The sequence below is a fragment of the Jaculus jaculus genome, chromosome 12, assembly GCF_020740685.1.
Source record: "Jaculus jaculus isolate mJacJac1 chromosome 12, mJacJac1.mat.Y.cur, whole genome shotgun sequence".
Lineage (NCBI taxonomy): Eukaryota > Metazoa > Chordata > Mammalia > Rodentia > Dipodidae > Jaculus > Jaculus jaculus.
Genome location: NC_059113.1, coordinates 60,993,899 through 61,132,566, shown reverse-complemented (window position 1 = coordinate 61,132,566; position 138,668 = coordinate 60,993,899). Strand labels below are relative to the sequence as shown.

At 47.0% G+C, this 138,668-nt stretch overlaps 9 protein-coding genes and 1 non-coding gene across 15 annotated transcripts; 6 read left to right on the top strand and 4 right to left on the bottom strand.

Moving 5' to 3' along the window:
• Window positions 1-13,270: 13,270 nt before the first annotated feature.
• On the top strand, window positions 13,271-15,500 carry Sephs2 (selenophosphate synthetase 2). Its single transcript, XM_004673200.2, has one exon. The coding sequence runs from the start codon at window positions 13,437-13,439 to the stop codon at window positions 14,772-14,774; it is 1,338 nt and encodes a 445-aa protein (XP_004673257.2). The 5' UTR covers window positions 13,271-13,436; the 3' UTR covers window positions 14,775-15,500.
• A 10,931-nt stretch (window positions 15,501-26,431) lies between these two features.
• On the top strand, window positions 26,432-31,931 carry Dctpp1 (dCTP pyrophosphatase 1). Its single transcript, XM_004671017.2, has 3 exons — window positions 26,432-26,587; window positions 27,743-27,853; window positions 31,544-31,931. Exons 1-3 carry the CDS (start codon window positions 26,478-26,480, stop codon window positions 31,818-31,820), a joined length of 498 nt encoding a protein of 165 aa, XP_004671074.1. The 5' UTR covers window positions 26,432-26,477; the 3' UTR covers window positions 31,821-31,931.
• A 3,212-nt stretch (window positions 31,932-35,143) lies between these two features.
• Window positions 35,144-44,643, bottom strand: Znf771 (zinc finger protein 771). The gene is made up of 3 exons (XM_045131417.1): window positions 44,496-44,643; window positions 43,977-44,141; window positions 35,144-36,151 (listed from the first exon to the last, which is right to left on the bottom strand). Exons 1-3 carry the CDS (start codon window positions 44,613-44,615, stop codon window positions 35,327-35,329), a joined length of 1,110 nt encoding a protein of 369 aa, XP_044987352.1. The 5' UTR covers window positions 44,616-44,643; the 3' UTR covers window positions 35,144-35,326.
• A 7,755-nt stretch (window positions 44,644-52,398) lies between these two features.
• Window positions 52,399-52,623, top strand: LOC123453781 (ubiquitin-fold modifier 1-like). Its single transcript, XM_045131878.1, has one exon. It carries the CDS (start codon window positions 52,399-52,401, stop codon window positions 52,621-52,623), a length of 225 nt encoding a protein of 74 aa, XP_044987813.1.
• Window positions 52,624-63,242: 10,619 nt separating this feature from the next.
• On the bottom strand, window positions 63,243-63,379 carry LOC123453898. The gene has a single exon (XR_006633070.1). It is a non-coding gene; the product is annotated as a small nucleolar RNA SNORA70 (small nucleolar RNA).
• Window positions 63,380-64,522: 1,143 nt separating this feature from the next.
• Window positions 64,523-72,896, bottom strand: Znf48 (zinc finger protein 48). 4 transcript variants are annotated; one of them, XM_045131319.1, is made up of 2 exons: window positions 72,786-72,896; window positions 64,523-67,210 (listed from the first exon to the last, which is right to left on the bottom strand). In XM_045131319.1, the coding sequence occupies exons 1-2, from the start codon at window positions 72,863-72,865 to the stop codon at window positions 65,428-65,430; spliced, it is 1,863 nt and encodes a 620-aa protein (XP_044987254.1). In that variant the 5' UTR covers window positions 72,866-72,896; the 3' UTR covers window positions 64,523-65,427. The 4 variants fall into 4 exon arrangements, with proteins under 4 accessions (XP_044987254.1, XP_044987258.1, XP_044987256.1 ...); XM_045131323.1 differs by lacking the exon at window positions 72,786-72,896 and adding an exon at window positions 72,673-72,759; XM_045131321.1 differs by lacking the exon at window positions 72,786-72,896 and adding an exon at window positions 72,474-72,615.
• Window positions 71,145-84,836, top strand: Septin1 (septin 1). Its single transcript, XM_045131324.1, has 11 exons — window positions 71,145-71,191; window positions 80,075-80,165; window positions 80,249-80,335; window positions 80,539-80,662; window positions 82,148-82,282; window positions 82,372-82,489; window positions 83,010-83,111; window positions 83,193-83,292; window positions 83,706-83,871; window positions 84,102-84,192; window positions 84,296-84,836. Exons 1-11 carry the CDS (start codon window positions 71,180-71,182, stop codon window positions 84,380-84,382), a joined length of 1,113 nt encoding a protein of 370 aa, XP_044987259.1. The 5' UTR covers window positions 71,145-71,179; the 3' UTR covers window positions 84,383-84,836.
• Window positions 84,837-84,988: 152 nt separating this feature from the next.
• Mylpf (myosin light chain, phosphorylatable, fast skeletal muscle) lies at window positions 84,989-89,653 on the bottom strand. The gene is made up of 7 exons (XM_004671075.2): window positions 89,413-89,653; window positions 86,694-86,786; window positions 86,401-86,476; window positions 86,119-86,223; window positions 85,951-86,029; window positions 85,266-85,314; window positions 84,989-85,180 (listed from the first exon to the last, which is right to left on the bottom strand). The coding sequence occupies exons 1-7, from the start codon at window positions 89,413-89,415 to the stop codon at window positions 85,076-85,078; spliced, it is 510 nt and encodes a 169-aa protein (XP_004671132.1). The 5' UTR covers window positions 89,416-89,653; the 3' UTR covers window positions 84,989-85,075.
• Window positions 89,654-94,111: 4,458 nt separating this feature from the next.
• Window positions 94,112-108,224, top strand: Tbc1d10b (TBC1 domain family member 10B). The gene is made up of 9 exons (XM_045131572.1): window positions 94,112-95,043; window positions 101,874-101,973; window positions 102,399-102,506; window positions 102,603-102,709; window positions 105,524-105,638; window positions 105,763-105,828; window positions 105,976-106,165; window positions 106,510-106,664; window positions 106,756-108,224. The coding sequence occupies exons 1-9, from the start codon at window positions 94,112-94,114 to the stop codon at window positions 107,407-107,409; spliced, it is 2,427 nt and encodes an 808-aa protein (XP_044987507.1). The 3' UTR covers window positions 107,410-108,224.
• A 9,693-nt stretch (window positions 108,225-117,917) lies between these two features.
• Window positions 117,918-121,492, top strand: Cd2bp2 (CD2 cytoplasmic tail binding protein 2). 3 transcript variants are annotated; one of them, XM_004671076.2, is made up of 7 exons: window positions 117,918-118,048; window positions 118,484-118,593; window positions 119,939-120,071; window positions 120,194-120,351; window positions 120,455-120,890; window positions 120,974-121,080; window positions 121,156-121,492. In XM_004671076.2, exons 2-7 carry the CDS (start codon window positions 118,516-118,518, stop codon window positions 121,264-121,266), a joined length of 1,023 nt encoding a protein of 340 aa, XP_004671133.1. In that variant the 5' UTR covers window positions 117,918-118,048; window positions 118,484-118,515; the 3' UTR covers window positions 121,267-121,492. The 3 variants fall into 3 exon arrangements, with proteins under 3 accessions (XP_004671133.1, XP_044987502.1, XP_044987500.1); XM_045131567.1 differs by having other exon boundaries at window positions 118,030-118,048; window positions 118,490-118,593; XM_045131565.1 differs by lacking the exon at window positions 117,918-118,048 and adding an exon at window positions 118,151-118,288.
• The last annotated feature ends 17,176 nt before the right edge of the window (window positions 121,493-138,668 follow it).

Below are 138,668 nucleotides of genomic sequence, written 5' to 3'. Positions count from 1 at the left end.
CAGATCAGCCTGGGTTGTAGGTCTGGCTTACATGGTACTGGGGAATCAAACCTGGGTCCAGGAAAATGCCTTAAACAGTAAATCCTTTTTTTTAAAAAAAAGTTAATTTTTATTTATTTACTTTGTCATCTAGCCTTGCTGCATCCTTTTCTCCCTCACTCCCTTGTCACCTGTTATGGGGTCTGGTGTTGCACAAGTAAGACCACTGACTCACAGAGTGCTGGGTAAAGGCTGGTGGACCAGGGCTACACACAAGAGGTTGGGGGTCTCTGAGTGCAGCCCCAAAATACTGGGAGTGTTTTTATTATTTTTTTTTGAGATTTTGTTGGAGAAAACTACAAGATGTTTATTGCAAAAACAGGATGGAAGTTCAACCAAAAAGTTACAGGGGGTCATTACAAAAAAAAAGTTACAAGATATTCATTACATAGGTCACCTAGGTGGAACTGAGGCAATAAACAGTCTATGCTATGTAATCACAAAGATATTTAGAAACAGAGAGGTGCAGGAAGGTCATGGTACATTGCACAGAGGGGTCATCCCATTCCTTACAAAACAGAAAACACCTGCATTTTGCAACAAGGTCTGCGGTAACAATTCCTGGAACTTCTTATTCTGTCAGGAAGATCAACTTGGGTGGTGACCTCCATTATGTGTGTCTAAAGGCAAGGGCTGCGCAGAGGGATGTTTAACCAGGTCTGTTGTGTCCCTTTACATTCCCTTTTCCCTTTCCCCCTCTGATATGACTTGACTCGTGAAGAACAGTGTCTAGGGTGTTTTCATCTAAGGGGGTGTATTGCATCCACAATACCATGAGTTTAACAGAATTTATTCTATTCTTTATATATCTACTAAGAGCATTAATAATGCAGGGTCCTATGGTAAGGCCTAAGAGCGGTAATATCAGGAAGCCAGCAATAGAAGAGACAGGGGAGTTAGCCATGGAGACCAACTAAACACAGACTGAAACCAATTATGAGTGGCTGGTCTCTGAGGTTCTCTTTCCTTGAGATTCTCTTTAACTAAAGCCAACGTATTTTGAATTATTCCTGACTGGCATAAAAGCAACAAGTTTTACCTAAAGCCATATATAGGGTCCCTTGTTTCTATTTTGTCCCCTTCACTTTCACAGCTGTTGGAGTGGTTAGGATGACCTGGTGAGGGCCCTTCCAGTGTGGGGGGGGGGTCCAAAGTCCCAATACGGTGTCTATAGATCCAAACTCTGTTGCTGGGCTGAAAGGGATGGGGGCAAACAGGGTGTGTCTGAAAAACAGCCTTGACTGCCGGAACAATGGACTCCTGAACTCTTTGTAAGGCTGGGATAGAATGAAGAAGCCTTTCATTAGTAAAGTCAGTTATCAGTTCAAGACCCATCTGACAGGATGGAGGAGGGGAGCAGTTTCCATACATAATTTTAAGTGGAGTAATTTCTTTTACATAAGGGGTATACCTGGCCCTTAACAGGGCAAAGGAAAGGAGTCCCACCCATCCTTCACTGGTCTCTGGAGTTAATTTAGTTAAAGTCTCTTCTAGTGTCCGATTCATTTTTTTAACCTGTCTTGAACTTTGGGGATGGTAGGCACAATGTGGTTTCCAATTAATCCCCAGCATCTTGGTCAATTCTCTAGTGATTTTTGACACAAAGACAGGCCCATTATCTGATCTTATCCTGAGGCGCACACAACCGATAGCAAGGAATTATCTCTCACAATTCCTCTCTTTTTAAATATTTTTATTTATTTGAGAGTGGGAGTCAGAGAGAGAGAGAGAGAGAAAGAATGAGTGTGCTAGGGCTTCTAACCACTGTAAACAAACTCCAGATGTATGTGCCATCTTGTGCATCTGGCTTACGTGGGTCCTGGGGAATCAAACCGAGGACCTTTGGCTTTGCAGGCAAGTGTCTTAACTGCTAAGGCATCTCTCCAGCCCTCCTCTAACAATTTCTTAGTCACTATTTGTGCTGTCTCAGATTTGGTCAGGAAAGCTTCCACCCATCCTGAAAAGGTATTAACATAAACAAGTAAATATCTATATCCATACTGACCTGGCTTTCTCTCTGTGAACTCTACTTCCCAATATCCACCTGGCTTTGTCCCCTGCTCTCTTGCCTCCATTGGTGGCACCTTACCAGTGGAAGCATTTGTCTGTGGCAGGCCTGACAGCAGGTGGTGATGTCCTTGATGACTGAGTCCATACCTGGGAAGAAAAACTCTTTACTCATTAGCTCGGCTAGCTAGTTGTTTCCTAAATGAGTTCCTTCATGTAGTTGTTTAGCCAGTCTCTGCCCTAAGACTTGGGGCAAAAACAGCTGTCCATTCTCCAGTTGGTATCATCCTGTGGGGTCTGTTCCTTTATCAGATGAGAGGTGAGAGGTGAGCTGTAGGCCCTGTTCCGTGTATGTTGGTCTCTCAGGAAGAGTGGGTGCCAGGAGGGTGACCAAACAATCTGATGGATGCTGAGAGGCAGCACTCTTTGCTGCTAGGTCTGCCAGTCTGTTCCCTCTTGCTCCTGTGGTCTCCCCTTTCTAATGACCCAGACAATGAATTATACCCATTTTAGCAGGTGTCCAAATGGCAGCCAATAAGTCTAGAATTTCATCTTTAAAAAAAATTTTTTTTTTTGAGGTGGGGACTCACTTTAGCTCAGGCTGACCTGGAACTCACTATGGAGTCTCAGGCTGGCCTTGAACTTATGATGATCCTCCTACTTCCACCTCCTAAGTGCTGGGATTAAAGGTGTGCACCACCACTCCCAGCTCATCTTTATTTTGTTTTAATATTTTATTTATTTATTTATTTATTTAAAAAAGAGAGAGGAAGAGGCAGAGAGAAAGAGAGAATGGGCACACCAGGGCCTCCAGCCACTGCAACCGAACTCTAGACACATGCACCCCTTTGTGCATTTGTGGGTCCTGGGGAATCAAACTGGGTCCTTAGGCTTTGCAGGCAAATGACTTAACTGCTAAGCTATTTCCCCAGCTCTATTTTTTTTTATTTTTATTTATTTATTTGAAAGTGACAGATAGAGAGAGAAGAGGCAGATAGATAGATAGAATGGGCAGGCCAGGGCCTCCAGCCACTGCAAACGAACTCCAGATGTGTACGCCCCCTTGTGCATCTGGCTAACATGAGTCCTGGGGAATTGAACCTCGAACCGGTGTCCTTAGGCTTCATAGGCAAGCACTTAACTGCTAAGCCATCTCTCCATATATATATATAATAATATATAATAATATATATAAATATATCAATATATTTTATTTATTTATTTGAGAAAAAGAAAGAGGCAGAGAGAGGGGAGTAGAGAATGGGTGTGCCAGGGCCTCCAGCCACTGCAAATGAACTCCAGATGCATGTGCCCCCTGGTATATCTGGCATACGTGGGCTCTGGAGAATCAAACCAGGATCCTTTGGCTTTGCAGGCAAACCCCTTAACCTCTAAGCTATCTCTCCAGCCCCTTCATCTTTATTTTTAATGTCTTTACCTCCTGCTGTTAATAGCCCTTGCTCCTGGTAGATGGCCCCATGTACATGTGCCTAGATATTCATTGTCTTGTCTTTTCCCAATATCAGAGCCTTGGTCAGGGCTATCAGTTCAGCCTTCTGAGCCAATGTACCCTGAGGTAGGGCCTCAGCCCCCAGGTTTCCTTCCATATTCACCACAGCCGCCCCTGCATACCTGATTCTGTCCAGGACAAAGTTGCTGCCATCAGAATACATCGCCAGATCAGGGTCAGGCCAAGGCACATCTGTCAGGTCCTGGAGGAGTCCATGGAAGGTGGAGGTGGTCTCTAGGCAGTCATGCAGAGGCATTAATGTCTCATCAGTTTCTGGCAGCAGGGAGGCTGGGTTCAAAGCCTCAGTTTGGTGAAATAGTATCCTTGGTTGATCTAAGAGCAAGGCTTGATAGTGGGTTATGCAAGAGTTGGAGAGAAATTGGTCTGGGGGAATCTTTAAAAGAGTCTCTATCACATGTGAGGCTGTAATTGATAAAGTCTGGAGTCCTTTTTTAGAATAGCAGCAGCTGCAATAGCCCAGAGACAAGGGGGCCAACCAGCAGCTACTGGGTCTAACTTCTTGGACAAATAGGCCACTGGGCAATGTCATGGCCCCAGTCTTTGGGTTAGGACACACCTGGCTGTCCCCTTCTTTTCATCCATGTACAAGTGGAAGGATTTGGTTAAGTCTGAAAGTGTCAGGGCAGGGGCTGATGTCAGAGCTGACTTTAGTTCTTAGAGTGCTTGTTTCTCATTTTCAGTCTAATTAAAATCTCTCTCTTTTTTTTTTTTCTGTTTTTTTGTTTTTTTGTCCTCTCGTGGACTGATATATAAGCTTGGCTAATGGGCATGGTGGCGCATGCCTTTAATCCCAGCATTCAGGAGGCAGAGGTAGGAGGATCACTGTGAGTTCAAGGCCAGCCTGAGACTACATAGTGATTCCAGGTTAACCTGGGCTACAGCAAGACACTACCTCAAAAAACCAAAAGAAAGAAAGAAATAAAGAAAGAAAAAAAAAAGAAAAAGGAACGAAAAAGGAAACACACATACACATAGGAAAAAAATAATAAAACCCAACAAAAACAAACAAAAAAGTGGAAGACACACTAGAAGCTTTGCTAATTCAGCAAACCTTGGAATCCAAATTCTGCAATACCCTACAGTTCAGATCTGTCTCTTGGTGGGGATTTGAGTGATGATCTGAATCCTAGAGGCTGACAGCATACTCTTACCTCCTTGGAGTTCATGTCTCAAGTAGGTTGCCTAACATACGCATACAGTTGAGCCTTCCTGGCTGATACACGATAGCCCAGATGTTGTAAATTGTCCAGGAGATGCTCTGTGGCAGAGAGGCGTTCCTCCTCCATTTCTGCTGCTAGGAGGTCGTCCATGTATCATAGGAGAATTGCCTTGTGAAAGGCCTGCAAGTCTCTATGAAGAGCCTCAAAGAGGGTGGGGGAATTTTTAAATTCCTATGGAAGCCTAGTCCAGGTTAGCTGCCCACTAGTGCCTTGTTCAGGGTCAGTCCATTCAAAGGCAAAAATGGGTTGACTTCCCTTTGCCAATGGGATACTAAAGGAAGCATCTTTTAGGTCCAGGACAGTATATATTTGCCTTTCAGGTAGAATCATACTAAGCAAAGTATAATGGCTGTCTCATGGGGTCTTGTGCCTTCTGGAAGGTAGCCACCATAACCTTAGCCATTTTCTTAGCCTGTCTATCTTCTGTACTGTACTTCTATTATTATATACCCTGGCAGCAATCTCTATTAACTCTCTTTGAAAGAAGTTTACCCTCAATGTCTTCTATTTTCTGAATCTCCTTTCTAATATCTGGTGAGGATTGAGTTACAAAAGCAATGTCAATAGCTCGCCTATTTTCAGGGGCTTCCAGATCTATGGGGAAGTATGTCCTATATGCTTCCTGCAGCCTTCATAGGTAAGCAGCAGGGAATTCTGTGGGCCCTTGGGTCACTTCACTCACCTTAGACAGATTTGCAGGGTGCCAAGCAAGCAGCTACCTAGAGACCATGCATCAGAGTCAGACAAAAGAGGTTAAGGGACACCTGACCTTCAGTGGTATTGGGATCCCAGTCTGGTTGTGTGGAAGGGAAGACCTTGTCAATAAACAATAGGGTTCTCCATGAGACAGTCATCAGCTCCCAACATTAGTTTCTTGGCTTCTCTTCTCATTCTTTCATGTTCCTCTGTGGAGAAGAGGGTCTGCAAGAGTTGTTGACAGTCCTCCCATGTGGGCTGATGGGTATAAGAGACTGTCTCAAGAAGGGATATCAGAGAACCTGCTTTATATCAGATTCAGGCTTAGCAATAAGAATGGGAGGGCTGGGGAATCAAACATTGAACCAGGATCCTTAGGCTTCACAAGCAAGCAGTTAACCACTAAGCCATCTCTCCAGGCCCCTCAAAAAGCATTCTTAGTGATGTTGGGATAACTCAGAGGGCACCATGGTGCTGAGAAATGACAGGAGTGCTCAGCACTGCAATATCTCTATCACACCTTCCAAGGCTCAGGATCCATTGCAGAAGAGGTGGCAGAAAGAATGTCAGAGCCAAAGGAAGGGTAGGACTCTTTACAATGTGCTCCCCCCAGACACAAAATGGCCTGGATATCCATGACCTCACAGAGCCTGACACTACCTACACAGACCATCATAACAGGAGGAAAAGATAAGGACATCAAAGAAAAAGAGAGACTGGTTGAGAGGGGGAGAGGGAGGGGATGTGATGGAAAGTGGGGGTGGGGAGGGTATTACCATGGGATATTGTTTACAGTTGTGGAAGTTGTTAAAATAAAAGCATTCTTATTTTATTTTATTTTATTGTTTATCTTTATTTATTTATTTGAGAGCAACAGAGAAAGAGGCAGAAAAAGAATGGGTGCTTCCAGCCACTGCAGACGAACTCCAGACACATGTGCCCCCTTGTGCATCTGATTAACGTGGTCCTGAGGAATCGAGCCTCAAACCAGGGTCCTCAGGCTTCACAGGCAAGCGCTTAACTGCTAAGCCATTTCTCCAGCCCCCAAAAAGCATTCTTAACAAGCATTCTATGTTCAGCGTTGAAAAATCCCTTCACAGTTCCTTCATTCATTTCATCTCATCCCACAACTAACTAGCTTTCTTATAAGATTAAGAAAGCTACACTAAATTGATTAATCTTATTTCCCACTGACAAAGAAGCAAGTAGTCTAGTTTCAAAGATTTAACCATCTTATTATTGGAAATTTGTAGAGAAAAAGCCTTTCTTAGTATTTATGTCACCAAAAATCTCTACTTGACAACCAGACTTGTTTTATATCTACAGATTTTATATAAGTCATTGACTTGAGATATCGCCTACTAATTAACTCCATGAAATACACTTTTAAGTTAAAAGGCTATGAATACAGGCAAAACATGACAACCACTTTGGGGATAATCTTTATCAATAACTCTAACACTTTTGGAAATACTTTTATTAAGAGTAGCTAAGGATGGGCATGGTGGTGCACACCTTTAATCCCAGAATTTGGGAGGCAGAGGTAGGAGGAACTCTGTGAGTTTGAGGACACCCTGAGACTACATAGTGAATTCCAGGTCAGCCTGAGCTAGAGACCTTGCCTTGGGGGGGAAAAAAAAAAAAGAGTAGCTAAGGCAGCCAGGCATGGTGGCACATGCCTTTAATCCCAGCACTTGAGAGGCAGAGGATCACCATAAGTTCAAGGCCACCCTGAAACTACACAGTGAATTCCAGGTTAGCCTGGGCTATAGTGAAACCCTACTTTGAAATCCCCCCCCCCCAAAAAAAAGAGTAGCTAAGCAAATTTTTATTTTTGTTTTGAGGCAAGCTAGCCTAGAACTCAGGTCAGTTGCCTCTTTCTTTTAAGTAACAGGACATTACAATCTTTTAAAATATCTGACAAATTATGAGCCTCCACCTCAGAGAGAATTTTGTTGTTTTTTAACCAATTCCAAAGGAAATTTCTCAATAGACTGATTTTGACCCATATCTTTGAAGACAAGGAGAAGACAAACACAACACCAAACACAAACATGCTAGCAATTCTGACTTTCCTGATGCTGCCGCGTTGCTGCCGAACCGAAACTGAGCCACAAACAGACCTCTGTTTGAGTTGTCCAAACGGAGCCAGAGAGGGTTGAGAGCGGCTCCTAGATCCCTCATCCAAGGGAATTAATGCATCCAGCTTCCCTCTTGGACCCAGAAAAGTATACAAAACCAGAAGAAGAAAAAAAGGAAGAGTGGAAAAATCACCTCTGAAGGTTTCTTACCCAGAAAAGGGAAGGGACTGGCTGTCCTAGGAGAAGGCTCCCCATCACCGGCTTGCTACCGACTCCAACACCAAGAACATACAGATGGGCAGAGATCCGGCTCTTGGGCCAAGACTGGGGTCTTTCCAGACTAAGGAAGGGGGGTCTCGAAATGTGGATCCCTGGCAAACCCCCAAGATGTTATTGGCTCTGGGGTCACACAAGTAAGACCACTGACTCACAGAGTGCTGGGTAAAGGCTGGTGCACCAGGGCTACACGCAAGAGGACAGGATCTCTGAGCACAGCCTCGAACTGCTGGGAGTGTCAGCTTTTATTGGAGAAAACCACAAGATGTTCATTGCAAAAACAGGATGGGAGTTAAGCCACAGAGTTAGTTACATTAAGCTACTGTTAAACAAGGGGGTCATTACAAAAAAAGTCACACAGTATTCATTACATAGGTCCCATAGGAGGAGCTGAGGCAAGCAACATTCTATACTATGTAATCACAAAGGTGTTTAGAAACAGAGAGGTGCAGGAAGGTCATGGTACATTGCACGGGCAGTGGGGGGAGGGGGGTGTCATCCCATTCCTTACAAAACAGAAAACACCTGCATTTTGCAATAAGGCCTGTGGTAATGATTCCTGAAACCTCTCCTTTATCAGGAAGATCAACTTGGGTGGTGACCTCCATTATGTGTGCCTAAAGTCAAGGGCTGCACAGGAGGATGTTTAACTAGGTCTGTTGCCCTGGCCAGTGGGGAGTTAAACCAGGACCCGAGGGGAAATTAACCTGGATGGAAGACAAGAGACACAAAGAAGGAGACCAAGTCTATATTCTGATCAAGGTCTCTGATTTATTTAGGCAAGCACAAGCTTATATACAGAAAATAAAACTTTCTAGACAGTGCTTACATGCCTAAAGTCTGCTCCACAGATGCCTCTGTGTCTGAAGACTGTTTGCCAAGGCCATACGATAAGGCCTCTGTGCCCAGAGATCCAAAAACAGCTTCAGTTCTCATGGTCAAAGAGCAGCTACAGCTCACAACAGTCTGTTGTGTCCCTCTACATTCCATTTTCTTTTCTTTTTTATTTTATTTCTTTTATTTATTTGACAGCAACAAACAGAGAGAGAAAGAGAGAGAGAGAGAGAGAATGAGCGCGCCAGGCCCTCCAGCCACTGCAAACGAACTCCAGATGCGTGCGCCCCTTTGTGCATCTGGCTAACATGGGTCCTGAGGAATCAAGCCTCAAACTGAGGTCCTTAGGCTTCACAGGCAAGTGCTTAACGTCTAAGCCATCTCTCCAGCCCTCTACATTCCATTTTCCAACCAGCAACTCTGGCTTTGTTGCTGTTCCTTCGCCACACACGCTCTGCCCTACTGGGACCTTTGGGACAGTGTTTGCTTGGCCCTGAAGAATCCTCCCCCAGATGATTACATGATTCTGTCCTCTCTTCTTTCATCCATCATTCTGTCTTGTGTTTCCTTGTGCTCTGAGGTCAATTCAGAGCCACTCCCCGCACCCTCCTCAGAAAAAAGATGACTCACATTTGTCCCCAGATAACTAGCAGCCCTCTATCTCTGGTGAAGGTGCAAAGTGGAGAGGGTGTCAAGGCTGTGGCTCTGGCTGTTTCAAGTCTCCCCAGGCAGATCTTGTTGCTGAGGTCCCACAGGGCAAACCCAGAGGAAGAGGGGGCTCTTGGAACTAGCAACAAGGATGCTGGACCTGGTAGATGAGCATCAAACTAGTGAGAAAGGCATCTCAGAGGTCTCCAGAGTGTGTCTACAGAATAAAATCCTTAATAAGGGGCTGGAGAGATGACACATGCCTTTAATGCAGAGATAGGAGGATCACCGTGAGTTTGAGGCCACTCTGAGACTACCTAGTGAATTCCAGGTAAGCCTGGGCTAGAGTGAAACCCTACCTCGACGAGACAAAACAAACACACACACACACAAAAGAAGAAGAAGGAGGAGGAGGAGGAGGAGAAACAAAAGAAAGAGGCAGAGAGAGAGAATGAGTATGGGCACACCAGGGTTTCTTGCCACTGCAAAGGAACTTCAGACACACATGCCACATTATGCATGTGGCTTTATGTGGGGACTGAGGAATTGAACCTGGGCCATCCGGCTTTCCACACAAGTTCCTTTAACTGCTGAGCCATCTCTCCAGCCACAACTTTTCTCTTTTTCACTATACTGTTTTTGTTGTTTTGGTTTTTCAGGGTAGGGTCTCACTCTAGCACAGACTGACCTGGAATTCACTATGTAGTCTCAGGGTGGCTATACACTCATAGTGATCCTCCTACTTCTGCTGAGATTAAAGATGTGTGCCACCGGTTTATTTGAGAGACAGAGAAAGAAACAGAGAGAGGGAGGCAGAGAGCAAATGGGTGCATCAGGGCCTCCAGAAAACAAACTCATAACACATTCTCCACCTTGTGCATCTGGCTTATGTGGATCCTGGGGCATCAAACCTGGGTCCTTTGGCTTCTCAGGCAAGTGCCTTAACCACTAAGCCATCTCTCCAGCCCTGGTTAGTCATTAAAAATTTTTTTTATTTACTTATATTTACTTATTTATTTATTTGAGAGAGAGAAAAAAGGCATAGAGAGAGAGAGATAGGGCATGCCAGGGCCTCTAGCCACTGCAAACGAACTCCAGATGCATGTGCCACCTTGTACAACTGGCTTGCATGGGTCTTGGAGAGTTGAAGCAGGATCCTTTGGCTTTGCAGGCTTTGCAGGCCTTGACTGCTAAGCCATCTCTCCAGCCCCCTAAAATTATTTTTAAATAAATAAATAAATAAAAATAAAAGCTGGATGTGGTGGCACATGCCTTTAATCCCAGCACATGGGAGGCAGAGGTAGGAGATTGCCATGAGTTCGAGGCCACCCTGAGACTACACAGTGTATTCTAGGTCAGCCTGAGATACAGTGAAACCCTAACTCGAAAAATCAAAATAAATAAATAGAAATAAAGTCGAGGGACTGGAAAGCTGGCTTTGCTGTTAAGGTGCTTACCTGTGAAGCCTAAGGACCCAGGTTCAATTCCCCAGTACCCACATAAACCAGATGCACAAGGTGGTGCATGTGTCTGGAGTTTGTTTGCAGTAGCTAGAGACCCTGACGTGTCCATATTCTCTCTCTCTTTCATCTATCTGCTTCTCTCTCAAATAAATAAATAAATAAACAGCTAGGCTTGGTGGCACATGCCTTTAATCTCAGCATTTGGGAGGCAGAGGTAGGAGGATCACCATGAGTTCAAGGCCAACCTGAGACTACATAGTGATTTCCAGGTCAGCAGGGACTAGAGTGAAACCCAACCTCGAAAAAAAAAATAAATAAATAAATTATTAAAAATAAATAAATAAGGTAGAAACTCTTTTAAAAAATAAATAAAAATTGAAATCCTAGAATTGCTGTTGCTGCTTCAAAAGTAGTATATGTAACTGTAATTTTATTATTAATAATTACCATTGTTTTAGTGTTTAATGAAACAGGGTCTCAATATTGTAGCCAAATTAGCTTTTAAATCTTCCTATACCTCAGCTTCCCAAATTCTAGGATTACAGGCTAGTAACTTGGCAGTAGCTATAAACTTATTTATTCATTCTGAAGCCCAAGTGGACCTGTAACTCACTATGTAGCTCAGGCTGGCCTAGAATTTACCTTGACTCTCCTACCTCAGCCACTCAAGTACTAGGATATAGATATGAAGCCACCATGCTGGGTTTAGCATCTGTGATTTTTTTTTTTTTTTTTTTGGTTTTTCGAATTAGGGTCTCAGTCTAGCCCAGGCTGACCTAGAATTCACTATGTAGTCTCTGGCTGGCCTTGAACTCACGGTGATCCTCCTACCTCTGTCTCCCAAGTACTGGGATTAAAGACATATGCCATCACGCCCAGCAGCATCTGTAATATTAACAGGCACCGGTAAAGTGTCCTTCCTTCCTAGATCTATCATACAGTGTAATTTATATGTTGTGTGTGTGTAAAATATATATTAACTTAGAGAAATATATACATGTTAGAATATTGGCTAAGGATACAGCTTAGTTGGTAGAGTATGTCTCAAATGTACAAAGCCTGGGTTTGATTCCCAGCATTGCATAAAACCAGGCATGGTGGGGTGATGACCCCTTGAAATCCCAAGTCATTCTCAACTACACAGTGAGGCCAGCCTGGGCTACATGAAACCCTGTTTCAAAAAGCAAGAAAGAAAGAGAAGGGAAGGAAGTAAAGGGAGGGGGAGAGGGCCGGGTGTGGTGGTGCACACCTTTCAGCCCAGCACTTGGGAAGCAGAGATAGGAGGATCACCATGAGTTCAAGGCCACCCTGAGACTACATGGTGAATTCCAGGTCAAAAAGGGCTAGAGTGAGACCCTGTCTCAAAAACAAACAAACAAAACAAACAAAAAAAAAAAAAAAAAAAAACAAGCCGGGCATGGTGGCTTATACCTTTAATCCCAGCACTGGGAAGGATGACTGTGAGTTCAAGGCCACCCTGATACTACAGAGTAATCCAGGTCAGCCTGGGCTAGAGTGAGTCCCTACCTAAAAAAAAAAAAAAAAGAGTAGATGGGGTAGATCTAGGGAACTATTCTGTTGCACTGATCAATTAATGGGTACAAGAGAGGGAAGTGAGACTGGAGAGGTGGCTTAGTGGTTGAGGCACTTGCCTGCGAAACCTAAGGATCCAGGTTCGATTCTTCAGGTCCCACGTAAGCCTGGAGTTCATTTGCAGTGGCTAGGGGCCCTGGCGTGCCCATTCTCTCACTCTCTCTCCCCCCACCTCTCTCTGTGTCTCTCATAAATAAATAAATAAAAATCGGGGGGGGGGGGGAGAGAAAGAGGGAAGTGATTCACACAAGCAGTTGCAGGCGTCTGGACTTTGAGTCCCAAATTTCGTTTAAGTCCATGTGAACATTTCGTAATATTACTACTGCAATTTGTTTACTTAATGATAGTAACTTAATTTGTAACTTCTCATTTTTGTGGCTTTTTTTTTTTTCTTTCTGATTTCCCCTTAGTCATCTTCTTACCCTAGATTGGCTTTGTGTTTGTCAAGTGACCCTGGGACTGTTCTGACCTTCACGGGGTTTCTCAAATGACAGAAGGTAGTCTGCAAGTATGCTAGATCTGGGTACTGTGATTCGAAGACAGCAAACTACAGTCAGCCACTTTCAAGAGATCGTTTACATTGCCAGAGGAGCCGGGAATCGCGGCTCATGCCTGTAACTCAGGAAGCTGAGGCAGGAGGATTGGCTCCAGTTCAAGGCCACCCTGGTTTACCTACTTTGTTTCATTGCTAGCCTGGGCTAAATAACGCGAGCCTGCCTCCAAAAGCACGTGACGTTCTTCAGTCTCGCGGGGATCGATTGTGCAAGCAGGCAGTTAATTTGCAATGTACCTTTCGGAGTAAAGGAAGCCCGCCTCCCAGCTACAGAGTCACCATTGGATGATGTGCTGTCAATCACCGGGCCTATAAAAAGGGAAGGGCCGGTCACTCCTGGCTCAGACAGCCCCGGTGTAGCGTGAGTCCTCCCGTGGGGTTTTGCCATAGAGCGTCTCCGCGGGTAATATCGACTGTTACTTCGAATTAACGTCAGTAGGAAAATACAAGGGCTTTCTCTTCTCCCTCCCGTGCATCCCTCGCTGGGCCGGCGTGATGGCGGAAGCTGCGGCGGGCGCCAGCGGAGAGGCGATGGTGGCGGCGGAAGGTTCCCGGAGCCCGGCGGGCTTGTCTTCGGGCCGCGTCTTCTCTAACTACCGACCCTTCGAGCCCCAGACCTTGGGGCTGAGCCCGAGCTGGCGGCTGACGGGCTTCTCCGGTATGAAGGGCTGAGGCTGCAAAGTCCCCCAGGAGACGCTGCTCAAGCTCCTGGAGGGACTGACGCCGTCCCCGCTCACCCCAGGCCTGGTCGCGGGCCAGGAGGAGGAGGAGGCGGCCCAGGAAGGTGGCCTGCCAGTCGGGGCAGGCCCTGGCTCCACCTTCCCGTCCCTGAGCATTGGGATGGACTCCTGCGTCATACCCCTGAGGCACGGGGGCCTGTCACTAGTGCAGACCACTGACTTCTTTTATCCTTTGGTGGAAGACCCCTACATGATGGGGCGCATAGCTTGTGCCAATGTGCTCAGTGACCTGTACGCCATGGGCATTACAGAATGTGACAACATGTTAATGCTGCTCAGTGTTAGCCAGAGTATGAGTGACGAGGAACGCGAGAAGGTCACTCCACTCATGATTAAAGGCTTTCGTGATGCTGCTGAGGAAGGAGGGACGGCAGTGACAGGTGGACAGACAGTGGTCAACCCTTGGATTATCATTGGGGGAGTCGCCACTGTGGTGTGTCAGCCAAATGAATTCATAATGCCTGACAGTGCGGTGGTAGGAGATGTGCTGGTATTAACCAAACCCTTAGGAACTCAGGTTGCTGTCAATGCCCACCAATGGCTAGACAATCCTGAGAGATGGAACAAGATCAAGATGGTAGTCTCTAGAGAAGAGGTAGAGCTGGCCTATCAGGAAGCCATGTTCAATATGGCTACTCTAAACCGAACTGCTGCGGGACTGATGCACACCTTCAATGCCCACGCAGCCACGGACATCACAGGCTTCGGCATTCTAGGACATTCTCAGAACCTTGCAAAGCAACAGAGGAACGAAGTGTCCTTTGTCATTCATAACCTGCCAATCATTGCTAAGATGGCTGCGGTAAGCAAGGCCAGTGGGCGCTTTGGGCTCCTCCAAGGAACATCAGCTGAAACCTCTGGGGGATTGCTGATTTGTCTGCCAAGAGAACAGGCAGCGCGCTTTTGTTCTGAAATCAAATCTTCCAAGTATGGAGAAGGTCACCAAGCATGGATCGTGGGCATCGTGGAGAAGGGAAATCGCACAGCTCGGATCATTGACAAGCCTCGCGTTATTGAAGTTCTACCTCGAGGAACCACTGCTTCCAGTCTCGCTCCGGAGAATTCCAGCGCCTCCTGTGAGCCCAGTTCATGAAGTAGAATAGCAGTTGTGGGGAGCTTAGAACCTTTGAACACAATCACGGAAGGTTCTCAAGAGCTGATGTCAAGAAGCTTCCAAAGGCTGCCTGCATAGTGGTTCTGGCTGTCCTTTGTAGGTGATTGGAATCTGTCAAAAGCTGCTGCCTATGTGTACATTCCAGGGCCAGAAGTAACGTTTTGAACTTTGTGGGGATGTCTGTTCATCTGTCGGGTAGATGAGCAGAAAACCTATTTGCTCTTTCCAAAGCAAGATGAGGTTTTCCAGTTTGAAGGGTTTTTCTTTGCACTGAGTTGATTTATGCACAGAGTGAGATTATTAAGATTTCATCAAAACTAAATTGCAACATGAGAAACATTAGAAGCCAATGAGTTTAAACTGATACTGTTAAGTCTAAATTGTTGAGAGAGAGCTTATGATGGAATGTCAAATTCATTATTAATTTTTTTTTTTTTTTGTCTGAGAAAAGTGACTCTTTCCTGCTCTGGACAAGAGTTGAGCAACTTGTCCAGTGATAGGAAAGGAGGACTTGTAACCATCTATCTTGGCCTCTGTTAATGATGTCTTTCCTTAAACCCCGTTGAGGACTGGGGAAGGCAGAGCAAGCCTTAGAGTCCAGGTCTTGGTGGTCATTAAGATGTTAAATCTTGTGCTGAAAATTATTGGTGAATTAATAAAGAAAATTCTTATAGTTAAGTAAATAAAAGGGAATTTGTTGGAAAACTTTTCTGGCTAAGGCTTGTTTTTTTTTTAATATTTTATTTATTCATTTATCTATTTGAGAGGGAGGGAGAACAGGCACACCAGATCTTATGATGGAATGTCAAATTCGTCAGCCATTACAGACTCTGGACACATGTGCCATTTTGTACATCTGGCTTACATGTGTACTGTGGAATCAAACCTGAGTCCTTAGGCTTTACAGGCAAGCACCTTAACTGCTAAGCTATCTCTCCAGCTCAAGGCTTCTCAGCCCTTCACCCTCCCCCCCATGCCAGTAGGGCTTCACTGTAGTCCAGGCTAACCTGGAATTCACTATATCGTCTCAGGGTGGCCTTGAACTCACATTGATCCTCCAACCTCTGCCTCCCAAGTGCTGAGATTAAAGGTGTGCACTACCATGCCTGGCAGGCTTGGTTTTGGGTTTTGTTGTTGTTGTTGTTGTTGGTTTTTTGTTTTTGTTTTTTTGTTTTTGTTTTTCGAGGTAGGGCCTCACTCTAGCCCAGGCTGACCTGGAATTCACTATGGAGTCTCAGGGTGGCCTCGAACTCACAGCAATCCTCCTACCTCTGCCTCTTGAGTGCTGGGATTAAAGGTGTGTGCCACCACACCCGGCAAGGCTTGTTTTTTTGACATTCTAAATTGTTTTTTTGAGACTGAGTCTCATGTAGCAGAAGATGGCCTTGAACTCCTGAGTGCTGGCACAATAGACCAGCCCTGCCATGCCCAGCTGGGATTCTGAATCACTTGTTTTTCCAAGGTAAGGTCTAACTGGAATGTAGGCTGTCCTCTAACTCAACAGTGATCCTACTACCTTTGCCTCCTGAGTGCCGAGATTAAAGGCTTGAGCCACCATGCCTGGATTGAATTTGTTTTGTTTTTTGAGATAGGGTCTTACCCTAGGCCCAGGCTGACCTGGGATTCAATATATATATGTAGGCTTTTTGAGGTAGGGTCTCCCTCTCACCCAGGGTGACCTAAAACTCACAATGGCCCTCCTACCTCTGCCTCCTAGGTGCTGGAATTAAAGGCAGGCTCCACCATGCCAGGCCTTGAATCTTTTTTTTTTTTTTGAGGTAGGACCTCAGGCTCTCCAGGAATTCACTACATAGTCTCAGGGTAGCCTTGAACCCATGGCGATTCTTCTACCTCTGCCTCCTGAGTGCTGGCATTGAAGGCTTGTGCCACTACGCCCGGTTTGAATCTTTTTTTTTTTGAGAGAAGGAAAGAGGCAGAGTGAGAGAGAGAGAGAGAATGGACACACCAGGGCTTCCCGCCACTGCAAATAAACTGCAGATGCACATGCTACCTTGTGCATCTGGCTTATGTAGGTGCTGGGGAATCGAGCCAAGGTCCTTTGGCTTTGCAGGCAAGCTCCTCAACCAAAGGACTCAGATGGAGTTCATTTGCAGTGGTAGGAGGCCCTGGTGCACCCCTTCTCTCTCAAATAGATAAATGAAACATCTTCATTCTACTTGTTTGGGAGATGTTGCTTACAGCCTGGCAAGATGATACATAGCTGTAATCTCAGCACAAAGAAGCCTAAGACCAGAGAATGTCAGATTTGAGGTCAGTTTAGACTATACAGGAAAACCCTGCCAAGCAAAACAAAAATGTGGCTTCCTTAGCTCTTAGCTTCCAGTTTTTTGTTAAGAAGTCTAGTATCATTCTTATCTCCAAACAAGTGTACAAAAGGTATATTGTCACAGAAGCAGGGTACTGCAGTGAGACTGCCTGTGCAGCCTTGGACACATTTCTCAACATCTGGACCTCAGCTTCCCCATTTGCAAATGGGGTTGCTGGAAGATTGTTAGTGCATGTAGCCCTCAGAACCTGTCAAGAGTATGCACTGAGCTGGGCATAAGTCACAAGCCTTTGATCCCAGCACTAGCAAGGCATTGGTAGAAGGATCACTGTGAGTTCAAGGCCACCCTGAGACTACATAATGAATTCCAGGTCAGACTGGACTAGAATGAGACCCTACCTCAAAAAAAAATTAAAAAAAATAAATACAAGGGCTGGAGAGATGGTTTAGCCATGAAGGTGCTTGCCTATGAAACCTAAGGACCCATAGAACCTATGTAAACCAGACACATAAGGTTACATGCATACAAGGTGGCGCACATGTCTGGAGTTCAATTGCGGTGGCTAGAGGCTCTGGTATGCCACTTTTCTCTGTGGCATACCAAAATAATAAATAAATACAAAAATAATAAAAATAAAAAACAAAAATAATAAAATGGACTGGAGAGATGGCTTAGCAGTTAAGGTGTTTGCCTGAAAAGTCAAAGGATCCAGGTTTGACTCTCCAGGACCCAAGTAAGCCAGATGCACAAGGAGATGCATGCATCTGGAGTTTGTTTGCTATGGCTGGAGGCCCTGGCATGCTCATTCTCTCCCTCTCTCAAAAAAAAATAAAGAAATGGAACATGAGAGCTTTAAAAATAATAATAGCCGGGCGTGATGGCACATGCCTTTAATCCCAGCACTCAGGAGGCAGAGGTAGGAGGATCACCATGAGTTCAAGGCCGCCCTGAGACTACGTAGTGAATTCTAGGTCAGCCTGAGCTAGAGTGAGACCCTACCTTGAAAAAACAAAAAATATAACAATAATAATAATAATAATAATAAATACAAGCCAAGCATTATGGTGGCACACACCTTGCCTTTGATCCCTGAACTCTGGAGACAGAGGTAGGAAGATCTGTGAGTTCAAGGCCAGCCTGAGATTATCGAGTGAGTTCTGGGTCAACTTGGGCTACAGTGAGACCCTATCTCAAAACCACCCCCCTCCAAAAAAACCAAAAAGAATTTGTAATGATCATATGATAAATTAGCAAATGAAAACAGAAAGGAAGTAGACAATAGAATGTACCCATAGTATTCAACAATCAATATTTATATAGTTAACTAATGATTTTTTTTTTTTTTCCTGAGGTAGGGTCTCACTCTGGCCCAGTCTGACCTGGAATTCACTATGTAGTCTCAGGGTGGCCTCGAATTTATGGCATTCCTCCTACATCTGCCTCCCAAGTGCTGGGATTAAAGGCATGTGCCACCACGCCTGGCTATATAATTTAAATGCTAACGTGATTCACACAAAAATAAGTAAAGAAACTCAGTTAGCTTTTTTCCTGCTCCACCCTCTTCCACAGCTTTTCGCAATTCTGCCTCTGCCCTCCCTTATCCAGTCTCATTTGATAGCACTCAGCTCTCTCTCTAAGATTTAGCTCCACTGGCTTTTCCTAGAGCTTCAAAGAAATCAAGATCCTTCTTACTTGCAGTTCCTTCGACCTGGAGCTTCAGCTTACACTCTTAGTGGCCGGTTCATTCTCAGTTCTGTTTCAGCTCACATAAAATCTCTACAAGGGCTGGAGAGATGGCTTGGTGATTAAGCGCTTGCCTGTGAAGCCTCAAGACCCCGGTTCAAGGCTCTATTCCCCAGGACCCACGTTAGCCAGATGCACAAGGGGGTACACGCATCTAGAGTTCGTTTGCAGTGGCTGGAGGCCCTGGCACGCCCATTCTCTCTCTCTCTCTCTCTGTCACTCTCAAATAAATAAAAATGTATATATTAAAAAAAAAAACAAAACCCTCTACAAGGTGGCAGAAAGAATGTAAGAGCCAAAAGAAGAGTAGGACTACTTACAATGCTGTCTTCCAGACACAAAATGGCCTGGATATCCTCATAGTGTCTGGTACTACCTACACCAGATCATTATAATAGGAGGGAAAGATGCCATCAAGGTGCTTGTCTGCAAAGCCTAAGGACCAAGGTTCAATTCTCCAGATCCCAAGTCAGCCAGATGCACAAGGTGGCACATGCATCTGGAGTTCATTTGCAGTGGCTAGATGCCCTGGTGTGCTCATTTTCCCTCTCTCTCTCTCTCTCTCTGCCTTTCTCTTTGTCTCAAATTAAAATTTAAAAAGGAAAGAAGCCAGGAGTGGTGGCACACACCTTTAATCCCACCACTCAGGAGGCATTGGTAGGAGGATCACTGTGAGTTCAAGGCCACCCTGAGACTACAGAGTGAATTCCAGCCTGGGCTAGAGTGAGACCCGGCCTTGAAAAACAAAAAGAAAAAAATAAATAATAATAATAATAATAATAATAATAATAATAAAAGGAGACTGATTGAGAGGGAAAGGGCATATTATGGAGACTGGATTTGTGAAGGGGAAAGTGAGGAAGAGGAGGGAATTATTATGGCTTATTGTCCATAATTATGGTAATTGTCAATAAAAAAGTTTTAAACACAAACAAAAAAATCTCTTCAAGCCGGGCGTGGTGGCACACGCCTTTAATCCCAGCACTCGGGAGGCAGAGGTAGGAGGATCGCCATGAGTTCAAGACCACCCTGAGACTACAGAGTTAATTTCAGGTCAGCCTGGACCAGAGTGAGACCCTACCTCGAAAAACCAAAAAAAAAAAAAAAAAATCTCTTCAAAGAGGCTGAGTGTTGAGCCAGGCATGGTGGTGCATGCCTTTAATCCCAGCACTTGGGAGGCAGAGGTAGGAGGATTGCTGTGAGTTCAAGGCCACCCTGAGACTACAGAGTGAATTCCAGGTCAGCCTGAGCCAGAGTGAGACCCTACCTCAAAAAACCAAAAAAGAGAAAAAAAAAAAAGTGGGCTGAGTGTAGCTCAGTGGCAGAGCACTTGACCTACCATGTATGAGAGCACAGCCCTCATACATGCCTAGCACCACATGTACATGCAAATTAAAACAAACAAAACTCACAAAAGGGCTGGAGAGCTTATCTGCAAAGCCAAAGGACCCAGATTTGATTCCTCAGTACCCACATAAAGCCAGATGCACAAGGTGGTGCATGCATCTGGAGTTTGTCTGCAGTGGCTAGAGGTTCTGGCATGCCTATTCACTCTCTGTCTCTTATCTGCCTCTCGCTCTCTCTCTCTCTCTCTCTCAAATAAATAAAGTAAAATATAAAAACTTCACAAAGGCTGGGCATGGTAGTGCATGCCTTTAATCCCAGTACTCAGGATTAGGAGGATTGCCATGAGTTCAAGGCCACCCTGAAATTACATAGTGAATTCCAAGTCAGTCTGGACTATAACAAGACCCTACCTCAAAAAACAAAACAAAACTCACAAAGGCCCCCACCACTCAGGTAGGCGATATATACCAACACTCAACACCCAGCTGCTCTCCCACTCATCACCCTCTTTATCACTTTTAATCTAATGCATAATTATTTTAACATTAGTTTAAAACTGTTCCCTTGTATTTGAGCTCCAATATGGCAGGAATGATCATGTCCTCAAAACATGGATTACCTTGTCCATAGTCGTCAGAATCTGTTAAATGAATGAGTAAAGGAGTGAGTGAGTGGACTAAGGACCTGGTCAGTCTCTACTTTTTCTCACACTTTCTTGGTTCTTGGTGTCTCCTAGTGGTGGAGACTAGTATCACCAATCTATAAAAAGTCCAGAGAAGAAATGAGTCTTGAGCCTGGTTACCCACTTAAATGGCTTTCTCATTGCTTCATTTTCCACACTGGGTTTAACAGTAGAAAAGGAAAGAGAAATGGTCAGAAACTTCTCTTGCCTGTTTGCTTTCTGTAAACCTGGGCAGTGTTGAATGTTGACAGCAAGGTAGCATTGTAGTTACCTTCTCTTTGCTAGGTCAAAAACCTGACCAAAAGCAGCCTAGGAGAGGAAAGAGGGGCTGAAGAAATGATTTAGAGGTTAAGGTGCTTGCCTGAGAAGCCTAAGCACCCAGGTTCAGTTCTCCAGTACCTACGTAGGCCATATGCACAAGGTGGCTCTTGTGTCTGTAGTTCCTTTCACTGGCTAGAGGCCCTGGCGTGTCCATTCTCTGTCCCTCTTTACTCTTCCTCTCTTTCTTTTTTTTTTTCTTGAAATCTTATATAAAATGCCATAATTTGTAACATGATATCAAATATAATTACTGAGTTTATGTTATAGGTCAACTTCAATTTACATAGAGGATTATTGAAAACAACAAAATTCTCCCTGAGGTGATAGCTCATAATTTACTAGGTACTTTGAGTGTAGAGCAGAGAGATGGCCTAGTGGTTAAAGCGCTTGCTTGCAAAGTCCAAGGAGCCAGGTTCACTATATAGGACCCACATAAGCCAGATGCACCTAGGAGTGCATGCATCCGGAGTACGTTTGCAGTGGCTGGAGGCCCTGGCACTCCATATCCCTCTCTCTCTCTCTCTCTCTTTCTCTAATAATAATAAGTAATTTACAAAAGAGTGTATGTTCTGTTACTTAAAAGTTCTGAGTTCCAGAATGCCTGCCTCAAGACAAAAATAAAAAGTTGCCTTATTCTTTTCTTTTTACTTAAAAAATATTTTTATTTATTTATTTAAAGATGGAATGAGGCAGAGTGAGCGAGAGAGAGAAAATGGGTGCACAAGGGCCTCCAGATACTGAAAACAAACTCCAGATGCATGTGCCACCTTGTGCATCTGGCCTCTCTTTTTCTCTCTCTCTGAAATAAATAAATAAAATATTGAGAGGAAAGGATTTAGTTTGGACTTACTGTCATGATGTCAGGGGAAAGCTCAGCAGAAGCAGGGGATGGACATAACCTCTGCCACAGATGGAAAATGGCAGCAAGAGAGAGCTGAGCTCTGGCAAGGGGGACCTGGCTATAACACTCCACCCCAACCCCCAACAACATACCTCCTACGGTAATGCTCTACCTCCAAAACTGCCATCAACTGGGATCAAACATTCAGAACACATGAGTTTATGGGGGGCATCTCATTCAAACCATCGTGGGTAGGCATCCAAGCCTTTCTTAGAGAGGGGCTGGGTAGCAAAGTGGAAGTAATATGTAGAACTAAGAGGGCCTTGGGTGGAAACTAGAATCCCAAGCACAAGCAAGTAGAGAAGAGAATAGAGGAAAGGAAGACGAGGGGAAAAGTAAAAGAGCAGGTGAGAGCTTAACAGAAGAGAAGACTAGGTGACCTGGGACATGCCCACTGTCTCCTCCAGAGTAACAGAGTGGGGACACTTCCTTCATTTGTTAGGAACATGCTGGAGCTGCTATGTTCAGTGTATGCCTTTTTGGATGATCCTGGACAAGTCTGGCCTCCTTTTTGTTGTTGTTGTTTATTTTTATTTATTTGAGAGCGATAGAGAAAGAAAGAGAGATGATGGGGAGGTAATATGATGGAGAATGGAATTTCAAAGGGGAAAGTGGGGGGGGGGTAAGGGAGGGAATTACCATGGGATTTTTTTTATAATCATGGAAAATGCTAATAAAAATTAAAAAAAAAAGAAAGAAAGAGAGAGAGAGAATGGGTATGCCAGGGCTTCCAGCCACTCAAATGAACTCCAGAAGCATGCACCCCCTTGTGTATCTGGCTAACGTGGGTCCTGGGGAATCGAACCTTGAACCAGGGACCTTAGACTTCACAGGCAAGCGCTTAACCACTAAGCCATCTCTCCAGCCCCAAGTCTGGCCTCTTTTGGCCTTGACTTCACAGTCTGTAAATTAGGCACAGCCCAGCTGGCCATAGTGGGACATAACTGTAATCCCTGCCCTCAGGAGGCTGAGACAGGAGGAAGCATGACTTTGAAATTAGTCTGGGCTATCAAAGACCTTAATATCAGACCTGCTACAGGAAAAAGTAGGGGGAAATCCTTCAACATACTGGCATAGACAACGACTTTCTGAACATAACCCCAGTTTCTCAGGAAATAAAACCACTAATCAACCTCTGAGACCTCATGAAATTACAAAGCTTTTGTACAGCAAAGGACCCTATGAATAGAGCAAAGAAGCAACCTACAGAATGGGAGAAAATCTTTGCCAGCTACACATCTGTTAGAGGACCTATATCCAGGATCTACAATGAACTCAAAAAACTAAATAAGAAATCAAACAACTCAATTAAAAAATGGGCCATGGACCCAGAAAGCCAAGCGCCACATGTTCTCTCTCAGATGGGGATCCTAGCTACAGATGACTGGGCTTCTGTCTGTTGGAGGATGGCTTAGTGGTTAAGGTGTTTGCAAAGCCAAAGATTCCCCAGGACCCATGTAAGCCAAATGCAAAAGGTGGTGCCATGCATCTGGAGTTTGTTTGCAGTGGCTAGAGGTCCTGGTGCACCCATTTCTCTCTTTCCCTCTGTCTGCTTCTCTCTCTCTCTCTCTATCTCAAATAAGCAAATAATCTTTTTTTAAAAAAAGGGCTATGGATCCAGGCGTAGTGGCTCACACCTTTAATCCCAGCACTCCGGAGGTGGAGGCAGAGGTAGGAGGATTTCTGTGAGTTTGAGGCCACTCTGAGACTACATAGTGAATTCCAGATCAGCCTGGTCTAGAGAGCAAGACCCTGCTTTGAAAAAAAAAATTTTTTTTTTAAAGGCTATGGAACTAAATAGAGACTTCTCAAGAAGAAATATAGATGGCATATAAACATTTTAAAAAATATTCTAAGACGGGCATGGTGGTGCAAGCCTTTAATACCAGCACTTAGGAGGCAGAGGTAGAAGGATCTCCAAGAGAAATTAGTCTAATAGCCCAGACTAATTTCAAAGTCATGATTCCTCCTGTCTCAGACTCCTGAGGGCAGGGATTATAGGTGTGTCCCATTATGGCCAGCTGGGCTGTGCCTAATTTACAGACTGTGAAGTCAAGGCCAAGAGGCCAGACTTGGGGCTGGAGAGATGGCTTAGTGGTTAAGCACTTGCCTGTGAAATCTAAGGACCCTGGTTTGAGGCTCGATTCCCCAGGACCCACGCTAGCCAGATGTACAAGGGGAGATTGAGGGCAGCCTGAGACTACATAGTGAATCTCAGGTCAGCCTGAGTGCGAGTGAGACCCTACCTTGAAAGAAAAAAAAAAAAAATTCTAGGGCTGGAGAGATGGCTTAGTGGCTAAGGAACATGTCTGCGAAGCCTATGGACCCCAGTTTGATTCTCCAGGTCCCACATATGCCAGATGCACATAGTGGCGCATATGTCTGGAGTACGTTTGAAGTGGCTGGAGGCCCTGGCGTACCCATTCTCACTCTCTCTAATAAATAAATAAAAATTTTAAAAAAATGTTTTACATCCTTAGCCATCGGGAAAATTCAAATTAATAAATAAACAAGAATATTTAAAAATATCCTAAATTATACCACCACCTTTTATTCCATCTCTTACTTCCAAACCATCAAGGTCAATACCAATATGGTGAGTTCAAGGGATATGGCTACAAATAAAATACATATTGTCCCAAACCACCTAGAACATACATAAAGCATTCCTGGAGGCCACCTAGGCCAGCTCCCCATCACATGTATAGAGAAACTGAGGCTAAGAGAATAGGGTGACCTTCTCAAGGCACTGGTGATTCAGTGCCCAATCACCTCTCAGTGTCCCAGCACAACTTGTTGTCTCTGTCACACGCCTCTTATCCAGCAAGCGCCACCTCTTCCACTCCAGAGGTTCCCAAAGTGCCGTAGTGGACCTGTTGGTAAGGTGGCCACATCCTTGTGAACAGCAGCTGGGTGTATGTATGCATACATGCACATGTTTGCCCAACTCAAGCCATTTGTTCTGTGAAATAGTTATCGGCTTGTACTGAAGAAACACCTTTGATGTGAGAAGACCCAATTTCATGGGAGAATAGGTTTATAAAAAGCCAGTACAAAGTGTGAACAAGACAACACAACACACTGAGACCCTGATTTTAAAAAGGAAGACTAAGGTGGGCGTGGTGGCACACACCTTTAATCTCAGCACTTGGGAGGCAGAGGTAGGACTGCCATGAGTTGGAGACCACCCTGAGACTACATACTGAATTCCAGGACAGCCTGGGCTAGAATGAAACCCTACCTCAAAAAAAAAAAAAAAAAAAAAAAAAAGCCGGGCGTGGTGGTGCATGCCATTAGTCCCAGCACTAGGGAGGCGGAGGTAGGAGGATTGCCGTGAGTTCGAGGCCACTTTGAGACTCCACAGTGAATTCCAGGTCAGCCTGGGCTGGAGCAAGACCGTACCTGGAAAAAAAAAAGGGGGGGGGGTACTGGAGAGATGGCTTAGCAGTTAAGGCATTTGCCAGCAAAGCCAAAGGGTCGCGGTTTGATTCTCCAGGATGCACAAGGGGGACTTTGGAGTTCATTTGCAGTGGCTGGAGGCCCTGGCATGCACATTCTTTCTCTCTCTCAAATAAATTAATTTTTTAAAAAATTAAAAAAATATATAAATAAACACACAGAAATCAGTACCCTTCCTATGTGCTAAGAACAAACCTGTTGAGGATGAAATCAGGGAAATCTTTCCCATTCACAATTGCCTCAAAAATTGAATAAATAAAGTACTTGGAATACACCTAACCAAGGAAGTGAAGGATCTCTCTACAGTGAAAACTGTAAAACACTCAACACAAATTGCAGGAGACACTTGGCTATCAACAAGGAAACAAGTGACAATAAATGTGAGTTGAAGGTCCAGGTTCAGAGAGAGACTTAAGGAAACACAAGTGTGAGCAACAGAGGAAACCACAGCTCCCTCAGGGCCTACGCACCCCCGTGCACAAGCATCTGCAAACACGCACGCGCACGTACGAAGAAATCACAACACTAGGGCCTGGGTCCTAGTGGGATCTGACCATCTTCATTACTGTCCTTCAGCAACATTTAAACAGTGCGAAGGCTGCTCTGTAGGCTTCTCTAGCAGGGCCCTCTTTTGAACGATTTTTCCACTGGAGGGCCCTCTCCTCCCGCAGGCCATTTGCTTTGGTGCCACCGCGAGCTTCCACTAGGCAAGCCAAGTCCCGGCGATCTCTGCCCCGAGCCCACACCGCTTCCAGGGCCACACTGGTCCCTTTGGGTCGAGTCTAGACTGACGCACTCCAGGGCGCTTCCTCAGATTGGTCAAGTTCCTGCGAGGGGCGGGACTAGCAAAATCCCCATCAATGATTGGGTCATCCTTTCCCCGCGGCACCGCCCAGCCTGGCGCGAAGTTTGGTGGCTGCGGCCGCGGGGAAGTGGGCGGTATGTCTGCCGCGGGTGCAGATGGGCCCTCCAAGGAGGGCGAGGAAGGCGTCGCCAGCTCCGCCGCCGGCGGCTTGTTCAGGTTCAGCCCGGAGCCCACGCTCGAGGACATGTAAGCACAGGCGTTCAGCCTAGGGTGGGGAGTGGCCCTTTGTCATAGTAGGGTGGACTCCTCCACGTGGTCCGGAAGAAGACCCGCCGCAGCCCAGCCCTGCTGCCCGACCCCTGCGAACCTTGTAAACCTCACCTGCACATTTTACAGCTAAAGCTACTCCTCGGGGAGATACCGGAAGTCTGGTTCTGCCCTTGCACCCCAAGAGATTGTGGGTGACACAGCAGAGGTGGCAGAAGAGCGGAGATGTAGGAGACAGTATTTCTTGCAGCAGAACGTCTAGGCAGGCTCCTTAGGGCAGTTGTCTTGGAGCTGCGATCTATAATATAAGCAGACTTAGATATGCAGAGATAGGGACATCTCCAGTGGCAGAATTAGCAGCAGATGGAATGATTAAGAATAGAGAGCTAGCCGGGCGTGGTGACGCACGCCTTTAATCCCAGCACTCGGGAGGCAGAGGTAGGAGGGTTGCCATGAGTTCAAGGCCACTCTGAGACTCCATAGTGAATTCCAGGTCAGCCTGGGCTAGAGTGAGACCCTACCTCGGAAAAAAAAGAATAGAGAGCTGGAGAGATGGCTTAGCGGTTAAAGCGTTTGCCTGTAAGACCAAAGGACCCAGGTTCGATTCCCCAAGACCCATGTAAGCCAACTGCACAAGGTGGCACATGCGTCTGGAGTTTATTTGCAGCACCCGGAGTGGAGGCCCTGGCATGCCCATTCTCTATCTGACTCTCTTTCAAATAAATAAACAATGAAAGAATAATTAGGTTTCAGGGGCGCTCACCCATTTGCAAATGAGACAGGGTCTTTAAAAAAAAATTATTTGCAAGCACAGAGAGAGGGAGAATGGGCACGCCGAGGACCTCTAGAACGAACTCCAGATGCATGCACCACTTTGTGCATTTGGCTTGCGTGGGTACTGGGAAATTGAACCTGGTTCCTTAGACTTTTCAGTCAAGCGCCTTAACCACACTGAGCAATCTCTCCAGCCACCTAGACCAAGTCTTGTAAAGAGGTAGCAACTTGCTGTCTGTAGAGTTCCCTGGTCCATGTCCCCATTTACATGTATGACTGGAGTACCTGTCTTGGCCTTGTATCTTCTCCCCCATGTCCTAACCCTGAGATTTGGGCCTCCACCTCTTTATTCTATTCCAGTCGACGTCTCCATGCACAGTTTGCTGCTGAGAGAGATTGGGACCAGTTCCATAAGCCTCGAAACCTGCTCCTGGCCTTGGTGGGGGAAGTGGGAGAACTGGCAGAACTCTTGTGAGTAAATGGAAGGCTTTCTGGAATAGGCCTTGTGTTGGGGGAGGGGAGATTTATTGGACCCTCAGACCATGGTGGATTCCATTTCCCCTTCCTGGCCACACTGATGACTGAGTACCAAACCTGTAGGCGCACCTGATCTCTTGAGAAACTAGAGTAGCCCAACTGTAAGGAGAGGTGCACCAGCCCTTTACCTCCAAGGGTGGGCCCCAAAAGATCTGTCTGTGGCCTGCCAGAGGGGGTTGGCAAAGGTAGTGAGGCAAGAATGGGAGTACTACTTTTGCTAAAAGGATGGTGGGTCTGGGGAGATACTGGGTGAAGAGCTTGCCTCGCAAACACAAGGACTTGAGTTCAGCCCTAGATCCCGTATTTTAAAAAGCTGGGCTGTGGTTCCTACATGATGTAATTCCAACACTGGATAGGGGAGGTGGAGAAAGGCAATCTCGGGCTCTGTGAACAATCAGTCTAAATTGAGTAGGTGAGTTCCAGGCTATTGAGAGTTTCTGATTTAAAAAAAAAAAAAAACCAGCTCCATTACAGTGGTAGGTGACATAATATGTAAACTATTTTTGTTTTTAATCTGAGACTGTTTTAAGAGGAAAATAAACCAGGTATAGTGGCATACACTGGCAATCCCAGCACTTGGGAGGCAGAGGCAGAAGGATAAGTTCAGGGTCATTCTTGGCTACATAGCAGGGTTTTGGTTTATTTATTTATTTGCAAGCAAAGAGGAGAGAGAGAGAGAAAAAAAAAAAAAAAATAGGCATGCCGGGGCTTCTAGTCACTGTAAATGAACTCCAGATGCATGGGGCCACTATGCATCTGGCTTTACGTGGGTATTGGGGAATCAAACCTAGGTCCTTAGGCTTTGCAGTCAAGTGCCTTAACAACTGAGTCTTCTTTCCAGCCCCATAGCAGGTTTTGTTTGGAGGGTGTGGGGGGTTGAGGTAGGGTGTTGCTCTATCCCAGGCTGACTTAGAATTCACTATATAGCCTCAAGCTGGCCTCAAACTCACAGTGATCCTCCTACCTCAGCCTCTCCTAGGGCTGGGATTAAAGGTGTGTGCCACCATGCCTGGATACATAGCAGGTTTGAGGTCAGCCTGGACAGTAGCTTTTTGAAGAGTTGTGAATTGAAACCTGGCTATCAGAAAATGACCAGCCATCGCAAGAATCTAGTAGTAAGCCGGGTGTGGTGTTGCATGCCTTTAATCCCAGCATTCGGGAGGCAGAGGTAGGATTGCCATGAGTTCAAGGCCAGCCTGAGACTACATAATGAATTCCAGGTTAGCCTGAGCTAGAGTGAGACTCTTACCTCAAAAAAAAAAAAAAATCTAGGAGTAGGAAAAACATTCAAGACAAACAACAGTAAGTACCAAGGTCCTATGATTGATTGTCTTGTTGGCAAATTAGAGGTCACATTGACTTGAGGTGGGGAGAATAATCGGATGAACAGAAGAATGAGTTAGCAAGAGATGAATTTGACTAATAACACCCATCCAGGTCTAAAGTTTGGTCTGGAGTGGCAATGGTAAGGCTAGAGAAAAGCAGAATTGTTCCTCAAAACATTGTCTTAGGGTTGGGCATGGTGGAGCATGCTTTTCTTTCTTTAAAGCAGGTTCTGCTCTCTCTTCTTCTTTTTCTTTATTTGTTTGGCACAGAGAGAAAGACACAAGGGGGGGGGGAGAATGGGCGTGCCAGGACCTCCATCCACTGCAGACGAACTCCAGATGCATGCGCCATCTTGTGCATCTGGCTTATGTGGGTCCTGGGGAATCAAACTTGGGTCCTTAACCTTTGCAGGCAAGTGCCTTAACCACTAAGCCATTCCCCCAGCCCTTTTTTTTTTTTTTTATTGACACCTTCCATATTTGTAAACAATATTTGTAAACATATTTGTAAACACCTTCCCCTTTGAAATTCCACTCTCCATCATATCCCCTCCCCCTGTCAATCAGTCTTTTACGTTGATGTCATGATCTTTTCTACCTATTATGATGGTCTCGTGTAGGTACTGTGAGGTCATGGATATCCGGGCCATTTTCTGTCTGGACGAACATGTTGTAAGGAGTCCTACCCTTCCTTTGGCTCTTATGTTCTTTCTACCACCTCTTCCACAATGGATCATGAGCCATGGAAGGTGTGATAGAGATATTTCAGTGCTGAACACTCCTCTGTCACTTCTTCTCAGCACCATGGTGCCTTCTGAGTCATGCCAAGGTCAATGCCATCTGAGAAAAGAAGATTCTCTACCAAAAGTGAGAGTAGCATTAATGTATAGGTACAAATATTAAGAGAAGTGCTTACTGGGCAGTTTGATGAGCATAGTGTATACATTTAGCAAGACAGCAGCAGACGTTACACCCCTAGGGCTCATGACTACCCCTTGTTTTAAGTTTTCAGTGTCAGGGATGTATTCCCTCCCATGGAGTGGGCCTCCAGTGCAATTAGAGGGCAGTTGGGTTTCCACCATGACAGACATGCCACTATTGTACCAGTTGGTTCATTTGGCCTAGCTGGCCAAATATAAGGCTTGCATTGTGCACTGTTGAGTATTTTCACTGGTGATTTCTCTCCCATTGAACTGCATGCAGAATGGCTTCTTCCAGCTTTCTGTCAGCTGTTCTACATGGAGGAGGTTTTCAGCTCAGCTCCAGCAGGGTTTCTCAGTGACTTTGAAGCCAAAGTATGTGGAGTCTTCAGCAATAGGGTCTTACCATCTAGTCCTGGTGGGAAACAAAGGGCCTTGGCAATGGCCTGTAATGTTTGGGGCCATCAGGGACCTCCCTGACAGCTCACTGGAAGGTACCCCATCCTTGGCACTTAAAATTTTCTATTAACAATCTACAGCTCCTTTGTGTTCCATTGTCCAAAAAAGGAGATTTTTATATGACTTAATTTATATTCTTAGATTTTGATTAGCCTTCCCTCCACCTTTCCTTATTCAATCTCTTCTCCTGACCTCACTTGGGCCTTTTCACCCCCCATTAATCTGTTTTTCTACTTACATGTACACAATACCATTCTATGAGCTTCCCCCTCCCTCCCTTTCTATTCCCTTTATATCTCCTTTCTAGCTTACTGAACTATGCTACTGAGTTTTCTTCCTACTCACAGAAGTCCAGCCATTTGTAGCTAGGATCCACATATGAGAGAGAGAACAGGCGACATTTGGTTCTCTGGGCCTGAACTACCTCACTTAGTATAATCCTTTCCAGATCCATCCATTTCCCTGCAAATTTTATAACTTAATTTTTCTTTACCATCGAGTAGAACTCCATTGTATAAATGTGCCACATCTTCATTATCCACTCATCAGTTGAAGGACATCTAGGCTGGTGGAGCATGCTTTTAATCCCAGCACTAGGGGAGGCAACCGTAGAAGGATCACTGTGAATTTGAGACCACAGTGTGAATTCCAGGTCAGCCTGGGCTAGAGTGGGACCCTGGACCTTTAAAAAAAAAGAGAAAGAAAAGAAACAACAAAAAATCATTGTCTTAACATGTGATATATTCCCTTTGGCATTCCTTGGCTGAGGTAGATACATAGAGGTCTGGCTATTACCTGTTGGGAGTCTCTTCCTCACATGACTCCTCCCTAGGGCCAGATCTGTTGACTGAAAGGGCTGTGGAGGCCAGGCCTGACTTGTCCTAGGTAGTAGCTGTCTATGTGTCCTGTTTTGTCCCTAGTCAGTGGAAGTCTGATACAGAACCTGGTCCCCAAACCTGGCTCCCAAGGGAACGGGCAGCTCTTCAAGAGGAGCTGAGTGACGTCCTCATCTACCTGGTAGCATTAGCAGCCCGTTGCCATGTGGATCTACCTCAAGCAGTGCTCTCCAAAATGGAGACCAACCGAAGACGTTACCCAGTCCATCTGTCCCGTGGATCTTCCCGCAAGTACACAGACTTGCCCCATGGGGTCATCTCTGAAGACCAGGCAGTGGAACCTGAAGATCCTGCCTCTTGAGCACCAAACTGACCTGCAATTCAGCATGACTTCTAAACAGCAGAGATAGGACTTGTTCTGGTACTGTCCTAATAAACCACGGTTCTGGGGCCCAGGAGCCTCCTAAAACAAGTCTCCTTGTGCTTTTTCTCCCAGTAAAATGAACTTGGGCAAATTTCTAGATTTTTTTTTTAAATATTTTATTCATTGGAGAAAGGGGCAGAGAGAATGGGTGCAGCAGGGCCTGTAGCCACAGCAAATAAATTCCAGATGCATGTGCCACCTTGTGCATCTGGCTTACGTGGATCCTAGAGAACTGAACTTGGGTCCTTAAGCTTCGCAGGCAAGTGTCTTAACTGCTAAGCCATCTCTCCAGCCCTAGATATTTCTCAAGTAGCTAAGAAGACTGTCAGCAGGTCCTGCAGAGGGAAGCCAGGGGTACTCTGTCCAGTCCCTTGTTCCCCTGTTGTGCTGCTACCTGCAGGGCAGAGGGTTTGAGTTTCTGGGCAATTTCTCAGTTGCATCTATGCAAATCACTAACCCTCTGAGCCTGTAAAGGAGATTAGGGGCTGCGTGCAGTAGGTTTAGTCTGGATTCTCTAGCCAGGCTGTCTTAAGAGTCCAAGATTGATCAATATGAAATATGTTCATCCAGTAAAGTTCTCAAAATTGAAAAAATTGAGACAGAATGGGGGCAGCAGGGCCTTCCGTCATTGCAAACGAGCTCCAGGTGCATATGCCACCTTGTGCATCTGGCTTACATGGATACTGGGGAACCAAACCTGGGCCCTTAGCTTTCGCAGGCAAGGGACTTAACGACTAAGCCAGCTCTCCAGCCCCCAAAATTTTAACTATTTAAAATTTTATTTATTTATTTGGTTTTTTGAGGTAGGGTCTCACTAGTCCAGGCTGACCTGGAATTCACTATATAGGCTCAGGTTGGTCTCAAACTCATGATGATCCTCCTACCTCTGCCTCCCGAGTGCTGGAAAAGGTGTGTGCCACCACGCCAGCAGTATTTTTAAATTTTTACTTATTTGAGAGAAAGTGGCATACAGAGAATGGGCACTCCAAGACCTCTAGCCACCTCAAATAAACTCCAGATGCATGCACCACCTTGTGTATCTGGCTTATGTGGGTCCTGAGTAATTGAACCTGGGTTCTTTGGCTTTCTTTGTAAGCAAGTGCCTTAACCACTAAGCCATCTCTCCAGCCCTCCCCCCCAATTTTTTGTTGTTAAAGAGCTCAAGACCTGGATGTGATTATAGACATACCTGCATTATTTCCATCCTCTTCTGTAAAATGAAAGTAATAGTATTGACCTGATAGGAGTTGTAAGGGTTTCATTAGGAAGAGAGCTTAGTGGTTAGGGAAAGTGCCCAGGTTCAGTTCCCAGCACCCACATAAGCCAGATGCACAAGGTGGCACATGGATGTGGAGTTTATTCGCAGTGGCTGGAGTCCCTGGTGTGTTCATTATTTATCTGCCACTCAAATATTTTTTTTGAAAGGTGGGGGGCTAGAGAGATGGCTTAGCAGTTAAGGCACTTGCCTGCGAAGCCTAAGGACCCATGGTCAACTCTCCAGATCCCATGTAAGCCAGGTGCGCAAAGGTGAGGTAAGGTCATACATGCCCACTAGGTGGTGGAAGCGTCTGGAGTTTGACTTCAGTGGCTGAGGCCTTGGTGCTTCAATTCTGTTGCCTCTCTCCCCCCAAAAATAAGTGTACGGGGCCTGACGTGACACACACACCTTTAATCCCAGTACTCTGGGAGGCAGAGGTATAAGCATCACTGAGGTCGAGGACAGGCTGGAACTACAGAGTGAGATCCAAGCCTGCCTATGCTAGAGTGAGACCTTACCCTGAAAAGGTGTAAGACAGAGAACTAGAAGTAAATCGGGGACCACAAGTCTGTAATGGAGAGCAGAACAGGGATTCCTCTCTTTAGTCCAAGTGAAGATTATTATTCACCTGAGCAACTTTTTGTTTTCCAGCTAGACAGTGTTGAGTATGGAACAGTTTATGTAACTGAGAACTTGTGAGTCACCCAGGCCTGCCTTCCTCAGTTGGGTAATACAGAAACCAGTGATCACTGATTAGCTCTTCTCCCTCAGCCTGCTTCCACATCAGTGAAATGAGACAGCCCTTAGTTTCCTGTTCCTCTCCTGCAGTGATCCCTTTGTTTCACAGGATCCAATAGATGAGAACTGCTTGTTTTATGTTCCCAAACCCATGGAACCTTGTTATTCTCTCCTTTATCCCTTATGTAATCACAACCTCACCCCCATCTGTCTCCTATTCTGTGCTCACCCTTTTCACCTTCAGGATACATCTAAAACAGTTCTGGACTGGAGAAATGGCTTAGCAGTTAAGGTGCTTGCCTGCAAAGCCAAAGGATTCAGGTTCAGTTCCCCAGTACCAGATGCACAAGATGGTGCATTCGGAGTTCGTTTGCAGTGGCTGGGACACCCATTCTGTCTGCATTGTTGTAAAAAGTAAATAAATATTAAAAAAAAAAAAAGTTATCCTTTGCTTCCAGCCTTGGGAGGCAAAGGTACGAGTTTCACTGAGACCCAGGTGAGCCCGGGCTAGAGGAAGATCCTACTTCGTTGGGGGAGAAAAAGTAATTGTAGTTGGGTTTCAAGCTTTTGATCCCAGCACTTGCACTGGATAGGAGGATTCCTGTAAATTCTTGAGCCAGCTTGGGACTAGTTACAGGTCAGCCTCGGCTAGAGTGAGAAAAACACAAAACCATTACTCCTGCTTCACGTGGTGGTTCACACTTGTAATCCCAGCACGAGAGAGGCAGAGAAAAGAAGTGAATTTGAGATTAACATAGGCTATAGACCTAGATTCTTAAACACAAATCTGACAGGAGCCTCTCTAAACAACACTGGGTTGTGACTGCCTGTTTGCCAGTCCTTCCTGTGCCATGGAAGACAAAACATTGGAGTTGGATATGGTGGCACGCCTCTGTAATCCCAGTTCTCAGGAGATAAGGCAGGATTGCCTCAAATTCAAGGCCAATTTAGACCACAGAGCTCTAGGGCTGCATAGCAAGCCTTGTTTGGAGGATGAAGATGAGCTAACATCTAACAAACGTTGTTTTAACAGAGCTGCCTCCATCCTGCACCAGTGACCTCCAGAGAGCCTCGAAACAGTACTGTTGGTGAACAGGCCCTACCCATAGGCCTTTCAGAGTTGAGGGTGAAGCTTAACCGAGCCTAGGTGTGGGTTCTGCCCCAGCCCGACCCCAGGAACCCTTTAAGGCGGTATTTTGACCCGCGACAACTCCACACCAAGGCCTGGTGAACACCCCAACATTCCTTTAGTCACAGGCACGGGTGGTGTGAATATAATACTTTATTCACTCACACGGGCCAAGGGAATGTAGCGGAGGGGGTGGGCACGTTCCAGGGACCCCAGTCCCAGGAGCAGCCTGGCTGCCAGCCCACACTTTCCTAGACCTAGATGCAGGGGCGAAAGGAGCCATCCCGGTGAATGCAACCAGGTGGAAGGCCCGGCGGTTCAGCTGCCCTCGCACTCGGGGCAGCGCTCAGTGGGAGTGGAGTCTGTAGCGCTGTCGGGTAGCTGGAAGTCTCGGCCGCAGCCCGCGCAGATATAGAGACGGCGCCGGATGTGGGCGCGACGGTGGCGGATGAAGTGCGAGCTGAGGCGGAAGCGACGGCCGCACTCGGTGCACGGGTAGGGTCGCTCGCCTGTGTGCGTGCGCGCATGCTCCGCCAGGTTGGAACGGTGGCCGAAGCGCCGGCCGCACACGGCGCAGCGGTGCGGCTTCTCGCCTGTGTGCACGCGCCGGTGCTTGGCCAGCGCCGAGCTCTGCGCGAAGCGCGTGCCGCAGTCGGCGCATGCGTACGGGCGCTCGCCCGTGTGCGTGCGTCGGTGGCGCGCCAGGCACGAACTTCCGCCGAAGGCTCGTCCGCAGTCCGGGCACGCGTAAGGCTTCTCGCCCGTATGCACGCGCAGATGCTGTGCGTAGTTGGAGCTCTGCGCGAAGCGTCGGCCGCACTGCGTGCACCCGTACGGCTTCTCGCCGGTGTGGCGCCGCCGGTGCTGCCGCAGGTTCGACGCGGCGGAGAAGCGCTTGTCGCACTCGGGGCACTGGTAGGGCCGCTCGCCCGTGTGCGTGCGGCCGTGTTTGGTCAGCGCCGACTTCTGCGAGAAGCACCGGCCGCACTCGGGGCACTGGTAGGGCCGCTCGCCCGTGTGCGTGCGTGCGTGCTTGGCTAGCGTGGAGCGGCGCGCGAAGGCACGGCCGCAGTCCGGGCACACGTGCGGGCGAGCCGGATCGCTCGACGCCGCTGGGGCTGCTGCTGGCACCTCGCTGGCGACCTGTAGGGAGAAGGGGTGTAGGTCAGCCTCGATGGGCCCCAAGAAAGCCCAGGGTCTCCGCACACTGCGAACTCTTGGAGCCTCACTTCCCCCAACGGTGCTTGCCTCGGAGTATTCGTGCATCATAAACTGAGATAATACCTATGTAATAGAAAATGCCGGCTAGCATTGTAGCTTATATGCATTAATTCAGTAGACTTACTGGGCACATGCAGTGTTGCCCACCCTCAGGACTTGGCAATAAAAAGAAAAGCATTTTAAAAAATTCCTGAGCCGGGCATGGTGGCGCATGGCTTTATTAATCCCAGCATTTGGGAAGCTGAGGTAGGAGGATTGCCGTGAGTTCGAGGCCACCCTGACACTACACAATAAATTCCAGGTCAACCTCGGCTACAGCAAGACTCTACCTGGAAAAACCAAAATAATCATAAATTCCCGGGTACCTGGCACTGAGGAGGCAAGGTAGGAGGTTAAAGAGCGCCAGGCCAGCCTGCACTATATACAGTGAGACCCTGTCTCAGAACCCAAGGGCTGTAGATGCAGCTCAGTGACACACTGCCCTAAAAGGCTGAGGGCTAGATCCCAAACACTAGGAGCAAGTATGAATCTTGCGTTCAGGAAGGATTAAAATTGTTGGTATTACAAGGATGCTGCAAATTGAAGTGAAGTAGGGTTGGTAAGAGTGTTTGTTTTGTTTTGTTTTGTTTTTTTAAGGTCGGGTCTCTCTCTAGCTGAGGCTGACCTGGAATTCACTCTAGTCTTAGGGTGGCCTTGAATTCATGGCGATCCTATCTCTGCCTCCCAAGTGCTGGAATTAAAAGTGTGTACCACCACGCCTGGACTTTTTGTTGTTTTGACAGGGTAACATGAAGGGGAGAGAAATGGAGTGGAAATCTCCTAGCTTAGGGCCCAGGCGACAGTAAAGACTTTGGCTTTCTAATAATAAATGAAATGAGGAACCACTGAAGAGGGGATGTCTGAGATTTTGAGTACGAAATGACCAGGCTCTTTAATACCCCGGAGAGCGGGCAGAAACGAGCCTAGTAAAGAGACTACTACAGTTATCTAAAAGACTGGTCTAAGCCCAGGACAGGGACAGGGAATACGCAGCCAATGATAACTCAGCATCCGGATACAGCTATGGGGTGTAAGGAAAGAAAAGGCTCAGAATGACATTAAGATATTTAGGGTGGGGGCTGCTGGGGTATGGCTTAGCAGTTAAGGCGTTTGCCTGCAAAGCCAAAGAACCCAGGTTCGATTCTCCAAGACCCATGTTAGCCAGATGCACAAGGGGAACGTATGTCTGGAGTTCGTTTGCAATGGCGGGAGGCCCTGGTGTACCCATTTTCTCTCTCCCTCTTTCTCTGTCAAATAAATAAAATATTTTTTAAAAAAGATATTTAGGGTGGGGAGATAGTACAGCTGTTAAAAGGCACTGGCTTGCAAAGCCTAGAAGCTCGGGGTTTAATTCCACAGAAAACACGTAAAGCCAGATGCAAAAGTTGACGCCTGCAACTGGAGTTCATATGCAGCAGCAAAAGGCCATGATGCATCCATACTCTTTTAAATATGTTTATTATTTATTTACAAGCAGAAAAGGAGAATAGGAATGCCAAAGTCTCTAGTTACTACAAAAGAACTCTATGCGGATGTGCCAATTTGTGCATCTGGCTTTGCAAGTACTGGGCCATAGGCTCTGCAAGTAAGTGCCTTTAATGGCAGAACTATCTTTCCAGACTAGTTTTGTTTTTGAGGGAATGTTTTGCCCGTCTAGCCCCAGGCTGACCTGGGATTCACTATGTAGTCTCAGGGTGGCCTTGAACTCAGCAATCCTCTTACCTCTGCCTCTCAAGTGCTGGGATTAAAGGCATGTGCGACCATGTACAGCTTTTTTGTTATTTTTTTTAAAATATCTTATTTGGGGCTGGAGAGATGGCTTGGCGGTTAAGGTGTTTGCACACAAAGCCAAAGAACCCAGACTCAATTCTCCAGAACCCACATAACCCTACTGCACAAGGGGCACACATGTCTCGAGTTCGTTTGCAGTGTGGCTGGAGGCCCTGGCACACCCATTTTCTCCCTCTAATGAATAAATTTCAACAACAAAAAAACCTTTCTAGCCAGGCTTGGTGGCACATGCCTTTAATCCCAGCACTTGAGAGGCAGAGGTAGGAGGACTGCTGTGAGTTCAAGGCCACCCTGAGACTACATAGTGAATTCCAGGTTGGCCTGGGCTACAGTGAAACCCTACCTCGAAAAACCAAAATGAAAAAAAATTTAAAGGGGAGCCGGGTGTGGTGGCAGAGGTAAGGAGGATCGCCATGAGTTTGAGACCACCTGAGACTGAAACTACATAGTGAAATCTAGGTCAGCGTGAGCTAGAGTGAGATCTTACCTTAAAAAAACAATTAGGAAGAAAAAAAAAAAAACTAAAAAAAATTTTTTAAAGCAATTTATTGCCTTGGGCTAGAGCGAGACCCTACCTGGAAAAAATACAAAGAAAATAAAAGAAAACAGAAGTTTACTGCCTTTTTTCTTTTTGGAGGTAGGGTCTCGCTCGAGCCCAGGCTGACCTGAAACTCAAGAGATCCTGCTACCTCTGCCTCATGAGTGTTGAGATTAAAGGTGTGTACCACCATGCCCAGCTTTATTTTATTTTTATTTACTTATTTTTTTTATTATGTGTTATTTATTATTTACTATTATTTATTTAACATTTTACTTACAGCTTACATGGGTTCTCAGGAGTTGAACCTGAGTCCTTAGGCTTCACAGGCAAGTGCCTTAACCACTAGGCCACTCTCCAGCCCGTATATTTTCTATTTATTTATTTATTTGAGATAGAGAGGCAGATAGAGTAAGCATGGGTGCACCAAGGACTCCAGCCGCTGCAAATGACTCCAGATGCTTGCGCCATCTTGTGCACCTAGCTTACGTGGATCCTAGAGAATAGAACCTGGGTCTTTTGTCTTTGTGTGCAAACGCCTTAACCACAAAGCCATCTCTCCAGCCCTGGGATTTTCTTTATCAGGATAAATTCATATACAAAACTGGGGTGAGATAAAAGGTTCAGGGGAGCCTGCACTATATAATGAGAACCTGTCTCAAAACCAGAGGACAGACATGGTGGCGCACACCTTTAATCCCAGCATTAAGGAGGCAGAGGTAGGAGGATCATCATGAGACCAAGGCCACCCTGAGACTACATAGTGAACTCCAGGTCAGCCTGGCCTAGAGTGAAACCCTGCCTCAAAAAAAAAAAACAAAAAAAAACACTAAAGTAAAATAAATAAAGATAGATCGTAAAAGAGTAGCTTTGGGGCCAGAGAGATGGATTAGTGGTACTTAGTGCACTTGTCTGCAAAGCCAAAGGATTCAGGTTCAACTCCCCAAGACCCACATAAGCCAGATGCACAAGGTGGCACATGCATCTGGAGTTCATTTACAGCAGCTGGAGGCCCTAACACACACATTCTGTCTCTGCCTCTTTCTCCCTCTCCCTCTCTCAAATAAAATGAATACAAAATAAAATATTTAATAAAAGAAGAGTGTGTGGGTGGGTGGGGTGGCGCACGCCTTTAATCCCAGCATTCGAGAGGCAGAGGTAGGAGCATCGCCATGAGTTCAAGGTCACCCTGAGACTACATAGTGAATTCCAGGTCAGCCAGAGCTAGAGCGAGATGCTACTATGGGGGAAAAAGAAAGAGAGAGAGACAGAGGCTTTGAATTCAAACTAAAAAGCAGGATAAATTGGGAAATTAGCAATCAGCCAAGGGAACCCTGGTTTAAATAGTACAAAAGAGGGCTGAGGAGATGGCTTATTGGTTAAGGCATTTGCCTGCAAAGCCAAAGGACCCAAGGGTCAAACCAGGACCCATATAAGCCAGTTGCACAAGGCAGTGCATGCGCCTGGAGTTCATTTGCAGTGAGTGGGTAGAGGCCCTGGTGCCCCCATGCTCTCTCTGCCTCTTTCTCTCTTTCTCTTTCAAATAAATAGATAAGATATTAAGAATAAATAAATAATGTAAAGTAGTTCCCCCATAGCCACAGTTTGATTTGCCAGTTGTCAACCACAGTCTGAAAATATCAAATGGAAAATTCCAGAAATAATTCAGAAGCTTTTATTACAATATATTGCTATCATCCTATTTTATTAATATTAATTTATGACTGTACCTAATTTAGAATTTTTCGTTTTGGTTTTTGCAGGTAGGGTCTCTAGCCCTGGCTGACCTGGAATTCACTGTGTAGTCTCAGGACAGTCACAGCAATTCTACCTCTGCCTTCAGAGTGCTGGGATGTGCATGTGCCACCATACCCAGTTTCTTTTATTTTTAAGGCACATTCTCACTTTAGTCCAGACTGATCTCCTACTGTCTTCATACTTCAGCCTTGAAAATGCTGGGATTAGACTTGAACCACCATGCCTGGCCTAGAAGTTATTGTTTTTTTGGTTTTTCAAGGTACGGTCTTGCTCTAGCCCTGGCTGACCTGGAATTCACAATGTAGTCTTGGGTGACCTAGAACTCACTGCAATGCTCCTACCTCTGCTTCCCCAGTGCTGGGATTAAAGGTGTGCACCACCACACCCGGCTTTAGGAATTACATTTTATTTCAAGTCTATACATATAAGAAAAAATATCGTCCACACAGGCGTCACACAGTTGTAATTCCAGCACCCAGGAAGTTAAGGCAGGAGAATCAGTTTGAAACGATCCAAGGTTTCAGCCATCTACTGGTGGTGGAGGTCTTGGAATATATTCCCTGACAGGTACTACTGCATCAGTGTCGAAGCTTTGAGAACACTACTTTATTAAATTTTTCTGTCAACCCTTTGTGAATGGTGTCATGTATGTGTGTCTTTTCGATGGTCTATGTGGCTCCCTGGCTTTGAACTTACAATCCTCCTGCCTCTGCCTCTTGAGTGCTGGGGTTACAGATCTGTGTGCATCAGTCCTGCTACTTCTGTTTTTGTTTTGGAATCAGGGTTTTGTAATACAGCCCAGTTGGTCTAGAATTCATTATGTAGCCTAAGCTGGCCTAGAAGTTGCAACAATCTTCCTATCTCCACCTCCTGAATGCTGGGATTATAGGCTGGTCAGGTGTACCCTCTTGAGGGTCAAGAACAAGGCTCAAGAGACTACAAGCCAATGGCGAATAAACAGGCTACACTCCCATCTGAATTTACACTGCCAAGAAGTGACAGAGGTGGGTGGACTCCCAAGTCTCTGGCTTTTCCTGAGAGATTCACCGTTAAAATACGCCTTACAGTTTAAACCAAGGAACTTCACACAGTGGTCTGGTAGTCTGAATTCAAGGTCACATTTTCTAGTCTTGCCCTGGTTTTAACATCTGTGGGTCAATGTTAACCCTAAAGCTATTATGGTTTTTTGGTTTTTTTGTTTTGTTTTGGTTTTGGTTTTTCGAGGTAGGGTCTCACTGTAGCTCAGGCTGACCTGGAATTCACTATGGAATCTCAGGGTGGCCTTGAACTTGCACGATCCTCCTACCTCTGCCTCCCGAGTGCTGGCATTAAAGGTGTGCACCACCATAACCAGCTGGATTCCACACACCTTTAATCCCAGGACTCGGGAGGCAGAGGTAGGAGGATCACCATGAGGTTGAGGCCACCCTGAGACTACATAGATCCAGCATTTTTACCAAGTACCTGGTGATGCTTATGTAGTTGGTCCGGTTGTGTTTTCTACTTTAAATGAAAAGGAGGATTTGGGGCTGGAGAGATGGCTTAGCGGTTAAGCGCTTGCCTATGAAGCCTAAGGACCTCAGTTCGAGGCTTGGTTCCCCAGGTCCCATGTTAGCCAGATGCACAAGGGGCGCACACGTCTGGAGTTCGTTTGCAGAGGCTGGAAGCCCTGGCGCGCCCATTCTCTCTCTCCCTCTATCTGTCTTTCTCTCTGTGTCTGTCACTCTCAAATAAATAAATAAATAGTTAAAAAAAAAAAAAAAGAAAAGGAGGATTTTGACTACCCAAAGGGTTCAGTGGAGACACTGTTTAGGTGATCTCAAACTTCAGTCAGTGAGATTAAGATTTTAGGCTAGGCTAGGCTAGGCATGGTGGTCAGCATGGGTTAGAGCAAGATGCTACCTAGGGGAAAAAAAAAAAAACAGATTTAAAGCCAGGCATGGTAGTATATGCCTTTAATCCCAGCAATGAAGCTGAGGTACAAAAACTGCTGTGAGTTCAAGTCCAGCATGGGCTATAGAATGAGTTCCAGGTCAGCTCTGAGCTAGAATGAGATCCTGCCTCCAAAAAAAAAAAAAAAAAAAATTAGGGGCTAGAGAGATGGCTTAGCGGTTAAGGCATTTGCCTGCAAAACCAAACGACCCAGATTCAATTCCCCAGTACCACATAAGCCAGATGCACAAGGGGGCGCATGCATGTGGAGTTTGTTTGCAGTGGCTAGAGGCCCTGGAGTGCCCATTCTCTGTCTATCTCCTCTCTCTCTCTCTGCTTACAAATAAATAAATAATAATTAAAAAATTAAAAGTAAAGAGGGCTCAGAAAACCCACAGAAGCAGCAGCCTGAACTAACACAAGGGGCTAAGGAGGCAGGAGAAATAGTGCTCTAGAGTTCATTTAGACTGGACAAGGCCTAGGAAGCCAGTCCACTAGCCTAGCACCTACCATGTCCACCAAGGAGCAGAAAATTTTTCTTTCCCTGGGATATGGACCCTGAGACCTGGGAGAGCAGAAGTCCTCCCAGCTAGGCCCAAGCTCCTCTGGGGTAGGCTGAGAGCCTTGTGCAGCTCTGGCAAGGAGAAGCATACCTGGCCACAGTTCAAGTCCTAAATGAGGGAGGGAGTTTTTAACCCATTCTGAAGTATTTAAACCTTTCAGCTACCCTCAGGATAAAACCCAGACAGCTAGTGTGGTCAGCAATCCAACCTACCCCCAAGAGTGCTACAGCAGAAGGAGGCACCTGTGCACAGATCTCCACAGCTCCTCCGTAAGTCTGAAAAGGCCATTCTTTCTTCCTGGTATGGTCACTTTACCAACTTTGGGACCTTGGGCCACTTACCAAAATGCCCCATGCCTCAGTTTCCACAACCATAAAATGGAATAAATACTACCTACATCACAGAAGAGGTGCTTAGCAGGGGGTGCTCACGCCTTTAATCCCTGCACTTCAGAGGTTGAGGTAGGAGGACTGCTGTGAGTTCACGGCCAGCCCATGCTACATAGTGAGTTTAGGTCATCCTGGGCTAGAGTGGAACTCTGCCTCAAAAAAAAAGACCGGGGAGAGGCTCTTAAAATGTCTGCTTGCAAAGCCTGCTGGCTCAGGTTCAATTCCCCAGCACCCCTGTAAAGCTAGACACAAAAAGTGTCTGGAATTGGTTTGCATGAGCAAGTGACCCTGGTGTGCTCACTCACACATACACACACACACACACACAGGTGTGCAAAAACAAAAATAAAAATAAAGGTGCTTCGAATGGCACATGGCTATCAAGCAGCTATTGTTACTATAGCTGGCCTGACTGTCCCTCACTCCTGATTCTGAATTAAGTTTTCAGTTCTGGGCTTCACCAACCCAGTGTGCCTGCACCAACACACAGGATTGTGCATGGACTCTGGGCTCCATGGGGATTGACCGGAAGAGTTTACTCTAGCACCCAGCATGGAGCCTGGCTCTCAACGTAGGCCAGACACATCTCTGTATGATCGAAGTGAGAGCAGTGGGCAGAAGCATGGCCCAACCTTCAGGTTCAGAACCTGAGATCAAGGGAAAATGGGGACAGGATTCTGGACTTCTGTCTGGACCAGGTTTGAGGTTGGGGAGGAGGCTCGGGGTGTGACACGTACCTCCTTTTTGTCCACCTCCTTGTTTTCCACGGGGATCTTGAGTTTCACCACCTCATACTTCTCCTCACCCTCCTCCTCCTCACCCTTCACCAGCAGCACCATCTCCTCCTGCATCTCTTCCTCCTCCTCTTCCTCCGCCTGCTGTTCGCCAGGCATCTTGGTGTCCTGAGGCGGGGAGCTGGATCAGAGGCTCAGGACCCGCCCCCCCCCCACCTCCACGCACACCGTGGCCCCGGCCCAGACAAGGAGGTGCAGCCGTGGCTTCTCCCGCCCTGCCCAGCTCTCTGGCGTCTGGTCCTCCCCCATCCACCCTCACTCGGCCCCACGCTCCCGAGACACCCGTCCACCGCACTCATTCTGGCATTCAAGGCCCTCCACAGTTCTAATCCCCAACCCCCGCAAGTCGCCACCCTCCCCGCGCTGAGTCACTCCCCGGGGCCTGGGTCGGTGACCCGGGGCGCCAGGGGCCGGCCTGGAGGCGAGATGGGGCGGAGGCCCTGGGGTGGGGTGCGCACTCACCAGCGAAGGTTCGGCGCTCGCGCTGCCCCAGGCCTGGGCAAGGGGCGGTTGGGTACTCCGAGGAGGCCGCGGCTCCGGAGGCGGGGGACGGGGGCGGGGCGGGGCCCTGGGGACGGCCATTCATTGGCCCTACCATCTAGCTCCGCCCCGAGAGGAGGGACGTGCAGGACCCAGGCATCTGGACCAAACCGCCGGGAGGCGGCGCGAGCCCCGCGCCCCTGCTCCCGAAACTCTCAGGGACGCGAGCGACCCCCAGCGCGGCCTCGGAGCCCCGGCCGAGCTCTGACCCGCCCTTGCGGCCGTCCCCGCGGAGGCCCGGCGCCTGCTGCCCGCGCGTCCGCTCAGCCCGAAGTAGGCCACGTGCGCTCCCGCCCCGGCCCGGGCCTCTCGCTGGCGCCCCGCCTGGAGGGCGGACCCCGTGGCCTCACCTCCTCGCAGCCTCTTTCTTCTTCCTCTTTCTCCATCTCCTGGCCTCGGGGGCAGCTTGCTCTTCGATATGTACTGCCCAAATCGACAGCCGCCCAAGCTGTCCGACGCCGTCGTTTATTGTGTGGTGTACTTAGTGTCTGTCCCCTACTTTTGGGTATGAGGGGTGCTTTTTGCTGGCGGGGGGAGGGGGTGTCGAAGTAAGGCCTCGCTCTAGCTCAGGCTGACCTGGAATTCACTCTAGCCCCAGACTGGCCTCGAACTCACAGCCGATCCTCCTTCCACTGACATCTGAGTCCTGGAATTAAAGGCAAGCACCACCACGACACGGGAGGGGTGCTTTGTTTGAGGCAGTCTCACCATGGAACCTCTGACTGGCTTGGAACTCTCAAAGTAGACTTACTTGTCTAACCTCGAATTTGCGGCCACTGCACGCTGAGATTGCAGGCAGGAGTTACCACACCTGGTATGGGGGGGTAACTTGGGAGCAGGCTATGCCGAGTGTTTTTCACATTTGGTCTCCTTGAATCTGCACAAGGATCATGTCCCCATTTTACAGATGAGCATAATGCTCGGTGGGGAAAGCGGATTTACCCAAGTTTTACACTAAAGGTGTGCGTCGCATTTCAGCTATAACGGTCGCCTAGATGAAAAATCCCATCCACGGGGAGTATCCTGTTTATCCCTCAGGATATTTTTATTGTTAAAAGTTATCTATGGGGGGGGCGGGTTTGGAGAGATGGCTTAACGGTTAAGGTGCATGCCTGCAAAGCCTAAGGACCCCAGTTCCATTCTCCAGGTCCCACGTAAGCCAGATACACATGGTGGTGCATGTGCCTGGAGTTCATTTTCCAGTGGCTGCAAGTCCTGGCACATCCATTCTCTCTCTCCCTCCCTCCCCCCCCCCCCATAAGTAAAAACTTTAAAAGTTAGCTATTGGGCTGGAGAGATGGCCTAGTGGTTAAGCGCTTGCCTGTGCAGCCTAAGGACCCCGGTTAGAGGCTCAATTCCCCAGTACCCACGTAAGCCAGGTGCACAAGGTAGCACATGCATCTGGAGTTTGCAGTGGCTGGAGGCCCTCGTGGTGCACCTATTCATTCTCTCTCTCTCTCTTTCTCTTTCTCCTTCCCTCCCTCCCTCCTTCTCTCTCTCTCGCTCTCAAATAAATAAATAAAAATAAACAACAAAATGTTAGCTATCCTAGCCAGGCGGGGTAGCACAGTCCTAGCACTTGGGAGGCAGAGGTAGGAGAATCGCTGTGAGTTCAAGGCCATCCTGAGACTACATAGTGAATTCCAGGTCAGCATGGGCTAGAGTGAGACCCTACATCAAAAAAAAAAAAAAACAAGTTGGTTTCAATGGCTGGAGAGATAGTGGTTAAAATTGCTTGCTTGCTTGCAAAGTCTAAGTTCCCTGGTTTCATTCCTCAGGACCCCCGTGAAGCCAGATGCACAAAGTGGAACGTGTGCCTGGAATTCGTTTATAGTAGCTAGAGGCCCTGCTGCTCTCATTTTTTGTCTCCCATAAATACATAATTTTTGTATTTTTTAATATTTTATCTTTATTTGTTTATTTATTAGACAAAGAAAGAAGGGGAGAGAGAGAGAGAATGGAGGTGCCAGGGCCTCCAGCCACTGCAACCGAACTCCAGATGCATGTGGCCCCTTGGGCATCTGGCTAAGGTGGGTTCTTGGAGGGGGGGTGAATCAAACCTGGGTCCTTTGGCTTTGCAGACAAACTCCTTAGCTGCTAAGTCATCCCTCCAGCCCTTGTTTTTTTGTTTTCGTTTTTAAATATTTTATTATTTACTTATTTGACAGAGAGAGACAGAATGGGCACACCAGGGCCTTTGTCACTGCAAGCAAATTCCAGACACATGCACCCCCTTGTGCATCTGGTTAACATGGGTCCTGGGGAATCGAACCTGAGTCATTTGGTTTTGCAGGCGAATGCCTTAACCGCTAAGCCATCCCTCCAGCACATTTTTTGTTTTTTGAGGTAGGGTCTTGCTGTAACCCAGTCTAACCTGGAATTCACTATGTACTCTCAGTCTGGCCTTGGATTCTTGGAGATCCTCCTACCTCTGCCTCCCACGTGCTGGGATTAAAAGTGTGCACCACTACATACAGCTTCATAATTTTTTTTTTTAAAGCTTCAGGGTGGGTGGAGGAATGGCTTAGCAGTTAAGGTATTTGCCTGCAAAGCCAAAGGACCCAAGTTTGATTCCCCAGGACCCCCAAGATGGCATATGTGTCTGGAGTTGGTTTGCAGTGGCTGGAGACCCTGGCGTGCCCATTCCCTCTCTCTCTCTCCCTCTTTCTCTCTGTCAAAAAAAAAAAAATAAAAGTAAATTTTCAGGGTGGACAGATGGCTTAGTAGTTAAGGCATATGCATATGAAGCTTAAGGACCCATGTTCGACCCTCCAGGTCCCATATAAGCCAGACGCACAGTGACACAAGCAAGCAAGGTTGCACAAGATGACGCATGCTTCTAGAGTTCTATTGCAGTAGCTGGAGGCCCTGGGCCAATTCTCTCTTTCCCTCTCCAGCATAAAAATAAAAATTAAGGGCTTCAGAGATGGCTTAGTAGTTAAGATGCTTGCCTGCAAAGCCAAAGGACCCTGGTTCAATTCCCCAAGACCCATGTTAGCCAGATGCACAAGGGGGCGCATGCGTCTGGAGTTCGTTTGCAGTAGCTGAAGGCCCTGGCGCACCCATTCTCTCTCTCTCTCTTTCTCTCTCTCTCTCTCCCTCTTTCTCTATCAAATAAATAAATAATAAAATATTTAAAATTAAAAGTAAAAATTAAGGGCTGGAGAGATTGCTTAGTGGTTAAGGCACTTGCCTGCAAAGCCTAAGGACACAGGTTCAATTCTCCAGTACCCACGTAAGCCAGATGCATATGGTGGCACATGTGTCTGGAGTTGGTTTGCAGTGGCTAAAGGCCCTGGCATACCCATTCCCTCTCGGTATCTGTGGTGGTTTGATTCAGGTGTCCCCCATAAACTTAGGTGTTCTGAATGCTAGGTTCCCAGCTGATGGACATTTGGGAATTAATGCCTCCTGGAGGGAGTGTATTGTTGGGGGCGGGCTTATGGGTATTAAAGCCAGTTTCCCCATGCCAATGTTTGGCACACCCTCCTGTTGCTGAGTCCACCTTATGTTGGCCAGGGGGTGATGTCTACTCTCTGCTCATGCCATCTTTTTCCCCTGCCATCGTGGAGCTTCCCCTCGAGCCTGTAAGCCAAAATAAATCTCTTTTTCCCAGAAGCTGCTCTTGGTTGGGTAATTTCTAACAGCAATGCGAACCAGACTGCAACAGTATCTGATTCTTTCTGTCTTTCTCAAATAAATAAATAATTTTTTTCTTTTCAAATTTTTTTTATTAACAATTTCCATGATTACAAAAAATATCCCAGCCAGGTGTGGTGGCACTTGCCTTTAATCTCAGCACTCAGGAGGCAGAGGTAGGAGGATTGCCATGAGTTTGAGGCCACCCTGAGACTCCATAGTGAATTCCAGGTCAGTCTGGGCTAGAGTGAGTCCCTACCTCGAAAAACCAAAAAAAAAAAAAAAAAAAAAAAAATCCCATGGTAATGCCCTCCCTCCCCCAACTTTCTCCTTTGAAACTCCATTCTCCATTATATCCCCTCCTCATCCCAATCAGTCTCTCTTTTATTTTGATGTCATGATCTTTTCCTCCTATTATGATGGTCTTGTGTAGGTAGTGTCAGACACTGTGAGGTCATGGATATCCAGGCCATTTTCTGTCTGAAGGAACATGTTGTAAGGAGTCCTACCCTTCCTTTGGCTCTTACATTCTTTCTCCACCTCTTCCACCATGGATCATGAGCCATAGAAGGTGTGATAGAGATATTTCAGTGCTGAACACTCCTCTGTCACTTCTCAGCACCATGGTGCCTTCTGAGTCATCCCAAGGTCACTGCCATCTGAAAAAAGAAGATTCTCTACCAAAAGTGAGAGTAGCATTAATATATAGGTACAAATATTAAGAGAAGTGCTTACTGGGCAGTTTGATGAGCATAGTATATACATTTAGCAAGACAGCAGCAGACGTTACACCCCTAGCGCTCATGACTACCTCTGTTTTAAGTTTTCAATATCAGGGATATTCCCTCCCATGGAGCGGGCCTTCAGTCCAATTAGAGGGCGGTTAGTTTCCACCATGATAGATGTGCCACTATTGAACCCATTGGCTCATTTGGCCTAGCTGGCCAAATATAAGGCTTGCGTTGTGCACTGTTGAGTATCTTCACTGGTGATTTCTCTTTCTCCCATTGAACTGCTTGCAGAATGGCTTCTTCCAGCTTTCTGTCAGCTGTTCTACATGGAGGAGGTTTTCAGCTCAGTTCCAGCAAGATTTCTCAGTGACCTTGCAGCTCAAATATGTGGAATCTTCAGCAATAGGGTCTTACCATCGATTCCTGGTGGGAAACTAAGGGCCTTGGCAATGGCCTATAATATTTTGGGGGAATCAGGGACCTCCCTGGCCAATAGCTCACTGGAAGGTATTCCATCCCTGGCATTGAAAATTTTCTATCAACAATCTACGGCTCATGAGTGTTCCATTGTCCAAAAAAGTAGGTTTCCATATGATTTATTTATATCCTCTTAGCTTTTGATTAGCCCTCCCTCCACCTTTCCTTTATTCATTCTCTTCCCCTGATCTCACTTGGGCCTTTTTACCCCCATTATCTATTCTTCTACTTACATATATACAATACCATCATATTAAGTACTCTTCTCCCTTCCTTTCTCTTCCTTTTATATCTCTTTTCTAGCTTACTGGCCTTTGCTACTGAGTCTTCTTCCTACTCACACAGAAGTCCAATCCTCCCATATTTATTTTTTTAAAATTAAAATAAAAAAGGGGGAGCCAGAGCTGGTGGTGGTGGTGGTTCACACCTTTAATCCCAGCACTCAGGAAGCTAAGGCAGGAGGATTTCTGTGAGTTCGAGGCCACCCTGAGAATACAGAGTGAAAAAAAAAAAAATGGGGAGAGAGAGCCGGGCATGGTGGTATACATCTTTAACTGTATCACTCAGGGGCCAAAGGTAGGAGAATCACCATGAGGTCAAGCCACCCTGAGACTATGGGGGTCTGGAGACTAGAACATGGACCCTTAGGTTTTACAGGCAAGCATCTTAAACCACTAAACTGTTTTTGTTTTTGGTTTTTTTTTTTTTTTCTTTAAGGTAGGGTCTTACTGTAGCTCAGGCTGACCTGGAATTTTCTATGTCATCTCAGGGTGGCTTCAAATTCACAGACATCCACCTATCTCTGCCTCCCAAGTGGTAGGATTAAAGGCATGCACCACCACACCCAGCTCACCTCACCTATTTTTTTAATGTATTCATTTGTAAAGGGACAGAGAGAAAGACATTGAGAGAATGGACACATCAGGACCTCTTGTCAGTGGAAACTCCAAATGCATGGACCAGTTTGTGCATCTGGCTTTACCTGGGTACTAGGGAATCAAGCCCAGACTGTCAGGCTTTGCAATCAAGCTACTTTAGCCACTGAGCAATCTGTCCAGCCCCACCAATGAATATATTAGGGTTATATACAGAGCCTGGGCTAGAGTGAGACCCTACTTGGAAAACTGCAAAGCCTAAAAACTCATGTTCAAATCTCCAGGTCCCATGTAGCCAGATGCACAGTGATGTAAGTGTGCAATGTTGCACATATGCAACAAGGGAGCACACAAATCTGGAGTTCGTTTGCAGTAGCTGAAGTCCCTGGCGTGCCCATTCTCTCTCTGTCTGCCTCTTTCTCACTCTCTCAAAATAATAATGATAAAAGAAAAGTTGAAAGGTTGGGCAGGAGAGATGGTTCAGTGGTTAAAGTGTTTGCCTGCAAAGCCTATCGACCTGGGTTTAGTTCCCCAGTATGCACTTAAAAAACAAAAAAAAAAAGACCTGGAGAGATGGCTTAGCGGTTAAGTGCTTGCCTGTGAAGCCTAAGGACCCCGGTTCGAGGCTCGGTTCCCCAGGTCCCACGTTAGCCAGATGCACAAGGGGGCGCACGCGTCTGGAGTTCGTTTGCAGAGGCTGGAAGCCCTGGCGCACCCATTCTCTCTCTCTCCCTCTATCTGTCTTTCTCTCTATGTCTGTCGCTCTCAAATAAATAAATAAATAAATAATTTTAAAAAAAACCAAACAAAACAAAACAAAAACAACAACAACAACAAAAAAAAACAGCACTGAGACTTGTCTATCACACCTTCCAAGACTCAGGGTCCATTGCTGGAGAGGTAGCAGAAAGAACCTAAGAGCCAAAGGAAGGCTAGAACTGCTTACAATGCAATCTTCCAGACACAAAATGGCCTGGGTATCCATGACCTCACAGGATCTGATACTACTTACACAGAACACTCATAATAGAAGGAAAAGAAGACAACTTCAAAATAAAAGAGATACTAATTGAGAGGGGGAAGAAATATAATGGAGGGTGAATTTGTGAAGGGGAAGTGAGAGAGGGGAGAGAATTATCATGGTTCATTGTCTATAATTATGGAAACTGTAAATAAAAAAGTTTAAAAAGGGCTGGAGGGATGGCTTAGCAGTTAAGGCATTTGTCTGCCTTAGGACCCAAGTTTGATTTGTCTGCCTTAGGACCCACATTAACTAGATGCACAAAGGGTTGCATGCATCTGGAGTTCATTTGCAGTGGCTGGAGGCCCTGACACGCCCATTCTCTCTCTCTCTCTCCCTCCTTCTCTGTCAAATCAATCAATCAATAAAATAAAATATTTTTTAAAGTTAAAATAAAACAAAAAGCTGGATGTACACCTTTAATCCAAGCACCTAGGCAGTAGAGGTAAGATCACTATGAATTCCAGGCTACCCTGAGACTACATATCGAATTCCAGGTCAGGTCAGCCTAGGCAAGAGTGAAATCCTATCTTGCAAAACCAAAAAAGAAAATAAAAATAAATTTTAAAAAATGTAGCCAGGTGTGGTAGCGTGTACCTTTAGGTTTTTTTTGTTTTGTTTTGTTTTTTCTTTTTGTTTTTTTTTTCTGTTTCCGAGGTAGGGTCTCGCTCTGGCTCAGGGTGACCTGGAATTCACTATGTAGTCCCAGGGTGGCCTCGAACTCTAGGCGATCCTCCTACCTCTGCCTCCCAAGTGCTGGGATTAAAGGCGTGCGCCACCATGCCAAGCTTTTTAGCGTGTGCCTTTAATCCCAGCACATGCAGGCAGAGGTAGGAGGATCATTGTGAATTTGAGGCCACCCTACGACTACATATTGAATTCCAGACTAAAACGCTACCTCGAAAAACCAAAAAAAGAAGTGTAAAAAACAAAACAAAAAGAGAGTAAATAATAACTTCATAGTGAGGTATTTCTGTAGAAACAGGAAGTCTTTGTTTACATGCTGTTGTTTCTGCATTTTTTTATTTAAAAAATTTTTGGGGCTCAAGACCCAGGCTACGGGTTGTCGGTGAGGCTCCACCATGTCGAAGGTGTCCTTGAAGATCACGCTCACGTCAGACCCGCGGCTGCCCTACAAAGTACTCAGTGTTCCTGAAAGTACACCTTTTACAGCAGTCTTAACGTTTGCAGCAAAAGAATTTAAAGTTCCTGTAGCAGCAAGTACAATTATTACCAATAATGGAATAGGAATAAATCCTGCTCCGCCTGCTGGAAATGTTTTTCTAAAGCATGGTTCAAAACTATGAATTATTCCTAGAGATAGTGTTGGAAGTCATTAATACATGCAACTTGGAGCACAGTTACCGACCAGAATAAATATTTTTTTCTATAAAATATTGATTTTAATCATGTACTTAAAGTGATATAGCAAAATAAGAATGTTTTTATTTCTAAAGTAAATATTTTAGTCAAAGTTACATCAAAAATCAAATATTTCTTTGACTTTTCAATTAGATCTTTGCTATTAACTACAGTTATAGTTGTTAGTATTATATAGTAGTACATTGTTTAAAATACATTATAAACCTTTTATCTCTCTCTTTAATTTAAATGTAATATAAAATTAAAGATTTTGTAAGACAAGTGATTTTGGAAAACATTTAAAATGATATGAATGGCTCTCATAGAAAATGCAACTGGAATCAAATAACATGTTCTTATTCTGAAATGTGTGAGGAACGGTGCTTGGCATATACATGATGTTTTATACATGTATGCTCACTCTTTCTGTTACCCACGCTCTTGTTCAGAGAAGCCCAGCTTAGGGAGAGGCGGAATTTCAGGAAGAATGGCAAGCACAAGTTTTCCTCAACAGATTCAGAGTCTGGATAAAGACTCTGGCTACCCACTGAACAACCTATCCAGCCCTGTTTCTGTTTTTATTTTTATTTTTTGGTTTTTCAAGGTAGGTTCTCACTCTAGTCTGAGGGTGGCCTCAAACTCACAGCAATCTTCATACCTCTGCCTCCTGAGTGCTAGGATTAAAGGCATGCACCACCATGCCCAGCCTCCTCTTTCTGTTTTTAAATCAATATAGTGTAAAACATATTTTATAAACAAATAGGATTGTTTATTTGTGGGGCTTTTTTGAGGTAAACAAACAGACTGACCTTTTCTGTGTTTGTTTTTTATTTATCTTTTAAAATATATTTTATATTTATTTATTTGAGAAAGAGAAATAGGCAGGGAGAAAGAGAGAAAGGACACGCCAGGGCCTCCAGCCACTGCAAATGAACTCCAGATGCAAGCACTCCCTTATGCATCTGGCTTACATAGGTCATGGGAAATCGAACCTGGGTCTTTTGGCTTTGCACGAAAGCACCTTAACTACTAAGCCATTTCTCCAGTCCCTCCCCCCCTTTTTTAAGGTAGGATCTCAATCTAGCCCAGGCTGAGTTAAAATTCCTATATAGTCTCAGGCTGTCCTTTAATTCACAGCAATCCTCCTACCTTGGCCATCACAAGTGCCATGACGCCTGTTGCAGTCCGGTTCGCATTGCTGTTAGAAATCACCCAACCAAGAGCCGCTTCTGGGAAAAAGAGATTTATTTTGGCTTACAGGCTCGAGGGGAAGCTCCACGATGGCAGGGGAAAACGATGGCATGAGCAGAGGGTGGACATCACCCCCTGGCCAACATAAGGTGAACCACAGCAACAGGAGGGTGTGCCAAACACTGGCATGGGGAAACTGGCTATAAAGCCCATAAGCCCGCCCACAACAATACACTCCCTCCAGGAGGCATTAATTCCCAAATATCCATCAGCTGGGGAGCTAGCATTCAGAACACCTACGTTTATGGGGGACACCTGAATCAAACCACCACATTCCGCCCCTGGCCCCCATAAACTGATATACATCCATGATGTAAAATACAATGCATTCAGTCTGACTTTAAAAGTCCCCAAAGTTCTTAATCAATCCCAATGATGTTCATACATCCCCATAGTCCAAGATCTTTTAACTGAGCCATAATACCAAAAAATAACCTCAAAAAACCCATAATGGCACAGAATAAATATTCACACTGCAAAAGATGGTATTGGGCATAGCAAAGAAACATTCAACCAATACAAGATTTAAAACAACCAGGGCAAACATCAAACTCTGTAGCTTCAAGTCCAGCAACTCTAGCCAGTGACAAATCTTCAAGTCCGATAATTCTAACCAGCAACAAGTCTCTGGCATTCCAATTCCCCCCTCCAGCTAGGCTACTCACAGTCCTGGGAAACTTCATCGGGGCCAGCAGCTCCTCCAGCCATCTCATGGTCCCGGCATCTCCACCGGGTCTCCACTGCAATCCATGGTTTATCCTCATGGCCCCATGGGGTCTCTATGCAGGCAACCAGCAAACCCGCTTCACACTGCCCATGGCCATTTTCAAAACACAAGACCGTGTTGCAAACTCAATGACCCTCTTTCCAGCATTTCTTATACTCCACAATACCAGGTAGGGTGCCAATTTGTTAATCCAGGGGGATTAAAGCAGACTTTGAAGAACAGGACACTCCTTGAGCACTCAGGCCCCTTCTAAAGAGTCTACATTCTTTCTGTTGCCCCAGCACAGGTCAGCTAGCCCAGTCTCAAAGGTTGTAATCTCTCAGTTGCAGCTGAACGGGCAGCAGTTCACCCAAAGATTTTCCTTTCTGTGCCATATTCCTCTGCTCACACCAGTTCATTTCTATGCAAAGCAACCCTGCACAACTTCTCAGGACATGGGCATAAGAGCAAGCTTCTCACACAAACTGCTAGCCCAGTCCAAGCAAAGCTCTTTCTCACCCTCGTAAGCCAAACCTCACAGTCCATAGTTCTTACTGCCTTCAGGTCTTTCAGCTCTGACCAGGATAGACCATCAAGCTGTACTTACAGCACTGCAAAGCATCTCTTAGGCCAAGGTTTCAAATCCTGCCACTTTCCTCTTGAAAACCAGCTCCAAAAGGCCAAAGCCACACAGTCAGATGTCTAGCAGCAACCCCACTCCTGGTACCACTTTACTGTTGCAGTCCGGTTCGCATTGCTGTTAGAAATCACCCAACCAAGAGCCGCTTCTGGGAAAAAGAGATTTATTTTGGCTTACAGGCTCGAGGGGAAGCTCCACGATGGCAGGGGAAAACGATGGCATGAGCAGAGGGTGGACATCACCCCCTGGCCAACATAAGGTAGACTACAACAACAGGAGGGTGTGCCAAACACTGGCATGGGGAAACTGGCTGTAAAGCCCATAAGCCCGCCCACAACAATACACTCCCTCCAGGAGGCATTAATTCCCAAATATCCATCAGCTGGGGAGCTAGCATTCAGAACACCTACGTTTATGGGGGACACCTGAATCAAACCACCACAACACCTGTCTTAAAAAAAAAAAAAAGATTTTTATTTATTTATTTATTAGACAAAGAATGAGAGAGAGAGAGAGAGAGAGAGAGAGAGAGTGTGTGTGTGTGTGTGAGTGACTGAGAATGGGCATGCCAGGGCCTCTAGTCACTGCAAACATACTCCAGATGTATGTGCCACCATGTGCATCTGGCTTACGTGGGCCCTTGAGAATGGAACCTGGCTTCTCAGGCATGTGCCTTAACTGCTAAGCCATCACTCCAGCATCCCCCCTTTTTTGTTTAATGAGAGAGAAAGACTGAGAGAAAAAGCAAGTGAGCGAGAGAGAATTGGCATGCCAAGGCTTCCAGCCAGCACAATCAAACTCCGGACATGTGTAGCACCTTGTGCACATATGTGACCTTGCATGCTTGCATCACATTGTGCATCTAGCTTATGTGGGACCTGGAGAGATGAACATGTGTCCTTTGCCTTTGCAGGCAAGCACCATAACTGCTAAGCCGTCTCTCCCGCCCTGTTTGTATTTTTTTTTTTTTTTCATGCTTTGTGCTGCTGTGTGTAACGTGGTGTGTGCCCTGTGCTGCCCCATGGTCTTGCCAGTGACTACAGCCACATGTTGGATTCCATTCACTGGCTGTTCTGACCATTCCTACTTGTGCTGGAGTCTTTTACTGAAAGCACAGCTTGCTGTTTTTCATAAGCCTGGACAACACCCTGGTCTCTGCTCCTCTTTTTGGGACTGGGGTTATGGGTGTATGTGACCACACCCACCTGCTTATGTGGGATCAGGATACTGGAGCCCAGGGGTTTTAGGCCCCTTCAGGCCCTCATGAACAGAAAGCACATTTAACCACTGAACCATCCCTCCAATCCTAGCAATTAGGATTTTTATTTATTTGAGAGAGGGAGAAAGAACAGGCACTCCAGGGCCTCTAGCCACTGCAAACAAACTCCAGATGCATGTAACACCTTGGGTATCTGGCTTACGTGGGTCCTAGGGAATAGAACCTGGGTCCTTCGACTTTGCAGCCAAGCATCTTAACTACTATGTCATCCCTCCAGCCCCTAGCAATTAATTTTAAGTAAGGTATTGAAGAGCAAAATGTCTTTCATGAAGTGAATCAAAAAAAAAAAAAAAAAAAAAGCAGGGGAGGGGCTGGAGAAATTGCTTAGTGGTTAAGGCACTTGCCTGCAAGGATTAAGGACCCAAGTTTGATCCCCCAGTAACCACGTAAGTCAGATGCAAAAAGTGGTGCATGCATCTGGAGTTTGCAGTGGCTAGAGGTCCCTGACCTGCCCATTATCTTTGTGTGTGTGTGTGTCTCTCTTTCCCTCTCTCAAATAAATAAATAAAATATTTAAAAAAGAAGAAGCCACATTGGTAGTTCAGACTGGTTATGCCAGCACTTGGGAAGTTGAGGTAGGAATATCACTGAGTTCAAGGCCAGCCTTCACTACATAGTGAGTTCCAGGTCAGGCTGGGCAGAGAAAGAAAAGGTAAGAGGAGGAGGAAAAAGAAAAGTGATAGAGAGAGGCCGGGCGTGGTGGTGCACACCTTTAATCCCAACACTCGGGAGGCAGAGGTAGGAGGATCTCCATGAGTTTGAGGCCACCCTGAGACTACACAGTGAATTCCAGGTCAGGCCTGGGCTAGAGGGAGACCCTACCTTGAAAGACCAAAAAAAAAAAAAAAAAAAAGAGAGAGAGAGAGAGACAGAGAGACAAAGAGAGAGGGAGGGAGAAGAAAAATGGGGCTTGGCTGCTTGGCTGGGTTGTAGCTCCACAGTAGAGCATTCACCTAGCATGCATAAGTTCCTGGATTACTTCCATAGCACTGCAAAGGAGAAAGAAGGAAAAGAAGGAAAACTGGAATATTATGTAAACGAAATACACAATTTTGCTGGACATGGTGGTGCACGCCTTTAATCCCAGCACTCAGGAGGCAGAGGTGGGAGGATTGCTATGAGTTCAAGGCCAGCCTGAGACAACATAGTAAATTTCAGGTCAGCCTGAGCTAGAGTGAGACCCTACCTTGAAAAACAAACAAAAAAGGAATACATATTTTACATTTTTCCAATACAGGCATTGGGGAACACACCTGTTATCCCAGAATTTTGAAGGTAGAGGCAAGAAGAAAAAAGTTCAAGATCATCCTCCACTACATCTCCATTTCAAGGACTGTCTGTCCTATATGAGACTCTGTTTCAAACAACATAAAACTACACACACACACACACACACACACACACACACAGAGAGAGAGAGAGAGAGAGAGAGAGAGACAGAGACAGAGACAGAGAGACAGAGAGAGGGAGAGGGAGAGGGAGAAGAAGAAGGAGAGGGAGAGAGGCGGGGGGTGGGGGGAGATCTGTGCCTTCCACTTCTCTTGAACAAGCAGATACCTAGTTCTCCCAGTTTACGAGTGGAGCAAATGAGATTCAAAAAGGAGAAAAAAGGAAAAGGGAAATACAAGGTAATACAGCCAGGATGTTGTCTTTGCAATTACCCTGTGGGCATCAATATCATCCTCATTTGACAAATGAGAAAACTCAATCTTACAGACATAATTTGCTCAAAGTTTCCTAGCTGGTAAATCGCAGATGTCGAACTCTTTCTTTTTGGCAGGCTCTCATGTATCTCAGGCTGGCTTCAAACTGGCTATGTTGTCAAGGACGGTCTTGAACTTCTGCTCCTCCAGCTTCTACCGCCCAAGTGCTAGGATTAGAAATGTATCACCATGCTTGATTTCAAACTCAGGCTTTTATAATACACAAAATTTCTTTCTCAAAGTCAGTTACATGGGGCAATTACTGACAGAATCAGGATACAAACCTGAGCCTTCATCTGCAGAGCCCAGAACAATTTGGAGGTTGGTTGTATCTATTCCAAGTTTAGTTCCTCCTAGAGCTGGGAGGAGAACAATGTCCAGGTATTCATGAACAAGGTGCTCAAGAGCCACTGACTCTGTCCATTCCTCACTGAAATACATGTTGATTTCTACTATGTCCAGCCACCATTCTGGACTGGAAATGTAGGAAACAAGATTGATGAGAGGTACTTACAAGGATAAAAAAATGCAAATGATAGGCCGGGCGTGGTGGTGCATGCCTTTAATCCCAACATTGGAAAAGCAGAGGTAGGAGGATCGCCTTGAGTTCAAGGCCACCCTGAGACTACATAGTGAATTCCAGGTCAGCCTGGACTAGAGTGAAACCGTACCTCAGAAAACCAAAATAAATAAATTAAATTATATTTAAAAAAAGCAAATGAGTAAGGCAATTGCCAGCATGTGTGAGGCCCTGGATCCACCCAGCCTTGATCCTCCCCTCTGTAAGAAAGTCAATAAAACCTGATCAACAAATGAGGGAAATGAGACATGAGAATCCAATATGGAGAGGCTACCACTGCAGGGAAGGGAGAGCTTATTATTGTTTTGGGTTTTCTTTCTCTCTTTCTTTCTGTCTTTCTTTCTTTCTTTCTTTCTTTCTTTCTTTCTTTCTTTCTTTCTTTCTTTCTTTCTTCCTTTTTTTCTTCCTTCCTTCCTTCCTTCCTTCCTTCCTTCCTTCCTTCCTTCCTTCCTTCCTTTCTTTCTTTCTTTCTTTCTTTCTTTCTTTCTTTCTTTCTTTCTTTCTTTCTTTCTTTCTTTCTTTTTTGAAGTAGGGTCTCACTCTAGCTCAGGCTGACCTGGAATTTACCATGTAGTCTCAGGGTGGTCTCCAACTCACAGCAATCCTCCTACCTCAGCCTCCCAAGTGCTGGGATTAAAGGCATGCCCCACCATGCTAGGCTATTTTGTTTCAAGGATATACTTCACAAAAGTAGTGAACAATGAGTGCCAGGTTCCTAATTGGGCTGGAGTAGAAAATTGAATTTGGAGCAGGATGTGGTGGATCATGCTTATAATCCCAGCTAGTCAAGGAGGATCATGAGTTGGAGGCACGTTGGGCAATGTAGCAAGACTCCATTTCAAAAGGGAAAAAGTTTTTTGCAGCAGTGGCAAGAGGTCCTGGCATGCCTGTGCCCCCTCAATAAATAAACTAATTTTAGGGAATGAGAGTTTGAAGCCAACTTGGGTAGTATAACAAGACCCTGTCTTAAAAAATAAATAAATAAATGGGCATGATGGTGCACATCTTTAATCCCAGCACTCAGGAGGCAGAGGTTGGAGGAGCACTACATGTTCAAGGCCAGCCTGAAACCACTTAATTAATTCCAGGTTAGCCTGGGCCAGAGCAACATTCTACCTTAAAAACAAAAAACAAAAACAAAAAAAAAAAAACCAGGGCTGGAGAAATGGCTTAGTGATTAGGGTGCTTGCCTGCAAAACCAAAGGGCCCAGGCTTGATTCCCAGGACCCATGTAAGCCAGATGCACAAGGTGGCGCATGTATCTGGAGTTCGTTTGCAGTGGCTAGAGGCCCTGATGCATGCTCTGTCTCTCTCTCTATCTGCCTCTTTCTCTCTAAATAAATAAATAAATAAAAAACCTAGGGGGAAGTCTGGGCGTGGTGGTACACACCTTTAATCCCAGCACTGCAGAGGTAGAGGTAGGATGATTGCTGTGAGTTCAAGGCCACCTGAGACTACATAGGGAATTACAGACCTGGGCTAGAGTGAAACCCTAGCTTGAAAAAAAATAAAAATTAGGGGGCTAGAGAGATGGCTTAGTGGTTAAGGCCTGTGAAGCCTAAGAACCTAAGAACACTTGTTCGAATCTCCAGGTCCCATGTATAGCCAAACGCAAAAGTCATGCAAGTGTACAATGTCACACGTGTTCATTCATAGCAGCTGAAAGACCCTAGAGTGCCCATTCTCTCTCTCTCTCCCTCTTTCTTTCTCTTAAAAAGTAAAATAATAACAACTGGGGAAATGGCTTAGCAGTTAAGGCATTTGCCTGCGAAGCCTAAGGACTCCAGTTTGATTCTCCATGACCCACATAAGCCAGATGCACAAGGGGGTGCATGTGTCTGGAGTTCGTTTGCAGTGGCTGGAGGCCTTGGCATGCCCTTTCTCTCTGCCTCTTCTCTCTGAAATAAATAAATTAAAATAATAAGCCAGGTGTGGTGGCACACGCCTTTAATCCCAGCGCTCAGGAGGCAGAGGTAGAAGTCTTGTTGTGAGTTCAAGGCCACCCTAAGAATACAGAGTGAACAGGTCAGTCTGTGATAGAGTGAGACCCTACCTCAAAAAACAAATATATGGGCTGGAGAGATGGTTTAGTGGTTAAGCACTTGCCTATGAAGCCTAAGGACCTCGGTTCGAGGCTCGGTTCCCCAGGTCCCACATTAGCCAGATGCACAAGGGGGCGCACGCGTCTGGAGTTCGTTTGCAGAGGCTGGAAGCCCTGGCGCGCCCATTCTCTCTCTCTCCCTCTATCTGTCTTTCTCTCTGTGTCTGTCGCTCTCAAATAAATAAATAAATAAATAAAAACAAATATATGTGTGTGTGTGTGTGTGTGTGTGTGTGTGTGTGTGTGTGTATAATAAAATAAACAGGGCATGGTGGCACACGCCTTTAATCCTAGCACTCAGGAGGCAGAGGTAGGAGGACTGCTGTGAGTTCAAGGCACCCTGCGAATACAGAGTGAATTCCAGATCAGCCTGACCTAGAGTGAGACCCTAGCTCAAAAAGACAAAAAATTAAAAAAATAAACAACTAGAATAGGGCCTGAGGAGATGGCTCAGTGGCTAAAGACACTGACTTGCAAAGCCTGCCTGCCTGGGGTTTGATTTTCAAGTACCCACATAAAGCTAGATGTAAAGTGGCACATTTGGAAGCTGGGCATGGTGGCTCATGCCTTTAATCCCAGCACTAGAGAGGCAGAGGTAGGAGGACTGCCATGAGTTTGAGGCCACCCTGAGACTACATAGTTAATTTCAGGTCAGCCTGGACCAGAGTGAGACCCTACCTTGAACAAAAAAAGCAAAAAGTGGCACATTTGGAGTTTATTTGCAGCACCAAGAGGTGCTAGTGTGCTGTACTCAGTCTCTCCCTGCTCTCAAATGTATATATTTGTTTTGTTTTTAAAAGTTTGTGGTGGGGGTGTGTGCAGAGAGAGAATGATGAGCCAGGCCTCTTGCCACTGCAAACTCCAGATGTGAACCTGACTTTACATGGGCACTGGAGAATTGAACCAAGGTCAGCAGGCTTTGTAAGCAAGCACCTTTAACTGCTGAGTCATTTTTCAAGCTCTGCAGTACTTTACTTTAGCCTTATCTAACAGGTCAGGTCTTCTTACTGGTACTCTTGGAACATTAGGAATTGGTGTCCTACTCCTAAGGATGCAATTGCACTGGGAAAATATGGCTGCTGTTTGCATTAAAAAATGGGCCATGCAGGGCTAGAGAGATGGCTCAGTAGTTAAGGCATTTGCCTGCAAAGCCTAAGTACCCAATTTCTATTCCTCAGTACCCACCTAACACCAGATATACAAGGTGGTACATGCATCTGGAGTTCCTTTGTAGTGACTAGAACCCTGGCATGCCCATTCTTTCTGCCTCTCTCTCAAATAAGTAAGAGTATTTATTTATTTGAGAGAACTAGGCAAAAGAAGACAGAGAGAAAGAGAAAGAATGGGCGTGCCAGGGCCTCTAGTCACTGCAAATGAACTCCAAATGCATGCATTACTTTGTGCATCTGCCATATGTGGATCCTGGGGAATCAAACTGAGGTCCTTTGGCTTTGCAGGCAAGTGCCTTAACCACTAACCCATCTCTCCAGCCCTAAAATATTTTTTCTTCCAAATTTTTATTAACAACTTCCATAATTATAAAAAATACCCCATGGTAATACCCTCCCTCCCCCCACCTAAAATATTTTTAAAAGCAGGTCATGGGGTGGGGATAGTCACAGTGTCCCTGAGAGGATGGTTTAGTGTGCATTTTGCTCCGGTAATTGGTGGGTTGGCAACATCCCATCAGATTCACATACTAGCTCTCCACTTCCTTTTTTTTTAGGGGGGGGGCATTTCAAGGTAGGGTCTCGCTCTAGCTCAGGTTGACCTGGAACTCACGATGTAGTCTCAGGGTAGCCTCAAGCTCATGGCGATCCTCCTACCTCTGCCTCCTGAGTGCTGAGATTACAGGTGTGCCATGTTTGCCACCACACTCAGCTTCTAAATCTGTGGGTGTTTCTTTTGAATCATTTTTTTTATTGTATTGTGAGATTTATTGAGTGAGCATGATTGGTAAGGTTGAGCAGTGGAAGCTCATAAGGGCAGAGCTTGCCACTTGTCCAGGGGACCATGACTGGGATATATTTGACCTCACAGCCATCAAGGATGAGCTGCTTCTCAGCTACATCTTCAAATTCATCCGCATTGAACTTGGTGAAGCCCTATATCTTTGAGATGTGGATCTTCTGGCAGGCAGGAAACTTGGCTCTGCATAGGGCCTCAATCACATGTTCTTTATTCTGCAGCATGGTGTGGATGGACATGATAACCTAGAAAATATGAACCTAGGCCACTGTGCCCTGGGCTTCCTTGTCTAGATTGGGAATAGCATGAGATCAGAAATATGGAGATCCACCAGAAAACTGTCTCCAAGGTCCTTAGGGCCACCTGTTCAAGCAACAGGTTACAACACAAACAAAGGAGGCTGCTGTCTGCAGCTATTGCACACCAGACCCCATGCGGAAAGAAACCTGGTAGACTTGCTTAGTTGGCTGCAGTTGAGTAAAACAAAAAAAATTTTTTTTTTTTTTTTTTTTTTTTTGGTTTCTCAGGTAGGATTTCACTCTAGCCCAGGCTGACCTGAGTTCATTATGTAGTTTTAGGATGGCCTCAAACTCAGTGATTCTCCTACCTCTGCCTCCCGAGTGCTGGATTAAAGGTGTGTGCCACCATGCCCAGCTCTTTCTCTTTTTTTTTTTGAAAGCGAGCAAGACAGAGAAAAACAGAGAGAGAGAGAACTGGTGTGCCAGGGCCCCTAGCCACAGTAATTAAACTGCAGACACTTGAGCCACCTTGTGTGCACCTGTGACCTTGCACATGCCTTACCTTGTACATCTGGCTTTCATAGGATCTGGAGTAGAACATGGGTCCTTAGGCTTCATAGGCAAGTACCTTAACTGCTAAGCCATGTCTCCAGGCCCTAGTTGAGTAAATTTTTAAAAAATGTTTTATCTACTTATGAGGGAGAGAGATAGAATGTGAATGAGCACACCAGGGCCTCCAGCCACTGCAAACGAACTCCAGATGCATGCACCACCTTGTACATCTGGCTTGTGTACTGGGGAATTGAGCCTGGGTCCTTAGGCTTCACAGGCAAACACCTTATCCACTAAGCAATCTCTCCAGCCCTGTTTAAATTTCATTTATTTGAGAAAGGAGGAGGCAGATTAAGAAAGAATGGGCACAACAGGGCTTCAAGCCACTGCAAGCAAACCCCAGACACATGCACCACCTTGTGCATCTGGCTATACAAGGGTACTGGGGGATCAAACTCAGGTACTTTGGCTTCACAGGCATGTGCCTTAACTACTAAGCCATCTCTCCAGCCCCTTTTGTTTTTTGAGGTAGTCTCACTTTAGCCTGGGCTGACATGGAACTTTGTAGTCCAGGCCGGCCTCAAACTCACAGTGATCCTTTTACCTCAGGCTCTGAGTGCTGGGATTAAAGGTGTGTACCACCATGACTTTTTTTTTTTTTTTTTTGACAGCATCTTTGTAACTCTATAACCCAGAATATCTTCAGTTCCACGGTGATCCTTCTGCCTCAACCTCCCAAGTGCTGGGGATTCCGTGTGTGACCCAACACAGCCAGCTCCAATAACCATTTAAAATTTAAACCATATATTGGAGCTAGACAGCAGGTATGTGAAGACAACCTCTTTATTTAATGGATGTAAGGAGAGCAAGGGACCCGTACAAGTTTACACATGGTTGAGTTTTGCCAGTTAGGTGACTATACACCTTTTTCAATCCTTGTCGGGGGCCTGTACCTGTATGTGTGCATACCTCTACCACAAAGCCCAAGCCTCAGACAATAAACAGTATTAGAAGACATATAAAAATGTGGCCTTGGGGCCTTAGGGACCCCCTGCCTCTGCTTACTCTGGTCCTGCCCTGGCCGGGCCAGCAGGTCTCCCCACATGTCCACAAGCTCCCAGGTCTGCCACCCAGACCAGATGCTGAGTGCTCCTTGTCTCTGGTTTATTCAACATGTGTCCAGATATCTGAGTGGGAAGGGGTATTTAAGTCTGGTTTCTGTACCAAAGTGTCCTTCCTGGCTAAGACCATGCCCAGTGGCCCAAGGCTGGGAGTGGGGCGTGCCTACCAAACACAGCAATATTTTTTCCCCATCAGGGTGGTCAAAATGCCCCTGCCTCATATTGGCACCTTCAGTTCCGGGAGTCCCATTGCTGCACCCCATTAAGTCAAACAACCCCTATTCTCCCAGGGTTAGCTTGGGAGAGGTCAATCTTAAACTGAGGCAGATGTTTGGGTTAAGAATCCTCAGGCTAAAGCCAGTATATAAACTTTACAAGTATGTATTAAGTGCCTACTATGTGCTAGGCAGTGCTCTAGAAGCTGTGGTGTAGCACATACTGCAAAGTCCTGACACCTAGCCAGTTTTCTGAGCATGAAGGTTAGTTTCCAATCTCTATTTCTACCTGTTTCTTTCCCTCCTTCTCTCTCCCTCCCACTGCCTCCCAGGCCCTTCTCCGCTTCAGCACAAACACCTTCCCTTTGGTATCTGGGGCCTCCCTGGGCTCCCATCATTCCAGTCCTGCTGGAGGCTCCTCCTTCAGCGCCCTTGCCCGACCATCCCCTATCCCAAAAGGCCTCAAGACCAGGTGCCCACGCTGGTGCTTGATGCGAGCAGAGCTATCACCAAAGCCCTTGCCACACTCTGCACATTTGTATGGCTTCTCCCCAGTGTGTGTTCGCCTGTGTTTGACTAGATCTGAGCTTCGGGGGAACTCCTTCCCACAGAAGCTGCACACATGGGGCTGGCCGGGTCCGGAGGGCTGCGCTCGGACTCGGGGCTGAGAGGCTGCAGGTGCCGGGCCAGGTGGATTATGTGGCCGCAGAAGAGTAGATGGTGGAGGCGGCCGGGCGTGTTCACCCCGGTGGGTACGGAGGTGCTTGACTCGAGCAGAGCTGTCAGCAAAACCCTTTCCACATTCAGGACAGAGGTAGGGTTTTTCCCCTGTGTGCACACGATGGTGTTTCACCAGATCGGAGCTTCTTCGGAAGCCCTTCCCACACTCAGGACACTTGTGGGGTTTGTCCCCTGCCAAGGGTGGGGGTGGCTCCCCAGCCTGTGGACCTGCAGGCTCTGGCTCCAAGCCAGGCAGGCCAAAGGGCCCATCACTAGTGTGTGAAGGACTTCGAGGTGTCAGGGATGGGCTGGTGCCAAGAGGAGGAGGAGGTGGGCTGGGGATCAGGGAGGCTACCGGATAACCAGGGAAACTGAAGTCCTGGGGCTCCATGTGAGTAAGGCGGTGACGAAGAAGGGTGGAGCTGAGGCTAAAGGTGCGGTCACATTCCGGGCAGGCATGAGGCCTCTCACCGCTGTGGGTGCGGAGGTGCTTGACCCGGGCGGAACTGTCAGCAAAGCCCTTGCCACACTCGGGGCACAGGTAGGGCTTCTCACCTGTGTGTACGCGCAGGTGCTTCACCAGGTCAGAGCCCCGGGCAAATTCCTTGCCACACACATCACAGCCAAAGGGCTTGGGTCCTAGGTGACTGCGCTGGTGGCTTAGGAGGCTGCAGCTAAGCACAAACCTTTTGCCACAGTCAGTGCAGATGTACGGCTTCTCCTGAGCCTTGGGTCCAGGTGCAGCTCCTGCAGCGGCCTGAGATGGTTGCCGGCGAGTCACCACTGGCCGAGGGGCCTGCTCCCCTCTGTGTGTCCGCTGGTGCTTTATGCGGGCTGAACTGTCACCAAAGCCCTTGCCACAAATGCCACACTTGTAGGGTTTCTCACCCGTGTGTGTCCGCTGGTGTTTGACCAGGTCGGAACTCTGCCGGAAGCTTTTGCCACATTCACCGCAGATGGTAGGGCGCTCACCAGCAGGGATCCGGGGCCGAGGAATCTTTGGGGGACCCTGGGCTGGGGGCCGGGCTCTGTAGGGTTTCTCACCAGTGTGAGTTCGCTGGTGTTTGATGCGGGCTGAGCTATCCCCAAACCCCTTGCCACAGACCCCGCATTTGTAAGGTTTCTCGCCGGTGTGAGTTCGCTGGTGTTTCACGAGATCTGACATCTGCCGGAAACACTTGCCACACTCTCCACACACTGCGGCTCGGTCACTACTGGCCTGGCCCCAGCGAGGCTCTCCCAGGACTCGAGGGCCTCCATCCCGAGCTTGGGGCTTCCCTAGCCCCTCTCTGTGAATCCATAAGTCATCCCAAGTCTGGATACTATCAGGTTTGAGAGGGACACTTCCTACTTCATGGCCTGGGGCCAAATCTTCCTCTTCCTTGAATTCCAAGTCATCTTCTTCCTGTGGGGTATGTTGAAACTCATCTGGCTGAGAAACCTCCATATTCTCACACCTTAAACATGGGGAAAGAAAACTGAGTTTACAATTCACCTTTTGGCTCAACACTTTACTCCCATTTCTCAGACCCTAATATTTTTTTTTTAAAACTGGGAATGGTGGCACATGCTTTTAATCCCAGCACTCGGGGAGGCAGAGGTAGGTGAATCACCATGAGTTTAAGGTTACCCTGAAACAACATAGTGAATTCCAGGTCAGCCTGGGCTAGAGTGAAATGCTACCTCCAACCTACCCACACACACACACACAAATAATTTTTTTCGAGATAGGGTTTCACTCTAGTCCAAGCTGACCTGGAATTCAGTGTATTCTCAGGGTGGCCTCAAACTCATGGCAATCCTACTACTTCTGCCTCCCAAGTGCTGGAATTAAAGTTCTGCGCCACCATTCCCAGCCGTATATAATTAAAAACATTTTTTTAAATTAATTTATTTGCAAGGAGAGAGAGAATGGGCATGCCAAGACCTAGTGCCATTACAAAGACTCCAGACATACACATCACTTTGTTCATCTGGCTTTATGTGGGTACTGGGGTATTTAACCCAGGCTGTCAGACTTTGCAAGCAAATGCCTTTAGCCACTAAGCCATCTGTCCAACCCAGACACTATCTTTATTTTATTTTTATTTATTTATTTTGGTTTTTCAATGTAGGGTATCACTCTAGCCCAGGCTGACCTGGAATTCACTCTGTAGTCCTACTTCTGCCTTCCGAATGCTAGAATTAAAGGCGTTCGCCATCACACCTGGCTCCAGGCCCTGTCTTTGATGGTAACCTACCTGGCAAGTTTTCTTTGACAATGTGTAGTCTTAAGAACTTTTCTGTCTCTACTGAACTTCTGAATTACTATAGATATGGGAGAACCTATCTATGCCTTTCAATAACAATAATTATTTCATTGTAATATGTTCTTTTTAAGAGGTGTTTTTTTAAACTTTTTTTTTTTTTTTTTTTTTTTTGGTTTTTCAAGGTAGGGTCTCACTCTGGTCCAGGCTGACCTGGAATTAACTCTGTAGTCTCAGGGTGGCCTCGAACTCATGGCGATCCTCCTACCTCTGCCTCCCGAGTGCTGGGATTAAAGGCGTGCGCCACCACGCCCGGCTTTTTTAAACGTTATTTAAGAGAGGGAGAGAGAGGGAGAGGGAGGGAGAGAGAGAGAGAGGGAGAAGCAGATAGAAAGAATGGTAGCATATGCTACCTTGTGCATCTGGCTTACTTGGGTACTGGGAATTTGAACCTGGGTCCTTAGGCTTTTCAGGAAAGCACCTGAACCACTAAGCCATCTCTCCAGCCTATGTTCTTTTTAAAAATATTTTATTTATTTGCAATCAGAGAGGGGGGAGGAGGGAGGGGGAGAGACAGAAAGAGAGATAATGGGCATGCCAGGGCCTCTTGCCACTATAAACAAACTCTAACTCCATGCACCATTTGGAATTCGTTTACAGAACTGCTCAGCCATCTCTCCAGCCCTTAATATGTTTTTTGTTTTTTTTTTTAAACCCACGGTCTCAAGCCAGGCATGGTGATGCACACCTTTAATCCTACTACTCAGGAGGCAAAGGTAGGAGGATTGCTGTGATTTCAAGGCCACCTTGAGACTACATAGTGAATTCCAGGTCAGCCTGGACACTACCTGGAAAAATAAAATAAAAACCCAGGGCTTGAGCTAGAGAGATGACTCAGTGGTTAAGGCACTGGCCTGCAAAGCCTAAGGACCTGAGTTCTGATTCCCCAGTACTCAAGTGAAACCATATGCATAAAGTGGTGTACATATCTGGAGTCCATTTGCAGTGGCTAGAGGCCCTGGCATGCCCATTCTCTCTTACTCAAATAACTAACTAACTAAATAAATAAATAATAAAAATCTCAGGCTGGCCTCCAACTGGGAGGTGGAGGTAGGAGTGCCATGAGTTTGACACCAGTCTTGAGACCACAAAGTGAATCCTAGGTCAGCCTGGGCTAAAGCGAGACCCTATCCTGAAAAAGAGAGCAATAAAAACAAAATATCTATTTACATGCAGGCTGAGAGTGGGAGGAGGATGGGTGCACCAAGCAAATGAACTCCAGACACATGTGCCACTTTGTGCATCTGGCTTTATGTGGGTACTGGGGAACTGAACCTGGGCTTTATAAGCAAGTGCCTTTAATAGCTGGGCCATCTCTCCAGCCCTAATTTTATTTTATTTTTTTTAGAGATAGCAAGAGCAAAACAGTGAATGAGAGAGGGAGAACTGGTGCACCAGGGCCTCAGTCTCTGAAGTCAAACTCGACACTTGGGCCACCTAGTGTGCAGGTGAGACCTTGTGCTTGTCACCTGTGAGTCTGGCTTATGTGGGATCTGGAGAGAAATCAAACGGGTCCTCAGGCTTTGCAGGCAAGTGCCCCAACCACTAACACATCTCTCAAACCCTATTTTATTTTTTACTTTGAGATAGGATGGGGTCTAAGTGGCCCAAACTGATATCAAACTTTAACGATTATTATTTTGCTTTTCGAGGTAGGATCTTGCTCTAGCCCAGGCTGACCTGGAATTCACTATGTAGTCTCAGGGTGGCCTCAAACTCATAGCAATCCTCTTACTTCTGCCTTCTTAGTGCTGGGGTTAAAGGTGTGCGCCACCACACCAGGCTTCCTGATCTCAAACTTTCAGTCACCCTGCCTCAGCCCCCTAAATGCTGGGATTATAGACAGATGCTCCTGTGACTGGCTTACTATATTCTAACCAACAATCACTAAGCTAAACATTGGACCCTCAAAATCCTAGAAAATAATGCTATTATTATCCCTATCTTACACTCACGAAAACAAAATGTTTAAGTCATTTGCTCAAGGTTCTAAAAGTAAGAATGTAAAAAAGCCAGGTTTCTAATTTGGGTTTGTCTGACACCCACACCTGTGTTACTTACTAAATTACGTATCTCGCCAGGCATGGTGGCGCATGCCTTTAATCCCAGCACTCGGGAGGCAGAGGTAGGAGGACCACCGTGAGTTCAAGGACACCCTGAGACTCCATAGTGAATTCCAGGTCAGCCTGAGCTAGAGTGAGACCCTACCTTGAAAAACAAAAAAAAATTACATCTCTATTTGGAAAACTTGGTATGTTGTCTTCTTTTGTATTTTGATACATTACCCTATTTTGTATCTTTTTTTGTAGTTCTTACAAATATTTTATTTACATTGGGCATGGTGGAGCACCCCTTTATCCCAGCACTTGGGAGGCAGAGATAGGAGGATCACTGTGAGTTCCAGGCTACCCTGGCACGATATATATATGTATGTGAATGAGTGTGCCAGGAGGTCTTGCTGCTGCAAATGAACTCCAGATGCATGTACCATGTTGTACATCTGGCATTATGAGTACTGGGGAACCCAGGCTGGCAGGCTTTGCAAGCAAGCGCCTTTACTGCTGACCATCTCTTCAGGCCCTTTCCAGTTTTTTTTTTTAATATTTTATTTTTATTTATTTATTAGCGAGAGATAGAAAAAGAGGCAGATAGAGCATGGGCGTGCCAGGGCCTCCAGCCACTAAACGAATTCCAGATGCATACGCCTAGTGCATCTGGCTTACTTACATAGGTCCTGCGGAATCTAACTTGGGTTCTTTGGCTTTGCAGGCAAGCACCTTAACCGCTAAGCCATCACTCCAGCCCCCTTGTTTAGTTTTTTTGAGACAAGGTCTTGTGTAACCCAGGTTGGCTCCCAAACTTTCCATCCCTAGTGCTGGGACTACAGATGTGTACCACTACCAGTGGCTTCTATGCTGTGATTTATTACTTCAACTAACATCCATACCGAAAAATGCTTAGGGATTATGAAATATTAATAATTATAACTGTGGGCTCATAACATAAGAAAGAAACATAAGAAATTGTCATAAGAAAGGAGACAGACACATTCAAAGCAACAAAGACAAAATCATGAAGAATGAAGTGTATCTGGGAAAGGATCCTGGAACTAGTCTGTTCATGCAAGGATCGGTAAGGCTTTTAGTTAATGGGCAGGCTTAAGGGAGAAGAGAAACAGGGTTAGATCTGGATTTAGTCCAATCTGATACAGAATGCATCACTGGAAAGAAAAGGCCAAAGAAACGTTATACTACAATTGCTAAGATGAGCCAGAATGAGGCTTGATGTAGGGCAGATGAAGCAAGGATGTGTGAAGGATGTGGGGGAGGGAAAGAGACTTGGGGAAGGTGCCCCTCATAGCCTGGCACAGAGTAGGTACTCAGAAACATTGGTTTTCTCCCTAGGTTCTTGTTCCCCTCCCCCTCTTCACGAAGGAACAGCTATGTCCGATTCTTCTGCGTGTGGGTTGGGCAGATCCTTGCACTAGAGACCCCAGCGGGTCATTACCTGTCAGTGTGGCGCGAGGCCACAGTCCTCACCCGCGCGGGTGCCTCCCAGCGGCTCCCTTTCCTCCCAGCCCCGGCGTCTCCCCGCGCGCTCGACGGTGGACACGCCGCCCCCAGCCAGGTCACCGAGAGAATCCTACGGTCGCACGGCCATGTGCGGCCCGCGGTGCCCAGCCGCTGCCCTCTACCGGCCGGCGCGGGCACGGGCTCGAGCATGGGCCGCGGCGGGTCCCAGGATCCGGTGACCCCCGCGGGCGCCGCCGGCCGCCCTGCACCTGCCGCTCCGCCTCCGGGACGCTGCGGCCCCTCTCACCTCGTCGGCCGCCGGACGCCGTCCGGAGCTCCTAGGCGCGGGTGCGGGAACCCGAGCCACCCGCAGCCCGGGGATGCGGTCTCCGCGCCAAGACGGGAGGGGGCTCGGCCCCAGGCGTCCCGGGGGCGGCCGCTGGGGGCGGGGCGGGGGAAGCGGAAGAGCCGGGCCGGCGGAGCCGCTCTAGGACCTGGGAGGAGCTGCGCGCCCGCGGAGGCCGCGGCTCGGCGGCGGCCGGGCGGCGGCGGGCCTGGGGGAGGGCCGCTCTAAGCCCGCGGTGGAGGCCTGAACTCGGTGGTATTAACCGTGAGCCTCCTGGGCTGCAGCTGGCCGGGACGGCCGGAGAGGCTTGCCGGAGGTCGTGGTGCGGGCCCGCGTCCGGCCCCGGCCGCCAGCGCCCTTCACCCGAGCCAGGCAGACAAAGAGAGGGATCCCGAGACGGACCGGGAGAAAGGGAGGGGGAGAGGCCAAGGCGAACAAAGGGCGGCGGGGACCCCGGGCGGGGCGGGGCGGGGCGCCGCGAGGAGAGAAACAAAGCCAGGCGGGGCGGGGGCCGGAGTGGGGGCTCTGGAAGAGAGAGGGGGCCCCAGGTACCTGCCTCGGGGAAAGGCAAGAGGGAATCCGACCTGCTGCCCCGACGGAAGCCTAGAGCTCCAGAATTGACGTCCTAACCAGAGTCAGAGAGGACTCAGGCGGCGGGAGGCCGAGGACGGCTGCAGACGCCCAGAGCAGGGACAAAGAGATGCAGAACCAGATAAGAGACCGAGAGTCACCGAAGTGCAGTCGGGGGAGCTTACGATGAAAGGCTTTGAGCACTAAGGGAAACTGGCTCCGGAACAGAAGACTACAGGCAGAGATAAAGACAGAAACAAAGAGGCTACCCAGAAGACTAGGGACAAGACAGCCTTACAAAGGCCCAGCCCAGGGAGGGACTGAACAGTTAAAGCTGGTTCCATCCTGGTGTGGCTCTTGGCTAGGGCTGCATTTCATGGGACCCAGCCCCTGGAAGCATGGTGTGAAGATTTTAGTATTGCAGGCATGCTTGTTTTTGTGGAGGGGAGTACCTGGAGGTGTCTTCTGTCCCCCCATCCCCCGCCTCTTTGGAGAGACCTCTTTATTTATTGGTTTTGTGAGGTAGGGTCTCACTGTAGCCAAGGCTGAGCTGGAATTCACTATGTAGTCACTGGGTGGCCTCAAATTTACAGTGATCCTCCTATCTCTGCCTCCTAAATTATGGGACTAAAACCTGCTTGGCTTTTTTTTTTAATTCATTTTTATTTATTTATTTGAGAGTGACAGAGAGAGAAAGAGGCAGGTGGAGAGAGAGAATGGGCGCGCCAGGGCTTCCAGCCACTGCAAACGAACTCCAGATGCGTGTGCCCCCTTTGTGCATCTGGCTAACGTGGGTCCTCAAGCCTCGAACCGGGGTCCTTAGGCTTCACAGGCAAGCGTTTACCCGCTAAGCCATCTCTTCAGCCTACCTGCTTGGTTTTGGAAGCAGGGTCTCACTCTAGCTCAGGCTGACCTCACAGTGATTCTCCTACCTTAGCTTCCGAAGTGCTGAGATTAAAGTCAATCACCACTCTTTCTCCCCCCAGCTTAATTTATTGTTCTTTGAAACAGGGTCTCATGTAGCCTAGGCTGGTCTCAAACTCACTATGTAGCCAAAGATAACCTTGAACTTGTGATCCTCCTGCCCCTACTTCTCAAGTTCTGGAATTACAGGCATATGCCATAACATCTGCTTTATGTGGTGGTAGACATCAAACCTAAGGCATGCTAGACAAGCCCTGTACCAACTACGTTATATTCCCAGACCTCACCCTCAGTTTTCTAAAATAAATATTTCTAAAATAAAAATTTGGGGCTGGAGAGATGGCTTAGCGGTTAAGTGCTTGCCTGTGAAGCCTAAGGACCCCGGTTCGAGGCTCGGTTCCCCAGGTCCCATGTTAGCCAGATGCACAAGGGGGCGCACGCATCTGGAGATCGTTTGCAGAGGCTGGAAGCCCTGGCGCACCCATTCCCTCTCTCTCCCTCTATCTGTCTTTCTCTCTGTGTCTGTCGCTCTCAAATAAATAAATTAAAAAAAAAAAAAGAGCATTGATGACTTTTCCCCTCTAGCAACCTGCGTCTTCCCTTAAAAAAATTGAAAACATCAGACCCAGATCATTTCATCAGAAAGGAAACTGTTCAGTCTGCCCTGCTAACGAAAGATTCCTCAGTAACCCCCTTTTGTAGTTAGCTTTCATTGTAACATATTCAGGAACAGATCTAGAAACTAGAAGCCGAGCATCAATCACCATATCACACCTACCAGCCTGAGAGGTCTTTTTTTTTTAAGGTTACATAGGGGAAGTGTAGTTGAAACAATAAGACACATTACATTTGGGGATGTAGCTCACTGGTCAAGCATTTGTCCAGCATGAACAAGGCCTACAGCCCTTGCCTAGCATCCAGAAGGCTCTGGATCCCATCCCCAGCACCACACCCCACACACTACATGTTTTTCTTTCTTGGAGGGCAGGTGGTACTGAGGATGAGTCTTATGCATGCTAGGGAAGGTCTCCTGCTCATGGAAAATTCTTTTATAGCCACCCCTATGTTGGTATCTTGTATATGATTCATGCCAATTCGCTACTTTTTTTTTTTAGGCATTGTCTCACTCTAGCCTAGGCTAACCTGAACTCACTCTGTAGTCCAGGCTGGCCTCAAGTTCACAGAACTCTTCCTACCTCAGCCTCCCCATTGCTGGAATTAAAGGTATGAGTCACCATACCAGCCCATCGTTTGTTTTGATGTAGGGTCTTCCTACATAGCCCTGGCTGTCGTGGAACCACTATATAGATTAGGCTGGCATTGAGTTCTTTTTTTATTTTATTTTATTTATTTATTTGAGAGCGACAGAGACAGAGAGAAAGACAGAGAGAGGGAGGGAGAGAGAGAGAATGGGCGTGCCAGGGCTTCCAGCCTCTGCCAACGAACTCCAGACGCGTGCGCCCCCTTGTGCATCTGGCTAATGTGGGACCTGGGGAACCGAGCCTTGAACCGGGGTCCTTAGGCTTCACAGGCGAGCGCTTAACCGCTAAGCCATCTCTCCAGCCCGAGTTCTTTTTTTTTTATTAATTTTGTTTTTATTATTAATTTATTTTTTATTGACAACTTCCATAATTGTAAACAATATCCTATGGTAATTCCCTCCCTCCCCACACTTTCCCTTTTGAAACTCTATTCACCATCATATCCCCTCCCCCTCTCAATCAGTCTCTCTTATTTATTGATTGATTTTTCGAGGATCTCATTCTGGCCCAGGCTGACCTAGAATCCACTATGAAGTCTCAGGGTGGCCTTGAACTCACTGTGATCCTTCTATCTGCCTCCCGAGTGCTGGGATTAAAGGCGTGCCACCATCCTGGCAATATTTCTTATTTTGATGTCATGATCTTTTCCTCCTATTATGATGGTCACATAGTGTTAAGGACTTGAACTCTTGATTCTACCTGCCTCAAGTGCTGGGATAACATTCCTGCACTTTCACTTCTGGCTAGGGTTTTGTGAAAATATGACAGCTATTAATGTTCCTACCCCTCTGTTGTGGTGGAAGAAAGTTAACAAAGAAACTGGACCCAGACGACACTCTAAAACACAAGTTTCTTTTCTTTTTTTTTAATTTACTTGAGAGCGACAGAGACAGAGAGAAAGACAGAGAGAGAGAGAGAGAATGGGCACACCAGGGCCTCCAGCCTCTGCAAATGAACTCCAGACGCGTGCACCCCCTTGTGCATCTGGCTAACGTGGGACCTGGGGAACCGAGCCTCGAACCGGGGTCCTTAGGCTTCACAGGCAAGCGCTTAACCGCTAAGCCATCTCTCCAGCCCGCAAGTTTCTTTTTTAAAAAAAAATTACAATCTAGGTCTTTTATTTATTTATGACATTTACTAAACCATGAATTCATAGGGAATAGGCTCCAGCAGCTCAAGTTCTTTTCCATTAGTTCTCACAAAGTGTAAAACACAGTTTCTATTGTCCAGGCTTTACCAGGGAGACAGCATGACCCTGAATCTCCTTCCTATCTGTGCAGCTGCACCCTGTTTGTATGTTATCTGGTCAGTGTAACCATAGGCACAAACACCCCTGAGCAAACAGCTTCCTTTCTTTTTTATTTTTATGTTTTGGAGATATGTTTTGTAGCCCAGGCTGACCTATAACTCAGTTTGTAATACCATGAACTCATATCAATCCTTCTACCTCTGCCTCCAGAAGGGACTAAAGGTGTGTGTCACCACACCTGACCTCAGCCTTTATTCTGCTTAACTTTGTTTACTCATATCACTTGGGTTTTTTGTTTTGTTTTGCTTTGCTTTTGTTTTTGGCCTTGAACTCTCAGTGATCCTCCAGTTAGCATCTATTATGGAAACTGAAGTTTCAAAGAGTTGTTCATTGTAGGTAAACTCAGGCTGGGTCTGGGATCAACACCTATGATGGTAATTTCTAGGTCCCTCTATACCAGAGTAGGAGGAAACAGCACCTTCCTCAGAGCTAGCATCTGTGTACCCTAAACAAATCAAAAGTCCACCTTGCAAAGATTTGGGATGGTATGGTACTAGGATAATCCCCACCCCCCATTAGAAGTAGACACCCCATAAAGTGTGGGCCAGATACCCCATAATGCAGTTTAAGACCCTTCCCTACTTCTCCTCAAGAAGACTTTAAAACCTATTTCTCTTACTTAGGGTTTCAGAGCTCCCTTCTGACTTTCTTTGTTCTGAACCCCACCAAGTCCCTCCTGGCATTAATGAAACTGTGGATCCCCCCACCAAAAAAAACTGTCTCAGTTCTTTTCTAAATCCTTAACCTCACATTGACTGCTGTCTCAAAACAACAAAATCCAATGCATTGGGAGCTGCCAGTGTAGCTTGGCACACTGTGATGGTTTAATATATCCATTTGACAGGTCCTAGTGTGACCTGTGAGGGACTATAGAGATTAGGTTAATTTCTGGGCATGTAGGTTAGGGGTTATCTTAATTAGGTTAACTAAGGTGGGAAGACCTGTAAAGACTTCCGGTCACTCAGACTCTCCCTAACTCCCTCTGGCCAGCTCTCACCCCCTCTATGATTGAGGTTTCAAAGAGTTGCTTTCATTCGGACGTGGTGCACACTTTCAGTCTCAGCACTCGGCAGGCAGAAGTAGGAGGACTGCGGAAGAGTTCAAAGCCACCCTGAGACTACACTACATAGTGAATTGAATTCCAGGTCAGCCTGTGCTAGAATGAGGCCCTATCTCAAAAAAACAAAAAGACAAAAGCGGGCCTGGAGAGATGTCTCAGCAGTTAAGATACTTGCCTGCAAAGTCCAAGGACCGGAGTTCAATTCCCCAGTACCCACGTAATACCAGATGCACAGTGTGGTGCATATGTCTGGAGTTCTTTCAGTGGCTAGAGGCCCTGGTTCACCCATTCTCTGCCTCTCTCTCTCTCTCTTTGCCTCTTTCTCCTTCATTCTCTCTTAATAAATAAATAAAAGAGAAAGCTAACTGAGCCCTAGCATTCATTGATCTCTTGCTTCCTCACTGTGAACTGAATGTGACCAGCTCTGCTTCTGGAACCTGCCATCCTCACTGTAAGCTAAAATAAACGCTTCTCTCTCTCTCTCTCTCAAAAAAAAAAAAAAAAAAAAAGAAAAGAAAAAGAAAAAGAAAAGAAAAGAAAAAGAAAGAAGGAAAGAAAATAAATAAATAAATAATTATGTGTGTGTTTCATATATATATATATATATATATGTAATTATTACTATTATTTTTCCCAAGGTAGGGTCTCACTCTAGCTCAGGCTGACCTGGAATTTACTATGTAGTCTCAGGGTGGTTTCAAACTCACAGTGATCCTCCTACCTGTGCTTCCCAAGTACTGGGATTAAAGGCATGTGCCACCATGCCCAGCTCTTTTTTTTTTTTTTTTTTTTTTTTGAGGTAAGGTCTCACTCTAGCCCAGACTGACCTGGAATTCACTATGTAGTCTTAAGCTAACCTCAAACCCAGGCTAATTTCCTACCTACCTCAGCCTCTGGAGTGCTGGGATTAAAGGCATGTGCCACCACGCCAGGCTGCTTTCTTTCTTTCTTTGATACTTTATTTGAGAGAAAGAGGCAGATAGGGTTGGAGAGATGGCTTAGTGGTTAAGGCACTTTTCTGTGAAGCCTAAGGACCGAGGTTTGATTCTCCAGGTCCCAAGTAAGCACAAGGTGGCGCATGCCTCTGGAGTTTGTTTGCAGTGGCTAGAGGTCCTGGCATGCCCATTCTCACTCTCTCGCTGTCTCTAATTAATAAATTTTTAAAAATCTTTAAATATTAAAAAGGGGGGGTGCTTGAGATATGGCTTAGCAGTTAAGGCACTTGCCTGTGAAGCCTACAGACCCAGGTTTGATCAGATTCCCCAGTACCCATGTAAGCCAGATGTATGAGGTGACACAGCATCTGGAGTTCATTTACAGTGGCTGGAGGCCACTATCTTCCTCTTCTCTCTTTCTCTCAAATAAATAAAATGTTATTATAAAATAAAAAGAAAAAAGAAAAGAAAGAGGCAGTTAGAATGATCAAGGTCTTTAGCCAATGCAAATGAACTCCAGGTGCATGTGCCATCACTTGTGCATCTGGCTTTATGTGATTACTGGGAAATTAAGCCTGGATTCTTTGGCTTTGCCTGCAAGCACCTTAACTGCTAAATCGTCTCCAACCCTTCTTTAGTTTTTAGTTTTATTAGCATTTTCCATGATTATAAAAAACATCCCATGGTAATTCCCTCCCTCCCCCCCCCCACTTTCCCCTTTGAAATTCCATTCTCCATCATATTACCTCCCCATCACAATCATTGTACTTACATATATACAATATCAACCTATTAAGTACCCTCCTCCCTTCCTTTCTCTTCCCTTTATGTCTCCTTTTTAACTTACTGGCCTCTGCTGCTAAGTGTTTTCATTCTCACACAGAAGCCCAGTCATCTGTAGCTAGGATCCACATATGAGAGAGAACAAGTGGCGTTTGTCCAGCCCTTCTTTTTATTATTGTTAATTAATTAATTTTATTGACTATTTCCATAATTGTAGACAATAATCCATGGTAATTCCCCCCCTCCCTGGCCCTTCTTTTTTGTTTTTGTTAATCCCTTATCATACTTGTTAAAGAGACTATGGGGGCTGGAGAGATGGCTTAGCAGTTAAGGTGTTTGCCTGCAAAGCCAAAGGACCTTGGTTTGATTCCCCAGGACCCATGTAAGCCAGATGCACAGGATGCTGCATGCACCTGGAGTCCCCATTCTCTCTCTGCCCCCCCCCTTCAAATAAATAGCCAGGTGTGGTGGTGCACGCCTTTAATCCTAGGACTCTGGAGGAAGCAGAGGTAGGAGGATCACCATGAGTTCGAGTCAACCCTGAGACTACATAGTTAATTCCAGGTCAGCCTGAGCTAGAGTGAGACCCTACCTCAAAAAAAAACAAAATAAATAAATAAATAAGAATAATAAAGTTTTTTTAAAAAGAGAATATGGGGAGGGGGAGGCTGGAGAGATGGCTCAGTGGTTAAGGTGCTTGCCTGCAAAGCCTAAGGACCTGAGTTCCATTCCCGAATACCCACATAACCCCAGATGTACAAGGTGGTGCATGTGTCTGGAGTTCGTTTGCAGTGGCTAGAGGCCCTGGTACACCCATTTTCTATCTGCCTCTTTCTTTCTCAAGTAAATAAATAAAACTTTTTATTATTATTTTAAAAAAAGAATAGCCCGCTTCCTTCCTTATTGTCCAAACCCCTCCTCTCACCATGGTGATGGAGTCTCATTGTGGAGAATGGAGGGGTCATGATGAGCAAAGAGATCCAGGAGGTAGAAACTCTCTTGGTTTTCTCACCTCTCTGGTCTGGGCCAATTTGAGCTTCTCAGCTTCCGGCACTGTCCTCCCCCTTCTTTTCTGCATTCAACTTCCTGCCCCATCAGAGGAAGTGCGAAGCAATACCAGGTACTGCGACAGCCAGCAGAGCCATGGTGAGTTCTTGGGCCCATAAACGCAAGTATTTGGGTCTCAGCCTTCCTCCCCCAGGATCCTCATGCCAAGATGAATCCATGAAAGTTGACTGTCTACCCCTGGTTACTGTGGCCGTACCTGTCTCATCCAGGAGCCTCATATTGCCTCTCCCTCCCCCACTCCAACAGGACAAGGAATATGTGGGTTTTGCAGCCCTTCCCAACCAGCTGCACCGCAAGTCGGTCAAGAAGGGGTTTGACTTCACACTCATGGTGGCAGGTCTGGGGGTTCTGGAGGGAGTTGGGGTTGAAGATGTCCTCAAGAGTTCCTGTTGTTGACAAGTCTGCCTGTCCTCTGCACAGGGGAGTCTGGCCTGGGAAAATCCACCCTCATCAACAGTTTGTTCCTCACCAACCTCTATGAGGATCGGCAGGTGCCAGACGCCAGTGGTAAGAGCCCCAATCCTCTGTAGATTGTTCGGGGCCCCTTCCTGTCTGCATTCTTTTTCATTACATCTAGAGACTTGGGTGGCCATTGTTTTTCTCTGAGGGGACTTTCTGGCCCCCTGAATAAATAGGAACAGCTGTAATGCTGGGAAAGAAAAAGAGCTCTGCCACAGAGCCCTGTGTGGAACCTCTCTGTGTCCCCACAGCTCGCTTGACACAAACTCTGACCATCGAGCGCAGGGGTGTGGAGATAGAGGAGGGGGGTATCAAGGTGAAGCTGACCTTGGTGGACACGCCTGGATTTGGGGACTCTGTGGACTGCTCAGACTGGTGAGGAGGTCAGCCCCAAATGTCCTGGGTTGCTTCTCTCTCTCTCTTTAATTTTTTTTTTTTTTTTTTTTTTTTGAGGTAGGGTCATGCTCTAGCCCAGTGACCGAAATTCACTCTGTAGTCTTAGGGTGGCCTTGAACTCATGATGATCCTTCTACCTCAGCCTCTCAATTTCAGGGATTAAAAAGGTGAGCACCACCATGTCCAGCCTGGGCTTCTTTTCTTTTCTTTTTATTTTGATTCATGGTTTCTCTGTGTGCCTCAGAGTACTTCAAATTCACCATGTAGTTTACTGAGGCTGGCCTCAAACTTAAAATCCTCCGGCTGGGATTATAGGTATGAGCCATGCCTCCTTGTCTAAAAATTAAAAAAAAATATTTTGTTTTTATTTGTTTTGGTTTTTCCAGGTAGGGTCTCACTCTAGCTCAGGTTGACCTGGAATTCACTTTGTAGTCTCAGGGTGGCCTTGAACTCATGTCAATCTTCCTACTTCAGCAACCCCAGTGCTGGGATTAACGGTGTGCACCACCATGCCCAGTTTATTTTTATTCATTTATGTGAGAGAGAGAAAGAGGCAGATAGAGAGACAGAAAAAGAAAGAACAGATGCACCAGGGCCTCCAGCCACTGCAAAGGAACTCCACATGCATGTGCCACCTTGTGCATCTGGCTTACGTGGGTCCTGGGGAATCAAGCCTCAAACGAGGGTCCTTAGGCTTTACAGGCAAGCATTTAACTGCTAATCCATCTCTCCAGCCCTCCCCCCTTTTTTTGAGCTAGGGTCTCACTCTGGCCCAACTGACCTGGAATTTATTCTAGTTACAGGGTGACCTTCAACTCTTAGCAACCCTCCTACCTCTGCCTTCCGAGTGTTGGGACTAAAGGTGTGCACTACCATGCCTGGCTAAGGATTTTTTGTTGTTGTTAAAACAGCCTCAAATTAGCCCAGGCTACCCTCAAACTGTGTAGCCCAGGTTGGCCTCAAACTCATGGCAATCCCCTTGCCTCGGTTTCCTAGGATTAAAGGCCAATGAGTTTGTTTTTTTTTTTCAAAGTAGGTTCTAGCCCAGGCTGACCTGAAATGGTGGCCTCAAGCTCACAGCGATCCTCCTACTTCTGTTTCCCAAGCTGGAATTAAGGGGGTTTACCACCATGCCCTGCTACAATGAGTTTCTTTCTTTCTTTCCTTCTTTTTTTTTTTCGAAGTAGGACTTCTTCATTCATTCTAGCCCAGGCTGACCTGGAATTCACTATGTAGTCTCAGGGTGGCTCTGAACTCATGGTGATCCTTCTACCTCTACTGGGATTAAAGGTGTGTGCCACCACACCTGGCCACACTGAGTTTCTTGATGTCTCATCTATATCCTTGCCATCTTTGGTTAGAGGTGAAAGAAGTAATTCCCGTTCCACAGTTGTGGCTACCCTTACCTCCTCCCCTACCTTATGGCCTCTGATCTCTGACTGCACATGATTTCCCACACCCCAGCTGGCTGCCCGTGGTACACTTCATTGAGGAGCAATTTGAGCAGTATCTTAGAGATGAGAGTGGCCTGAATCGGAAGAACATTCAAGACTCCAGAGTCCACTGTTGCCTCTACTTCATCTCACCCTTCGGCCGGGGGTCTGGAAGATATCCTGGGGTTGGGTGGTTGGGTGACTGGGGAAGCCTCTGCACCCTGGAGATAGGTTCTGATCAATCCCTGGGTGCAGGCTTCGGCCCCTAGATGTGGCCTTCCTCCGGGCAGTGCATGACAAAGTCAACATCATCCCAGTCATTGGCAAAGCAGATGCCCTGATGCCTAAGGAAACTCAGGTGCTCAAGCAGAAGGTATGGATGGGTGGTAACTTCTGACCCTTGACACCAAGTGAAATTCATATCCAAACCTCATCTTAGCTTTGACTGCTGTAATTGTATGGTGGCCTTTTTGGAGCACAAGGTGTCAGGCTTGATTGTGTGAGATTTTCTGAGGAAAGGAGTTATGAATCTGTCATAAGTACCCAAGTTCTCAAAGGCTCGTAACAGGGTGGCAATGCAGCCTGGTGCTAGATGATTGGCTAGGCCTGTCTGAAGAAAAGGAAAGGGCTCATGGCCTCTGACTTCTCTCTGGTCATGACATTGATGACTCCCTGTGGGTCTTCAGCTCTCTTTCCCATTTATGTCTGTCCTGGTCATTTGATGTCTGTTCCTTCTTTCTTCATTTCTCACCAGCATGCCTCTGAGAATTTAGTTTTGGTCATCTTGTATGTCCATCTCTCACTACTCCTGTGTTCCACGTCTTCCTTTCTCTCTGATCACTCAGTGCTCCTCAGTTTGTCACAACTTCCTCTCTCTATCTTTCTCCTCTGAGATCCGAGATCAGTTGAAGGAGGAAGAGATCAACATCTACCAGTTCCCAGAATGTGACTCTGATGAGGATGAAGACTTCAAGAAGCAGGACGCAGAGATGAAGGTGTGAGAGGAGGAGGAAGGGACAGAGAGAGAAGCAGGTTTCTGCCGAGGAGGGGGCCAACTCCTGACCCTCTTTCTTTAGGAAAGTATACCTTTCGCAGTCGTGGGTTCAAGCAAGGTGGTGAAAAATGTTGGAACCAGACCAGTGAGGGGACGCTGCTATTCCTGGGGTACTGTGGAGGGTAAGACTTGGCATGCATTCTGTGGTGGGTAAGGCCAGGTATTCATTCTAAGGTCAGTGAGGACCCCAGACTGCACCCAGTATGTGAAGCTAAGGTGGGTTGTGGTTCTGACAGTTCCTAGGAGTCAAAAGAAAGGGTTCAAACCTGAGTGTGGTAGTGCACGCCTTTAATCCCAGCACTCAGGAAGCAGAGGTAGGATGATTACTGTGAGTTCGAGGCCACCCTGAGACTACATAGTGAATTCTAGGTCAGCCTGGGCTAGAGTGAGACCCTACCTCGGACCCCCCCCCTTCCAAAATGGGGGTCTTCGGGCTGCAAACCGAGGATCCTTATTTCAGAACAGCAGCAGTACTCCCAAGGGACGCTCCCTGAGGGTGGGGTTGAATGCAAAGCTCTGCTGGTCCTCCCTCTAGTGGAGAATCCACATCACTGCGATTTCCTGAACCTGAGACGCATGCTGGTGCAGACACACCTTCAGGACTTGAAAGAGGTCACGCACGACCTGCTCTACGAGGGTTACCGAGCTCGCTGCCTACAGAGCCTTGTTCGACCTGGGGCTCGGGATCGAGCCAGTCGCAGGTGAGGACTGGCAGACTGTTTTGATGCTTCCAAGGCGCGCGCACACACACATACAGGAACAGCCTTCTAGATTCGCCCTGCTTTCTTCCACCCTTGATCTCTTAGCTCTTCCTCATACACCTTACCTCCGGCCCTAACCTCCTGGATGTGACCCCGCCCCTTAGACACCAAATTTGTCCGAAGCCCTGACTCAGTAACTCTGACTCCGTTTCCCTTCCACTACCCCTTAGCAAGCTTTCCCGCCAGAGCACCACAGAGATCCCGCTGCCCATGCTGCCGCTGGCCGAGACGGAGAAGTTGATCCGCGAAAAGGACGAAGAGGTGAGCAAGCGCCTCTCTTCCCCTCCAACCAACGCCCTAGGTCTTCTTTGAGGTCCCTTTCTGACCTTTCCCAATCCCACTGCCTGCGCTCTTGCCCTGACAGCTGCGCCGTATGCAAGAGATGCTCGAGAAGATGCAAGCCCAAATGCAGCAAGGCCAGGCTCAGGGTGAGCAGTCGGATGCTTTTTGAGGACCTCCTGCCACCGCCTTGTCTTACATCCGCCCCACCTTCAGTCTCTCTTAGCCAATCCCCGGGCTCTAGACTCCCCAGTGGGTAGGCCCGCCCTTGGCCCTTGCTTTGTTTAGGTTCATGCTAAAGGCTCGCCCCAAAACCCAGAATTGCCAGGTGTGGTGGCGCACGACTTTAATCACAGGCAGAGGTAGGAGGATCGCTGTTGAGTTCGAGGCCAGCCTGGACTGCAGACTGAGTTCCAGGTCTGCCTGGGCTAAAGTGAGACTCTATCTCGAACCCCTCCTCCGTAAAAAACAACCAAACAAAACCCAACAAAATGTGTCGCCCTCTCCATCGGCCCCGGCTCCTTTTGTTCCCGGGAGGGAGGGTCTCCAGCCCAACTCCGGATTCCCCTCTTCACCTCTCGGCCTCCCCATCTATTCTCTGTCATCAATAAAAATAGCTTCCCTGATGCTTGTGGGGTCTTCTCTTTCCAGCCATCGGAGCTAACTCCACTGGGCTCTTGGCCACGATTCATTCGTTGGAAATTCCCTTTTTGGTTGGGTAGTGTTTTAGCTTCGTTCCCGAGTGCCTCCGGCATAAACATACTGAAATTGCCACCAATAAGAAACAACGACCATTTGAATTTTATTGGGAGTCGGAGCGGGGGTCGGACGGGCTGAAAACTTTAAGAGACGTAAAGAAGGGCCTCTACTCCTGGTCCTTGGCGTCACCGTGCGTGATGACGTAGCAGATGTTCTTGTAGTCTACGTTGCCGCCCACATCTGGGGGAAAGGCTGCCCACATGTTCTTGATCTGGAGGGAAGTTGCCCGAGCACCTTCAATCAGTCCTAGAGCGCCCCCTACCCAAACCCCTTCCCTTTCAGCCCTTCCTACTCACCTCCTCCTGGGAGAAGCGGTCACACTGTGTGGTAAGCAGCTCCTCCAAGCTGGAGAGGTGACATTGGGGGAGGTGAGACTGTGTCCTGCCTGCTCTTGTTCACTTAATCCCCGTTGACACCCCTCCCCCATAAGTCTTGTTCCAGGTCTCACTGGTCTCTTACGCACTCCTACCCGTCCTCTTTTTATTTATTTATTTTTTTAAGGTCTTACGAGGTAGGGTCTCCTTGGTGTCCAGGCTGACTGGAATTCACTATGTAGCCTCAGGGTGACCTCTAACTCCCAAGTGCTAGGATTAAAGGCATGTGCCACTATGTCTGGCTTTAAAAAATATATTTTTATTTAACTTAATTAATTTATTTATTTGAGAGAGAGAGAGGCAAATAGAAAGAGTGGGCACACCAGTGCCTTCAACCATTGCAAACAAACTCCAGACATGTGCCACCTTGTACACCTGGCTTATGTGGGTCCTGGGGAATCAAACTTGTGTCCTTTGGCTTTGCAGGCAAGTGCCTTAACCACTAAACCATGTCTACAACCCTACCCTGTTGGTTTTGTCCCCCTATTTGCTGTATAATGTACTTCTGTCACTCAGTCCTTATTTATCCTTTATTCTGGCAACTTCTAATCCTCGGTAGAAATTTAAGGAGCCTTTCTGTGTGGAGCAACTGTAGGGAGTCACTTACAACTGCTTCTTGATGGTGCCCTTCCCCTCAGGGTCCAGGACCTTGAAGGCTCCGGTGATCACATCCTCAGGGTCGGCACCTGAGGTGTCAGAGACCACATGAGTCCATTAGTCCCTGAGCATTTTGGAAAGGACAGCTAGGGGCTTGGACTCTGAATATCTCACTCACCCTTGAGCTTTTCCCCAAACATGGTCAGGAAGACAGTGAAGTTGATGGGACCACTGGCTTCCTTCATCATGGCATCAAGCTCCTCATTCTTCACATTGAGGCGCCCTGCATATTGTGGAAGAAGGAGGGAATGGAACTGGGTCTTGGGGGCCAGCGCTCTGCTTCCCATAAACTTAGACCATTCAATTCATCTACGTTCAGCTGGGTAGCCTTGAGGCTGAGTCACTGAATTCCCACCAGACACTAAAACTGAATATTTGTGAATGGGAGTTGGAGGCTCACCCATGGCTGCAAAGGTGTCCCGAAGGTCCTCCTTGTCAATAATGCCATCTCGGTTCTGGTCAATTACAGTAAACGCCTGTGGAGAGGGCAGGGGCGGGGACAGATGAAGTCCCTCACAGTCCCCATGGCTTCAGCATTCCTGCCCCAGGCGGATCAGATTCTGGCCCTCAGCCAGTTGTTCCCTTCCACCCCAAGCTGGGAGAGGAAGAAGAAATTCTAAACCCTCTGCCCAACAGGTGCACATTCCAGGGAGGAGGGTGGCCGAGGTGCCTCTTCTTAGCCTTCAGTCTCACCTCTTTGAACTCCTGGATCTGAGTCTGGTCAAACATGGAGAAGACATTGGAGCTGCCCTCTGCTCCTGCCCTCCTCTTGGCCTTTTTGGGTGCCTGTAGGGTGGAGAGTGAGGGGTTAGCAGAGCAGTCCTGGCACCTCTCTGCTTGGAGAATGAATTAGATCCGGTCTCCACCCCCACACCCCTTCAAGTCTCACTTTAGCCTAGGCTGACCTGGAACTCACTGGAATTAAAGGCATGCACCACTACACCTGGCTGCAGCTTTTCTTTTCTTATTTTATTTTGTTTATGTGGGACCTAGAGAGTTGAAGATGTGTCCTTAGGCTTTGCATGCAAGCACTTTAACTACTAAGCCATATCTCCAGCTTTTTCAGGGTCTCTGAGGATGACTTTGAACTTCTGATTCTCCTATCTCCACCTCCCAAGTGTGATTACAGGTATGCACTGCTATACCTGATTTTATGGGGTAATGGGAATTGAACCCAACGCTTCATATATGCTAGGCTACATACATCCCTAGCTCCTCTCCTAGTTTCTCTCTGTTTTTTTTTTTTTTTTTTCTGTTTTCTTTCTTTCTGTCTCCTTTAATTTTTAGGTAGCTTTTTGTTTCTTGAGGTAGAGTCTCACTCTAGCCCAGGCTGACCTGGAATTTACTGTATTATTAGGGTGGCCTTGAACTCACAGCAATCCTCCTACCTCTGCTTTCCAAGTGCTGAGATTAAAGCTGTGCAACACCACATCTGGCTGAGAGTCTCTTTTAATTTTTAGAGACAGGGTCTTGCTCTAGCCCAGGCTGACCTGGAATTCACTAGGTAGTATCAGGGTGGTCTCGAACCCATGGCAATCCTTTTACCTCAGCCTCCTGAGTGCTGGGATTAAAAGGCATGTGCCATCATACCTGGCTTGAGGTAGGGTTTTACTCTATCTAGCCTAGGCTGACCTGGAACTCACTCTATAGTCCCAATGCTGGCCTTGAACTCACAAGAATCCTCCTACCTCTGCTTCCATAGTGCTGGGATTAAAGATGTGTGCAACCACACCAGGACTTTTTTTTTTTTTTTTTTTTTAAGGTAGGGTTTCGCTGTAGGCCAGGCTGACCTGGAATTCACTGTGTAGTCTCAGGGTGGCCTCGAACTCACGGTGATCCTCCTACCTCTGCCTCCCAAGTGCTGGGATTAAAGGCATGCGCCATCATGCCTGGCTAACAAACCAGGCCTTCCCCCCCACACTTTTGGGTCTCAGTATGCTGCTTATGCTAGCCTTGAATTCCTGGACTCAAGTGATTCTCCCTTTTCAGCCTTTAAAATAGCTGGAACAAAAATTAAAAAAAAAAAAATTAAAAAGAAAATGGGCTGGAGAGATGGCTTAGCGGTTAAGCGCTTGCCTGTGAAGCCTAAGGACCCCGGTTCGAGGCTCGGTTCCCCAGGTCCCACGTTAGCCAGATGCACAAGGGGGCGCATGCGTCTGGAGTTCGTTTGCAGAGGCTGGAAGCCCTGGCGCGCCCATTCTCTCTCTCTCCCTCTATCTGTCTTTCTCTCTGTGTCTGTCGCTCTCAAATAAATAAATAAAAAATTAAAAAAAAATTAAAATAGCTGGAACTACAGGCATGCATCACCATGCCTGACCAGATTCAGAGCTATTTGAATCCCTTCCTATAAAGTGACTCTTCCCCTTCTTGGAACCTCTTGTCTAAGGGGTTTATTTTGGCTAACCCCCCCCCCCTCGCCCCATTCCTGTCTGTAGCACCGGAGTCTGTCCATGCAACCTAACAAGTGCCCTTTTCTGTTCCCTCAGCTGGTCTCCTTAGAGTGCCATACTTGCTGTGTCTCCCTGATCCGTTCAATTACCCTGTCAGACTTGTACCTTCTTAATAATAAACTAGAAATGGGAATAATCTGATTGGTTGCAAAGGACTTTAGGCAGAAGGCATGGAGGAAAGGATGGAGCTGGCTTGAGCTGGTCCAGCCCCCTGACCCCTGTGGAGTCTCCAGACAAAATAACTTTTTTTTCCCTCCGAGGTAGGGTTTCACTCTAGCCCAGGCTGACCTGGAATTCACTATGTGATCTCAGGATGGCCTCGAACTCATAGTGATTCTCTACCTCTGCCTCCCCAGTGCTGGGATTAAAGGTGTGCACCACCACGCCCGGCATCATATTACTCTTGATTGAGTCCTTTAAGCCATCTCTCCACCTTTTAGCTTTCCATTAAGGATACTATGAAAGAGAGCTTTCTTTTTTTTAAACATTTTTAAAATATTTTTATTTATTTGAGAGAGAGAGAGAGGAGAGAAAGAGGCAGATAGAGAATGGTGCTCAGGGCCTCTAGCCACTGCAAATGAACTCCAGATGCATGTGCCCCCTTGTGCAGCAGCTGGCTTATGTGGGTCCTGGGGAGTCGAACCTGAGTCCTTTGGCTTTGTAGGCAAACACCTTAAAGGTTATGCCATCTCTCCATCCTGAAAGAGCTTTCATATATATTTTTATATATATTTGAGAGAGAAAGAGGCAGAGAGAGAGCAAATGGGCACAATGCCACCTTGTGCATCTGGCTTCCGTAGGTCCCAGGTCTTTTAACCTCTTTTAACCGCTAAGTCATCTTTCCAGCCCAGCTTTCATATTTTAAATATTTTGTTGGACTAGGAAGTAGCTACTCTCTTTTTGAAGGGTGAAGCTTCCCTGAGGCTAAGGGATTTGACCAATAGTAGAGGATCCTTACTCACCATGTCTCAGGTCTCCTGGGGGCAAGGCAGAGGCTTCAGCTGCAGAAAAGCAGGGACTCAGCCTGGGGCAGTTCCTCAGGAGTTATATAGTCCTGCCCCAGGGAGCTCTCAGCATACCAGGGTAACCTTAGCCTTTCGGGTACCCACCCCAGATACCAAAATAGCCCAGCCTAGCTCAGGGCCTCTCCTTTCTTGAAGGCCAGTAGCAGCTGGAGCCCAGGGGGAGGGGAGAGTGGGTCTTGGGATGCACGTCTCATGAGAACCTAGGCCGGATGGGATATTTTTCTTTTTAAAATGGGCCTGGAATATGCTAGCTTTTGAAAGTGCCAAAGCTCAGTTCTGAGAGAAATGAATCAGACCTTTGAACCCTTCGTGGGGTGGACTTAGATCTAAACACAATAAACATTTACTGAGGACCTACAATGTGCCTGGCAGTGTGCTGGACTGGGTGGGTATACTTTGGCAAATAAGCAAACAATCAAAAACCCCAAAGGCTATGGAAGTGAATTAGGTGAAAGTGAGGGGCAGACATGCTAGGCAGAAGACATAGAATGGACAGAGACCAGAACATTGAAAGGTCAGGTGTTAATTATTTATCATTTATTTATTTATTTTTCGAGGTAGGGTCCCACTCTAGCTCAGGCTGACTTGGAATTCAGTATGTAGTCTCAGGGTGCCCTCAAACTCACGGCCTCCAAAGGCCTGTGCCACCACATCCTGCTTATTTGGTGTTTTTATTTATTTAGTTTTTTTTTTTTTTTTGAGGTAAAGTTTTGCTTGCTGTAGCCCAAGCTGTATTTATTTGAGAGAGAGAAAGAGAAAGAGGCACACAAAGAGAGAACGGGGTGCCAGGGCCTCTAGTCACTGCAAAGAAATTCTAGATGCATGCACCAGCTGTGCATCAGGCTTTATGTGGGTACTAGGGAATTGAACTTGAGAAGTGCCTTACTGCTAAGCCATCTTTCAAGTTCCTATTTGGTTGTTTTAAAAAATATTTTATTTATTTGAGAGAAAGAAAGAGTGAGTGAGTAGGGGCCATGCCACGGTCTCCTACCAGTGTAAACTCCAGACACATGCACCACTTTGTGCATCTGGCTTTACATGGATGCTGGGGACTTGAACTTGAGCTGTCAGTCTCTGCAAGCAAGTGTCTTTAACTGCTGAGACATCTCTCCAGTCCCCATTTTTTAGAAAAAGATTTATTTTCATTTATTTATTAAAAAGTGAGAGGGAGGGAAAGAGAGAGTGAGAATGGGTGCATCAGGGCTTCTAGCCACTGCAAATGAACTCCAGATGTATGCACCACCATGGGCATCTGGCTTATGTGGGACTTGGAGAACAGAACCTGGATCCTTGGGTTTTTCTGGCAAGTTCCTTACCTGCTAAGCCATTTCTCCAGCATTTGGTTATTTCTTTTTTTTTTTTTTTTTTTTTGAGGTAGGGTCTTACTCTAGACCAGGCCGACCTGGAATTAAAGTTGTTGTGCACCACAATGCCCAGCCTATTGTGTTTTTTTTTGTTTGTTTGTTTGGTTTTTTTTTTTTTTTTTGTTTTTCCAGGTAGGGTTTCACTCTAGCTCAGACTGACCTGGAATTCACTATGTTGTCTCGGGGCAATACTCCTACCTCTGCCTCCCAAGTGCTGGGGTTAAAGGCATGTGTCATACCTGGCTCTGGCTATTATTACTATTTTTTAATCGCTACAGACAGACTGCTTATTAAGAGAAACATTGAGGGGCAGCAGCCTTCCCTTGGGATGAAGGACTGGTTATTTTTTTAAAGACAGGATCTCACTCTATTCCTGACTAATCTAGAACATACTATGCTGGCCTTGAACTCACAGTGATCTTCCCTACTGCAGTCTCCCCACTGCTAAGATTACAAGTGTGCACCACCATGTCTGGCAGTTGTCAGAACTGCAATAGAGTTGGAGCAGAGGATGCAAAGGGTGGGTGACCAGATAGTGGGGGTTCTTCAGTGCTAAGCAGAGACTTTGGGGAGCTTGGAAAGGTTCGAAACAGAAGGACAAGGTCTAGTATGAGTTTAGGTCATTTGTAGTTGTGGAGGCTGGGCCTGAGAGGAAGAGAGGCAAAGACACTAAGAGACAGGTATCAGTTGCCACTTCCTAGGTGGCTGAGATGGCCAGTGGCTTCTCTCTTTTTTCTGAGCAAAAAACAACTAGGTTGAATGTGTGACTTGAGGCACCTTCCCTAGCCTTCTGGGCTCCAGTCACTTTCATGCACTGAGACTCTGGGGAGATAGAGGAAACCCAAGGCTAGCATTGACACCATCACCTCCTGCTCCCTCTAGGACCTAATGTTCTAAGGAAGGTGTCTTCCCCCTCCCCCTCTTTTATCTCCATGCCAATGCTACTAAGACATTTTCTTTTCTGGGCACTGGGGGCCCAGCCACCTGTTGTCTCTAAGAAGAGAGAAGGAGCCACCCTAAACTTAGCAGCTGCTCCTGGCCTCCTGCACTGGCCCCTCCCTGCATCCTTTGGCAGCTGTTTAGCCTTATATGGTTACCATGGGGGTCCAGGTCACAGGGGATCCCACTTATTAGTGAGTTCTCAATTCCATAAAGGGCAATGTGGGTAGTACTCAGTAAAATCCAGTGAAATGGAAGGTGGGGAAGTCAAGGAGCTGGGACAGTTAATGATTCTGTGATCTGCATCTGAGTTGGAAGTGAGGAGCCTTAGAGAACTCAGAAGCTGAGGGCTATTTCTGGTGAAAATCTGACGGTGGTAGATATTGTATGGATATTGGGACCCCTCTAAAGTGGGGGATCTGAGAAAATGAGGATCAGAGAAAGGAAAAATGTTTAGAAGCTGGAAGGTTCTAAGGTCAGATCTTTATGTTTTTAAATCTTTTTTTACTTAAGAGAGAAAGAGGCAGATAAGAGAGAGAATGGGCACGCCAGGGCCTCCAGCTACTAAAAATGAACTCCAGATACATGTGGCACCTTGTGCATCAGGCTTTCGTGGGTTTGGGGGAATTGAACCTGGGTCCTTTGGCTTTGCAGGCAAACGCCTTAGCCGCCCAGCCATCTTTCTAGCCCAGATCTTTATGATTTTGGTCTAAGGGTCATGGAGTGGGGATAGGGGAGTCAAGAGTTTGGGGTCTGCCGGGCATGGTGGCACATACCTTTAATCCCAGCACTTAGGAGGCAGAGGTAGGAGGATCGCTGTGAGTTCAAAGATCATTCTGAGGCTACATAGGGAATTCTAGCCTGGGCTAGAGTGAGACCCTACCTCCAACCCGCCCCCACACAAAAGAGTTTGGGGATCTAAACAGATAATGAGGATCACAAAAGAGATGTGGCAAGGAGAAGGATTGATAGTACCCGAATCCTGAATCCCGCAAGGAGCAGAAACAGATATGGGGGGTTTGTGGTATTGGGGATTCATGGATTTGGGTTCTGAGATCCCCACTATAATTAGGTAGAATAGGGAGTGTTAATGTCTAAGGAGCTGGAGCCTGGCTTCTGGGGAGGTCCTCAGATAGATGGGACACGTGGAGAGAAACCTCGTTTGGGATTCCTGCCTGAAATGAGCACTCCAGAGAGTCGATCAGAGGCAGCGAGGTCAAGAGTATTGTATTTTGTGGTGGGGGCTGAATGAATGAAGCCCTTTTGGGGACTCAAGAAGGGCAGCATGACATTCTTTTATTGGTTAGGAGCTGCTAATACCCTCGGCCCCTTCTCCGCGCTGTCCCCAACTGTCACCCCTTTCGCGCTCGTCTCTGGTTGTCACCGACTATTCCTGAGCTGGCACCGCCCCCTGGCAGCTCTTGCTGCAGCATCTGTGTTCCTTCGAGGCTACGATTGGCTGAGGGTGTTATCTATCCTCTTTTAAGTGGAGGAGGCAATTATTGGCTGGTGAGGCAAGTGATCACATATTTGGCCCGCCTCTTCCCAGCTGTCATTCCTTCCGGACCATTCTAGGAGACCTACGATTTCTTAGCTCTTTCTATTGACTACTGACGCTGTCATCGCACAAATAGACATTACTGTCTGTCAATTTGGCAGCGTAGGCCCCTTTTCATTGGCTGTCATTTTACCACTTCTATTGGCTAGAAGATTTTTAGGCCTGCCTCTTAGGCACAGCCCCTGCCCCATTCCCCGCCCTTCCGCAATCGTTCACTCTCCACCTGTCTTTTGGGCAGTAGTCAGTTCCCCTCTTTTCTATTGGTTATTTCCCCCGTCCCTCTTTGCCGTCTTCTTGTTCCTTTCTCTCGATTATTCTCCACCCTCTTCTCGCCTCCCACCCCACCCACCCTTCCATCAATTGGCAGGAACCCAGTTTCCTTTCTCTTGTTATTTGTCCGAATCCTCTGACGGGGCGGGAACCAAAAGGGGCGCGATGAACCATTCCGCGCGCAGGCGCAATGCGCCGGGACTCCGGCGGCTCTGCGGGCTCGGCGGCGTTTGCGCAGGCGCGACCTAGGCAGCCGGCCCCAGCCGAAGGGAGGGGGAGGCGGTGCTGGGCACGAGCGGGCTGGGACGCGAGCAGACCCCGGCGCCGGGCGCCCGGGACCCCCGCCCCGCCTCCGCGCGCCCGGCGGCCGCCCCACCCCGCCCCGCCCCGCCCCCGGCGCGCGCCGAGCCGCGCCCTTCGCCCTCTACCCTTCCCGGGCGGGCTGCAAGGGGCGGCGCCTTCTGCGGCCTCCCCGGCGGGGGGATGTGAGGGGCGGCCCGCGACTATGGAGACGGGCCCAGCGCCCCTGGTGGCCCCGCCGCGCCGCCACGGCGCCCCCGCGGCTCCTTCGCCACCGCCCCGGGGTTCGCGAGCCGGGCCCGTCGTAGTGGTGGCTCCTGGACCTCCAGTGACTACGGCCACTTCGGCCCCCGTCACTCGGGTGGCCCCCGGGGAGGCGCAGCCCGCCTGGCTCCCGGAGCCGGCCCCGAGCTCGGCCACCGCGGCCACGGGCAGCACAGGGGGAGTGCACACTTTGGAGGCTTCACCTGATGCTCCGAAGACGCAGGCCCCCCCGGGCCCACAGACCCCCGTGCGGGCCGCGGCGGCGGCGGCGGCAGAAACCGAGACGGCGGGGGCTTCAGGGACAGAGCCTCTGAAAACGGAGGCGGCTCGAACCTCGCCAGTTCCAGGACCAGGGACTCCCACCGGGACCCCCACCAGAACCCCTTCCAGAACAGCACCTGGAGCCCTGACTGCCAAACCCCCGCTTGCCCCCAAGCCGGGAACCACAGTGGCTTCAGGAGTGACTGCGCGGGGTACCGCAGGACAGGTGATGATCAGTGGAAATGGAGCTGCTAGAGCAACATCAGCATCGACGGGGCAGGCTCTTGAGGACCCCTCAGGGCCTGTCACACGCCCTCCAGAGACATGTGAGGCTCCGGTAGCTGTGGTGACTGTGACCCCAGCTCCCGAGCCTGCTGAAAACTTTCAAGACCTGGGCTCCACCTCCAGCCTGGGACCTGGCATCTCTGGGCCTCGCGGGCAGGCCCCGGACACCCTGAGCTACTTGGACTCCGTGAGCCTTATGTCCGGGACCTTGGAGTCCTTGGCGGATGATGTGAGTTCCTTGGGTTCAGACTCGGAGATAAATGGTGTGGTCCTACGCAAGACGGACAAGTACGGTTTCCTTGGGGGCAGCCAGTACTCCGGCAGCCTGTGAGTATCCAGTGGACATCCCATGGAACTGCCTGGGGAAGTCCAGGATGGGGGAGGGTCAAATGACACACCTTGACCAGCCTCTGAGCCAAGGGGTCATTAGCTGCAGCCGTAGTGCCTAGACCTCAGAGCATCCCTGAGGTTAGTGGGTTAAAGTTTCCTACCAGAAGTGATGACATCTGGGTTCAAGCCTAGACCTTGCCCGCGGTGTGCATGTCCTTGAGCTAGTGGCATCCTCATTTCTGTGCCTCAGTTTCCTCTGAAGTGAAGGCTTGGATAAAGTCATATCCTCTAAAGAAAACCATCTCAGCTGCTTGATAGGAAAGTACAGCTAACAGGCCAGATATTCTGGAAGATTGGTGTGGGCAGAGGTTCTAGTGGAGACCTTTAGTCTCCGAAGAGCAGAGTCTGAGGATACAGGCACCTTCCGCGGTTAGGTGTGATGGAATGATGAGATGGGGAAATCTCTTTGATTAAGGGAGACCTTGAAGGTAGGGCTCTTGGAGAGCACTGTATTTTCACTAAAGGAAAGGGGGTGGGGAGGCCTCTTCCCCATTTCCTCATCTCCCCAGCCAGAGTCGCGCTGTCCTAGTTCCTTCCAGGGGCCTGACTCACTGGAGGTGGGGATGGGATTGCCCTGACTTCTTTCTTCCCTCTCTCTGGATTTTGCCTCTTGTTCCTGTGCTTCCTTCTTTAACCTGCTGGTTTCTGGGCCAGTCGCTCTGTAGCCAGGCCCTGTACTGCATACTACAGAGAAAGTAAAACCCTTTTCAGAGGTTCATATGTAGGGAGAGGAGCACGCCTAAAACAGTTGGTTTCAATATAGCAAGTTTAGCTCGGAGGGTTTTGTGAGCACCTGGAGTAGGGATATTTTGCCCAGTACGAGAATTCAGCTGAAGAGGATCTGATGAAGAATGACTGAGATTTAGTCATGATCCTTGTATTGGAGTGGCCGGTAGGTAGTTTGTAAGATGACAAATGCCAGAAACTATTTGAGCATGGTGGCTCAACCTTTAACACTGGAGGGTTGCCATGAGTTCAAGGCCAGCCTGAGCTACAGAGTTGAGTTCAAGGTCAGCCTGGGCTAGAGTGAGATCGTCCCTCAAACGAACAAGAAAAAAAGTCAGAAAACTTTAAAAAAAAAAATCACTTTAGGCCTGGAGAGATGGCTTAGTGGTTAAGGTACTTTCCTGCAAAGCCAAAGAACCCAGGTTAAATTCCCCAGGACCCACATAAGCCAGATGCACAGGGTGGCACATGCATCTGGAGTTTGTTTGTAGTGGCTGGAGGCCCTGGTATGCCCATTCTCTCTCCTCCTCTCTCTCAAATAAATAAAAAATCATTTCACTTCTTTATTAGAGAGAGAAAAAGAGGCAGATAGAAAGAGCACACCAGAGTCTTTAGCCACTGCAAATGATGCATGTGACACCTTGTGCTTCTGGCTTACGTGGGTCCTGGAGAATTGAATCTGGGTCCTTAGGCTTCTTAGGCAAGCACTTTACTGCTAAGCCATCTCTCCAGCCCAGAAAACATTTATTTTGGTTTTTCAACTTAGAGTCTTGCACTAGCCCATGTGCTAACCTGGATCTTAAACTCACAATCATCTTCCTACCTTGACTTCCTGAGTGTTGGGATTAAAGGCATGTGGCACCAGGCTCAGCCAGAAAACTCATTTATATATTTATTTGCAAACAGACAGAGATAAAGAGAATGGGTGCCCCAGGTCCTCCAGCCCCTACAAATGAACTCCAGACACATGCACCACCTTGTGCATCTGGCTTTATGTGAGTACTGGGGAATCACACCTGGGTCCTTAGGCTTCGCAGACAAGCACCTTAACTTCTGAGCCATTTCTCGACCCTCCCAGAAAACTTTTTTAAAATACGCATATTATGTACTGATTCATTTGAGAGAGAGAGAGAAAGCATGAATGGGTGTGCCAGGGCCTCCAGTTACTGCAAATGAACTCCAGACACATGCGCCACTTTGTGCATCTGGCTTTATGTGGGTACTAGGGAATCGAACCTGGGTCCTTAGGCCTTGCAGGCAAATTCCTTAACCACCAAGCCATCTCTCCATCCCTGTTTGTGTGTGTTTATATTTAACTAATTAATTTTTTTTTTTTTGAGGTAGGGTCTTACTTTAGCCCAGGCTGACCTGGAATTCACGACGTAATTTCAAGGTGGTCTTGAACTGACTGCGATCCTCCTACCTTTGCTTCCCAAGTGCTGGGATTGAAGCCATGTGCTACAACGCCCAGCCCAAGAAAACTTTTTTTTTTTTTTTTTCAAGGTAGGGTCGCACTCTAGCCCAGGCTTACCTGGAATTCACTGTGTAGTTGGTCTCAGGGTGGCCTTGAACTCACTGTGATCCTCCTTCCTCTGCCTCCCAAGTGCTGGAATTAAAGGCATGTGCCACCATGCCTGGCCAGAAAACTTTTATTTACTTATTTATTTATTTATTTTCGAGCAGAGAGAGAAGAGGGACAGAGAAGAAGACAGACAGAGAACGGGCATGCCAGGGCCTATAGCCACTGCAAACAAACTTCTGAAGCATGTGCCTCTTGTGCCATCTGCCTTCCGTGTGTCGTAGGGATTCGAACCAGGCTCCTTAGACTTCACAGGCAAACGTCTTAACTGCTAAGCCATCTCCCCAGCCCCAGTAAACTTTTTAAAAAATATATTTTTGGGCTGGGGAGATGGCTTAGTGGCTAAGTGCTTGCCTGTGAAGCCTAAGGACCCTGGTTCGAGGGTCAATTCCCCAGGACCCACGTTAGCCAGATGCACAAGGTTGCACACGTGTCTGGAGTTCATTTGCAGTGGCTGGAGGCCCTGGCGCGCCCATTCTCTCTCTCTCTCTGCCTTTCTCTCTGTGTCTGTCACTCTCAAATAAATAAATAAAAAATGAACAAAAAATTTAAATATATATATGTAAATATATATATTTTATTTATTAGAGTGTGTGCATGTATGGGTGTGCCAGGGCTCCACTACAAATGAACTCCAGATGCATGCACCACTTTGTGCATCTGGCTTTATGTGAGTACTGGGGAATGAAATCCAGGCCAGCAGGCTTTGCAAGCAAGTGCCTTTAACTGCAATGGCCCACAATTTAAGAAAACTGATTGAGCACCAGCATTCACAGCCTGATGTGGGAAAGGGAACTGATGTCTGACCCTATTCTCATGCACAAGGACCTACATCAGTTTGTAGATTAAGAAATAAAATTAGCACTTGGGGAGGCTAATTTGGTAGGAGGATTGCCTTGAGTTTGAGGCCACCCTAAGACTATATAGTGAATTATGGGTCAGCCTGGCCTAGAGCGAGACCCTACCTTGGGGGGGGGGGTGGGCCCAGGGGGAGAAAAAGAAGAAGAAAAAACAAAATTATGAGTAGTTGGGCTGGAGTGATGGCTTGGTGGGTAAGGTGCTTGACTGTGAAGCCTAAGGACCCAGTTTCAATTCTCCAGTACCCACATAACCAGATGAACAAGTTGGCACATGTATGGGTTTGTTTGCAGTGGCTAAAAGTGTTGGCATGCCCATTCTGTCTCTCTCCTCCTCTCTCAAATAAATAGACAAATAAAATATTGAAAATTACCTGGCTCTTTCTTCTGCACCAGACTGTCCTGGGGAACTTGGGTCAAATCCAGTTTCAGAGTCCTTGTGTTCTAGGCATTTTGTTGAGTGCCATTTCTCTGCTTTGTAATTGTTGTCCCTCTAAAATCTAGCATCCTGGCCAGGGGATATGGCTCAATGGGTAAAGGCTCTTGCTTACAAAGCCTACTGGCCTAGGTTCAGTTCCCCAGCTACTCATGTAAAGCTGGACAGGCATTTGATTGCAGTGGCAAGAGACCGTGGAGTCCCCCTACCCCCAACACACATGTACAAATAAGTAATTTTTCTTCTTTTTCAAGGTAGGGTTTCGCACTAGCTCAGACTGACCTGGAACTCTGTAGTTCCAAGTTGGTCTCAAACTTACCACATTCCTCCTACCTCTGCTTCCCAAGTGCTAGGATTAAATGCATGCACCACCATGCCTGGTTTAAATAATTTTTTAATTTTTTTGTTTATTTATTTGAGAGCGACAGTCAGAGAAAGAGAGAGAGAGAGAGAGAGAATGAGAATGGGTGCGCCAGGGCTTCCAACCACTGCAAACAAACTCCAGATGCGTTCGCCCCCTGTGCATCTGGCTAACATGGGTCCTGGGGAATCGAGCCTTGAACCAGGGTCCTTAGGCTTCACAGGCAAGTGCTTAACCGCTAAGCCATCTCTCCAGCCCAATTTTTTAAATTTATTTGCAAGCAGAGAGTATGAATGAAGGAATGGATGGGTGCACCAGGGCCTCTGACCATTGCAAATTAACTCCAAATTCATGCTGCACTTTGTGCTTTTGGCTTTACCTGGTACCAGATAATTGAACCTAGGTTGTTAGACTTTGCAGGCAAGTGCCTTAACCACTGAGGCATTTCTCCAGCCCATAAATAATTTTTTAAAAAATCTATCTTTCATGTGAGAGAAATCCACCTCTGATGGGCTGGAGAGATGGGTCAGTGGTTAAAGGCACATGCTTGCAACACTTGCTGGCCAGGTTCCATTCCCTAACACCCATGTAAAGCCCGATAAAAAAAGTGACATGTATATCTGATAGTCATTTTCAGCAGGAAGAGACTCATACACATGTGTAAATAAATATATACATTTTTAAAGGAAATCCAGTTTTTTGTTTTTGTTTGTTTTTATTTTTTCAAGTAGGTTCTTGCTGTAGCCCAGGCAGACCTGGAATTCACTGTGTCTTCTCAGGGTGGCCTCAACTCACAGTGATCCTCCCACCTCTTCTTTGTTGGGACTAAAGGCGTACAGCACCACGCCCGGCAGGAAATCCAATTCTGAGGCACAGTTATCTTGAAGACTTATTTTTATTTCTACAGAGTAAAGTCCAGGCTCTTCAGTCTGCATACAAACTGCTTATTGTCTAGCCTCTGGTCTAATTTCCCGCCACACATCTGCCGGGCACTCTGCACTGTGGTCTCTGAACTAGTTGTAGTTCATATTCAGGCCTGTCATACCTGCCAGGAATGCTTTTCTCCCCTTCTTTGCTTGCTAATTTCTGCTCCTCAGGGTGTTCTTCAGATACCCTTTTCTCCAGGAAGCCTTCCTTAATACCCACTTCCCTCACTCCAGCTACATGCTTCTTAGGTGCATCTTTTGCCATTACACCTCCATCATCCTATTGAACTTACTTCTCTTAAGCTGTTCTGTTCTTCAGGGCAGGAAGATATCCTCTCAGTCTTAGAGTTTGGATTTGACTTCTGATAGAAATTAATCGAGAGAGAATATCTTTGTTTAAGGTGCTTCTAGGACAAAAGAAACATTTGCTGGTCCCCATAACTGTAGGCGGTGACACCTCATTTAGCTGAGGAGACTCAGGTTATGTCTGTCACCTGTGAGATCCCCTAACTTCTGAGGGACACAACTGGGATTTGAGCTTAGGTATGTCTGATTTCTGAAGCCCAGATTCTTTCTCCCATCTCATTCTTCTGGTTCTGGCTTCTGCACATAAATAACCGTTTCAAGGCAGATGGGACATTTTGAATGTGGAACTCCTTTGAATGAGAATACCATCTGCATGCAAATCTGGGGAAACTTCAGGAAGGAGGAGGTAGAGGAAGTGCCAGATGGTCCAAGGGGATCTCACAGGGTGAAACTTAAGTTTTTTTTTTTTTCTTTTTTGAGGTAGTTTTTGGTCCAGGTTGACCTGGAATTCACTATGTATTCTCAGGGTGGCCTCAAACTCATGAAGATCCTCCTACCTCTACCTCTACCTGTGCTGGGATTAAAAGCGTGTGCCACCACACCCAATTCTCAAGTTGTTTTTAAGGAGACAGAGAGTAGATTATTCTGTATTTCTTTGATTGATGATAATTGCTATTACTTCCTGGGTCTCACAGACTCCTTCAGGTAGACATATGCTCTAACTTAAAATTGAGGAAATTGCCGGGCGTGGTGGCGCACGCCTTTAATTCCAGCACTCGGGAGGCAGAGGTAGGAGGATCGCCGTGAGTTCGAGGCCACCCTGAGACTACATAGTGAATTTCAGGTCAGCTTGAGCCAGAGTGAGACCCTACCTCGAAAAACCAAAAAAAAAAAAAAAAAAAAAATTGAGGAAATTGAGGCTTAGGAAAAGGAAGTGACTTTCCAAAGGTCACACAATAACTGGTAAAGCTAGGAACTGGATCCCTGTAGTGCAAATGTAGCTCATATTTATTTACCTTTCTTTTTTTTTTTTTTTTTAATTTTTTTTTTTGTTCATTATTTATTTATTTATTTGAGAGCGACAGACATAGAGAGAAAGACAGATAGAGGGAGAGAGAGAATGGGCGCGCCAGGGCTTCCAGCCTCTGCAAACGAACTCCAGACGCGTGCGCCCCCTTGTGCATCTGGCTAACGTGGGACCTGGGGAACTGAGCCTCGAACCGGGGGGGTTCTTAGGCTTCACAGGCAAGCGCTTAACCGCTAAGCCATCTCTCCAGCCCTATTTACCTTTCTTTATTGCACTGCTGAGAATCACTAACACATGATAGGCAAGCACAGTACTACTGAGCTACATCCCCAGCCAAAATGCATCCTTGGAATATTTTGTACTTCCCAAATTTGGATGTGTCAGAAGTGGGGTTTGAACATAACCTCTGTAGCAAATATACAATAAGGTCACTCACAAAATTTGCAGTTTCTTATTTGACCTTGGGAAAGAGGCTACCCAGTTCCCCCCAGCAATCCAGGCGTTGTACTGCTGCTACTGACCCCTTCCATACTCACTCCTATCCTGCAGAGAGAGCTCTATTCCTGTGGATGTGGCTCGGCAGCGGGAGCTCAAATGGCTGGAGATGTTCAATAACTGGGATAAGTGGCTGTCACGGCGTTTCCAGAAGGTTTGAGGGTTGTGTGGTGGGCTGGGCAAAGCACAAGGGTGGGGGAGGGACCTTGTCTCAGGGCATCCCCGGAACTGGTAATATCCACCTTCTCAACACATTGGGGCAGGCAGACAGGTGGTACTTAAGACCTGGGAGGAGGAGCTTTAAAGTGCCAGCGAGCCGGGTGTGGTGGCGCATGCCTTTAATCCCAGCACTCGGGAGGCAGAGGTAGGAGGATCGCCGTGAGTTCAAGGCCACCCTGAGACTACAGGGTTAATTCCAGGTCAGCCTGGACCAGAGTGAGACCCTACCTCGAAAAACCAAAATAAACAAATAAATAAAATAAAGTGCCAGAGAGGCCAGCTCTGGTAGAGCCGCATCAGGCTCATGGAAGAACTGTGTGAGCCTAGGGAAAGCCCCTGAAGGCTGCTACTCTGTCTTAGGTGAAGCTGCGCTGCCGGAAGGGGATCCCCTCCTCCCTCAGAGCCAAGGCCTGGCAATACCTGTCTAATAGCAAGGAATTCCTGGAGCAGAACCCTGGCAAGTTTGAGGTGCGTACAGCTCTGGGCTGTGGGGACATGTGGCCCATCTTTGCAAGGGAAGACAGTTCTTCCAGATCCTGAGAAATCCTTGCTGTTCCACTGCAGGAGCTGGAACGGGCCCCTGGGGACCCTAAGTGGCTGGATGTGATTGAGAAGGACCTGCACCGTCAGTTCCCTTTCCATGAGATGTTTGCTGCTCGAGGGGGCCATGGGTAAGGTGGCCTGAATATGTGGGTTAGTCAGCAGACATTTGTTGAAAGTTCAATGTAGATACAGGACTGGGAAAGCAGTTCTTGCCCTCCAGGACTTGCAGAAGAGTACACCTTAATGGATTGACTACCAAGTAATGTTAAAGGCAATGTCTTGAGAGGTAGGATTCACTCTGAGTGTACATGTGGGCACATCAGGGATTTTCTGAGATTGCATTTGTACCTGCCTTTGGATAGGCAGGAGGCAGGACAGCATCGGTTTTTTATTGTGTGTGTGTTGCTGTTTGTTTTTCAAGGTAGGGTAGTCTCAGGCTCTCCTTGAACTCAGCCTCCTGAGTGCTGAGATTAAAGGCATGTTCCACCATGCCTGGTAGATGGTCAGTTTTTGTTTGCATGTTTTTGTTTTGTTCAAGGTAGAGTCTCTCTCTAGCCTAGGCTGACCTGGAATTCAATTCACTATTTAGTCTCAGGGTGGTCTTGAACTCACAGAGATCCTCCTACCTCTGCCTCCAGAATGCTGGGATTAAAGGCATGCACCACTGGCTATAATGCCCATAAGCCTGCCCCCAGCAATACACTGCCTCTAAGAGGCATTAATTCCCAAATCACCATCAGCTGGGAACCTAGCATTCAGAACAACAAGTTTATGGGAGACACCTGAAACAAACCACCACAGCTGCTGGTAAGCCATCTCTCTAGCCTATAACTTTTTATTTTTCGGTTTTTCAAGGTAGGGTCTCACTCTAGCTCAGGCTGTCCTGGAATTCATTCTGTTCTCAGGGTGGTCTTGAATTTACAACAGTCTTTCTACTTCTGCCTCCCAAGTGCTGGGATTAAAGGCATGTGCTACCATGCCTGGCACTTTTTTTTTTTTTTTTTTTTTATGGCAATGTCTTGTATAGCTTAGGCTGGCCTTGAACTTCAGGCAGTCCTCCTGTCTCTATCTACTGGATGCTGATAATAAAGGTGTGAGCCACTATGCATCGCTTATTAGTGACTTGATAAAAAGCTTTTTAGGGAGCTGTAGGTAAAGACCTGCCTATAGGATTGGTGGGGAGGGGGAAGGACATAGAAGACAGTAGGTCTGTACTCTAGAGTTTTGCTGACCAGGTAAGGAAAAAAAAATGTTCTTGGAGAGGAGCCTGGGGTTAAGGGACATTTTAAAAATAAGATAAATTGGCAGGGCTGGAAATGTAGCACAGTTGGTAGAGTGCATGCCTAGTATGCACTGAAAAAAAAAACTTATTTTTAGTGTGCTGTGATGGGAATGATTTGTAAAGAGAAATGTTGATGAGGCAGTATTGATGGTAAGTTGTGAATTGATAGCCCTTGGGTGAGGGGAGATGGGATCCTGAAACTGTCAGGCCAGGATCACAGAGTTCACCCATAGCAACAGGGCAAAAGGCAAAGGCTCAGGCAGGCAGCAAAGTAAATAAATATAGTGTGAGAGTTTGTAGAAGTTCTATGTATTTTTATTTGTTTGATATGGATTTGTTTTGCATATTAAATACAATAACTAGCGTATCAATTTTGTTACTTCACTGGTGCTTTTGCAAAGTGAAGGAAGAAAATATTAACTACATGGGGTGGGGATGTAGAGCTTACTTGGTAGAGTGCCTAGCATGCACATAAAGCTCTGGTTCCGTCTCCCACAACTCAGAAAAGTGGGTGTGGTGGCACATGCCTGTAGTCCCAGCATTCAGGAGGTAGAGATGGAAGCAATACAAGTTGAAGGTTATTCTTGGCTGCATTGTGAGGTCAGCCTGGGCTACACCAGACCTTGTTTCAAAACAAAAGCTGAAGTAATAGTATAGTAGCCAATAAGACACATGGTCATATTAGAATGACTGGATTTTGGGCAGAGGTAAAAGCAGTGTCACTGAAGGTAGGAAGAGGGTCTGGGAGATTGCTACATATTTTTGGGCAAGAAATGGAGGTCAGAGCTGGAAGTGGTTGTGGAGGTGGAGCGAGAACAGAATAGTGTTCAGGAAACCATGTTAATCAGATTTGGTGACTAGCCTTGGGGAGCTAGGAAGGCTGGTTTGTTTTTTCTGATGTGATCCTAGATAGAGGCCCAAAGTGATGGCCCACGCCTTTAATTCCAGCACATAGAAGGCTGAGGTAGGAACCATCTCTGAGTTCAAGGCCAGCCTGGGCTACAGAATGTGTTTTAGGCCAGATCAGCTAGGGCTAAAGGGCATGCCTTTAATCCCAGCACCCAGGAGGCAGAGGTAGGAGGATCACTGTGAGTTCGAGTCCATCCTGAGACTACTTAGTGAATTCTAGGTCAGCCTGGGCTAGAGTGAAACCCTATCTCAAAAAAACAAAACAAGAACAACCCAGATGTGATGGAGCTCTAGCAAAGGAAGGAGGAGTCTAGGGCAAAGATTTTGTTCTTTTGGATGCAGAGATGAGAGACAAGTCTGAGGCCCAGCTGGCTTCCAGGCATTCATGCAGAGTCAGGGCCCACTGGGCATGTTAGGAGAGCTAATGAAATCCAGTGAGACAGATGAAGCAGGTCCTGCTCTGGGGTAAGAAAAACATGCTGGAGCAAATGACCTTGAATGTTCCTGGGGTGGTGACAGATGATGAAGGGAGAGCATAGCCTGAGCTGGGGAATGAGTGGGGAGCGTATGGCATGGGTAGCCAAGGGTGGAAAGCTGGTGCCTAGATACTGTACTTCTCATTGATCTCTGGCAGGCAGATGAAGAAGTGTGGTGGGAAAGCTCTGAGGCAACCTGGAACTGGATGTAGGAGAATTCTGGACTGGGGTTGTGGGGAGTATTTGATGATTACCATCTTCTGCACTCCCCATAGGCAACAAGACCTGTATCGAATCCTGAAGGCCTACACTATCTACCGGCCTGACGAGGGCTACTGTCAGGCCCAGGCCCCAGTGGCTGCAGTGCTGCTCATGCACATGCCTGCTGAGGTCAGCATCCATGGTTCTGGTCAGGGCGGGGGTGAGAGGATCTTGGCCTATAGCGGCTATGGGGAGCGGTCTGCTCCCTGCTTCTCAGGCACCATCCCTCCCTCCTTGTTCTTGCCCTTCTCAGCAAGCCTTTTGGTGCCTGGTTCAGATCTGTGACAAGTACCTCCCAGGTTACTACAGTGCAGGGCTGGTGAGTGTTTGCCTACTGGGTGCACTGGGACTACAAAAGGTTCTTACCCACCTCCCACCCTTCTGTCCCTCTTCCTGTTAGGGTTGACTGTACTTGAGGGGTCTGCATAAAGCCAAGCCCCCTTCTCACGGCTCTTCCCATCTCCAGGAGGCCATTCAACTGGATGGAGAGATATTTTTTGCGCTCTTGCGCCGGATCTGTCCACTGGCACATCGGCATCTGCGGCGGCAGCGCATTGACCCTGTGCTCTACATGACAGAATGGTTCATGTGCATCTTTGCCCGAACCCTGCCCTGGGCGTCAGTGCTGCGTGTCTGGGACATGTTTTTCTGTGAAGGTATTTAAATGGCCTTCTAGGCTGTGAGGGGGCTGGGATTTCCATGGTGGCTTGGAGTCCTTTCACATTTCTGGAGCTGTGGACAAAGGGTATTGTTGGGCCAAGGCTTCTCAATAAGCCTACAGGCTGGAAAAGCAGTTCTGGTCTTGGTTCAGCTACCAAACTAGAGTCTGCTGTCCCTCCAAGCAACCTCAAACCCAGAGCAACTCATGCCTCTCTTGGTGTCTCAGTTTCTTCACTTGCAAGATTGACAACAAACAGACAGGGACTCTGAGTCTTTCCTAAATGGGAAAGGTCACAGTCTTGGGTTCAATCCCCTATGTAGTATTCATCTTGTCTTGTAGGTGTTAAGATCATCTTCCGGGTGGCCCTGGTTTTGCTGCGGCACGCATTGGGCTCCGTGGAGAAGCTGCGCTCCTGTCAAGGCATGTATGAGACCATGGAACAGCTGCGCAACCTGCCACAGCAGTGCATGCAGGAGGATTTCCTGGTACACGAGGTAGGCCTTGGGCCTGAGCACATGCAATCCCCAACCTGCGTTAGCTCACTCCCAGACACATCTTCATTTTGGTTCCATGTCCTCTCTATAGGTAACCAGCCTCCCAGTGACAGAAGCACTGATTGAGAGGGAGAATGCAGCCCAGCTGAAGAAGTGGCGGGAAACTCGGGGAGAGCTGCAGTATCGACCCTCACGGCGACTGCATGGCTCCCGTGCCATCCATGAGGAGCGCAGGCGGCAGCAACCACCTCTGGGCCCTTCCTCCAGCCTCCTGAGCCTTCCTGGCCTTAAGAGCAGGGGCTCCCGGGCTGCTGGAGGGGCTCCTTCTCCACCCCCTTCTGCCCGCAGGGCTAGTGCTGGGCCTGTCCCTGGGGCTGTGGTCACTGCTGAGGGACTGCACCCATCCCTGCCCTCACCCACTGGCAACAGTACTCCCCTGGGCTCCAGCAAGGAGATGCGGCGGCAGGAGAAGGAGCGGCAGAAACAGGAGAAGGAACAGGAGAAGGAGCGGCAGAAACAGGAGAAGGAGCAGGAGAAGGAGCGGCAGAAACAGGAGAAGGAACGACAGAGGCAGGAGAAGGAGCGGCAGAAGTGGGAAAAAGAGCAAGAGAAAGAGCAGCAGAAGCAGGAGAAGAAGGGTCAAGGCCGAAAGCTTTCCCTGCGTCGAAAAGCAGATGGGCCCCCAGTGCCCCAGGATGGGGACAGGCCATCAGCAACGGAGGCCCGGCAGGATGCTTACTTTTGACCTCTGTCTCGGGCTGGATGGCATGGCCCCCTTTTCCTCAGCCAAGAGGAGGCCTGGCAAGGATGCTTCCTCAGCCCCCTGGGCAGGCTGCCTTTCTTCAGAAAGTGGCTGCTGATCCCCCCATGGCCAGGACAGCCTCAGTGCATGGGGCAGCTGCATTTCCTGAAGTAGCTGTGACCAAGTCTGGAGGCTCTTGCCTCCATTAGGCCCAGCTGGGATCTCTGTCATTTCCGCCAATTCCCTCTGGGGTACCCTCCCAGGTGCTGTCCTAATTGGCCTCTTGTCACCACAGGGTGATTCTTGGCGATGGCAGCAGTTGCAGATTCTTACACTCCAGTGGTTCTCATCACAATGTGGAGCTTGGTTCCTTCGCTGTCTGTCTTGGGCCCGCCTGTCACCCCACTGCCTTCTGGGGGCCAAGGCTCTTCTCCCTCTCCTGGACATCCTTGTGTTGTAATTATGTACAGAAGGTCAGGTTGGCCTGGGGTGGGATGCTCTGTCCTTTGGCTCTCTTTCACAGTGCTCTGCACTCCAGTTTCTTTAAGGGGACATGCACTGAAATAGGAAATGTTCTCCGCTTCGCTTTCCTCCTCCTCTCGTCCTGCTCTCCCTCCTTACCCACCTGCTTTGTATTCTCAGGCCTCACTAGGACCCACTTTTCATCTTGTCCCTTCTAGCCTTTAAGCCTCTCTCTGAGTAAGGGTCTTCCCTTGAGTCCAGGGGGTGGAGCCCAATGTTTACATTCTCTTCTGTCTCAGTCCCATCCCATGCAGTGCTTTGAGGAACCGGATTAAGAACCTACTGTTTTACCTGGATCTGTCTCCTGCCTTGTTATTTGATGAGGGGTTTGGGGTAAGGATGAGGGAGGGAGGAAGCCAAGAAAGAAATGTGGGTCTCCATGGATGTATTCTGCTGGTCTTGGCAATACCTCTAGGCCCTTGTTATTATCTCCGTCTTACCAACCGACACCGATCTAGCTACTGCCCCAGCTTTGCTTGCCTCTATTGTCACTTGGTCTGGAACCCTTGTTGATGCACAATTGGTGGCACCAAGATATCCTTTACAAAGCATGTGTGCAACTCCTGGAAGCTGGAGAGGGCACTGAGAGTGGCTGGAAAGCCATAGTCTCAGGGTGAGCTGGACTTTGGCCAGCTTCTTGGCATATGTGGTGATGCTAGGCTTCCAGGGTGGGAAGCTGTCTAGCTAAGCCACTTCTAGCTGACCCCCAGCTTGTGCATACCACCGAGTGCCTAGCTCTTCCTGGTTTCCTGTTCCCTGACTCTTCTAGCCCAGTCTTCAAGGTAATAAATGCATGGGGTTTGGTGGCCCTATGGTACAGTTCCATATGGTACTTCTCCAGTGTGGTTGAGTTCCATGAATATGGTCTGACTGGTGCTTAGGTAGAAGAGGCTTCCTCATAGGGTGAACAGCTGGTGTTTTTTTTTTTTTTTAAGATTTATTTATTTATTTATTAGAATGAGAATGGGCACACCAAGGCCTCTAGCCACTGCAAACAAACTCCAGACACATGTGCCAGGGACCCTCTTTTATTAAAAATTAAAAGACTTATTAGAGAGAGGCAGACAGAGAAAGAATGGGTGCACCAGGGCCTCTGGCCACTGCAAGTGAATTCTGTCCTATCTTGTGCATTCAGCTTTACATGGGTCCTGGGGAATTGAACTTGGACCTTTTGGCTTTGGTGGCACATTCCTTAATCACTAAGCTCCTCTCCAGCTCACTGGACCCCTTCTTTTTTTTCAATATATATCTTATTTTTATTTGACAGAGAAAGGAGGAGAGAGAGAGGGCATGCCAGGACCTCCAGCCACTGCAAACAAATTCCAGATGCGTGCACACCCTTGTGCATTTGGCTAGCATGGGTCCTGGGAAATTGAACCTGGTCCCTTTGGCTTTGTAGGCAAACGCCTTAACTGCTAAGTCATCTGGACCCCTTCTTTTTTTATATTTTGTTTGTTTATTTAAAAGCGATGGACAGACAGAGAAAGAGAAAGAGAGAAAGAGAATGGGCACGCCAGGGCCTCCAGCCACTGCAAACGAACTCCAGACACGTGTGCCCCCTTATACATCTGGCTAACGTGGGTCCTGGAGAATCGAGCCTAGAACCAGGGTCCTTAGTCTTCATAGGCAAGTGCTTAGCTGCTAAGCCATCTCTCCAGACCTTTTTTTTTTTTTTTTCAAGTTTTTATTAACAACTTCCATGATTATAAAAAATAACCCATGGTAATACCCTCTCTCCTCCCACTTTCCCCTCTCCCCTTAGAAAATCCATTCTCCATCATATCCCCTCCCCATCTCAATCAGTCTGTATGGACCCCTTTAACAAGATGCATTCTCAGTGTGGGGCCAATGTTCTGTGCCCATGTAAAAGAGCATGGACTTCTGATAGGATTTCATGGTGATCTAGTGAGAGGTAATCCTGGAAAGGTTGGGAGACTGCCCTCTTTCAGCTCTAGCAGTCACACTTGGGACATATTGGCTCAGGGGATTCAGGTTCTGAATGACCCTGGTAGCTACATGTCTAAACCCCATTCTACAGGGGGCGTCTCTCTCACTTCTCAGCCCCACTGCTTGGGCTACATTTCTCCACCTTGGCAGTTTACTGAGGGTAAGGTGGGCTGCTTTCTGCAGCTTGTAGTTCAAGTGACGTACTGTTGGCCTTTTTTTCTTTTTGGTTTTAAGGTAGGGTCTCTCTCTAGCCCAGGCTGACCTGGAATTCACTATGTAGTCTCAGGGTGGTCTTGAACTCATGGTGATCCTCCTACCTCTACCTCCCAAGTGCTGGGATTAAAGACATGTACTACCATGCCTGACCTTTTTCTTTTTTTCGTTCTTTATTTTTATTTTTGATTGGGGGGGGGGGAGAGAAAGGCAGATAGAAAGGGCACACCAGGGCCTTAAGCCACAGTAAATGAACTCCTGATGCACGTGCCACCTTGTACATCTGGCTTACGTGGATCCTGGAGAATCGAACTTGGGTCCCTTGGCTTTGCAGGCAAATGCCTTAACTGCTAAGCCATCTCTCCAGTACTTTATTTTTACTTTTGATTTGAGAGAGGAGATAGAAATGCAGATATGTAGATAGAGTAGAAAGAGAAGGAGAGAATGAAAAGGAACTTTGTTGTTTTTCAAGGTAGGGTCTCTCTCAAGCCCAGGCTGACCTAGAATTTACTCTACTGTCAGGCTGGCCTCAAACTCACAGCAATCCTCCTACCTTGGACTCCCAAGTGCTGGGATTAAAGGTGTGTGCCACTATGCCTGGCTTTTGTTTCCTTTCATTTCCTTCCTTCTTTTTTTTTCCCCCTGAGGTAGGGTCCACTCTGGATCAGGCTGACCTGGAATTCACTATGTAGTAAGGGTGGCTTTGACTCATGATGATCCTCCTACCTCTGCCTCCCGAGTGTGGGATTAAAGGTGTGCACCACCACACCTGGCTCTTTATTTTTATATTTTATTTGTAAGGATGTAGAAAGAGAGAGAATGGGCACACAAGGATCTTTTGCCACTGCAGACAAGCTCCAGATGCATGTGTCACTTTGTACCTCTGGCTTTATGTGATTACTGGGGAATTGAACACAGGCCACTGGGCTTTGCAAGCAAGCACCTTAAACACAGACAACCCTCCAACTGCTTCTGTCCTTTTCTAGACCTGAGAGCAATGCACAAGGGGCTTCTGGCCTGGTATTGGGGAGGTGCCATAGGGGGAAGGGCAAATAACTTCCCCTGGGCCCAAAAGAATGCTAAGTTAGGAAAGTGTCCTGAGTGTCCATTGTCAGAGGAAGATGGAGAAGATATAGGCTTCACCTTTTGGAGTAGAAGGGACCTGACAATTGGACCATAGGATGGGAGAGCAACACTCTCTCTCTCTCTCTCTCTCTCTCTCTCTCTCTCTCTCTCTCTCTCTCTCTGTGTGTGTGTGTGTGTGTATTTTTTTAATTAGGGTCTCATGTATGTCAGGCTGGCTCTGGGTCTTGTGGCAAATCTGCTTCAAGTACTGGGATTACAGGTGTGCACTACTATTGGCTTGGAAGGCAGGACTTCTTTTGGTTTTTCAAGATAGGGTCTCACTCTTTCTCAGGCTGACCCAGAATTTACTATGTAGTTTCAGGGTGTCCTCAAACTCACAGCGATCCTCCTTCCTCTGCCTCCACGGGCTGGGATTAAAGGTGTGTGCCACCATGCCTGGCTGGAAGGCAAGATTTCTATAAATATTTATTTACTTGAGAGAGAATGGGCACACCAGTGTCTCTAGCCACTGCAAGCAAACTCCAGATACATGTGCCACCTTGCGTATCTGGCTTACATGGGTACTGGGGAATAACCTGGGTCCTTAGGCTTTGCAGGCAAGCACCTTAACCACTAAGCTATCTCTCCAGCCCAGAAGGCAGGATTTCTAGAGATGGTGTTTGGCACAGAACACTTGGACTTAAAACCTTGCATGTGAAGGAAAACTACTGAAGTGAGAATCCGCAGGCCCTGCTTAGGCTTGGCCCCTCTATCCTGATCCTGGGTGTCCCTTTAAACAGACTGTCTCCATATTTTCACCAGAGCCTCCAATCTGCATGAGGGAATCCAAAACACTTCCTGCTGTACTTCCAGTGTGTCCAGCCTTTTAAAAAATTTAAAAAAATATTTTCATTTCCAAACAGAGATACAGAGAATGGGTATGCCAGACCTCTAGCAGGTGCAAATGAACTCCAGATGTATGTGCTGCCTTGTGCATCTGGCTTTACGTCGATACTAGGGAATCAAACCAAGGTCATTAGGCTTTGCAGGCAAGCACCTAAACTATTGAGCCATCTTGCCAGCACTTTAAAAAAGTATTTATTCATCAGGTGTGGTGGTGCATGCCTTTAATCCCAGCACTTGGGAGGCAGAGGTAGAAGGATTGCCATGAGTTCGAGGCCACCCTGAGACTACATAGTGAATTCCAGGTCAGCCTGAGGTAGAATGAGACCCTACCTTGAAAAAAGAAAAGGTTTTATTTGCAAGTATAGAGAATGGGTGTGCCAGGGCTTCCAGCTGCTGCAAATGGACTCCAGATGCATGTGCCACCATGCATCTAGATTATGTGAGCACTGAGGAACCAAACCCAGGTTGTTAGGCTTTGCAGGTAAGCACCATCTCTCCAGCCCCTAGTTTTAAATTTTTTTTATTTAAGAAAGAAAGAGAATGGGTGCGCCAGGGCCTCCAGCCACTGCAAACAAACTCCAGATGCATGTGCCACTTTGTTCATCTGGCTTATTTGGGTCCTGGGGAATTGAACCTGGATCCTTTGGGTTTGTAGGCAAGTGCCTTAATCGCTAAACCATCTCTCTGACCCCAGCTTCTAATTTTATTTATTTAAAAAATATTTTATTTATTTGAGAGAAAGAGAAAGGGTGTACCATGGCCTCCAGTCACTGCAGCTAAACTCCAGATGCATGCACCATCTTGTACATCTAGCTTATGTGTGTCCTCGGGATCAAATCTTGGTCCTTTTGCTTTGCAGGCAAGCACCTTAACTGCTAAACCATCTTTCCAGCCCCAGCCCCTAATATTTAAATTTTATTTGCACATGGGTGTGTGTTTGTATGTGCACACATGCACTCCTGTGTCAGGTCTCTTGCTGCTACAAACTCACTCCAAGTGCACAGGTCACTTTGCTTCTGGCTTTACATGACTGCAGGCCAGAAGGCTTTGCAAACAAGCACCTTTAGCCACTGAGTGGTCTGTGTCCAACCTTCCACATTACAAGAGGGTTGTCATCTCCAAACTTCACATCAGAGAACCAGGCAATCAAGTTACCCCGGCCCCATCAAAAAAGTAACAAAATTACATAGCAAAATATAATTCCCCCTTACTACTTCTGGATATTGAGACAGTTAATGTGTTCTCAGGCTGGACAGAAATCTCAGTGGTTAAGGCATTTGCCTGCAAAGCCTGATGACCTGGATTTAGTTCCCCAGTACCCATGTAAAGTCAGATACACAAAATGTCCACATGCATCTGGAGTTCATTTGCAGCAGCAAGAGGTCTTGGCAAGCTCATGCTGGGTCTCTTCTTGCAAAAATAAATAAAGTTTGTTCAAAAAAAGCTTTTCCAACTCACAAGTTACAAAGAAATTCACTATCTTTTTCTTTTCTTTTTCTTTCTTTCTTTTTGTTTTTTTTTTTTTTTTTTTTTTTGAGGTAGAGTCTCACTCTAGCTCTGGCTGACCTGGAATTCACTATGTAGTTGCAGGTTGGCCTTGAACTCACAGCGACCCTCCCAAGTACTGGAACTAAAGGCATGTACCACCATGCCTAGCCAGATCATTTTATTTATTTTTTAAGTATATATTTTAATTTTTTAAATTTTTATTTATTTATTTGAAAGTGACACAAAGAGAAGGAGGCAGATGGAGAGAGAGAGAATGGGCACACCAGGGCCTCCAGCCACTGCAAAGGAACTCCAGATGTGTGCGCCCCCTTATGCATCTGGCTAACGTGGGTCCTGGGGAAACGAGCCTCGAACCAGGGTTGTTAGGCTTCACAGGAAAGTGCTTAACTTCTAAGCCATCTCTCCAGACCTATTTATTTATTTTTAAATTTTAGTTTTGTTTTTTGAATTAAGGTCTCACTCTAGCACAGGCTGACCTGGAGTTCACTATGTAGTCTCAGGGTGGCCTTGAACTCAAGGTGACTTGACTACCACTGCCTCCCAAGTGCTGGGATTAAAGGTGTGTGCCACTATGCCCAGCTTAAATATTTTATTTGTATTTGTTTATTTGAGACAGAGAGAGAGAGAAAATGAGAGAATGGTTGCACCAGGGTCTCTAGCCTCTGCAAACAAACTCCATATGCATGCACCACTTTGCATGTGGCTTATTGTGGGTCCTAGAGAATTGAACTGTGGTCCTTTGGCTTTGCAGGCAAACATTTTAACCACTAAGCCATCACTTCAGCCCTCAGCCAGATCATTTTAAACAGCACATAGGACTAACCATAAAATAATTATCTTTTGTTGATTTTCATATTTCTTTTTTCTTAGTTTAAAAAAATATATTTATTTATTTGAGAGAAAGAGGCAAATAGAAAGAAAGAGAGAATGGGTACACCAGGGCCTTTGGCCACTGTAAATGAACTCCAAATCCATACACCCCTTGTGCATCTGGTTTACATGGGTCCTGGGGAACCGAACCAGGGTCCTTAGGCTTTGCAGGGAAATGGCTTAACTGCTAAGCCATTTCACCAGCCCAATTTTCATCTTTCTTTCCCCTTTCTTTCTCTTTCTCTCGCTGTCTCTTTCTTTCTTTCTTTCTTTCTTCCTTTTTGAGTTTTTTTGAGGTAGTCTTACTCTAGCTCAGGCTGACCTGGAAATCACTATATAGTCTCAGGGTAGCCTTGAACTCATAGCGATCTTCCTACCTCTGCCTCCCTAGTGGTGGGATTAAAGACGTGCACCACCATGTCCAGCTTTTTTTTTTTTTTTTTTTTTTTAACACTTGGAAGACATAAGAAATATGAAAATCGAAGTCAGGTTTGTTTTTTTTTTTTTTTTTCGAAAAACCGATTTAAAAGAAAAGTAATGGCTGGAGATTGCTCAGTCATTAAAGGTGGTTACTTGCTAAACTTGCAGGCCTGATAAAAAAAGAAAAGAAAAGAAAAGAAAAGAAAAGAAAAGAAAAGAAAAGAAAAGAAAAGGGCTGGAGAGATGACTTAGCAGTTAAGCACTTGCCTGTGAAGCCTAAGGACCCCGGTTTGAGGCTCAATTCCCCAGGACCCACGTTAGCCAGATGCACAAGGGGGATATGCTTCTGGAGTTTGTTTGCAGTGGCTAGTGGCCCTGGTGTGCCTATTCTCTCTCTCTGTCTGTCTAATAAATAAGTAAAATATAAAATATTTTTCAAAATCAAGGGAGGGACCCCAGCGTGGTAGCACATGCCTTTAATCTCAGCACTCAGAGGCAAAGGTAGGAGGATTGCCATGAGTTTGAGACCATCCTGAGACTACATAGTTAATTCCAAGCTAGGCTGGGCTAAAGTGAGATCCTACCTTGAAAAACAACAAAAATCAAGGGAGGGCTGGAGGGATGGCTAAGTAGTTAAGGTGCTTGCCTGCAAAGTCTAACAACCTGTGTTTGATTCCCCAGTAACCACATGAGGCCAGATACATAATGTGACATAATCATTTGGAGTTCATTAGCAGTGGCTAAAGGCCCTGGTATGCCCATTCTTTCTCTCCCTCTGTTTGCAAATAAATAGAAATATATAAAAAAAAAATCAAGGGAATGGGGAAATGGCTCAATGGATAAAGCATTTGTTCAGGCCTGAATACTGAGTTTAATCCTCAGACAACACGTTAAAAAAATCTTTTTTAAAAAGCCACAGTGGGTTTCTATAATCTCTACATGCTGACAGTCAGATGAAAGGTTGAGACAGAATTTTCTTGAGTAAAGCAACAGCAAGAAGTGAAACTGCCTCAAAGGAGGTAGAAGGTGAGGACAAACTCTAGAATGTTCTGAACTCCACATGCCCTTCATGGCACATAAGCATGCACACATATACACAGTTCTTTTAAATATATTTTAATAAATGGGCTGGAGTGATAGCTTAGTGGTTAAGGCGCTTGCTTGTGAAGCCAACAGACCCAGGTTCAATTCCCCAGTACCCACGTAAGCAAGATGCACAAGGTAGGGCATGCATATGGAGTTCTTTTGCAGCAGCTGAAGGCCCAGGTACACCCATTCTCTCCTCTTTCCCATAAATAAAATAGGGCTGGAGAGATGGCTTAGCAGTTAAAGCAGTTGCCTGCAAAGCCAAAGGACCTCAGTTTGATTCCCCAGCACTCACGTAAACCAGATGCACAAGATGGCACGTGTCTGGAGTTCGTTTGCAGTGACTGGAGGCTCTGGCGCAGCCATATTCTCTCTCTCTCTCTCTCTCTGTCTCTTTCTATCTCTCAAATGAATAAATAAAAGTTTAAAAAGTATCTTTTAAGCCGGGCATAGTGGTACACGCCTTTAATACCAGCACTTGTGAGGCAGAGGTAGGTGGATTGGCGTGAATTTGAGGCCACCCTGAGACTACATAGTGAGTTCAAGGTCAGCCTGGACTAGGGTGAGACCCTACTTTGAAAAAAACAAACAAAAGTATATTTTAATATTTATTTGTTAAAGAGAGGCAGAGAGAATGGGCACACCAGGGCCTGTAGCCACTGCAAATGAACTTCAGACACATGTGCCACTTTATGCATCTGACTCACATCTGACTGGGGAATTGAACATGGGTCCTTACGCTATGCAGGTGAGTGTCTTGACTGCTAACCATCTTTCCAACCCCTCAAAGTTCTTTATTTACATTCCCCTAACCCTCAGAAGCTTGCCTTTCCTTGACTTGGTCCCTGTGTAATCTTTTTTTTTTCAAGGTAGGGTCTTGCTGTAGTCCAGGCTCCTGGTGTAATCTTGTGTCTCTTATTTTTCTAGCTTGTACATTATAACTGTGCTGCCTCTCACTGATGATTGAGAATAAAACGAGGAATGTCTTCTAAATCTCTAAAGCACTATGATTAGCAGAAACTGACTTATTTTTAACTATGTCAAGGTGTGTATGTACAGATAAAATTGGGTTGAGTCTCAGGATTTTTATCTAGCCCTAGAAATTAGCACCCTCAAGTCCTGATAGCCAATAAGGAAGTCAAAATGGTGGTCTATTTTACCTGGCTCTAGAAACTGCCATCCTTGAGATGGACAGTGGCTGGTAGACCAGCAGATACTTGCTGAGGGTTCTGGTGCTATGACTTCAGTTCTGTTCTTTTTTATTAGAGATGGAGAGAGGAAGCAGGAGAGAGTGAGAATGGCCTGCAAATGAACTCCAGACCCATGTGCCACCATGGGCATCTATCTGGCTTACTTGGGACCTGGAGAATTGAAACTGGGTCCTTAAGCTTCGCAGGCAAGCGCCCTTAACTGCTAAGCCATCTCTCCAGCTCAAAACTAGCTACACCTGCTAGTCATGGTGGTTCACATCTTTACTCCCAGCTCTCAGGAGGTCTTGCAAATCGTATTTGAACATCCTACAGTGATGGGCTTGCACACATTCACATCAGATTGGACAGGACAGAAATTGTCACTTCAGTTGCCTGCACAGGTGCTGTGGAAGCCGGATACTCGTGCCAGAAGTCTAGCAGATTGTTAGCTTGCAAAGTGTAGACTGAGGGGCCCGGGCGGGATCGCTAAAGGCGGCTTTGGCGACCCCCACGACGGCGTAGGTCGGTGACGGTTTAGGGGCCTCAAACTACGGGGCTACAGGGTCTGCCCCATTGGCGACACGACGGCCGCGACGGGGCCTCCCCATCCTCCTGGATGTTTGAAGCTTATGATCTTGTGAAGGTTCACAGCTCCCCACGGTGGGACACGTGTGCCCGTACACCTTTACTAGTCGAGGCGGCCCCAGCCGAGCACGTCACTTCCGGCAGGGGAGCCTGCCTTCGCCTGCCCATACTTCCGCCCACTCTAGAAGTTAGTTCTCTGATCGGAGTGAAGCCAGTTCCGGTCTCTCCTGGCGCTTTCCGCAGACCTCTTCCGGGTGGTGGCGGCGATGCCCCGGATGTGGCCCTGGCGCAAGCATCTTTTCTTCTCCCGCCTGAGTCTGGGTTCCCCGGTGAGCGTGGGCTGACGGGACTGCGCGTACCTGGGCTCTGCTGCGTCTCTAATTTGTCCGCACGGTCCGGCATAACTGGGGTCACCACGTAGAATTGGGAGCACGGGGAGGAGCGGGGCGGCTAGGGGCCGGGTGCTGGGTCCGCTCGCGCTCCGAGAACACCCGGGGCGGGAGAACGAGTGTCAGCCCGCGGAGTCCCGTCGCTCCGGATCCCTACGAGGCTGACGACTGGAGGGAAGGGTAGGCGTGCCCGTCAGGTCCACTACGGGCGGGCATCCCTCGCGCATCCACACTGTGTCCCCAAGCCTCACTGCGTCCTGCCTGCCCCTCGCTTCACTGACGGGACATGGCATTTGTGAGGAAAAAGGTTTGTGGTTTCTGGGGCGCTCTGGAAGGCAGTCTCCTTAGTTCCCTTGTTCTGCTTCTTTTCCCGAGGCCCAGCTTAAGGAAACGCCCCTCTGCCAGTCATGCCAAAGAGGAAAGTGACCTTCCAAGGTGTAGCAGATGAGGATGATGAAGATGAAATCATTGTCCCCAAGAAGAAGGTGAGGTAGCTAGATTCATGAACGAACTCTGCGCAACACTGAAGGGAAGAAGAGGTTGAAGAGCTAGGTGGGGGTAGGGAGTAGAAAGAAAAGGGTTAAATTGTTTTCAAAAGTTCACTTATTTATTTGCGTGCACGCACACGTTTATGTTTATGGGCGCCCAGGGCTCCTTGTCACTACAAACACAGACACTTAGCGATGTTTTATGTTCGGCTATTTGAGTGGCTTGCGGACTGAACCAGAGCCAGTGGCTTTGCAAACAAGTACCTTTTACCTCTGGCTTATTTTCCCAGCGGCAGCTATTTTATTTTATTTTTTGGTTTTATTTTTATTTTATTTACGTATTGGAGAGAGAAAGACACACAAAGAGAATGTGCAGGTCAGGGCCCTTAGCCACTGCAAACAAGCTCCAAATGCATGTGCCATCTTGTGCATCTGGCTTATGTGGGTTGTGGGGAATTGAACCTGGGTTCTTAGTCTTCACAGGCAAGTACCTTAGCCACTAAGCCATCCGTAGAAACGGATGGCCCCAGCTCCCCCCCCCCCCCGAGGTAGGGCCTTCCCTCTAGACCAGGCTGATCTGGAATTCAGTATGTAGTCTCAGGGTGGCCTCGAACTCGTGGTGACCCTCCTACCTCTGCCTCTCAAGTGCTGGGATTATTGACATGTGCCACCATGCCCAGCATTCTAGCTTTTTTTCCTTTTTTTGAAAGAGAATGGGCTGGCCAGAGCCTCCTGTTACTGAAAACAAACTGAATACTAGATGCATGTGCCACTTTATGCACCTGGCTTTATGAAGGCATTGGAGAATCAAACCTGGGCAGTCAGGCTTTGCAAGCAAGGGTCTTATTTTTTTTCATTTTTTTAAATTAACAACTTCCATAAGTATAAAAAATGTCCTGTGGTAATGCCCTCCCTTCCCCCAAGTGCCTTATTTTTAAATTTTCATTTTATTTTTTGAGGTAGGGTCTCACTGTAGCCCAGTCTGGCCTTGTACTCATGGCAGTGCTTCCACCCCAGCCTCCTGAGTGCTGGGGTTAAAGCCATGTGCCACCACTCCTGGTGCAAGTGCCTTTAATAGCTGAGCCATCTCTCCAGCTACCCTTTTTTATTTGAGGCAGAGTCTCTTGCCCAAGCTGGCCTTGGAACTCATGGGATCCTCCTACCTTGGCCTCCCAAATAATGGGATTAAAGGCCCAAGCCACAATCTAGTTTAGAAAGGATTAGTTTTTCCCAGTTCTCTGAGGAAGGGGCTTGTCAGGTTCCTAGGTTGGGTGCACATCCTGGAGTATTTTGGGAGCTAGCTGGTAATTCGATTTTCTCACTTCCTGGTTTCTTCTTACAGCTGGTGGATCCTTTGGCTGGGGCAGGGGGTCCTGGGAGTCGCTTCAAAGGCAAACACTCTTTAGATAGTGATGAGGAAGATGATGATGATGGATCCAGAAAATATGACATCCTCGCCTCGGAGGATGTAGAAGGTGAGCTGAGCTGTTCCCCAAGCATTGACTGTTGGAGGAACAAGTGGGGGGTGTAGAGGAGAGCAGGAGTACCTGCCACTGTTGGACATGCCTAGCATGGGGCATCCATGTCTTTGGTGCAGGTCAGGAAGCAGCCACTCTCCCTAGTGAGGGCGGTGTGCGGATCACACCCTTCAACCTGCAAGAAGAGATGGAAGAAGGCCACTTTGATGCTGATGGCAACTACTTCCTAAACCAGGACTCCAAGATCCGTGACAGCTGGCTAGACAACATTGATTGGGTATGGCTCGGGGGCTGGCAGGGCTGACACCTGGGAATGGCAGGTGCTGGGCCTGGGCTCTGGTGGGAGTTTATAGGAAATAATTTTCACCTTTTCCTTATAGGTGAAAATCAAGGAGCGGCCACCAGATAAGCACCAGGCCTCAGACTCAGAGGAGGAAGATAGTGTTGGCCAGACACCAATGAGTGCCCAAGCCCTCCTGGAGGGACTTTTGGAGCTACTGTTGCCCAGAGAGACAGTAGCTGGAGCACTTAGGCGTCTAGGGGCCCGAGGAGGAGGGAAAGGGGGCAGCAAGGGCACTGGGAGGCCCAGTTCTCCCCAGCGCCTGGACCGACTTTCTGGGTTGGCTGACCAAATGGTGGCTCGAGGCAACCTTGGTGTATACCAGGAAACAAGGGAACGATTGGCTATGCGGCTGAAGGGATTGGGATGCCGGACCCAGGGATCTCAGGACCCCACACCTCCACCCTCCTTGGACATGTTTGCTGAGGAAGTAACAGAGGGAGAACTGGAGACCCGGACCCCTACCCCGAGAGAAGGTAGGCTTGAAGGGCAAAGGAGGAGCATTTGTGGGCAGGAGACAGGGCCCTTGTCACTCAAATGGCTGTGCCTCTTATTTTAGGAACAGAGTCACCAGGAGATGGTCTGGTGGATGTGATGTGGGAATATAAGTGGGAGAACACTGGGGATGCTGAGCTTTATGGGCCCTTTACCAGTGCCCAGATGCAGGTAAGCCACTTTCTGCTCTCTTCTCCATCCACTACTATTGTCCACCTTCCTCATTGCTGCCCTCTCTTCTTGCAGACTTGGGTGAGTGAAGGCTACTTCCCAGATGGTGTTTATTGTCGGAAGCTGGACCCCCCTGGTGGTCAGTTCTACAATTCCAAACGCATTGATTTTGACCTCTACACGTGAGCCTGCTGAGGGCCCAATTTGGTAGCCCCTTTCCTGGACTCGGTGGAGGAGGCCCCAGCTGCCTCAAGCAGTGGAAATATTGGAGGCCACTTTGCAGTCAGTTTCCCTTTTCCAATAAAAGCCTTGAGTGTGTATCAGGACCTTGGCTGTGCTGAGGGCCAAAAACTACGGCCTCTCAATAGCATCTTTGGCCTTGTCTGGGTCCTCGAATGTTTTCTCCCATGAAGTTCTCCCTTGGGTGTTTTTCTGTGTACCTTGGACCATCTCAGTTTTGTTTACCATCCTTAATGGCATAGCTAGGGTCTGACAGTGTCTTGTGGCCTCCCTGCCCAGACTATTCACAATGTAGAATTCTCTTTCTCTTTTCTCCAGTCTCTTCTCTGCGGGGCCTTGTTTAGCTGGTCTTCAATCTTTGGCTTTTAGGATCTCAGATTCTCTGTCCTTGAAAACCTCAGGAGATAGAGACCTAGAAGTGAGGATTTTAGAATTGAAAGGACTGCATGAAATTGGGATCCTGTTGAGGGTGAGCAGGAAGTCACTTATACACTAGCTCCCCCACTTGCCCTCAAGTACTTTAGATAGAGCACAGAAGTGAGATGCTGGGCCAAGAGTATCCAGAGTCTTCTCTAATCTGCTTTCTCCTGTGTTCCTGTAGTCCTTAGGTGAAGTTTGGGCCAGGCAGTCAGAGAGTCAGTGACTCACTGGAGCTCACAAACATAGTCATCCCGGTTCTAATGGGCTCCTTTTCCTTGCCTGCCTTGACACAAAGCCTTTTCTGCTTTATCCTTTGAGGCCCTGCAGCTTCCATTTCCCAGGCTCTTACATGCATCTGGTGTGCATCTGGTGCCGGGCTAGTATCTTGAAGTAGATCTCTGGGCTGGTGCCTTTCCAAGAATACCAAGTCTGGTGGAGGGGACACGGGAGGAGACGTGGACCTAACTCTCCTCACCCTCACCAAGTACTGCTGCATGCTCCACTTTGCTGTACCAACATAGATTGATTCTGCCACTTTTCCCCTTGGCTGCCCACTGGAATCTCCTGGGGAACTGTGAAATCTCTGAGGACAGGTGCAAGTTGGCCTGTGGCCCAGGTGATGGTTCCTGGAGAAGTTCCCTAGGTTTTTCCAATATGCAGCCAGCTGAGGTCCCCTGGGTCTGACTTGTGGCTGAGGCCTCATCTGGAGAGAGGGCCACCTCTCAGACCCTGCTGCAGTAGCAGAGCTGAGCACATGAGTGGCTCTAGTGGAGTCCCATTAGTGGTAGTGGTCCCCAGGACACATGAGAGCTACCTTGGGAGCTACAGGTTGTAGGTGCCAGGCTTGAAGCTCACAAAGATGGGGAGCCTGGGTGAGAGTGCTTGATGGTCTTATGAGGCTTCAAGCTTCTTTAATCATTAGACCCCCTTTTTTTTAAAGGTTTTTTCGAGGTAGGGTTTCACTGTGGTCCAGGCTGACCTGGAATTCACTATGGAGTGTCAGGGTGGCCTCGAACTCGCGGTGATCCTCCTACCTCTGCCTCCCAGTGCTGGGATTAAAGGCGTGCACCACCACGCCTGGCTTCATTAGACCCTTTTTACTACCAGCCTAGACCATAAATTCTTTGACTCCAAGAAATCATTAGTGGTAAGAGGCTTGACTTTATGTGTCACTAAGAACGAAAAGAACCCTGCCAGTTATAGTTGTAAGGTGTTACTGATTAAAAGATGTATTTATAGGTGTCTTAGTATGAATGTGTTCATATTTATAGCTCCATTGATTGTTCAGAAGTGCTTAGTTAGTAGTGTTTGGCAAATGGATGAATACCAATGGCAGTTCCTCCTGGTGTCTTACAGACTCCTCAGATGTGACCTGTCCAAATCTGATTTCATCTTTTCTTCCCAGCTTTCAGAGCTCATCTCATTGATGATAACCTGGGGTGGGCAGAATAATGGTTCCCAAAGAGATACGCATCCTGAATTCCAGACCCTATGATTATTAACTTACATAACAAAGGGGAACTGTAGAGCTGAGGTGGGCTCAGTGTAATTGCAGAAGGCCTTATGAGTGAAACAAGTTGAAGATTCCCAGTAAGAGAGGTGGAGACTATATAGGTGACTCTGAAAATAAGAAAGTACCATATGCCACAGGATATAGGTGATCTAGAGAGCTGGAAGAGGCAGAAGACAGATTTGTCCCCACAGTATCCACACAAATGTAGCCCTCTGGCACCGTGATAGCCCAGTCGAACCCATTTGTATATACGGCCTCTAGAACTATCAGATAATAAATTTGTGTTGTTTGAGCCTCCAATTATGGTAATTTGCTAAAGTCCCAGTAGGAAGTGAGTAAGCACTAGTGCCTATAGGACTGGCAGCAGTCACTAGCTACTCTCTATGGCCACTGCTTAAACCCATTAGTGCCTACGACTGGAAGTGTTTTCATTTTTTAAATATTTATTTATTTGAGAGAGAAAGGACAGATATATATATATATAGAGAGAGAGAGAGAGTCAAGACCTCAGCCACTGCAAACTAGCTCCAGACACATGCGCCACCTTGTGCATCATTTTGTATTTACATAGGTATTGGAGAATTGAACCTAGGACCTTAGGATTTGCAGGGTAAGCACCTTAGCCGCTGAGCTCTCTCTATCCCGTATAGTCCTTTTTATTTTATTTTTTTATTATTTATTTTTAAAATATTTATTAGAGAGACAAAGAGGCAGATGGAGTTCAGTCCCCAGAATCCATACAGCATAGCCAGAGGTGGTGACATGTGCTTGTAACTCCAACACTGAGGAGGCTGAGGCAGGCCCACTGGCAAGATAGTCTAGTCTAATTGGCTTCAGGCCAATGATAGACTTTGTTACCAAAAAAGATGTCCACTGGAGAGATGGTTAAAGGTGCTTGCATACAGTACAAAGCCTGACGGCCTTGGTTCAATTCCTCAGTAAGCATGTAAGAAAGACCAGATGCACAAAATGGTGCATGTGTCTGTCGTTATCTGTAGTGGCAAGAGGATCTGGTGCACCCATTCTCTCTCTCCTTGTGAATAAATAATAAATTTTAAACAAATAGATGGTACCTAACACCACCCAAAGTGTCTTTTGGTCTCCCCACTCACATGCATGCACATGTACACATATTAACATACAAAAATGAATCAACATACAGAACTTGAAGGTCTCTCTCTCGCTCAGAGACTGTCTGGTTAGATAGCCTAGGCTGGCCTCTGAATGCTGCTGAAACTGGTTCTGCCATTTCTTTCTCTCCCTCTTTTCCTTCCTTCCTTTTTATTTTATTTATTTATTTTAAGATAAGGTTTTGCTCTAGCCCAGATTGACCTGGAATTTACTATATAGTCTCAGGCTGGCCTTGAATTTACAGAGATCCTCCTACCTTGGGCCTCCCAAGTGCTGGGATTAAAGGTGTGCACCACCATGCCTGGCCCACCTTTTTTTTTTTTTTTTCCTTTTTCTTTTTTGTTTCCTTGAAACAGGGTCTCATGTTCCCCAGCCTGGTCTGAACTCAATATGTAACTGAGGCTGACCTTGAACTCTTGATCCTCCTACCTCCATCTTCCAAGTACTGGGATTACAGGTATGTGCCACTGCTCCCAACTGAGTTTGGGAATTTATAACAGCAAAAAGTATTACTTTACCATTATACCTAGGGTTGGAGGTGTGCCTCAGGGACAAAGCACTTGTATGTATCAATGAGGCTTTGGTTTCAATTCCCAGGACCTCTAAATATATACATTATATACATATATATGCACATACACACATGTTGTGTATAGTTTCTATAAAGAGCAAATATGTATACAGAAATGTGATCTATATTATTATTTTTAGATTTTCTTTAATTTTTTTATTGACAACTTCCATAATTGTAAACAATATCCCATGGTAATTCCCTTCCTTTCCCCATTTTCCCCTTTGAAACTCCACTCCATCATATCCTCTCCCCCTTCAGTCAGTCTCTCTCTTATTTTGGTGTCATGATCTTTTCCTCCTATTATGATGGTCTTGTGTAGGTAGTGTCAGGCTCTGTGAGGTCATGGATATCCAGGCCATTTTGTGTCTGGAGGAGCACATTGTAAAGAGTCCTACCCTTCCTTTGGCTCTTACATTCTTTCTGCCACCCCTTCTGCATGGATCCTGAGCCTTGGAAGGTGTGATAGAGATATTTCAGTGCTGAGCACTCCTCTGTCACTTCTCAGCACCATGGTGCCTTCTGAGTCATCCCAAGGTCACTGCCATCTGAAAAGAGAAGCTCTGTAACCAAAAGTGAAAGTACCATTAATATATAGGTATGAACATTAAGAGAAATGCTTACTGGGCAGTTTGGTGAGCATAGTATATATACTTAGCCAGACAACAGCAGATGTTACAACCCTAGGGCTTATGACTACCCCTATTGTAGGTTTTCAGTATCAGGGATGTATTCACTGCCATGGAGCGGGCCTCGAGTCCAATTAGAGAGCAGTTGGTTTCTGGCATAACAGATGTGCCACTATTGTGCCTGTTGGCTCATTTGGCCTGGGTGGCCAAATAAATATAAGGCTTGTGGTGTCCACTGTTGAGCATCTTCACTGGTTATTTCTGTTTCTCCCATTGAACTGCATGCAGCATAGCTTTTTTCAGCTTTCTGTCAGCCGGTCTATAGGTAGGAGGTTTTCAGCTCAGCTCCAGGTTGATCTCTCAGTAACCTTTCAGTCCAAGTATGTGGAGTCTTCAGCAATACCATCTATTCCTGGTAGGAAACCAAGAGCCTTGACAATGGCCTGTAATGTTTTGGGGACGTCAGGGACCTCACTGAAAGATATCTCATCCCTGGCACTGAAATTTTTCTAATAACAGTCTATGGCTTCTGGATGTACTGTTGTCCAAAAGGTAGGCTTCCATATAACTTATTCAAAGCATTGTATAGATTTTCTCTTTTTTTTTTTTGAGGTAGGGTTTCACTCTAGCCCGGATTGGCCTGGAACGCACTATATAGTCTCAGGGTGGCCTTGAATTCATGGTGATCCTTCTACCTCTGCCTCTCAAGTGCTGGGATTAAAGGTGTGAGCTACCGTACCTGGCTACCTAGAGCCATTTATGTAATCCAAGCTGCCCTTGAATTCCTGGGCTCAAGAGAGCTTTCTGCCTCTGTCTCCTGAGTAGAATTATACACACACACAACTTTAGTAAGCTTTTTATATTTTATAGTAGCTTTCTAGCTTTATAGGAATTTTTTAGTAGTCAGAATTCATTTAGTTTCCCTTAGGTTTTTTTTTTTTAATATATTTTATTATTTATTTGAGAGAGAGAAAGAGTGAATGGGTGCGCCAGGGCCTCCAGCCACTGCAAATGAACTCCAGATGCATGCATCTCCTTGTGCATCTGGCTAATGTGGGTTCTAGAGAATTGAACCAGAATCCTTTGGCTTTGCAGGCAAATGCCTTAATCACTAAACCATCTCTCCAGCCCCACCATTAGTTTTTTTTTTTTTCTTTTTTGGTTTTTCGAGGTAGGGTCTTGCTCTAGCTCAGTCTGGCCCGGAATTCACTATGTAGTCACAGCGTGGCCTTCAACTCACTGTGCTGCTCTTAGCCATGCCCAACTTCCCTTAGGTTATTATTTTACTTTTGTTGCTTTCCTGAGGTAGGGACCTGCTATAGCCTGGAATCCACTATGTAGTCTCAGAGTGGCCTCAAATTCATGGTTATTCTCCTACCTCTACATCCCAAATGCTGGAGTGTTGGGATTAAATGCATGCACTGCCATGCCTGGCTAACTTTGCTATTTAAAAGAAACACATACATACACGAAAAATTTATTTGAGAGAGAAAGAGGCAAGTAGAATGGGCATTCCAGGGCCTCCAGCCACTGCAAATGAACTGTAAGTACATTACCACTTTGTGCCGCTGGCTTATTTGGGTTCTGGGGAATTGAACCTGGGTCCTTAGGCTTTGAGGGCAAGCGCTATAACCACTAAGTCATCTCTCTAACACAATACTGCTATTTTTTAAAAAGTGGTGGCACACGCCTTTAATCCCAGCACTTGGGAGGCAGAGGTAGGAGTATTGCCGTGAGTTTGAGGCCACCTTGAGACAACATAGTGAATTAGTGAATTCCAGGTCAGCCATGGCCAGAGTGAGACCTTACCTCGAAAAAACAAAACAAAAAACAAAAAATTCTGGGCAATTCATTTTGGCTTACAGACTCACAGGGAAGCTCCATGATGGCAGGGAAAAACGATAGCATGAGCAGAGGGTGGACATCACCCCCTGGCCAACATAAGATGAACAATAGCAATAGGAGAGTGCCAAACACTGGCAAGTGGACACTGGCTATAATACCCTGCCCCCAACAATACACTGCCTCCAGGAGGTATTAATTCCCAACTGTCATCAGCTGAGGTCCTAGCATTCAGCATACCTAAGTTTATGGGAGCACCTGAATCAAAGCACCACACAAAGGAGGATTGTCATGAGTTCAAGGTCACCCTGAGACTGCATAGTGAATTCCAGTTCAGCCTGGGCTAGAGCAAGACACTACCTTGAAAAAAAAAAGCCTTAAGCCGGGTGTGGTGGCAGACACCTTTAACCCCAGCATGTACTCGGGAGGCAGAGGTAGGAAGGTCATCGTAAGTTTGAGGCCACCCTGAGAAGAGTGAGACCCTACCTCAGAAAACCAAAAAAAAAAGTTTTGTGTATTTGCGGGTATGCATGCATCATGGCATGCACAGGTCAGAGAATTTGCCTGTGTCCCACCTTTGTGATATCTATCTCTTACCACTTCAAAGGAGTGGCCCATGAGCTTTAGATGGATGCTGAGGAATTGAACATTGGTTAGCAAGTTTTGCAAGCAAGCACCTTTAACCACTGAGCCATCTCCCCTGCCCAACATTGGTATATCTTTTAAATTTTTATTTTTTCCTGAGGCAAGGTCTCACTCCCCCCCCCCCCCCCCCCCCCCCCCCGGCCAGGTCCAGGCTGACCTGGAATTCACTCTGTAGTCTCAGGGTGGCCTTGAACTCACTGTGATCCTCCTACCTCTTGCCTGGGATTAAAGGCCTATGCCACCACACCCCACTACACACCCAGCTGGGATTAAAGGCGTGCACCACCACACCTGGCAGGGTCTCACTCTTGCTCAGGCTCACCTGGAATTCACTATGGAGTCTCAGGGTGGCCTCAAACTCATGGCGATCCTCCTACCTCTGCCTGCTGGGATTAAAGGCATGTGCCAACACGCCCAGCAACATTGGTATTTTTTTTTAATACCTCTTTTGAGATATATTTTACCCATTTAAGGAACATAATTCAGTGGCTTTTAGTATTGTTACAGGATTGTGTAACTCACCACAATTTAATTTTAGAATGTGTAAAAGCACACTCTCACCCTTTTTGTCACCCTCACCCTCCAGGCCTTGGGAACCCTTACCTACTTCCTGTTTCTAGTTTTGTCTCTTCTGAGCATTGCAGACAAGTAAGATCATACAATGTGTGGTCCTTTGTTTCTGGGTCCTTCCACCAGGCAGTTTCCAAGGTTCATCGATGTTATAGTACCTAACCTTACTATGGAATGATTGTTTGTTGGATGGATGTATAGTAGTAACTAAATTTTATTTTGCTAGTTTTCCCCTAATGTCTTATTTTTAACATTTGAATTTGTATGAGAAAGAGAAAAACAAAATGAGAGTGGGTGTGCCAGGGCCTCTAGCCACTGCAAATGAGCACAGATGTGTGCACCACCTTGCACATGTGGGTCCTGGAGAATCAAACCCAGGCAAAGGCTTTAACCACTAAGCCGTCTCTCTAGCTCCTAATGTCTTGTTTTTGTGTGAGGTGCTGAGATGGAAACCAGGCCAGGGCTTATACCTGCTAGGTTAGACAAGCACTTTACCACAGAGCTATAACTCAATCCAATTTATTTTGGAGGTGGATGGCAGGAAGGTGCTAAAAATTACATGCAGAGACTTGTGCTTATGCTAGGCAGCTGTTCTCCCACTGAGCTACATCCCCAGCCCAATGTATGCATGTATTTTGTTTTGTTTTGTTTTTAGGTAGGGTCTCATTCTAGCCCAGGCTGACCTGTAATTCACTCTGTAGTGTCAAGGTGTCCTCAAACTCACAGTGACCCTTCTACCTTGGCCTCCCAAGTACTGGGATTAAAGGTGTGCATCATCATGCCTGGCCCTGTATGTATGTATTTTTAAAGTTTTGAGATGGTCTCTATACCTTGCCCAAGTTGGCCTTGAACTCGATCCTGCCTTAGCCTCCTGACTGCTGAGATTATAGGCATGTTGCTGCTATGCCCAGCTAGTCTCTTACTTTTCACTTAAAATTTAATGGTTGCCTGCTGCTATTAAGATGTTCAAAATAGGGACTGGAGAGATGTCTCAGCGGTTAGGGGACTTGCCTGCAAAGCCAAAGCAACCAGGAGGCACATGCATCTGGAGTTCCTTTACAGTGGCTGGAGGCCATGGCATGCCCATTCTCTCTATCTGTGCCCCCCTTTTTCTCAAATAAATAACTTTTTTTACAGATGTTCAAAATAGCCAGCCATGGTGGTGCACGCCTTTAATCCCAGCTCTTGGGAGGCAGAGGTAGGAGGGTTACCCTGAGTTCCATGCTACCCTGAGACTCCATAGTGAATTCCAGGTCAGCCTGGGCTAGAGTGAGACCCTACCTCGAAAAATCAAAAACAAGCAAGCAAAAAACCAGAGTTCTCTTCTGACTACCAAAAAGAGAAAGACCCTTAGCTGTAGATTTCCTTCTCCTCCAGGCTTCCTGGATCCACACTCCCCACTTGCCAGCTTGGCTGGTGCTTCTTCCACCATCCTGTGGCATAGATTTGTGATCTAACACCTAAACGCCTGCCTTCCGGCTGTCTAGCAGTTAGCCTGACGTGGGGGGAGAGGTCAGTGCTGGTGACTGAGAAAGGAAATGAGCTAGTTCTTCCCTGTTTCTGTGTGTTGGGGCAGACATTGATTGCAAGACCCTGTCTTAAAACATCAAACAACAACATGGTGGCCCATACCTGTAACCTCAGCACTTAGGAGTGGAAGCAAAAGGATAGGAGTCCAACCTCTTCCTCAGCTACATAGCAAGTTCAAGGCTAACCTTCGTTATGTGAGACCTTGTCTCCTACCTCTGCTTCCCTAGTGCTGGGAGTAAAGGCATGCACCACCATGGCAGGCCTGGCTTAAATATTCTACCATTCATTCATTCACCCCCTGCCCCCCGCCCCAGGCCAGGTTTCACTCTCACCCAGGCCGACCTGGAATTCACTATGTAGTCTCAGGGTGGCCTTGAACTCACGGTGATCCTCCTATCTCTGCCTTCCTGAGTGCTGGGATTAAACACATGCACCACCACGCCCAGCCCCTCCATTCTTTCTTGATACACGTCTCTTGCTCTGGAACTTGCCTTCTGGTCTCTGCTCCCATAAGTCTAGAGTTATAGATGTGTGGTCACACCCAGATGTTTATGTGGTTCCTGAGGGTCAAACTCAAGCAGTTTTTAAGACCTTCATACTTGTATAGGATGTACCCTTAAGTGCTGAACCATCTCTTGTTGTTTTGAGGTGGTCGAGCTATGCACTCCAGGCTGGCCTCAAACTTGTGCTCTTCCCACTTCTGTCTTTCCAAGTGCTGGTATTTCAGGCATGGCCCATCATGTCCCACTCCTATCAGTTTTCTAGATTACCCACTGCACAGTTGCTCATCCCAGGTTCCAGGCAGTGGGGGCTGAGCCTGGGCAGCTGGCCTTTTATTCTGTCTACTCAGAATCAAGCTGGAGACTGGAAAAAATGCTCAGCTCTTCCTGATGCTGAAAAGAACGCCCCTCCAGGGAGGATTTCGAGCAAGTTTGCACAGGGCCCACAGGTGGTGCTGGTGTTATGAGCTTCTGGTATAGACCAGGCTGCCCTTCATCCTTCTTGGCTGCTCCTCGGGGCTCAGGAATATATTGTTCAGCAACCCCAGACCTCGTCTCTCTCTGGGGTTCAGTCTACCACACATTTAGTCAGTTGGCTAGGCTGCTGCAACACTGTTTCCATAGGCTTATCTGTTTTCCATAGGCTTATCTGGCCAAAGCTGTCCCTTAGGGGAGACCCCCGCTGCCTGAAACCCTGCATGTACTGGCGCCCTCCAATCCGGCAGCCCGACGTGGTGCTGTTTGAGTCAGTTTGAACAGCTTCTGGGCTTCCTGTTCTGATGTCAGACTTGGCCTGGCTCTCCTCATTTTCTAGCCCCTCCACCCTCCCACCACCTCTGCCATGCAGCTCTCAGGCTCTGCCACTTCACCCATCCTTGACCTGGCTCAGCCTGCCATGGCTTGGAATCCCCACCCATGTAGATTCAGCAAGGAACAGGCAAATGTTGCATTTTATTTTTATTTTACTTTTGGTTTTCGAGGTAAGGTCTCACTCTAGCTCAGGCCAACCTGGAATTCACTATGTAGTCACAGGGCGATCTTGAACCCACAGAGATCCTCCTACCTCTGCCTCCCAAGTGCTGGGATTAAAGACGTGCGCCACCATGCCAGGCTCAAATGTTGCATTTTAGCATACCTAAATAAATTAGTGGTATTATGTTTCATCTTCCCATTTCCCTGTCTAGTTATCCATTTTCTGCATCTTGATGAAAACGAGCCTTAGAAAGCTGAGGTAGGAGAGGGCTTAGTGGTTAAGCACTTGTCTGCAAAGTCTAATGACCCTGGTTTGACGCCCCAGTACCCATGTAAACCAGATGCACAAGGCAGTGCATACGTCTGGAGTTTATCTGTATTAGTTTGAGGCCCTGGTATGCCCATTCTCTCCCTCTCTGCTTGCAAATAAAAGTTTTTTTTTTCTTTTTTGTTTTTTCAAGGTAGGTTTTCACTGTAGCCCAGGCTGACCTGGAATTCACTATGTAGTCTCAGGGTGGCCTCTAACTCACGGTGATCCTCCTACTTCCGCCTCCCCAGTGCTGGGATTAAAGACGTGCACCACCTCTCATCCCCTCCCAGTAATGCTATGGTATTAACTACATCCATGACTTTGTGACCAATCTTTGACAGAAACAACTCAAGAGCAGTTTTGGCTCATGGTTTCAGAGGGGTTTCACTTCACCATGCCAGGGAAGGCTTGACAGAGAGTCTCAGCCTCCGCCCATGGCAGCAGGTGCGGATGCCAGAGGCCGTGCACACAATCACAGGCCAGAGAGCAAGCAGTGAGACCAGAACTAGGGGCTGAGCTAAAATCTTCAAAGACCCACCTCTAGTGACATCCTTCCACAGCTCATTTACTAAATATTCCAAGGCCCCCCAAATGGAGCCACCAGCTGGGGAACAGACACTTAAAACATGAGCCTTTGGGAAACATTTCAGACTTAAACCCGTGATAGCCATCAAGTTGTGACCATCAGTAGAAGACTTGAATTGCCTCTCAATAGTGACACCCACTGGAGACTGGGCCTCAACACACAAGCCTATTGGGATCATATCCAGAGCATAAGGATTAACCTTTCTCCTGAGGCTGGAATAAGGGGTCAGCATCTCTAATGGATGATAGTGGGTTTACCTGCTCAAAGTGGGGCTCTGTTAGGGAGGAGAGACACAGAACAGGTGGTGAAATTGGTTTGGTTTGGTGCTTTTTTTCCCATGTGGCAGAGTTTCTTTGTCTAACAAAATCTGATTTTAGAATTTTTTCTTAATATACTTGTTTTTGAAATAGGATCTTTAAAAAATATTTAAATAATAAATAGAAAGTAGAAGGGGAAAAAAGAAAGTAGAAAGGGGTCTATTTGGGAGGAGGAACGGGACCAGTGGGAAGGAGGACAAGACGACAATGGCAGATGTGACGGTTAACCTTGACTATCAACTTGATTAGAACAGGAATCAACTAAGAGACACCTCTAGGCTAGTTTGTGAGGATATTTTCTGGAATGGTTAACTGAGAGGAAGACCCTTCCGAGTGGAGATGTCCGTGGCAAAGGCCTGCCTGCCTTTGTCCCTTGCTGCCGAGTGCATCGACTCTTTCACCACCATCCTTCCCTGACCTCTGAACCCAGTTTCTTTGGCCTTCCAATGTGGATTGAAGACCACCAGCTTGGGCTGGAGAGATGGCTTAGCGGTTAAGCGCTTGCCTGTGAAGCCTAAGGACCCCGGTTTGAGGCTTGGTTCCCCAGGTCCCACGTTAGCCAGATGCACAAGGGGGCGCACGCGTCTGGAGTTCGTTTGCAGAGGCTGGAAGCCCTGGCGCGCCCATTCTCTCTCTCCCCCTCTACCTGTCTTTCTCTCTGTGTCTGTCACTCTCAATAAATAAATAAATAAATAAAAATTAAAAAAAAAAAAAAAGACCAGCAGCTCGCCAAGAATCTTCTAGGCCTTCAGCACCAGCTTGGGACTGCTGAGGCAATTGGCCTTGTAGACTGATCATCTCCCTAGTTCTGAGCCTCTACAGCATACCAATAGCCATTTTACTGGCTGTTCCACCTAAACAGTATCCTGTAAGCCAACTTAATAAATCCTTGTGGGGCCTGGAGAGATGGCTTAGCGGTTAAGGCACATGCCTTTGAAGCCAAAGGACCCAGGTTGGACTCTCCCATGTCCCACATAAGCCAGATGCACATGGTGGCGCATGTGTCTGGAGCTTGTTTGCAGTGGCTAGAGATCCTGGCGTGCCCATTCTCACACTCTCGCTGTCACTCTATCTCTAATAAATAAATAAAAATATAATAAATCATCATGGTTATATATATGTTCATTCGATTGGCTCTGTTCCTCTAGAGAACCCCAGTAGCAGAGGGGGATATGATGAAAACACTATGTACACACATGAAAATGCCATTATGAAACGATTTGTTTGGTTGGTTGGTCTGAGACAGGGCCTCATGTAGCCTGAGGTGGTCTCAAACTATTGATCACCCTAGCTCTGCCTCTCAAATGCTGAGATTATAGGTATGCACTGCCACACCTGACTTTAAAACTTTTTTTTTTTTTCTTTTTGAGGTAGGGTCTCACTCTAGCCCAAGCTGACCTGGGATTCACTATGGAGTCTCAGGGTGGCCTCAAACTCATGGTGATCCTACCTCTGCCTCCCAAGTGCTGGGATTAAAGGCGTGCACCACCATGCCCAGCTCAAAACTCATTATTTTTACAATTAATATACACTAGTTAAAAATTATTTTTGTCATCTCAGTCACAACTTCCAAGGCTCAGGGTCCATTGCAGACGTGATAGAAAAAATGTAAGAGCCCAAGAAAGGGTAGGACTGCTTACAATGCACTCTTCAGGTACAAAGTGGCCTGGATACTCAATGATTTCACAGTTCCTGATACTACCTACACAAGCCATCATAATAGGAGGAAAAGAGGCAAGAGTGACAGGGACATGACGAAGAGTGGAGTTGTGAAGGGGAAGGGGGAGGGAAATACCATGGTTTATTGTCTATAATTATGAAAGTTGTCAATAAAAAATTAAATATATTATTTACAAGGGAGGGAGAAAGGAAAGAGAGATGGGGCTGGAGAGATGGCTTAGCAGCTAAGGTGTTTGCTTGTGAAGCCTAAGGACCTAGATTGATTCCCCAAGTACTCACATAAGCCAGATGCCAGTGGCTGGAAGGCCTGGTATGCCCATTCTTTCTATCTGCCTCTTCTCTCTCAAATAAACAAAATATTTTAAAGAGAGAGAGAAAGAGAATGAGAATTAATGGGGGCATATGCCAGGGCATCCAGTCATTGCAAATGAACTCCAGATGCATGCAAGTTTTTTTGCATCTGGCTTTATATGGGTACTGGGGAATTGAACTCAAGCCTTCAGTCTTTGAGCCGGGCATGGTGGCGCACGCCTTTAATTCCAGTACTCAGGAGGCAGGGGTAGAATTGCCGTGAGTTCAAGGCCACTTTGGACTACATAGTGAATTCCAGGTCAGCCTGAGCTAGAGCGAGACCCAACCTCGGAAAAGAAAAAAAAAATTCCTTTAATTGCTGAGCCATATCCCTATCCCTGAGATAGGATCAACTTCTTTTTCTTTAAATGTATTTATTTTTTTACTTGAGAGAGAGAGAAATAAGCAGGTAGAGTGTGGGCATGCCAGGGCTTCCAGCCACTGGAAACGAATTCCAGATGTGTGTGCGCCCCCTTGTGCATCTGGCTTACATGGGCCTTGGGGAATTGAGCCTTGAACCAGGGTCCTTAGGTTTCACAGGCATGCATCTAATCGCTAAGCCATCTCTCCAGCCCAGGATCAACATCTTATATAGCCCAAGCTGACCTGGAACTTACTGGGTTGGTCCTGAACTCATGGTGATCCTCCTACCTGAGTGCAGGAATTAAAGGTGTGCACTGCCACGCCCAGCTGGCTATGAGACTTCTGATACAAATGGACCTTAAGAAGTCAGAATTCCCTTAGAATCTCCTAGTAGGAAAAGGTTGAAGTGTGGCGTCAGCCAGAGGACGATTTTTGTCTCCCTGGAAGAGATTTCACGCAGCTTGTCAGACTTGGGAGACTGAAGCAGAGATAATGGTGGGACCACACATGGATTAGGACTGTCCAGTTAGCCTCTACACAAACATCACCAAGATATGGAAGATGGACCTGAAGTGGGGGTGGTGTTGCTGGCCCTCTTGGTTCCTCTTCTCAATGTTGCCACATCGAGTAAATCCCCTTTCTCTGTTTTTCACCATTTGTCTCTTGAATTGTCCTGTGGAGGTTAGGTGGCCCAACCTAGCTTGTCAGGGCTGCTAGTGCTTAGGTTTTCATGCTACCAGTTCTTTTCTTTTCTTTTCTTTTCTTTTCTTTTCTTTTCTTTTCTTTTCTTTTCTTTTCTTTTCTTTTCTTTTCTTTTCTTTTTTCTTTTCTTTTCTTTTCTTCTCTCTCTCTCTCTCTCTCTCTCTCTCTCTCTCTCTCTCTTTCTTTCTTTCTTTCTTCTGCCTGGCTATCTTTTATGTTTTACAATTCTTTTGTCTTTTAAAAAATATTTTATTTATTGGGGGGGATGGACAGACCAGGGCCTCTAGCTACTGCAAATGAATTTCAGACATATGTACCACCGTGTGCATCTGGCTTTACGTGGGAAATTAAATCCAGGACCTTAGGCCTCTCAAGGGCTGGGATTAAAAGCGTGTGCCACCGTGCCCAGTTTTTTTTTTTTTTCTTAGGTAGAGTTTCACTCTAGCCCAGGCTGACCTGGAATTCACTATGTAGTCTCAGGGTGGCCTTGAACTCAAGGTGATTTGACTACCTCTGCCTCCCGAGTGCTGGAATTAAAGGCATGTGCCACCACACCTGGCAAGCTGAGCCATCTTACCAGCCCTGACACCATTCTAATAACATACCTATTATCAGGACTTATTTAATTAATTGATTATTACCATTATTTTGGTTTTTCAAGGTAGGATTTCACTCTAGCTCAGGCTGCCTGGATTCACTATGTAGTCTCAGGGTGGCCTTGAACTTGTAGTGATCCTCCTACCTCTGCCTCCTGAGTGCTGGGATTAAAGGCATGCACCACTATGGCCCTATTATTTGTTTTCTTGAGGTAGGATCTTGCTGTAGCACAGGCTAACCTGGAAATCACTATGTAGTCTCAGGGTGGCCTCAAACTCAAGGCAGTCCTCCTACCTCAGCCCTCCCCCTCACTCCCAAAGCTGAGACTAAAGGGCAAGCAGAGATAGGCAGGGAGGGAGAGAGAGCATGAGAGAATGGGAGTGCAATGGCCTCCAGCCACTGCAAACAAACTCCATACTCATGTACCACTTTGTACATCTGGCTTTATGTGGGTATGGGGGATTGAACCCAGGTTGCCAGCCTTTGCAAGCAAGTGCCTTAACTGCTGAGGCATCTCTGCAGCCCTATTAAAAAAAAAATTTTTTTTTTTTTTTGAAACACTGTGAAGTCCTAGCTGATCTAGACCAGAATGGCCTTGAACTTCCTCCTGCCTCTGCCTCCCTAATGCTGGGATTACAGGTTTATGCAATGGCAGCGAGGCCCCACCTTTCACATGATTTTTCTAGTGATCTAGCACTGGGCTCAGCCCTTTCAAATGACATTTTTCTTTTTTTTGTGCTAGGGCTTGAACAGGGCCTCTCTCATGAGCAATGTTACTTAGCTACCCCTTTAGCCTGTATTTTTAATGTTTTGAGGAACTGTAATATTTTCTGATAATGTTTCTACTAATTTGCATTCTTACCTGTTGGATCAGAGGGTCATGCAAATAGTGACGCAGAGACTGCTCAAGCTCAACAAAAACCAGAAAAAAAGTTTATTATGGCCAAGGCATGACAAAGCTAGACTCAGGAGCCAGACTCAGCCAGATTCAGGAACTGGAACTGCGACCCCGAAGGAGTGGCTCACAGGCTTTTTAATGAAAAATCACAACTGAGTGCTGGGAACCAGGTGCTGGGCAAACAATGTACAGCCAGGGGAGGATCCTGTTGGGTGACCTTTAACAGGATTGGTGTGTTCCAAGTGGAGAAATACATTGTAATCATGTAACTGTAGTTAAGGAACTAATTGTTTTTAGTTTCGGGATGTTGGCAAGTATACAGGGTATTCAGAGAGGGGTCCGACTTTTTATTGGTTGGCTCAGCTATAGGGAAATGCCTTTAACAAAAGTACATGAACAATATGGAGAATGTTTAACAAAATGGAGTTCCTATGGTCAGTTTTTATGGTTAGTTTACTCCTTTCATTACCAACAATACATGAGAGTTCCTCTTTTTCCTCAGCCTCCCTAGAATTCTTTTTGCTTGCATTTTTTTTTTTTTTTTTAGTAAAAGGCAAAAGATTTATTCGGTCTGAAGAGAAACCAGAGTTTTGTTTTTTTTTTTAAAACAGTCACTTTGTAACCCAGGCTGGCTTCAAATTCCTGATCCTCTTGCCTTGGCCTCTTGAATGCTGGGATTATGAGGCATGAGCCAAACTTCTGGTTAAGACGGCGGTATAGGGAGAAAAAGCCAAAAAAAAAAAAAAAAAAAAAAAAAACCTGAAATACACTCTTCAACTAAAAAGTGAGATGTATAAGAAATTATCAACTGCAGCAGAGAAGTAGAAAAGATCCAGAACATCTACAGTCCACAGAAGTAGGCAGAAGTGGCTCCAGCAGCTTTGGAACCAGGTCTGTGTGGCCACAGCCATAAGGCTCAGCCTGAGCTGCAGGAAAAGCCAGGTGAGGGGATTCTCCACTCACATCGGAGCTCCTCGCAAACTCAAGAGACATGAAGGGAGGACGGCAGAGACCAACGGAGAAGCAGCTTGTGAGGAAGAGGATCACAAAGACCAGCAAGAAAACTTCAACCGCCATTCACCTCCCCCATTTGCCAGCACCAGAGACCTGGGTAAGGGAGCTCACCTACACAGCACCTAGCACAGGTGATCAGAGCAGCGATCCAGTGACCCAGAAGAATATCTGAGCCCACAGCGCAACAAAAAGGGACCAAAAGGTAAC

What these genes read in the sequence shown, in the direction of transcription:
- Dctpp1 (XM_004671017.2), top strand. Translation starts at nt 26,478, where the DNA reads ATGTCTGCCGCGGGTGCAGATGGGCCCTCCAAGGAGGGCGAGGAAGGC. An exon ending in GAGCCCACGCTCGAGGACAT is followed by an intron (nt 26,588 to 27,742) that starts GTAAGCACAGGC and finishes ATTCTATTCCAG; the next exon opens with TCGACGTCTCCATGCACAGT. An exon ending in GGAGAACTGGCAGAACTCTT is followed by an intron (nt 27,854 to 31,543) that starts GTGAGTAAATGG and finishes TTTTGTCCCTAG; the next exon opens with TCAGTGGAAGTCTGATACAG.
- Znf771 (XM_045131417.1), bottom strand. Translation starts at nt 44,615, where the DNA reads ATGGCCGTCCCCAGGGCCCCGCCCCGCCCCCGTCCCCCGCCTCCGGAG. An exon ending in CGAGCGCCGAACCTTCGCTG is followed by an intron (nt 44,142 to 44,495) that starts GTGAGTGCGCAC and finishes TCCCCGCCTCAG; the next exon opens with GACACCAAGATGCCTGGCGA. An exon ending in AGGAGGTGGACAAAAAGGAG is followed by an intron (nt 36,152 to 43,976) that starts GTACGTGTCACA and finishes TTCTCCCTACAG; the next exon opens with GTCGCCAGCGAGGTGCCAGC.
- LOC123453781 (XM_045131878.1), top strand. Translation starts at nt 52,399, where the DNA reads ATGTCGAAGGTGTCCTTGAAGATCACGCTCACGTCAGACCCGCGGCTG.
- Septin1 (XM_045131324.1), top strand. An exon ending in AGCAGGACGCAGAGATGAAG is followed by an intron (nt 83,112 to 83,192) that starts GTGTGAGAGGAG and finishes CTCTTTCTTTAG; the next exon opens with GAAAGTATACCTTTCGCAGT. An exon ending in CGGGATCGAGCCAGTCGCAG is followed by an intron (nt 83,872 to 84,101) that starts GTGAGGACTGGC and finishes ACTACCCCTTAG; the next exon opens with CAAGCTTTCCCGCCAGAGCA.
- Znf48 (XM_045131319.1), bottom strand. Translation starts at nt 72,865, where the DNA reads ATGAAATGCAGCCCTAGCCAAGAGCCACACCAGGATGGAACCAGCTTT. An exon ending in CCTCCCTGGGCTGGGCCTTT is followed by an intron (nt 67,211 to 72,785) that starts GTAAGGCTGTCT and finishes CCCATGTTTAAG; the next exon opens with GTGTGAGAATATGGAGGTTT.
- Mylpf (XM_004671075.2), bottom strand. An exon ending in GGACACCTTTGCAGCCATGG is followed by an intron (nt 86,224 to 86,400) that starts GTGAGCCTCCAA and finishes CACAATATGCAG; the next exon opens with GGCGCCTCAATGTGAAGAAT. An exon ending in ACCGCTTCTCCCAGGAGGAG is followed by an intron (nt 85,181 to 85,265) that starts GTGAGTAGGAAG and finishes ACTTCCCTCCAG; the next exon opens with ATCAAGAACATGTGGGCAGC.
- Tbc1d10b (XM_045131572.1), top strand. Translation starts at nt 94,112, where the DNA reads ATGGAGACGGGCCCAGCGCCCCTGGTGGCCCCGCCGCGCCGCCACGGC. An exon ending in GCTGCTCGAGGGGGCCATGG is followed by an intron (nt 102,710 to 105,523) that starts GTAAGGTGGCCT and finishes CACTCCCCATAG; the next exon opens with GCAACAAGACCTGTATCGAA. An exon ending in TCATGCACATGCCTGCTGAG is followed by an intron (nt 105,639 to 105,762) that starts GTCAGCATCCAT and finishes TGCCCTTCTCAG; the next exon opens with CAAGCCTTTTGGTGCCTGGT.
- Cd2bp2 (XM_004671076.2), top strand. Translation starts at nt 118,516, where the DNA reads ATGCCAAAGAGGAAAGTGACCTTCCAAGGTGTAGCAGATGAGGATGAT. An exon ending in TCATTGTCCCCAAGAAGAAG is followed by an intron (nt 118,594 to 119,938) that starts GTGAGGTAGCTA and finishes TTCTTCTTACAG; the next exon opens with CTGGTGGATCCTTTGGCTGG. An exon ending in GGCTAGACAACATTGATTGG is followed by an intron (nt 120,352 to 120,454) that starts GTATGGCTCGGG and finishes TTTTCCTTATAG; the next exon opens with GTGAAAATCAAGGAGCGGCC.